The sequence below is a fragment of the Tauraco erythrolophus genome, chromosome 5, assembly GCF_009769465.1.
Source record: "Tauraco erythrolophus isolate bTauEry1 chromosome 5, bTauEry1.pri, whole genome shotgun sequence".
Taxonomy (NCBI): domain Eukaryota; kingdom Metazoa; phylum Chordata; class Aves; order Musophagiformes; family Musophagidae; genus Tauraco; species Tauraco erythrolophus.
The window spans coordinates 28939381-29067279 of record NC_141469.1 but is presented as its reverse complement, the minus strand read 5'-3'; the positions used below and the strand labels follow the sequence as shown (position 1 = coordinate 29067279).

The following is a 127899-nucleotide window of genomic DNA, read 5'->3' as shown; positions in this document are numbered from 1 at the left end:
AAAAAAGATTTCTTTTTTTTTCTTTGCAAAAATGTTCTGGAACAATTGGAAATTAAATACTCTCAAGCAATTGGAGGCCGGTATGGTAAAGCTCAGGCTTTAGATAATGCTTTAAGAAGCAGTAGCCTGAATTTGAAATTTGTAAATATTCGTGAGCCATTTGTTAATACAGTCAAAACAACAACATCTAGGGAAAGTGCTTGATTCTTTTTAATTTGCGGATTTTAAATGTAAAACTGTTGTAAATGATAACACTGTACAGACTTTCTGCTGAAAGCAGTTGATGTTTCTATTGGTTTTGTATGGGATGTTACTGGAAAATAAATGGAATTGCATTTACTTATGACTCTTCAACTTCATTTCCTACTAGTGATGTTTTGCGGATAACAAAATGCAGGAAAATACTGCAAGCCGTGTATGTGATACTATGCTATGATACGTGTGTGTTAGCACCATCCTCTGACTTGGAGGGAGACATTAAAAAACATTAATTTGTGTGCCCACCACTGGAGTGAATGTAAGGCTTGGTTATAATGGGTAAGCCTGTTGGTGCCTTTTGCAGACACCTTAGAAGCAGTTTAGTTTAGTAGATGTCCACTAAGTGGTTACCAGGTTCTGTTCTCTAGAACTACTTCCAGAAGAGCTAGGTGGACGCCTCAATCTTGTTTACTGTATAGAAGATTTTTTTCTAAGTCACCTCACATGTTTTTATATTCAAAATGTAATTTTTTCCAGAGAAGGCAATGAAGTGATAGTTCATCTTGCTTCCTACCTGGAGTAAGACCTCTCTGCCCTCCCCAGATTGTTTTCCTTATAGCACGTTTTCTAGCAGCACTGTCCCTGGTTGTTCTTAAGCGTTTTCGTTGTCGAATACCTAATTGTAGCTTGTGCTGCAGTTTGCTGTGGAACTGTTTTCCTGTATCCCCTTCAACAAAAGTGGTCATAAGGTCAAGCCAAACTCTTCCATGTCTAACTAGAAGCATTTGATGCCTTTACTTAAGGCTTCTACATAATGGCTAAAAGGGGTTTAAACTGGACTTCCAAGGTAGCACAGTAACTGCTCCGAGTGTCTCAGTTTTTAACTTTGACGATAGGCCTGGCAGACAATTGCATGTGAAGCTACTTGGGAACACTATTTCAAGTCATGGCTACTTACTATTAGGTTTTTTAATGGCTAGTGCATCTAATTTGAGTCAGCTACTTAAAGGTTAATGCAGTTCTGTCTCTGTGCTACTTTACTGTTAGCAACTGGTGGTACTGAACTATTTTCAAAAAGAGGTTTTTTGAGAATGTGTGTTACTTCCGAATGTTTTAAAGGTTAATAATGAGTAACATGAAGCCAAGAACAAAACAATTCACGTCTTAAATAAGCTACAAATAGCTTATTTTGTAAATAGCTACTGTCTATTTACAAAATCAGTCTAGAATGAAGTATTGATGTTAAATGATGTGGTGTTTTTACCCAATGTGAAATGAGCAAGGCAAAATTTCTGCAGAAAACTATGTACTGCATGCCTGGAAACTAGTATTTTGTGTCAACTTGATGCTGTCTTCATAACCTTGAAGTGCATGTTAGTAGTTGACACTTAGATGTGTCCCAGTTTGCACATTATCAGGAGACACCAGGTGCTTGTCCTGCTTATACACTTGCTGTAGCTAGTAGTAATAATCAAGCGATCTAGTTTGGTGGTGTTATACTGGGATGGCTACGCAGTGAATTAGGTGACCAGTGAATTAGGTGACCAGTGAATTGGCTTCTATTCATGCTATTCTTAACCTCAGGCTGTATCTAAATTTTGCACAAATAAAGTGGCAGAACTTTTCAAGGGTACACCCAGGCCGTTGAGGATATCTTAAATGAACTTAAGTCTTGAGGTACTAACCGATAAATGTAATCTGCTCTGCTGAGTAACACAAGCCATAAAATACCACTTAAATAATCTTGGAGTGAATCAGGAACTTTAAACCTTTATGTGGAGAACCAGAATGAGGCAGTATTGGAGTCCCTATGCTAGAAGAGAAACAATTAGATGAGATATTTAAGGGGGAGCAGGGGTTGGTGGCATGTTAATCTCTACCTGAGTATCAAAACAGCCAGTAGGATGATTTTTTTTGTAGAAGTTTTTCTACACCACTGTCGCTAGCCAAACTGGTTGGATCAGTGGAATATTCAGAAGATTGTTTAGAGGCTTCCAAAGGGTAAGGTTACTTACACCTGATTTCTTAATAAGAATATTGAACCCCAAAAATATCCACTGAGATAGTTAAAGGAGACACATACATTTCAGAGCTTATTGTACAATAACTTGTTACTCTACTAGTCTGAAAAATGTCCATGCCTCTGAAAATCAATTTTTATTAAGTTTTTTCCATAACTTCACAAAAAATATTAATTCCAGAAAGGATCCCAAAAAAACTCCTGTGATCTTTTTGAGTAATTTCAGTTCCCTGTGACAGTCCTTAAGATTTTGTGACTTGTGTTCTTTGGAATCTGTATCGGAGGAGGAAACGGAATCTTTCTCTGACTACAAGATCCAGGTATGGGGGAATGTGAGGAAAACACTGTGAAGAACTGTAATACCTATGCAGCATAGAAAGGCATTAGGCAAACAACTGAGACTAGTACTTTTCTGTTGTAACGGAACAAACAACAAATACTTGTACTTGGGCAAATGTCTTGAGATGCTTTTAAATTTCTGCAGAGTAACTTCTCAGTGGTTAGTCCATAAACTTCATATAATTTGAGACAAAGCTGACTAACCTGCTACTACTCAGCCAGGATTTTCAGCATAGGCCATGGTGATGGTCGCCTTGCTCTGTGTTGCACGCAGCCTGCCCTCTGAGCATTGCACTTGGACACACAGCTGCCGGCCCCCTTTCACTGTGCTGCACTCGGTCAGTTCCATCCATGTTCCATCTTTTCACCTTCAAAGCTATGCTATGTCATTTCTGTTTCACAGTGTAAGGTCTTATGTTACTCTTCCTTTTTCTATGCTGATTTATCCCTTGTTTTCTTTTCCTCTAACGCGCTTCAGCTAGCTTACAGATAGGTAACTTAATTCTGCCGGCTTCATTAAAAGCAAACTTTAGGTGCTGTTCAGCATGTGTGCTCACCAAGGAACCAGGTACGTGTGGATAAAACATTTCAGCCTAGAAACATAGCTGGTCAATGTTCAGTAGCTGTTTGTGAATCAGGCTCAGATTTTTGAATCTGTCCTGAAACAGCTGGGCATCCATAGTAGCATCTTTAATCCTACAAATCCGTGCTTCAACTAAAATAGAGAACTTAATTTTTATGGATTACATTTAAAGAGAGTGCTTGTGTTGTCTGAGTTTGTTTTTTCTTGTGTTGTTTCTGAGTCTGGATGTTTTTTCATAGGTGCTGAACACTGCATTGGAAAACAACCTTTTTTGCACTAGACTAAAGTCCTCTAGCGGTTAAACGTGGGATAACCTCATCCATTTAGGTTAATGTCTGGTAATAGACTAATCTTACGGAAAAAAAACAACCTATGTTCCGCTGTGCATAGTTGCATACAGTAGAGTTTGTTTCAGAGAGAGAGAATTGGCAAGTGCTGCTGTCAAACTTTAGACTTATTAGGTTAAATTCATTTAAAAATAAAAATGAACAGGTTGTTATGTAGGCAGCAGAACCTGTCAACCCTGCTTTTTATAGATTTGTGCCTTCTGTTTTATGTTTCTTTTACTCCCTTCGCACCAAGTCCTGTCCTCTTTCAGCGTCCTTCATACCATGCCTGGCTAACTGACAGTAGTCTTAGCTATGGCTAATTTAAAGCTCCATCTGTTTTGGCTGGATGGTTGGTATACATGTGCTGATAGGGTGGCAAGCAGAACATTTAAGAGCTAAGCTGTCCCAGCTTTTCCTTCACTTGGGCATTAATTGCATCTTCCTCCATTACTTAGCTGTTGTCACATAAAGTTTAAAGGGACGTATGTACCCGTTTGTTAAATACCTGCAAAGCTAGTTCAAAAATTAGAGGGGGCAGGACAGATGTTTTGAAGAAGATTTGACACTGCAGTGATTAAGCCTCTTTAAGGAAGCCATGCTAAAACCATCTTTGTTCCATGAATCCGTTTTCAAGTCAAAAATAACATTCAAACAACGTTTTGTTCATGCTTGCATTTACTAAAGTTATTTTCAGGATTATCTGCGTCGTCATGTTGCTAATGTGGGTAAGACCCCTGGTATAGAGGCAAGGCACACATAGGGCGACTGTATATGCTGGAGTATGGACCTATGTGGAAGTCTGCTGAGGGATCAGGCATTTCTTTATCAAAACTGGACTGGTAAAAGAGCCTTTTTGAAAGAATTTTGTGAAGGTCTTACTCTTCACTGGATGATCTTCAAGATCTCTTCCAACCCAAACCATTCTATGATTCTGTGCTTTCTTCTATATGTTTTCTCAAAATGTGACAAGATTGGTTAATAATTGGTTAAGAATTCCTTTTTGAGTGTTTCCTGACAAATAGGATAATTTTGGCAAAATATATAAATAGTTGAGAGATTGAAGTTGCTTTGGAAAGTGTCCAAAATCCATTTTATTTTCAAAGAAACCAGTGTAGTTAGGATGTAGTGTGTATGTACTTAAGTTGGTTAGGAGAGAAAGCGGTATTGTTGAGCAGAATTTATTCTATACATCCAGTATTTAATTTTGTGGCATCTGGGTAGTGCCTAAATACAAAACATGCAAGGAATCAAGACCTAGCATCTGTCACTTCTGGCCCTCACTGTATTTTTGGATTTTTAGTGCTATTCATTCTCTGAGCTTGCCACTTACCTCCCTTGGATTGTATTTAAGAAAAAGAACAAACTAATTTATCAAAAAAAATGCTGATTCGTGCACTTGAGGAAAAAACCTGAGTTGGAACTTATTTTGAGTGTTAAACTGGGGTTCAGCTGTCTGGGCTGGGAGCTTTCTATCTATTCAAGCTGCTATTGAGAAAGTTCCCGGGAGGTACTGGAATGGCTCTAATTATGGTTAAAAACAACGTTCCCTTTTGTGTTGCTTTAGAAAAGGGGCTATTCCATTTCTGTTGAAAACTGCTTTGTTTTCGGAAATATGAGTGCAATACAGAGATGAAGATTTGCGCCTGCTCTTTCAATCAGCTTTCATGTGCCAGAATCAGTCACTTTGCAGTACTGCAGAGGGCAGTAAAAGTGCGTGTTTAATTACATGCACACAAAGGAGATCTCAGGGTTGCTTTACATTTGTTGTAAATGCCAGGAATCTAATTATACTTACTGATTCTGACCTTAGGAGCAACCCATAGTTCCAATAAAACCCCTTCAAGTCTGTCATCTTTCACTGTTCTTTCCATTTCCAGTTTCACTTGATCTTAAGCCCATTATTACAGGGAATGGAAGATAATAGTAACTTAACAGCAGCCAGAGAAAAAATGGACTTCAGGGGGAGAAAAAGTCCTCTTGACAGATAGTACTCGCCTGCATTTAAAATCCTTAGTGCTATACAGTGGAAGAATCTGAAAATGCTTATTTAAATTGCTTGAAGACAATACTTTTTTTTTTTTTTCCTTTTGTAAAGAATAAACTATTTTTTTCCTAAGGGTTTGAGATTTCCCAGGGAAAACTACTTTCAGGATTTTATCCACAGTTAATTATTTTCAGAATATTCCTAAACGTTGAATCCATATTCTTTAACATTTGTTAGAATGTGTTTGTCTCTTTCACCTACTAAATCATCAGTGCTCGAAAAGCATCGCTGTGTGAATTAAAATTACATATTGCAGTTGGAGTGTTGGATGTGAAATCAAAGCAGGAAATGAGCAGCAACTGGAAAGAGTATGTTGGTGAGGTATCGTATCCGGTGCACAGAGGAAGGTGCCAGCAAAAGTAATGGAAATGGTCAGTCCGATGTAGAGACTGCCCGTACCCTGAGCAGCTGAGCGCTGTATGCAAGGGCATGGCAAAGCCAGAATTAATAGGTGTCTAAGAAATAAAGTGACATTCCAGTGGTCCCCTGTCCTTGCGCGCTTATCTGGAATGAGAAAGGAAGACATTTTCAGCCAGCTGGGCTTATCTGGAAGCAGACTCAGGCCTCAATATTCTGCTAGAATTTCTGGGACAATGTGCTTCAAAGATAAAACTAGTAAAAAAATATGTAGTACTGACTAACAAAGGATGGTCTGAAGATGCAAAATGCATTCGATACTAAGTCTATCAAACTGGCAATTTACCAAAAGAATCCATTACAAATTTTCTCTGACGTTTGACCATAAAACTCTTTCCCCTCATGTTCATTGGACAAACTTAACTGGCAGGAACAATCTTTGTGCGAGACCAAGTATGGCATGAAGTATAAAGCACAGAGGTGAGGCTTTACCTGACTCTTAATCTGGTTTTAATGGCATTGTGGCTGTTCTTTGGAATACGTATAAAGAAGCACTTAGACTCAGTCAATTTCCCCTTCCAATAACAAATATAGGTGTATTAATTATTAAGATGAAAATATTTTTATATAATATTTAAAAAAATATACTGATCTGTGGCCATAAATGCTTTCAGTATTAGTGGATGCTGTTATTTCTCTGAATAATAATCACGCCGTAGATTAAGCAAGACTTAAGGCATTTTTATTATTGGGAACTAAATAAAGGATGGCTGGATGGAATTACAGGTTTTGCAAATCATAATCTGGGCTGGTTCAAGCAGGAGGCGAGCACTCGGATAGCTCTTCAGAAAGCGTCTAGAACTGGGCAGGTACAGGCTTCTCATGACGGCGAAAATTTCTGTATATCAAACTTTAGTTTTCAATGAAAAAAGCAAAGATGTCACTCTGGGGAACTCGGATTCAAATCCTTGCTCTGCCTGCCATGGAGGTGGCAGTTAAACCAAGGACTCGCATCCCTGCAGGCTCTCAACTGTTCCTCAGTCAGGGACCGGGCAATCCGTGTGATTGGAAAATCCTCCCAAAGAACCTTCCTGTAAAAATCTCAGTGAAGTCTATGTTATTTACATCAGTAAATAAATTAAATTGGGATGATGCTAAGATACTCCCTCCAAAAACTCCCAAACAAATCTAATGTGGATTTTCAAGCTGTAATTCTTAGAGGTGAAGTGAATTTGGGTAGCACGGAGTAAGGTATACTTTTGTCTTCTGGTACCAATCCGGTTTCAGTAGAATCACAAGTACAATTTAGGCCTTTTGCTGAAATTTACCGCAGATTCTTTTTTTAATATACATTAGTGCAGCATTTAAAAAACAAGAAAACTCAGTGTATGTGTCTAAGCACAGAGAGACCTGAAAATGTGACTTCTTTCATTGAAGAACGCAGTTTTTCTTGCTTTCATACCCTCTCTTGGTTTGGTTTTGATGCATTCATAAAGAAAAACAAACTTTGTAAAGATGCATTTTACAAATTAAAAGGAGCATTGATGGTGGAAAAAACACATTCTTGCGAGTCGAATGAGTACGTCCAACTGTCAACAGCAAAGCAGACCCCCTGTGTGAACTTTGTGGAAAATCAACTAATAACATATTAAAGCCGAGAAGGGTGTTTTGCTTTCAGAGTCCTGTTGCTGTGAGTTCTGCTTTCCACAAAGATGCAGATGAAAAAAGGATGATCCCTTTAAGGGCTTGATAGGTTAAGTCAGGAAATTCATATCTCCCACACCAGGCAAAAATATGCCAGCAACTGCTGGGAAAATGACAACTGCGGTGTCTGATCGCTTGTCAAATCAATGAGGCTTTTCTCTCCTTTTGGTGAGAATTTATTTGCAGGGGTTGGTGAGCTGAGAAAATAAGATTCCTGACCTAATGGTCACCCCCATTGGTATCTCATTGTGGAAAACACTCTCTGCTGCAGTCCATTCAAGTGATTGGCAATGACAGCTTGGATGGATATTGTCAGTTGACAGGGCTTTGCGCTCACTCTGTTTTAAAAACGACGCCAAAGATCCCTTCCCCAGCGTGCAGTGCCACAAGTTGAGTTTATGAATGAATGGATGAATGCGTGCTTCTCTCCTGTCATCTGCAACAGCAACAACAAAAAATATCCCGACCCTATCCCTGAAATGATATGCTAAGTAAATTCACACACATGCGTTTACCACTCAAACGGTGCCCGAAGGCAAGCTGAGCCGAGTCCTCCCAAACACTGGGGCTGTAGGTTTTTTGTAGTCACTAGGAATTTCATGGAAAATGTAAAACTGCCCATTTGATATGGAAAATCTCCATGAAAAATGTGAAATTCCAGTGTTTCCAGCGAGGTTTTGCTGACAGCTCATGCATGGAGAATAGCCTGAAAGACATGCATGCAATTAGGGGATCCATATAGCCGAGCCGGAGAGAACAACGCAGGCAGTGGGGGATGTGGCCTTTGCTAGGGCCAGCTGGTGTCTGCTCCTGGACTCTCTGAGGGCACCAGACCATTGAGAGAAGTGGGGTGAAAGGGGAAAAAAGAAAACTCAGAAGCTTCAGAGAAAATGAACCAAGTCTATTGGAGAAAATGCTGAAGCTCCTCGGTAACACTTTCCCTCCCCGCACCTCCTGCTTTCTAGGTGCTGTTGGACGCAGTTTCCAGTGTGACAGAAGTTTCTCGCTTTCGCAGGCCTGATAGGAATGATGCAAACATCAAGTGTGCCGAGGTAGCGGGGGGCTCAGCCAGGGAGCCAGGTGCTAGGCTGTGAGGGTGAGGATGAACGGGTCGGGAGGGAGGGCGTTTAAATTTTACCGGGTAATCGTGTCAGGCATGTCGCACCACTGCTGCGGGCAGGCGCGGAGATACTTTTGCGCTGTCTCGTCGTTTCTTCGCTGTATTTCTGGATGGTTTGGCCTTAGGAGGGAAGGCTCAACTATTGTATTTATTCTAGAAGAGTCACTTCTGCACATCAGCTTGAAAAACCTTCACGTATGTTCCTGAATATAGAGGGTAAAACTGAAAAGAGGACTGCGAAATCTCCCCTGCCGCCTCCTCTCCATGGCAATAAAGCAGTGCGATGCGACGGGTAGCCGATGCCTTCCTTTGCCCGCGGTCACTCGGCTGAGAAGCTGCAGTCCGCTGACACCAGCCGGCTGCTGCAGCGCTTCTGCCTTTGTCACCTCAGCCTCTGACTGAGCCAACGTTAGAAGGGAAGGGCTGAGAAGTGTGCGAGCAGGGCTCGCAGGTTCGGAGAGGTGGGCATCGAAGCCCAGAGAACTGCCTTGCGGTGTGTTTTGTTCTGAAAACATTCCCTGTAAAGTCACCTACTGCCATCATTCCTGTTTGACAGGGCAGGCAGGGAGATGCCTCCTCCGTGCAAAAGCGCGGGGGAGGCACGTTGAAGCCAGCAGTGATCTGGGCTCTTGGACGAGTCGTTCGGCACAGCACCGTGCACAGAATTGCTCGGGTCTGAAGCAGTACGGCTGTATTTTCTGGCTATAGTACCACAATTCCTGGTGCTACTGGATTGCCGTTAGCTGGGGTGTCTCTGCCCTGTGCTCCTTGCACTGTGGAGACCAGGATTGAGTGGTGCACCTGTCAAGCATGATGTAAAGGAGTGTATGGGCACGTAAAGGAATTAGGAATGAACCACGAAGCAGGTTGCCCCATTCCCAGGCATGCAGTTTTCTCACTGAGCAGATAAGGCTCATTCTTTTTGTTCGCACCGGTTAGGAAATACCTCCTGTATGCAATGTTTGGGAGAGAAGGTAGGAAACAGATGGGGTCACAAGAAAGGGGGAAAATGAAGCATCAGTGAGTGTTGTGTCTGAATGTGGAACAGGGGTCTGCTCTGCAGGCAGGAGAGCTGGTTTGAGGAGAGGCTGGCCGTGGAAACACAATTTCTATGCTGCTTCTGAAGCATATTTAATAAAGGACAGTAAAACCATGCGGCCTGCAAAATATCTTAGCAAAATAGTCTCAGATAGTTGCCCTCTCACAGCTGCACCATCAAAGGAATTACATTTAAATGTTTTGTTTGGACTCTTCCCCCTTTCCCCTCCCTTCCCAAATCCCTGAGCGCTCACTCCCACGCGCACGGAATATATAAACCATGCAGCAAGAGTATAAGGGTCCTGTCGCGTGAGCTTTGCAATTGCGAGGAAAGAAGGTAAGAAGCTTTCACTGTATCCGAGTCACTTCCGTTGCAATCTGAACAAAACTGTTTACTCATTGTCTTAACCAACTTTTTCCAGAAAATCTTGGGCATCCTGTGAGGCAGTGGTGCTTTGTCTGCAGAGGTCTGTTTGCTTTACCAGGCTGCCTGCAGCACAGGGAAAATGGAAGCAAAGAGGACCCCTTGTTAGACCCTGTTGGCTAAGACTGCAGTACAGCATATATCCTTGTTTTATTTTTTGCGGAGTCATTTACTTCCAGCTCTTCTGGTTTTTAGCTCCATTGCTGTTCGTGTTCTTTTAAAGAGGGTACCTCGTGCGGCCTGAGAACGGCAGTCAGTGACGTGAGAACGCAGAGTGCAGGAGAGGAGAGAGAGGAGAGCACTTTGCAACATAAGGACAGACATTACAAGACCTACCAGGTATTTCTAGTAAAAGCGAATTAGGCACAATACATGGCAACTATTTAAGGAAAGGTTGCTGGTTGCTGGAGAGGTCCTCGGGGAACAAGGTAAATCCAGACTTACAGCCTCTTCTCCTTTGCACAGCAGTATCTCCATTAATGTGCTTGCCCTGTGTTGCTGCTAGTTTGCAAGTGATGTAATGTGGGATGTCTGCTAGCTTAGTACCTATTTTTGATTGCCATGGGTATGTAGGACTATGGTTAACTATAGAATTGGCTCCAATTGTAGGTATTGTCAAGGATTTGAGTACATTCACATAAAAAACAACTCTTGGAGGAAGGTGGTGGCTTCATAGAATGATTTGGGTGGAAGAGACCTCAAAGATCATCTAGTTCCAACCCCCCTGCCATGGGCAGAGACACCTTCCACTACACCAGGTTGCTCAAAGCCTCATCCAACCTGGCCTTGAACACTTCCAGGGATGAGGCATCTACAACTTCTCTGGGCGACCTGTTCCAGTGCCTCACCACCCTCAGAATAAAGCAGTTCTTCCTTACATCTAATCAAAATCTCCCCTCTTTCAGTTTAAAGCCATTGCCCCATGTCCTGTCACTACACACCCTTGTAAAAAGTCCCTCTCCAGCTTTCTTGTAGGCACCTTTAGGTACTGGAATACTGCTAGAAGGTCTCCCTGGAGCCTTCTCTCCTCCAGGCTGAACAACCCCAACTCTCTCAGCCTGTCTTCATAGCAGAGGTGCTCCAGTCCTTGAATCACCTTTATGGCCCTCCTCTGGACCAGCTCCAACAACCCCATGTCCTTCTTCTGTTTGAGACCCCAGAGCTGAAGGCAGTACTGCAGGTGGAGTCTCACGAGAGCAGAGTAGAGGGGCAGAATCACCTCCCTCGACCTGCTGGCCACGCTTCTTTTGATGCAGCCCAGGATACGATTGGCTTTCTGGGCTGCCAGCGCACATTGCTGGCTCATGTTGAGCTTCTCATCAACTAACACCCCCAATCCTTTTCCTCAGGGCTGCTCTCAATCCATTCTTCACCCAGCCTGTACTTGTGCTGGGGATTGCCCCGACTCACATGCAGGACCTTGCACTTGGCCTTGTTGAACTTCATGAGGTTCTCACCGGCCCCCCTCTCCAGCCTGTCAAGGTCCCTCTGGATGGCATCCCTTCCCTCCAGCGTGTCCACAACACCACACAACTTGGTGTCATCTGCAAACTTGGCTGAGGGTGCACTCGATGCCACTGTCCATGTCGCCGACAAAGATAAGAGTCAGCTGGACCGTTATCAGCTGTGGATTAGCGCATCTCATCAGCTGAATGTTGATAAACAACTCAGACCTATTTTGTATTTTTTCTCATTTTGCTTCCAGAAGACAAACCAGCTTCAAAAGGCAAAATTCATTGTGCTTAGAGAAAACAACAGCTCTGTAGTTCTGTCATATTAATATTGCTTAAATACCTGATTTCTCCTCTTCCACAGGGAAAAGGCAGAATTGTACCAACCAGACGTGCTGCCCCTCGTCATTTACATGTCCATGGCTGGAACAGCTCCACACAAGACTAGTCTGGAGTAAAGGTTCTTTCACTCTGTAGACTAAAATAATTGTTCTCAGAATAAGTCACTTACATTCTGGGACAGAGCCTAGATTTCTTCTATAAAAAAAGGCGTTTTTGCTGTTGCTGCAATAGCAACAGCCACAAATAGATCTATCCAGAACCAGTTGCACCAGCCAAGCCTTCTTCCCTTGATTAGTGGGCAGAATGTGGGTGAAATGATAAGAAGCGCATGGCAAATTGAAAATAAAACCGATGCATTGTTCTGTGATTCAGAAGCTTCACTTTCTGCATATGTGCCCTTCATGCTGTCGTCTTTTCAGGGGAAAAATATTCTCATTCTCTTAAAATGCTGGTGGTCACTGAACCATGGTGAATGTACTTGAATCTCAAGATTTATGATCACAATCCTGTTATCTGCAGTGTCAGGATGATTATCCCAGCAGTCCTACAGGATCAACCTAAAAATTGTTGGAGAAGAAAATTATTTGTCAGGATTTACAGCAAGAAGATGATTTGTTCTGAATTTGAAACAGACATAGTTATTTGCAGCTGCTCTGGCTCTCCCCCCTCATCTTTCCCATGCTGTCCAAACAAGATGAGATTCAGGTTCTTGTTTCTTCTGTCAGCATGTGTAGGCTGACTGGAAGAAACTGTTCATATTCTCACTTACTTTCTTTATTTCACAGCTGTGAGTGTGCCATAACCGCACCACATGTTAAATACAAGAGAAATATATTTTATCTTCTGTGTCCAAGGACACAATCTCTTGTATTGGGGTGGGTATATTTGATGGAGCGGACATAAAATACTGAGAGGTCTCTTGTGTGTAGAAATCTGAAGAGAAGTGTCTCTTCACCATCAAAAGCTTACCACTGCTTACCACTGCCTGAGTTCTAATCTCTTTAACCAAACAAAAGACAAGCCCAGTGACAACTGCGCTCCCTGTTTCAGTGTAATTTCTTAAAGCCCCTGTCAACTTTCTGCAGCACTTTCTGAGCAAAGAGAAACTGGCCTTCAAACCAATGGAGTGTGAAAAATCACGAAGTTTCCCTGGCAATAGGAGGATCACTTTTATATTTTTTAAAATAATTTCATTAAGATTTCTTCTCTAAGTGCTCTCTCCTCTCAACTACGCCTAGACCGCCTACTAGAAAATAACTTCAGCACTTGTACAAATTTCACCAGGTAGCTAGTTCAATAGACTTTGACAACTGAAAGACACTCATATCTAAATGTTTTATAGATAACTTGTCTGATATAAGATCTGCTGCAGTAAATGGAAACCTCCCACTGACTCCAAATGCCTCCCAGATTAGGTGTTTGGGAAGGCCACAAACACCGCCTGTAACAGAGAAGTAATTCAAGTTGTACTATATCAGGTTTTCTGCCTCTGTCCGACTTCTCATTCCAGGTTACAGCAGTGTGTTAAGTTCAGTGGGCTGCTTTTCCCATGGACTTGCTGAATATGGTTTCTGAATGTAGGGCCTTCACCAGGCACTCGGCTGGTCCATCTGGGTGGTCAGATTTGAATTCTTGCATCTACAATTGTAATTTGATTGTCTTTAGCATCTTCCATGAACAGCCCAGGGCAAGATGAGGGTGTCTGCGAGGCATCTCTCAGCAACTATCGAAAGACTTTTGGAAAGCTCTGTAAGATCTCTGGGAACTTGCTCCTCCATCCTTTGCAGTTATGTTGTATTGTCGAAGAAATGCAGCAGAGGAGACTCATCTCCCGTTCACATTGCACAACCACTGAGGACTGTGTTGTGCTGAAGGTCACAGCCGCTTGAAAATTGTTCATGTAAGTCACAATGCAACAGAATTTAGTATCTGTTAGTTGCTCTTGCATTCTTACACTCTTTACTGATCCTTCTGATCTGGCTATAATTTATAACCACATCTGGTTTGTGGGGAGGGTTGGGGTGGAAGAGGCGAGTCAAATTCAATAGCTGGAACAAGGTCTAGGTAATGCCCAACATCATTTAAGACTGGAAGAGACCTCAAGATGATGTCCTTGCCCAAGGAAGTATCAGTTTCGCCCATCACATTGCCAGAGCTCTTCCTAACCCCAGATGTATCAATGAGGTTCTGAAACCTCTCCAGGGAATCATTTCCAGTGCTTCCGTAGCTTTACTATTAAGAAAACTTTTCCTAAAGATGCTCTTCTTTCTTGTGGTACTTTAAACCAATCACTTCTCCTTCAATCCACCGTGGGCATGGAAGACTCGACAACACCATAAGCACCTTATCATGTAGGAGCTGTACCAAGACCATCAACTCATCTAACAGATGCACCAAACGGATGACTTCGCGTGTTAAGTCTGCAACCTATTTATTAACCTACTTCTGCTGCTTTGCCTCTCGGACTCCCTGTGCAGTAAATATTATATGGAAATGTTTTTCTTCTTCTTTTCTTGCCAGAGCCATGGTTTAGGTTTTTTGCAGTGTCACAGTTCAAGAGTATTAAGCTTGGCAACACTGCTATTATTTAATGTCCAACTGTGATGAACCAGCCCCTCCCTGGTGCATCTCATCTCTTTTATGGGACAGCTTCTGTCATCCTGACCAAATGAGAAAGTGTTAAATGGTACTCAAACCAGCCTTGTGCCTGGAGGAGTTACACCCGGCCTCTCTTCTCCAGCTTGTGTGAGAAATTGTCAAGCCTGGAATATCTAATGCAGTTTCGCGTGAAGATTGGTGCTGCTTTGTTAATGGCAAGTGATTTTGGGGCTGTTGTGCTAAGATCCTGGGCCTCGTGAAGGGGAAAATACTCAAAAGACAGATGGAGATGAGGTTATACATGAGCAGTTCAACAATTCACAGCTGCTGTAAGGGAGAACCTTGCTTTGTCCTACTCTTCCCCCTCTCCTTTTATCTCCAGCCAACCACATGGTCCTGCTACTTCTTTTGTACCATCTCTTGAAGTTGTCAGACCCCTTTGTAAGCCAAATAACCGGTGGTAGATCAGCCAGTTGGTTTAGCTCAGTGAAGGTCACAAAAAGAGTCAGAACCACTGCAAAAATGGAGAAGGACCAGGAGGCTGAGAGAACGCACCGGAGATGCACTGAAGATCTTCAGGTCGGGTGGAGCAGTGCCCGAAGGCAGAAGTTCTGATATGGCAAAAGCAAATTTAACAGCTTGTCATGGTGAGGGAAGATCTCGCTCTTCTTCCTTCTGCTTCCAGCTGTGCTTTCCCTTCCTCTCCCTTGGGCCAGCCCTGGCACACCTTGAATCAACTCCTTAAGCAGGCAGAAAACCACATGGGGAATAAAAAAAGAGTTTGCATCTCGAAGGGATCTGAATCAACGCAGCAAAGGGTCAGCGTGAGGGAGAGGTAGGGAGGAAGGGGGAGGTTGTACCCCCAGTCTGTGAGAGTTGAAGGTGCTGCAGTATGGACAAACCGCAAGAGTCTGTCCCTGGAGTGCATGGATGAGGGAAACTGAGAGAGTATCCATCATCGCCTTCCTCTGACCAAAGATGTAAGGAGCTGGTTAAGAACATGAAGAGAGCACGTAGCCAGTATCATGTCTCTGTTGGATGCTGGAAAAGGTGAGGACAGAAGTACATTCTGCGATTCCTCTGGTACTCTCTCCTAGCTCCCAGCTATCTGTGGTTTAAAGGTTTCCTGAGTTAAAGATGGTGCTTTTGTGTTTCATGGCCCTTGGCATGCCTTCCGCCTGCAAATTTACTTAATCGTGTCTTTGAATCCAGGAAAACTTTGGCATGGTAATTTGAGATCCTTGGATGAAAAGAACCATAGTAATATAAAAACAGAGCTAGCAGAAGACACCAGGATTTCTCCAGTATGATGAAAACTTCACATAAACAACAGTTTCAAATGTTTTTCCTGCAATACAGATACATATAAAACCCAAAACAAACTCCAAAATATTCAAATATTGCTAAAATCTATGTACCTTTTGCAAAACCATTCCTCCGTTTTTCTCTTCTTCCCCTTAAATAATGAAAATTTTGTTATATTTACACTGCCCCTACACGGCCTAAGGGTTTTGCCCATATTAACAGTGACTCTGTTCCTCTTCCTGCCTTGAGTACTCGCAATGACGGACATTTAGGACTCGTGGCTGCTCCTAGAGGTCTACGCACCGTGGTGTAGTGCTGCTCAGCGCACGTCTTGCCGATGTAGCTTTGAAGTGCCAGAATCAGCCGGCAGCCTCCTACACCCAGACTCCCAGTGCCTACCAACGCGGAGGAAAGCCAACTGATGTTATCAACATCAGCAAACATTTAGGAACTTCTCTAGCCTAAATGGGGCCCCTGGAGCCAGACATCTCGGTGGGGCTGCTCAGCAAGTAGGTGGCTGCCGAGGAGCTTTCACTGTAGGCTTCTGCATTCCCACTGGCACCTTCCTGATGGAAAAATCTTCTCTGTTACTCTATGGAATTGTTCTGCAGATGGAGGTACCACCATGTCTCTGGCCCTGTGTTTACCCACTCTCATTGTGAAGCATTTTTTCTTAACATCCATTGGAAGTTTATTGATGCAGCTTGGATCTATTGCCTCTCATCCTCTCACTGGGCACCTGAGAAGAGTCTGGCTTCATCTTCTCTATAATTCTCATTAGATACTGACAATGGGTGACTTAGTCTTTTCCAACCACTGAAAAGAGAGCAGAGCTGTAAAGCAGAAATGCTCCAGTCCCACCCCTCCCCTCTTTCCTTTTTGGGATCGTTTTTATTGAATAGTGGCTTTGCTTGGGACTTTGGGGTGGTGGTCCTTGCACTTCTTTGCGTTTTTTTTTTGCCTCCCACTGACATCACAGTTTTTTCTGTGAGCTACAGTCCACCTGACTTCTTACTTAGCCCCCATTACTGTGGTACGGAAACACTGTTATGACTTTATTACCACCTGCAAGGACACTGGCCATGAAGTAAAGACCTGAAACAGAGCCCCTGGCACAGGTAAGAGGTATGAGACCTCCACAATGCACTCCAGTGTAAGAGAGAGGTTTATGACAGCCAGGGGTATGTTGAAGGCTCCTGGGCACTTTTTTGGTGGTTCCAGAGCTCTGCCGAACAGCCGAGCTTGAGGCCAGGATCAACGGCATGGTCAGATCAGCAGTGAACTTTGCTGAGGTGACATGAGAGCTTCTGCTCCCTGCTTGCCTGCTTCCCATTGTGCGGAAAGTCATGGCACATCCCATAACGGTTGTGTGCCGACTTTCCAACCAACCTCCCGCAAAACCCGCTGCCTCAGTTGGAGCTTGTCTGCTGAAGCAGGTTTATCCGAATGCCTCGAAGAATCCTCTCTAAAGCACTAAGACGGAGATCACTTCTCTTCTGCAAGAAGGGAAGGCAAAGTCTTGCACCGGATGCAGCTGGGTTGGGGTGGAAGGCATTCGTTTCAAGTCATGACTTGGTCCCCACAGGTGAAGGAACGAGCAGCAGAGCTCTGCTGAGCAAGAACTCCCTGGTGTGATTTGCATTGCTCTTTTCCATATGCTCAGTAAAACCAGAGCAAACCTGTCCATGGGCACTCCTTCCCTTGGTTTAGTTTCTCACCAGATTAAAGCAAAGCGATAGGAGTCTGGTTTTAATACGGTGCAGGAGCGTCCATCCCTCCGCTTGCTCCGGGGTTTGTATTAGTTTAATGAATTGGTTTAAATTAACATCTAGTTGAATGGGTGCAACTCTTTCATGTAGATGAGGCCTGAGGCTACTAGATAACCAAGACATGAGGTGAGAGGACCTTTACATTCTTCACAGCCCAACTGAAACCTGCATGAATGAATCGGGATCTATTTTTGTCTTTATTCTCCCACCTTTTAAAAGAAACCATAAAATGGCTGGAACAACACTTAGCAGAAAAACAAGGCCAGGGAGTGGGTGGAGAAGAACGCCAGAGGTTACGGGTGCAACTTTTGGAGCTCGTACCTGGGAGTGCCTCATCCCAAAGCCGGGCAGCTGCCAGCAAGGTACACATGTGCAGGAAATACAGGGGAAGGCTGCAGGGCTAAACCCCGATCCCATTTAAAGTTGGTGGCAAAGCTCCACTGACAAAGGTTGGCCCTTGGCCCTGAATTAATTTGTTCCAAGGGTTTGCTTGTGCCATTGTTAATCTGTGCCGATGAGCAGTAATTGATACAGGAAGGGAAAAGCGAAGAGGAGGCAGCGGCGGCAGTGCGAGAGCCATGGAACCTGTCCTGACCCTGCCCGGACTCGGCGTTCCGCTGCACGGTTTCACCCCGTGCGCTGCTGGAGGGGAGCACCCTCCTCGTGCCAATGCAATATCGCAGCGTGGGGTGCAGGGTTTCAGCATCCTGGGGCAGCAGAGGGCAACAGCCCGAGCTGCCTGTGGAATGAGCCGGGAGACGGGACTGCAGCTGGACAAAGGCTCCCGTTCTTTTTGAAGATGTTTGGGAAAACGTAAAAGCTGATCCATCCCACGGGGCAATGCGGGAAGCTCTCACTGTACAGAGGCAGTCATACATGGCTCTTACATAGCGGTGCTTCCCCAGGAAGGCGGTTAACATCAGCCCCCAGTATAGATGGGGAAACCAAAGCGCAGAAGAGAAGACTTGGCTGGTGTCTCACCGGGGGTTAGCGGCACAGCAGGGACCACTTCCCCTGCTGCACTTCTGCCTGGTACTTTATCTATGAGACAGAAGCGACCTTCTGCCTTAGGCAGTAAATATTTAACTAAGACAGATGTTTCTTTTTAATACCACAATATAAGTAAAAAAGAATTTTAACTCGTACCACAGACTAAGGGTTGTTTTTATTTTTTTTTTCTCTGCCAGGTGTAAACAATGTGATTCTGGGGTGGCTGGAGCACTGGTTTTTTTCCCTTGCTGTTCATGTTGCAATGGAGCATTTATAATGACTCTACCTAATACATCTGTTTTCATGAATCCAATCATCTGGGAAGCATTTCAGATAACATTTCATTTAAAGATAGTTGAAGAAACTGAAGATGAAGCATCAGTCATCCATAGCCCTGTTAAATAATACCAGGATGTAAGGGGATTTTTTAGACTGCTCCTGAGCTCTAGCCAGTACTGCAATTGAAACTCTTCTTAAAAACAGGAGATCAAACAAGGCTGGTTATGAACACTCTGGGGAGGTTAATACTGTCTCATTTTGCTGCTCTCAGTGGCTCATATCCTTAATTTAAAGGAGATATATATCTCATGTTTGTAAATGAACAAACATCTCCTGTGGTTGTGTTACACTGATCCTCCTCGGTTTCTCGCCTGTTGTCCTGAAGCATCTAACGCTTACAGCTTTAGGGGACGATCCACGAGACAAATTTGGTACAGCTCTTCAGTCTGCAAGTCAACACCCATGCCAAGGCACGGCGATGTCCACATCAACTGAACTGGCTATCTGGTGGGTCTGCAGACAGGAGAGCCTCTCTCATACACCCACCTTCTCCAGCCTGGTGAGCTGCTCTCCTTTCAGGCAAGCCCTGCACTAATTATTCCTATCAACAAACAATGCATCATTCACTATTAAGACAGGGGTTGAGAGACAGGTGTTTTGCTCTTCAGTGACTATTTCCCCCATTTTATTGGCAAATGTCAGCAATTTTTTTGTCAGCAGAGTCAAAATATTCAAAGCCTCTCGATGTCTCCATTGTTTAACATGAGACTATCCTTCCTTTCCTGTTACGTCTCCCAAGCTCTTAGTCAGTCATCCAAGAAAGTGTTGAATCCGTCAGTCTTCTGGCTGACCTATCCAAATTACAAGCACTTTTTTTTCAGTGTTCCCTCTGTCTTGTGTAACATGAATTATAGCTGAAATAGGATACAACTAAGGCACTTGCAGAAATGATACTGAAGACCAGTGGCTGCAGAAATGCTTCTCTCTCAGTTCAGTTAAGATCCTCATGACTTGACATGAACTGTAAGTTGCCTTTCTGCAGCACCTCCTTCCCTTGGTCCACAATGCCCAGTAAAGGTGTTTATTTTAGACACCAATCTATATTGGTGTCCTCTTCACCAATCATATATGGCCCCTATAGCTGGACAATATGAATCATAGAATAGAATCGTAGAACGATTTGGGTTGGAAGGGACCTTAAAGATCATCTAGTTCCAACCCATATTCTATGGGCAGGGACGCCTGCCACTAGATCAGGTTGCTCAAAGCCTCATCCAATCTGGCCTTGAACACCTCCAGGGATGGGGCATCCACAGCTTCTCTGGGCAACTTGTTCCAGTGTTTCACCACCCTCATTGTAAAAAATCTCTTCCTTAGATCTATTCAAAATCTCCCCTTTTTCAGTTTAAATCCATTGCCTCTTGTCCTGTCACTACACGCCCTTGTAAAAAGGGGCCTGAAGCCTGAATTGACTAAAATTAAGGCACAGACTAGTGACAGTGGTGGCTACCCCTGACAGTAGCTTACCAAGACATGTGCTAAATCCCTTGGAGTCTCCAACTGAAAATAAGACCTCTTTCTCTTGGGCTTCTGTGACAACAGCTACATGAAATTCTGTGTCCTGTGTTATTCAGGAGGTGAAACTCAGTGATTTTGGTAGCCCCAGGTCTCTGAAGTCTTAAAGGCAAGGTCCTCTTTCTCCCATTCCAGCATATCATCCCCACAGGTACAAATCATGCCACTAATTTCCACCCCACATTTATTTTCTTTCCTATAGTAACATTTATATTACATAAATTGCAAGGGAAAATTAGCAGAAGTTTTGCACAAGGACCTCAAAATTTAGTGTTAATGGTTATTTCTTTAATTTGGGGCACTGAATTCAACAGTCCACTATGGAAGCAGTGTAAGTGAGCCTCCAAGGCAGGTAGTCCGGTTTCTTCTACAGAGAGAGAAGCCCTGCTTCTTGGTGCCTGGAGTTCACTTCTTAGCAGGCTTTGGGCATAGCACAGGGGCCCCACCAAGGTCTGATGGGGAGCACAACCCCTCTGGCACTGGTTCTGTGCACTCTCCCCAGTGTAAGTCACAGCGATGCCTCGTCCATCCCTGCGGACTATGTTTTCAAGGTTGTTTCCCCAAGTTTCTACCTACATGACTTGCTGTTTGCCCCAGGTGAAGGACATGGGTGTAATAGGAGCCCAGCTGTCGCTACCACAAGTCAGCTGTAGTCTGGTAGTCAGTGATGTTTCTCCTGGGTGAGATGATGAGATTGTTCTATGCCACCTCTAACTCTACTAGCTAGCTGGGTTTCCCTGTTGAGGATTCTTCTCCATCTCTAGCTGTGATGTGACAGTGGCATAACCTCCATGGCCTGGGAGGTAGCACAGGACAACAGCAGCTGTTTTCCACTTTCAAATCTCTGTCCCATATGTGGAAAAGCTGGCGAGCTCTCATCTTTTACAAATGCCTGAGACTGCATAACTTCTAATCTTGGATATCTGGTGCACTTTCTTCTGCATATCTTCCCTTCCTCCCTCCAGCCAGCCAGACTTAACATCTGGAGTTGGGTTGGGAAGATTACCAAAGAGCAAAGGCTTAAGATTGCTCTAAACTAGGCTTGTAAGCAGGCCGTTCCTTGCTGGTGCTTCTCCTTTTGTCTGAAAAATATCCCATCTAGTGTTTGCTGCAAATAGTAGGTAGTTACTTTTGATGTCTAATGTGATTCTTCATCCAGCCTTTATTTCTCAGCTGGAATGAAAATACCGGCATTGCTTTAATTTGCACCAACAATCTTGGAAAGCAGCAAAAAGACTGGGCAGAACTTCGGCAATTGTTTGCTCAAAGTTTGTTTTCAGACTTGTGGGTCTTCAGAGTAAACGCCCAGAATAAGTTTTTCTCATGGTTTCTTTTTCTCTCATTTCAAGCACTGAAAACATACTTATGTATAACTAATAAAATGAAAAATATAATTGAACACTAACTCCATATTAAAACTACAGCCTTCTGGTTTGCTCAGAAGAGATCTGCCCAGTAAAGCAAATGTACCTACATAGTAAGTATCGCTCAGACTGGCAATTATACACCATGCCAAAGCGTATGTGAGTTTAAAAACATAAGTTTTTAAAATAAGATGAATTACTTAAAATCTTTACAGTCTGTTCTTTCCTTTTCGGAGTCTTGCAAAAAAAAACCCCCAAAAAACCACAGAATAAACATCTGCTAGACCAAGAGATTAAGAGCAACATTGAAAGAGGGTTCAACACCTCACCTGTGAGTCTCTAGGTTAAGTCCAGCCCAGGCGATTGAAGTCTTTAACTGGCACTTTAAAATATCAAATACCCTCATCTCCTATTATTTGCAGCAGGGATCATGGGTCACCTCACAGAGCTGTCACCTGCTTCCAGTAAAGCTGATTTCAGTCTGGTTGGTGAGGAGGCAAAGCACACTGGACAAAAAGCCCAGTGACTTAGCAGCAGCTTGACCCTCTGGGCTGGCTGCCTTGGGAATGGGCACAAGAAGATGGAAACTGAGTTAGATTCCGACTGCCATAACAACATACAACAGCGTGGGATATCTGCTCTACTCCTAGCTCCCATCAACGAGGATGCTGCACTTGGTTTATTTGTTTAATCTGGCAGTATTATTAAGGATTTAGAAGACTGGAGGAAAGATCCATTTATGATATTTCTGGGTAAAACGAAAGGGTAGGGCAGCAGGGATATTTGTGAGGGTGGAAAAATGAGACCGAATGGGCTTCCACCAGCCATGGAGAGTGGGATGAGGAGGAAGGTGACAGCCATTTGGAAAACTGTAAACTGGAGAAACAGCGTGGTGCTGGCTGCAGCTGCTGGGAATCCTTGCACAGGCTGTCAGCCTTTTAAAATTTGGGAAAATGGAAGTGGTTCCCCTTTTACCAAACCTTTCATCTTCTCTGCAGAGAGAATTGTGATTTATCAATATCCAGGAAAAGACCAAGGAGTCCAGCAGAGGACAGCCGTGCCATCACATCTCAGCAGCACACACTGCCTTCCAAATAGCCCTTCCCTCTGTCACTATCAGACCTGCTACAGCAAAACTGCTCAACATCTCACTGCTCCCCTCTCATCCCAGATTCTGCAGGACAGCTTCTGAGGGCAATATCCTTTTTTTTTTTTTCCTGCATGGGTCTAGCAATATTAAGGATGGAGTCAGAGGTGGCTGCAGAGAAATGCTAATCTAATGAATGCTTCCATGCAATAATGAAACGCTCTTTCCTCGTTGCCTGACTGCCTTTCACGCCCACCTCCTCCTGCTTTTGTGCAATAGGAACTGGTTTTCACCGAAGGTACTGACCAAAAATAAGCATTTTTCTTGGATACCTTGTTTTAAATCTTGTTATCCCAACCTGACTTGGGTTCATCTTGCTCTTGGAGTATGTAACATAGTAAGGTTCCACTCAGTTATCGAAGTGTTCATTTTGTTATATACAACAGAACAAACCTGCAGCAATTTCAACAGTTCTGCAGCAATTTCAACAATTCCTAGTTAAAAGCCAAAAAACCCCCAATCCTAGAGCTTGGGCTGAGAAGGTGTGCTCAGCTTCCACTTGTTCTCCAATGTGTTGTTTCCCTCTTTATGTATCTCTTTCAAACCTCAGCTAATCCATCAAAGGATCATCTGCTTCTGTGCAGTCAAGTATTTCAGTGGACAGTGTTGTCTTCAGTCAAACGACAGCTCATTTTCAAGGTCCTGTGCAATAGTCGGAAAATGCAAATCGAAGTGTGAGGACCTATAGCTCCCGTGATACCTTGCTTTGCATTGAAGTTGGAATGTTTTTGCAGCTTCTATTTCTTTTCACACTTTATCTTTCCTTAGTTACAGCCGAGGGGCAAAACCAATGCAATGCTGAACTGCATGCAAAGGAAGCTGGTGTGACTAGAGAGAGACGAAGGTTACGATCCATCTCTAGATGGATGAAGATCCTCCCTCACAGTAAGCATGCGATGCATTTGTATACTAATGGCTCTCTGCTATTTGGTAACACCATTATAAAATAATTTTTCTTCACTTTTCTGTTTGTCTTATACTATTTTTCTGGCATCAGTCTTTCCTCGTTGTCTTCTAACCTCCCTGTTCTCACTGCGTAAATGAACGGAAGAGACCAAGTCTTCCATGGTGTTTTTAAGTGTTTCACAGTCAGGGTTAAACTTGTAACAGAGTTTATACTATAAAGCCTTTGCCACCTGGTAAGTCTTAGGAGGTGGAAATGTTCCTTTCCTTGGTGACATCTATGTTGCTAAATAAAACAGGAGGAGGTGTTGTTTTCTGGCCCAAAGAAAAGTGTCACAGCCTGGCTACATATAGTATGTCTATGGTGCTGTGGTCTTCTCTGGGCCCATGTTGTGACCTTGTGGGCTCAAGACATCATACTCTGAGGTTCAGAGTGTCCAAAGCAATGCAATGGCTGTGCTGTATCCCATCAAGATGGTGTTTCCATAATATGAAATTGAGGGTACCGATGTTTGGTGAGCCCTGGTGTGCAGCATGAGGAAGGGACAGACATCCTTCAGGACACAAAGGCTGTGGAGATGATGCTGGAAGACCATGGAGGGAGCCAGAGCCAGCTCTGGATTGTCCATGCTGCCTTTTAGGAATGCCTGCTATTCCCCAAGCCATGCCAGGCATTCCCTGGGAAGGTACTTATGTGCACAAGCCACAGCTATACACGGAAAGGCATTGCCAGCTCAGCAGGGTGCACAACTACTAGTCCAGAGCTTGAGTTTGATTCAGCCCTGGAATTAAACAGACCTGACATATCTACAGTATATGTATCTTTACATCACTCAGGCAGACTTTGTGTCCCTCCACATGTTCATGTGGGCTGATGCACCAGTTATTTTCTGTGTTGTGGCTTTGGGTTGTTTCCATCACATGTGATGCTTTTGTTAGTGGCACAGAATGATCCAGAGAGTGTAGTGAAGCTGCTCATCTCGGTTATTACGACATTTCTGTGGTCAGCGTGTGTTGAAAGAGAGGTTCAATGGGGGGGGGATTATTTCCAAGGTTGCTAAATATCTTCAGCTGCTCCAAAAATCACTGGAGTTATGGGGAACGGCAGTTCTGAGGATTGGGTCTGAAGAAATTGCTGTTAAGCGTTCTGCTGTGCAAGGGAAGAAAAAGGGAGGGGATGGGAAAAGTGAGATAAGATTTGTCATTTAAACTGAAACACAGAATAGCCTCACCTTCTATCTTTAAATCTGCATCAATTATAATGCCTTGTTCACTTGCAAATTTCACTTTAAGATAAAGAATCATGCCTGGTTTGTTTGCCATTCCTACAGCCAAAGACAAGCTGCACTTAATCCCCTTTTATTTTCAATGACTAAGACTGAAAGAGCTAAATTACATTTCCTCCCCACTATGGAAACCTGATGAACCAGTGTGAACCTGCACCTGAGAACCCCCGGGAAAGCCGAGGATTTGGCCACACAGATCGGACAGTTGGATGCTTAATTGCGTTCTGGGCACAAAGCCTGCTTGCGTGTGCGTCTTTTATTAAGTGCGTGGGAGGCCGGCACAAAAATTAGACCCCATTAAGGTGCCAGAAAGAGGAGAGTGGTGCAAAGGCTCTGCAGTGCCTGTCCCCACTGTGCTGGAGAGCATCAAGCTGCTCATGTCGGAAGCCCTCAGAAAAATGTACCCTGAGCGTCAACCTGGAGCTCAGAAGCCACAAAGATTTGCTGCGGGTGCTGGGAGGGACCTGACTGAATCGTTATTTATGGAGCTGATGAATAAGGTTGGCGCCAGGAGGAAAAGCAGAACCAGAGCTAAAGGAAAGGCAACCTGAGAGGATGTGAGACCAGCAGAGCTTGGGCAGAGCAGCAGGAAGAGCTGAGCTGTGCCGCGAGCATGTATGCCCTGCAAGGGGAGATACTTCACTAAAGGGTTCAGACAGAGATGGGGGTGAAAACAGGATTTCGGTCAAGACAGAGAAGAAGAACAAGGACCCGCTGGTGTAATGGGATGAGTCCGGGAAGTGAGAGTTCCTGTTAGATAAAAGAGTCATCATTTTTCAGTTTGTTAAAAGATTAAATTAGCAGTGTGGTGTTCACTCCAGATCTGTGTTTGAACTTTCCCAGGCTTTGCAAAGTAGGTGATTTGGAGGCTTTTTCTGGATGGGGACCTTCTATGCATCTCTGCATCCACTGCTACGGATGATGAAATCATCCTTGTAGAGTCAGGAATATCTGGGCCTCTCTGGGAAGTAAGGTTGCCACTTAGGTGGTTTTCCCTCCCCGTCACCTTGGTCACTTAGTGCAGATATATTGTAGTGCCGGCACAGAAACGCTTGCAGCTTGCACCAGTCATGAAAAAGCATAGCGCACTATCACAGAATCACAGAATGTTAGGGACTGGAAGGGACCTCCAAGGATCATCTAGTCCAATCCCCCTGCTGGAGCAGGACCACCTAGATTAGATCACACAAGAGCGTGTCCAGGCGGGTTTTGAACATCTCCAGAGAAGGAGACTCCACAACCTCTCTGGGCAGCCTGTTCCAGTGTTCTGTTACCCTTACTGGGAAGAAGTTCTTCCTCATGTTTAAGCGGAACCTCCTATGTTCCAGCTTATATCCATTTCCCCTTGTCCTATCACTGGATGCCACTGAGAAGAGCCTGGCTCCATCCTCATGACAGTCACCCTTTACATATTTATAAACATTAATGAGGTCCTCCCTCAGTCTCCTCCAAGCTAAAGAGACCCAGCTCCCGCAGCCTTTCCTCATAAGGGAGATGCTCCACTCCCTTAATCATCTTTGTGGCCCTGCGCTGGACTCTCTCAGCACATTTTAATATTTTGAGTATCAAGACCTTTTCAATCACCTCATGATTATATTTAGCAGTTGCAACCCGACCGAAGCACAATAAGCCGGTATCGTTAGCGTCCAACACATCTTACGGTGTTCACTCAGGATTTGTAACTCGGGTCTGTCCTTGGACTCTAAATCAGAACATGAGTGAAACGCCTTGAATGATCCCATTAATATAAATAGCACCGAAGTTAAAAGCAGGGCTCCGTGAAAGGCCTTTCGATACACTGGCCACTGCCGCCCTCGAGTCAGCAGGTGGCATTATAGAACAATCAGAAACCACCAAACCTTCGCCGCTTCCCGCCCGCAGCCCCAGACCTGAGCCCGCAGCGGAACGAGCATGAAACCCGCCTGCTCAAAACACACGAAAACGCACAATGAGCTTTTGCCAATTAGGACCGGGGCTATTGTCTGCTAAAGGTCAAGTGTTGGCCTTGCCGAAATCTTTCAGCACCGGCTCCGGCGAGATTGGAATTTAATATATTTTATACGGCTGAAAAGTTGCTTGGCCCTACGCAGGGCAGCGCCAGCCTTTCCTCTCCTCTTCCCCCATATTCCCCAGGCCGGCAATACGTGCTGGGAAACCTTGGGGAGGGAGGAACCTGGCTTTTTAATCTGCTACCACCTCCCTCCCTGAAGGTATTGTGGAAGAATTGAGTTGTTGGCAGGGCGGTAGAAAAGGAGGTGGTTTGGCAACGCGGGCAAGGGGAGGGTGTTCGGGACTGGGTTTGTTTTACCGTCTCCCAAGAGATTTTCTTTGTAACTCTGGTGGTACGTGTTTTTACAGCTTACTACTTTTAGTATCTGTCACTTAAAAAGAATAGATGGTCTAGATACAGGGGAAAAAAAACATGTGCAAGCAGCAACACGTAACCAACAAAAAGAAAACTTTCCCATGAAATATCCTAGTGATACAGATGTTGCAGGGTGCTTAACGAATTGCAGGTTAGGGAAAAACTCAAGACCTTCTGGCTAGCTTCTGGATCCAGAGGCTGCAGATGAGAGCCTTCAAGCTTCCTCGGGTCTGATGCCAGATGATCCATCAGTCCAATGACCATGCCAAGACACTGTGCCTTCCAGCAGCTGCAGCTGGCAAGGATCTCTTCCCAGACTCTGAACCAGAAATTAGAAGTCCATGCTTGTCTATAGCCCCCATGCTGTAATTGCTGCTGCACAGCAGAGTATTGCCCGGTGGGGCTCTCAGTGACACAAGGGTTTTGACTGGCACAAAGGCAGAGGTGAATCCCCTCCCTCAACTCCCAATGTATGATGAGGTACTGATGTTGCTCCTTTTACCCCTTCATTTGGGGCAAGTATTTACTAAATCGGATGGTCGCTTTGCTTCCCAGGTCACAGCGATTAGTGACTGAGGTGTCTCTAAGGGCTCTGGGCTACAGCGTCCCCTTGGAAGCGCAAGTTCAACTTTTAAACCCCTGCACAAGGGCTGACCTTTGTTTGCACCAGTGGCACAATTAGGATGAGCTCAGGGTGGAGCTAGAGAAGATCTCAGCCTCCCTTTAATTGCTGGTGACAGCAGCCACAGGCTGGCGTTGGGCATTGCCCACATACTTGTGTAGTCACCAATGCGCTGTGTAACTTTGTGAGGATGTTTTCCCATGAGCATTGGCATGGAGCCGGGCCGCAGCCCAAGTTACTGGTCAAACCCGCAGTTTTAACGTGCTAAGCTCCGAGTTTGAACTACCTGTACTCTGCGTGTGTGTGTGGTCTTGAAAACTTACCAGTCTACGTGAAAAAAAAAAAAATTATTTGTAATATTTTCCCATTTGTTGCCATGGTGATGAAGGAGTGTGGGACAAAAGAAAGATACTCTGGTTGCCTCGGGCCTGTGAACAAGCAGAATCGGAGACAGTTGGTGATCATGCGCTGTTAACGGTAACCAGAAAAACAGTGGTCAGCCACCATCACTGCAAAGTGTTCTTCAAACCCCCTTTCATGTCCTGCCATGGTGAAATGACATCCTCTAAAAGCTGGGTGACAAGAAGAACACTGACAGCTGGACTGCCATTGTACCAGGCTAGACTTGGCCCATAAAATTGCATCAACAAGGGCATCACCAGCAGAGATAAAGAAGTCATTATCCCACTCTACTCAGCGCTTGTCAGGCCACGCCTGGAATACTGTGTTCAGTTTTGGTCCCCACTCCACAAAAAAGACGTGAACAGGCTGGAAAGGGTCCAGAGAAGGGCCACAAAGATGATCAAAGGGCTGGGAAGCCTGCCATGTGAGGAAAGGCTGAGAGAACTGTATTTGTTCAGCCTTGAGAAAAGAAGGCTTAGAGGAGACCTTATCACCGTGTTCCAATGTTTAAAGGGTGGCTACAAAGAAGGTGGAGACTCTCTTTTTACAAGGAGTCACAAGGAAAAGATGAGGGGTCACAGGTACAAGTCACTCCTGGGGAGATTCCAATTGGACACAAGAGGAAAGTTTTTCACAATGAGAACAATCGGCCGTTGGAATGGGAAGTGGTGGACTCCTCAACATTGGACACTTCTAAGATTCAGCTGGACAGGGTGCTGGGCCATCCTGTCTAGAGCATGCTTTTGACAGGAAAGGTTGGAGCAGACAATCCTTGAGGTCCCTTCCAACCTGTTATTTTATGACTGAAATTAAGCAAACTGAAAATCTAGCCTTGCTCCCTCAAAGTATGCATTTTTCTAACCTGGCATGAGCAGATCTTGAATGAAATGTTATCTCGGCACTGACAGGATTTGCAGGGAAGCTGGAGGGGGAAGGCAGTGCTGCTGACTCCCAGAGATAACAGGTGGGATGCAACAGTCACTGCTTTTGTCTGACGGTAACTTTTAGTTAAAGCTCTCAAATGCTGCCAGACCCTTTGCTGTCCCTACCCGTAGACCTTGATAGATAGAGCATCTCCATTCCATCCTGGACAAATGTGTGCAAAAGAAATTCGAGGCATTTCACAACTTCCAGGTTGTGACAGCATTGAAAAAAAAAATACATAAAACCCCTATGAAAACCCTTCTCCCATGCATTTGTAGTGATAAGGAGGCACATTGCTGCTCGCTGGGTACGGAGTATGGGCTCAGAAATTAATTGTAATTGTTGGTTCTCATTCTGCACATGCACAACATTTGGCATGAAAAGCGTCTGCATCTTCTGTAAATCCCTCTTCAATTATGTGGAAGTGATGGGTTTAATTTAAACCATGGCTGCTCCTAGCCAGCTTAAAAATAAAATAACATAAAAATAGAGCCACCCAAATCAGTCATAGTATCTTGGCCCTGTTTATGTTACATACGCAGTTTTAAACTCGCTGCTATTCAGATGGAAATGTGAAGCCCACTGTCAGAGCCACCTAGTTTGTAAGGTTTCAAGAGGCTGTTGGATCCATGCGTACCTGGCTCTTTTGAAAAAATATTTTCCCTGTCTCGACCTATATCCTTCTATTTGCAAGAACTCAGAACGTGATGCAACCTTCAGATCAAGTCCATAATCACGAAAAAGCTGGTACGCTCAGTTCATGGCCACGAGGATGCCTAAGCACAGCATTTTTTGAGGCAGTACTATGTTGCTCTTGCTAGGTAGAATGGATTTTTCAAGAAGTGAAAGGGCAGTGGGTTAAGAATGTGCTCAAATTAAATGCGGTCTTATTGATGTAGTTTTAAATACAAAGCTGGTCAATGTAAAGATCACAGGATCTGGCTTATAGTCGTCAGAGATGGAAAAATACTTATCAGATAAAGCTCTGCAAGGGCAGAATATAGTCCCTCCTAACAGAGGACTGGCTCTCCTCTTTCATTGTTCTTTCTTCCATTAACTTGATCTTTGATCTCAGTTCCTGTTAGAAATAACTGTAAACAGTGATGATGTTCTAGGCCATTAACCAAATGTACAACATAGCAGGCTCCTTGCCACTAACAAACCATCTGAAAAAAAGACACATGCAAGAGTAATGCTTAAGAACAGTATTTTTCAGGAAAGAAGACCCAGAATTTTCATTTCCTGCAGGATCTGTCTGTCACGTCTGAAGCAAATTAGGCAGCTAGAAATACGGGTTCACAACCATCCTGTCCGAATCATCAGGCCCAAGCATCCACAACCAAGTTAACATTTTAGTTTAACAAACACAGGTGTACAGATCACTTATATCAATAATTCGGAACCCATTTCAAGCTCTTGACAGAAAAGATACCTGAATAACAGGTATTACAGAAACGGACCTCGTAACAGGGTGTATGCATGATTTTACTTCAGCTTCGATCTGTGCAGAGTTTGAATGCTTAAAGCTTCCAGCCCCATGCAGGTGATGTGCTGGGTAGCTCCTGGACCATGGCCAGTGCTGTGGAGAGATTGCATTTGCACATAGAGCTGCCCTGGAAACCCTTCCCAGAAAAGATCAGGCTGAGCCCAGGCTGATGGTGTTCAGATAAAACTGCAAAGTGCATCTTTTAACTCATAAAGTCTTCCGCTGATCTAACTGATGGACAAACCCATATAGCCAGTCTTCTTCACCAAAGAAGCCAACAGTTTCACTTGAGCCTCTTATAGCTTAGTAATTTTGTACAGCATGATAGCCAATATATAAAGGAAAGATGTGTGGAACAATCAGGTTAGAGAATCCAGTCGTATGCATTATGTATCCACTATTCAAAGGCTTTCGCTAAAAAATGATCCTGTTCACAATCCTGAGCATCTAAAAGTTGAATGTACAGCCTGTCACTGGAAAAATGATGCAGAGAAGGAGATCTGTCACTGAAAAAATGATGCAGAGAAGGAGATCTGCTTTAAATATACTCCTAAGTACTGCTAGAGAGCTTTTATGAATAACAGACTCTAGCACTTCCTATTGTGTTATTTTTGTCCTGTTTTAGAGACTTAAGAGTGATGTCATAATAGGGGGAAACTTGTCATGAATACACATTAAAACTTGAACACAAGGAGAAGACCTTTGATAACAGATATCTGGATACATAGATGGGTAATTCAATAAAGGGAGAAAATGCTGAATTAAAGGCATTTTTAGAGTTACATGCATGTCTCAGAAATTCTACCTCTGTTCAGAGAGGCACATGCTGAACTGCAATCAAAGTCCAGCTCTGTAATTTCAATCACTCATCTCGTTTATAGCGGTCTTTTTGTCTTGAATTAGGCAAAATGCGAGCCCAACAGGAAATTAAGCAACCAAGCAAAATCAGGAAATTCACTCAAGTGGCTTAGCCAGAGGAATGCCACTGCTATCTTCAAACTAAAACTCCAAAGAGAAGAGGTTGAACTGCAGTCAGATTTATTTTCAAAGCGGCTAATGTGCTTTTAAGTTGTACAAGGTTGCTAACCAGGAAAAAAAAACAGGCAGAGCCTTACATTGCTGTTGTCAAATTTCCTTTTAATTTTTTTTTTTCACATTAGGCCTTAGCATACAGACATACATATATGTAATGAGTTTAAAAATGCGCCACTTGTAAAAAAATTAGAACAGCTATCTTAACAACAAAGTTCAAGATGCTCGTTATAAATGAAGTACCTGCTGGATTCAGAACATTAAAAAGAACTGAAACATGAAACATACACTCAAAGATTGCACTTCTTCCTCAAAAAGCATATTTGATGATAGCTCTCTAGGGGAGAGGGAAATTCTTTTAGCTGTTTACAGTGGCCTCTCTGCATTTGGGATCTGCAGATCCACATGCGGAATATTTTTACTGATTTTTGGGGGGCAAGGTACAATTTTTGTTTCACAGAAAACACCCCAGCACACCTTCCCCGAATCCTCAAAGTAATTTCCTGCTTGCAGATTACCATTATTATTTATCTACCCAAAGCACCCAGGAACTCCAGTGATGGTCCAGGCCCCCGTTATGCTGGGCAATGCACCAACACAGTATACAGTCCTTGCCTGAAGGACTGCCAAAGTAAGGATGAGGCAAGAGGAGAGGAGCAGGTCTGTGGTGATCAGCCTGGTCAGCAGCATCTTCAGCACACCACTTGCAGGCTTTGACAAGCTTCTGCAGATCTCAGAGCAAAATGAGAGCTTGTGAGGAGATATGAGAGGTGATAACAATATTACCTGGCAGATACCTAGAGGGAGTTTCTCCGAAGCCTGAAGACTGGCACAGTAGACAGCCAAGAGATGTCCATCAGCAGTTTTAATAAGGAGACAGAGGGTCCATGGCTGATGTGTATTATCGATTCTGGTGGCTCTCATTGTGTTAGATACACTGCAATTAGAAATCACATACATTTTTTAAATTGTGGTTGTAAATACACTTTGCTGCTAATTTAGCATTGCACTGTGCTTGCCACTGATTTAAACTAAACCATGAGATGCTTCATTAGCTTCAAGAAGAAACCATGGAACCTTTATGGGAGCTAGGTTTGGGACAGGAGGGTCTCACTGGTTCTTCCTGAACTCAGTACATATATCATAGCCGTCCTGTTCAGTTCTTTCTTTCTGGGAGTAAGGTTTCGTGCACAGCCTTCAAAATACTTGTAACAATCCCAGTTCAGTATTAAAATAACAGCTATAATCAAATCTCCTGTCTTTAGCCAATAGTTTCAGAGATGAGAGAAAAATTATTGCTCCTTCACTTTCCTTTTCTCAACACATAGCCAGCAGTGCGTGTCATCCGTGCTTGTCCATGCATATCTGTATATGCTGTAATACATTTAAACCAGTTGGACAACTTTGACTGAATTTGGTAAAGGTTGCACACCATTTACGGAAGTAGCCAACTGAACAGAAGACACCCTACAAGTGTTTCCACTGAAGGCAAAGCCACTTAATCAGCTCCTGCAGTCTTAGACAACAGAGAACACAGAATAAAACCCAAACTTGTGAGACTTTCACCTACCCCAACTGCAGAAAAAGATTCAGTCAGGACATGCATCTTAGTCAGTCAGCCCTGAAACATGTCCAGAAGATACCAGGTTTCACTGAAACAGATTTTTAAAAAATTATTAGCTTAAATATTATCTCCTCTCTTCTTCAGAGGCATCCTAGATATCTTGTAGCTCAAAAAACAGAACAGTTTATGTGAGTGCTTTGAAGCGATGAGGAAACCTCTCTTTCTTCAGGACTGATGGATGTCTCTTGCTCCCTTGCACAGGGCTGGTTGGGGGTCAGGCAGACACTTCCCTCCCAGTCACAGGAGCAGGGACACGAAGATTCATTTGTCTTTTTTTATCCCCTTCCTCTACAGCCAACAGCCTGGTTGACCTCCTGATTCATTCAGGCCATCGTAAAAGCCTCAGGCAACGGTGATCATAGAATCATAGAGTCGTCTGGTTGGAAGAGACTTTCAAGATCTCCAACCATTCACCCTGAACTGTCAGGGTCCCTAAACCATGTTGCTCAACACCAAATCCACACGGTTTTTAAACACCTCCAGGGATGGGGACCCCACCACCTCCCTGGGCAGCCTGTTCCAATAGTTCACAACCCTCTCTGTAAAGAAATTCTTCCTGATATCTAACCTAAATTTTCCCTGGCGCAACTTGAGGCCATTCCCTCTCGTCCTGTCATTCATAACATGGGAGAAGAGACCAACCCCCATCTCCCTACAACTTCCTTTCAGGTAATTGTAGAGAGTGATAAGGTCCCCCCTGAACCTCCTCCAGACTAAACAGTCCCAGTTCCCTCAGCTGCTCCTCATAGGACAAGTTCTCTAAACCCTTCACTAGTTTCGTTGCTCTTCTCTGAACCCGCTCCAGCACCTCAACGTCCTTCTTGAAGTGAGGGGCCCAAAACTGGACACAGTACTCAAGGTGTGGCCTCACCAGTGCTGAGTATCAGTACTGATCACTCTTGTTTTCTGCTTGTGAAACACAGGTTAGTCTCCTGAGAAATAAAATGCTTTAGTTTAATTCCCTCTACTCAGCTCTCCTGAGACCCCACCTGGAATACTGTGTTCAGCTCTGGAGTCCCCAACTCAAGAAGGACATGGAGCTACTGGAACGAGTCCAGAGGAGGGCCACGAAGATGATCAGAGGGCTGGAGCACCTCTGCTATGAAGACAGGCTGAGAGAGTTGGGGCTGTTCAGCCTGGAGAAGAGGAGGCTCCGGGGTGATCTTATAGCAGCTTTCCAGTACCTAAAGGGAGCCTACAGGAAAGCTGGAGAGGGTGTGTAGTGATAGGACAAGGGGCAACGGATTCTTTACATTGAGGGTGGTGAGGTACTGGAACAGGTTGCCCAGAGAAGTGGTGGATGCCCCATCCCTGGCAGTGTTCAAGGCCAGGTTGGATGAGGCTTTGGGCAACCTGGTGTAGTGGAGGGTTTCCCTGCCCATGGCAGGGGGGTTGGAACTAGATGATCTTTGAGGTCCCTTCCAACCCTAACCATTCTATAATTCTATGATTCTATAATTGAAACCATGGGGTTTAATATACAAGTATCTTTGCTAAATGTAAAGGCCTGAGATGAGTAGAGGTCACCTTAGGTGATCTTATGGTGCAGTTCACAGTGTCTGGGGGGCTCAAGAGGCAGAAGCTGCCTTTGCTTTAGTGAAAGGTAGATGGACGTGGATAGGCTATGAAGGGCTTTGAAAGGAAAGAGAGGGAGAGCGTGTTTGACAGAACTAAAATAAAGCCAGTGGAGAGCTAAAAGGTGACTAGTGCGGCTACAGGACATGGCTAGACAACCATTGCAGTAGCAACCTGAATGGATGTGAATGAGGTAAGATTGTATTAGTCACGGAGAAAAGTGAGAGAAAATTAAAAGTTCTATTTGAGTCACAATGGGCTCAATGTGTCAGTTACGTACCCTGGGACGGGATTTCTGAGAGACAGGCTGCAATTTCAGCTTAAGCAGAGGAGGCAGGTCTGGGAGCATGAGTAGAAACATGGCATTTGAATTGCCTTCTGCAGGAGAAATTATCTAGAAACATAAGATGTAAAAGAAAACCCTTCAATACGTGAATATACCTGATGATTCATATGCACAAATCTACGTGAAGAATTCATGTTTAAAACCTTGGGTATATATCCCTCTGCTCGGCAGAAATTCAAATGAGAATTCATCATTAATTCCTTGTTTTGATTTGATGATTAAAATAGTTCCTTCTTTATCTAACCACAGTCAATTTAGGAATGAGACAAAGTGAAATACAGATGTTACTGGTTCGCAACCACTTTGTTTTCCACTAAAGTTTCGTGTTTGAAAGATCTTTTGTTTCCTGGAAACTGGTAAAGGATATCAAGGCCTGACACAATGCCACCACCTGCTGCACATCTTCCACCACTTCTCAGCAGATTTTAAGGTAGAATAAAAGAAAATAATATCTATGCAGGTATAAACAATCCTTACACTAAGAAAGTACTTAAACAGTGTGCTTCCACAGGAAAATTAGTTTCTTGCTCCCTCAGATTCCTGGATAAATAATAACAGAGAAGTACAGAACAGTGCTAACTACTATCTCCTTAAAACAAAAGACCAAAACAAAATGAAACCAAACCAACCAAAACCAAAACCAAGAAACCACCCCAACTCATAAAAAAAATGAGCAGACGAAATGGCTCATGCTGAAATTCTGTATTAAGGATGGTGAAACATAACAAGTGCGACACGCTGTGCAGTGCATGCTTTAAGTAACAGTGCTTATTAGTCAAATTTATTTGTTAGTGATCGGTCTTCCCTATGCCTTGTATTGGAAATCACTAGAGGAGTTTACAGGAGTTTTGTAAGCCCTGTCCTGGAAAAAAAAAAGGGAACTTGAGAAATCAAGCAGCCCTCCTGGCTGCACCAGGACACAGGTAACTGCTGCACCTTCGCTAGCCCCGGCTTTTTTCAAGGAGAGACAAGCTGGGGAAAAGTCCTGGGCTGAGAAAAGGCTCACTCAGGAGGTGAATAAGCCATTTAGTAAAGCAGGCAAGTGTAGGAAAGGTCTAGGAAGTGCTGTATATTGCAAAAAGAACAAGGCACTTGGAAATGCATGTAGGAAGGACTAGAAACTTGAGTAGGCAGAAGACGCTTTGGCTGAACTCTTAGCGATTTAGAGTTCTCATGAGTGGGACTGTTCCTAGGGGACTGCAGCGCAAAGCAGAACAACGCTGTATTGGCTCAGCACTCGGAGCTTGATTTGCCCTTTTTGAAATTCTGTGGCTAATTCATACCCTGAAAAACAAGGTATATCCTGGCCAGATGGCTCAATTTAAGAAGAAGCAGGCAACTGTGTGGCTGGAATAGCAGGTAATGGAGGTGAAAGGCTGAGTGTAGGAAAAGTCAGCTGTGTACAGGGGGCACGGGATGGAGTCACCCTTCCATGAAATCCAATAAAACCTGATCTGGTCATGATTAACTCAACATTTTCAAAACCCTTTTAAGAGTTCGCAAAGCACATAATGTCTAGCCAGCTTGTAGCGGTATACGAGAGACCCCTGACTCTAATATCCCAGGATGTCAGCCCTCTACTTGTTTCAGGTTTTGATACTGAACACTGCTTTGCTTCTCAACTCCAGCTTATTTATTTAGCATTCCTATTGCTTTATCTCAGTTATAACAAACCCTTGAATGTAAGTAAGGAAAAGCGTATGATACACAAAACTCATTTGTTTGCGCAGTCTGAGCAAGGTTTACATTAAAACCACCGACTGATACACATAATTAGTGACAGAACTTCCTCTTGTGCCCAGAACCTGTATGCGCAGCACCTGTGAAAGTGCTCAACAGAGAGAATGGAGAAACGTGAAAAGCCTCTTTGGTGAGGCTCAGCCATGCTCAAACATCCCTTCAAAACACACAGGATATCACAGGACCCCTCAATACCTACGCAGCATCTCCTGCACCCGCTCTAGATCGGACTCCAAAGTGAGTCCAGTTTCTTTCTTCACCCCTTGCATGGGGGCTCCCTGCGCTGGGAAATGGAATCCACATTGTCCCCTTGCTCTGGAGGGCGACTGCAAAGTGACCCTGAGGGAAACAGGATCAGTGATGGATTTTATTGGATCTGGAATCGTTCTGACAGGCCTGCATAAATTTGTCTTTTAAAACAGAGGCCCCTTTTCCATTATATGTATTTTATGGGGAAACAGATGAATGACCAACAGTGATTGCCACAAGAAATGAAATACCATTATTTGGGGTAAATTTACCTGAGACTTGCTACCCCAACTCCCTGACTTGTCTTGCTTCTATAACTCCTTGTAAGAGGACCACTCTGCGTCGTAAATACACTAACTTTCAGCTTACTAATGCTGTGCTAAAGTAAAAAGTGATCAGTGTACACAGCAAAACACTTTTCGACCAATTTGAAATAGCGTCAGAAATGCTCATCTGAACCTTACGAGCAGCTGTGCATGTTACAGTGTCTTAACTATCTTTGCACTTCGTTTCTTTAACTACATCGAATAACTGCCGGGCTCCTTATCTACAAACAGCATGAAAATACTAACAAAAAAAGAACTGAGTTGCATAGTCTCCTCCGTTTCCCTCCTTGATCTCAGGTGGTAATTTGCCTACACTGGCAACAACTTAGTAGTAACACACACGTAGCACTAAGGTTGTTTTTGTGCGAGAGGCAACGCCAGCGTGTCACTCACGCCTATCTACCATGTTCTGACTAAGGAGGGGAAAACATTCCCTTTCTTGAATAACTGGATCTAGGAGCTAGGTGTTGAGACAGGATGTACGAGGAACTGCTAATCCTTTATGGAAAATAGGTGTCAAGACAGACCAACCTGAACATATCACTCATATATGTAGTGAAGAATTCTATACGCTTAATCCAATCGTTCAGGTGCATAAAACAATCCCCAGAAGGATATCTTAGAGTAATCAGGCCACTCATCAGTTCTGCTAGGTGAAAACTTTCTCCTGAGGTTCATTCTGATCGCACCGATTTCAGCCTGTGCTGTATTGTAAAGCCAGCTTTGTGTCTCTCTTTAGTAGTTTGTTTTTTTTCCTCTTTATTTTTTTAAATTTAGAAACCTATCTACATTCATGTCTCACTGTTTTGTTGGAAACAGATGGCCCTTCCTGGAGACACACAGTTGAGTGAACAGACACCGACCGCTTTAACATGTGGTAGCATGTTTGTAATTAGATATTTAAAGTGCTAGACAATTACTATTGAACCTTGTCATGAGGGAAGTTTAGGTCTGTGTTTACCAAGATCTGAATTATCAACTGGATCCTTGCCAGATCTTTACTCTTGGGTATAAAATAAAAGAAGACTATGGTTGAATACTGAATGGCATTGATTAAAGTTACCACCTGCCCTGTCTCAGATACGATCGCTCACTTCTATCTCCCGCCCCAGTCCCCTAGTTCTTGTTGACCATTGTATGTGACTTGCCCATGTGATAAACTTTGCAATGCAACCAGTTAATCACAGGAGGTACCACCTCTGTAACACCACTAGTTTAGGGCTCAGCTTCCCACCTGGTTTTGGACTACAGACAGTTGAAGGCAGCTCCGCTCCAATAGAAGAGAGGATCAGCCATTGTCACAATGGAAAAAAAAAAGCTAATAAAGTTGGAGAAAAGAACAGAAAGTGATGAAAGAAATCAAGAGAGAAATCACAGGGGAGCTTTACAAAAGAAGAGCAAAAAGATTTAAGAGCTATCTAATCCATAAGATAATTTAATTAGTGGCAAGCTTTTACCGTGCTTGGCAATATCCAGCCTGTGGAAGTTGAGAGCAGAAGCACTGACTGCTGGGGGAGTGCGGCTGTAGCTCCTTTCACATGCCTCCCCCATCGCTGCAGCCATGTCTGGAAGTAAACAGCTGCAATCAAGAGGCAGTTCAGTTTCAGAAACATGAAGTTCCCTCTGTTTTTACCTTATTTGCAGCAGAAACAGCACAGGAGGCTGTGGCTTAACTGAGAGAAACATTAATGTTTCAAAACTACGAAAATGGTTGAACTTGTAGGTGAGGGAAAACCACAGTTTTACATCAAAATCTCACACCTGAGCTGCTAAACTCCATTACAGATATAATGGTTGTGAAAGATAAAATTATATTAGCCCTTCATTTTTTAAAAATCTCTAAATCGTTAAATTCTAAGTTTAGATGAGGATTTAGCAATGAAATGCTTCAGGGATAACTTGTTTTCAGTGGGGAATTCTGTGTACAAAACTGATTACAGGACGGAGCCAAATCCCTGCCAAAGATACGGGCAGGATCATGAAAGCAGATGAACTACAATTTCCCATGCACTAGAATTCACAATAAGGCCAGGAGCAAAATGAGCACAACTAGAAAGTATTTCAAGAGCCAAGACTGAACTATGGGAGAAAGCTGTTTACTTTTCTCTGTGTACTTTTAATCACTTGCAAGATCTTTCTAAAGAGAGGTAGGTGTTGATCTAACAGAGAACTAGTACACTAATTTAAATATTCATTGTATCATTTGGGAAAGTTATCTTGGAAAGCTATTTGAAAATATTTCAGCCTAAGCTTTATCAAAACAAAATAAACATGTAAAATTTTCAAGGAACTGAGTACTGTATAGGGTGTAAATATGAGAGGACAGCGATGAAGAACAAGCAGCAAAACCTGGTAATGCCGTTTGAAGTAAAATTGGTATTAAGTTATTGGTCTCTTAAGGTTAGACTTTGAAAGCCTGGAGAATAAACAAGCTGAAGTAAGGATGTCTCAGGAACACAGTTTTGATTTGGACTCAGCATTGCAGTGTTAACTCAGGTATTGCAGCATTGTCTTGTAATTCAGCAAAATCTTGCAGGAGAATAAGGTAGTCAGTCGAAAAACTTCTGGGTCAAAGGAAAGGTGAGGGAGTGAAATACAACTCCATGTGCAGACACTGAAGAACAGGTTGCAGAAAGTTAAGTAACAGATGCTTGTTAAAAGAGCTTGCTAATAGTCACCATTAATAAAAAATACCTGTGCCTCAGTAATGTTAGGCCTGTAGGCAACAGTAAATCAGGGTTTGGTTTCTCATGATGTTAAGGATTATCCATCTACATAAAGCAGCCTCTGCCCTGACAAGCGTACAATGTAATTGTTGTCCAAACACATCCCACTTCCTCACTATGGTTGACTCATAACTGCTTTTGAAAAACTCCCATAGGAATATTTCTTGCAGAGTAAGAAGCAAGTGGTTTGGTTTGTTAGGTTTTTTTGGTGGTTTTTTTTTTTTTCTGGCCTCCATTTTGAGAGGCAAGAGAAGATGGCACCAGTTCGGGTCCATGCAGGACCCCTTTGGGAAAAGCAGGTTGGTTTGGAAACTGCCAGCGGAGGGAAGCGCGGCGCAGGCAAGCAGAGGGCAGTGTAACCACACCGTCACACGGCACAGAGCAGCCCGTCCGCGGAGAAAACCGGGAATAATCAGCTACGGCGAAGGTAACTGAGGCAGCAGGAGCTGCTTAGGGCAACCCATGGCGATGGCTTGTGGGGGGAAGCCCCAGGTGGCATTCCTGCTGCCTCTGGCGCTGCCACAGGCGCGGGTGTGTGAGCACCTCCACCGCGCTGTGGGAAGGCTCTGCCACTGCTGCCAGGCTGGCTGCAGCCACGGCTGGCTGCAGCCACCTGGGCCGGGCCGGGCCTCGGCAGCGGCCACCACAGACCGACAAGGCCTACACCCAGCGGGGCAGCCTTGACCGGCATACTCGGGCCGCGCTGCGGGCAAGGGGCAACCCCCACGCCGGCCCGGCCCAGCCCCACCACCCGGAGGAGAACAGCCGCCCCCTGTTCCCGCCCGCTCCACGTGCGCATGCGCAGCGCAGCCCCGCGCCCGCACACCGCTGCGCCACACGCGCACCAGCGCCCTCATTGCGGCTCCATCCGGGGACGCGATGACATCATCGCCCCTCCAGGCGAGAGGCACCGCTTTCCCCCCCTCCAGGAGCGCCCCTCCACGCGCTCCGCGGCTAGCCAATGAGAGAAGGGCGCCGCGCCGCCGCAATGCCTCCTGGGAGCTGTAGTCCAGCGCGGCCTCCCCGTCCCATCCGGCGCTACAGCTGTGCGACCCTGCCGGGAACGGGCCCGCCTCCCGCCCCTTGTGGGCGGGCCAGTGCACCCCACGGCCCTATGGCAGAGCGGGTCAAGGTTCGGCGAGCGGGCGGCCCAGCCAATGGGAGCAGGCAGGTGCCCGAGGGGGTGGGGCCGGCTGTGTTTTGTTCAGTTGCCGTTGAGGAGCCCGGTCCATACGCGGAGGGGAGGCGGCCCGGGCGGGCGCAGGTACCGGTGGCCCGCGCTGCGGTGGGGGAGGGTGGGGGAGGCCGCCCCTGCCGGCAGAGAGCGAGCGCAGCCGGCAGGTAGCAGCCGTTGAGGCGGCTGGCGGCTCGGAGGCAGTGCCAGGCGGAGCGGAGGCGGCCAGGCCCGGACCCCTTCACGGAGCACGGGCGGCTGCGGGGACCGGACAGCTCTCGGCGGGCGGGGGAGCGAACGCCGCCCGGGCCGCTGCCCCGTTGGGGGGACCCCGCGGGGTGAGGGTGCCACCCCGAAGCTGCCCTTCCCCGCAGCAGCAGCCTCCCGCTGCCCCAAAGCTGCGGGCTGCTCGTCTCTTTAGTTATACGGACCGAAAGATAAGTAGGTATAGGTGGTGTATTTGTTATTATTGCTGGGGGGGCCGCGCTCCGTCGTCACAGCCGGAGGTAAAGGAGAGCCCCCCTTTGCCCTGCCGTTAGCCGGAGGCTTCGTGTGGAAGCGAAACGGTGGCTGACCGCAGCCCTGGCAGACGATTAAAAAAAACCCAAAAAACAACGAAACAACCCAAACCCCAACTTATTAACGTTAATAACCGCCTCTCGGGATGGGAATTAGGTGGGCTGCGCGGCGGTGCGGTGTCTCCCGGCGCGCAGCGGGGCTCCTCCCGGGGAGGGCTCCGGCCTGCGGCGGCCGTGCGGGGAGAGGAGGGAAGGGGAGGGCAGGGAAGGGGAAGGTCCCCGGCCCCCGCAGGGCTCAGCTGGGCGCGGGCATTCCTTTGTGCCGCTGCCCCGCAGGACACATGTCTGCGGGCCCGTACCCCGGGGTTTTGAGGCCATTCTCCCCCCCCCTTGCTGAAGGATAGAGTTACGTCAGTGTGGGTGCGTGTTTTTCGACAATAGCTGCCTTCCACAATGATTCCTGGGTGAAAACGGCGATTATTTTCTTCCTCCTCCTCCCTCAGCAATAGGAAAGTTGATTTTTATTTTATGGCTCGTAAGTGTAACGAGCAGTTGGGTTAAAAAGTCAGAGATGCACGAGTGAATAGGCTCTTTGTGTTATTCCGGTTTTTCTAAGGGCACTAACGTGGCTTTGTTCTGATTATTTGGGCTTATTAAATGTCCTCTTGCCTGCGCAAAGGCTAAATAGGAATGCGCTGCTGAAATTTTGGGTGCTGTTTGAGGAGGTCGCCTTCGGTCTGGTGGTAAAGAGAGGGCGGCCGTTGCAGAAGATCCTCTGGGTTGGCGTTGCGTCAGTTATCTGAACTCCTCTGGTGGAGATGTGAAAGTTAAGGCGTTTTCTCTTGAGGTAAACGGTACATCCATCGTAACCGCTCAGAAAACAGCTGTTACGGAAGTCGTGCTTGGTTGTGGCGCGGTGGGTGACTTTCGGGTTGGGCCAGATACGACGCTGGCTTTTCATGTGCACGCCGAGTTCCAGGCCTGGGGATGAGCTGAGCCAGCTGGTCAAGTCTATTTTCTAGTTCACTGTGCTTACATTAAAATTAGCTCCCGAGAACGGTTATTACAGCCTTTACTGTTACATTGCCTCCCATTCATACGCCTGACTCCTAGAAAATATTTTGGTCAAAGCCGTTTTTGGCGAGAACCGGTAAGTTTGTGTATCTTGCGGCAAGCCAAAATGTTTCTTGATGTGTTCTAATTGGGAATAGTCTGTTTGCCTCGAGTTGGGCATATGAAATCTGGAGTACAATGTTTGCTGAATAGCAGAAACTTTCCTAATGAAGCATGTGACTTGATCTGGTTTTATTGGAGGTGCAGCGTACATGATCTCGCCCAAAGAGCTTGTGTCTTCACGATTACTGTGCTTCTGAAAACGCCTGGAAGAATTGTACTCAGAGGCAGGAGGTCACTGTGTGTTCTGAATACATATTCCAAGTAGTTCTACATAGGCTGGTGGAACTCCTAACTAGAAAATGGATTTACTGCTAATTTATTTTGAATTTCTGGGAAATACTATTCATGTTAATATATCTGTTATTTTTAATCGTCCCTATTTTTTTGGTCAGTGACAAGATTCTACCCTTCATTACAGGGAAATACATGCTGCCTATTAGACATAAACTTAAAATACTGATCTGCAAGATCATCTCCTTAATGATATCCTTTCAGGATGGTCCATGCTGTGGTAATCTGGCTGTCCTCTAGCGGCCTTTACCTGCCAGTGTGTAATCCAGAGTTATTGTTTCTCTAACTTGAGAATTAAAGTCAATAAAATAATTGTAAAGAGGTATTTTAAATTTGGTGTAGTTAAACTTCCCTCTGTCCTCTTGAAAGACTGTTTTTCTGCGGGGTGCTATGATTCAGAAGAATGAGGAGGCTCAAAGAAGAAATATTGTTTGTGTTCACAACCATTGTGTTAAGCTTTGGAAGTTTAGTATACGGCATAAAACGATATTTATGAAAATGTGACGGACAGATAAACCAAAAGCTCAGTGTTACTGAGACGACTGCAATTTGTTGCATGGATTGCTTTATTCTAAAAAGGCATGAAGGATTTATTCTTTCCTATAGGAATTCCTTGAGAGTCTGGTAGCCATTACTGTAGCTCCCTTTTTTAGTGCCTTCTCTCTTTCCCTTCCCTGTTTTCTCCCCTTTCCTCTGTTGCCTCCCCCAATCTACATTCCTTTGTGTTAGCAGTGATGATGGCAGTTCTAGTCACCTCCTGTGGTTTGATAGATTATCCCCTTTAGAAACATGGTGTACTTAAAACTTTCCAAACATGATTCTTTCCTTGCTCCTATACTTTTTTGGTGCTGGTTTTGAGTTTTGTTCTGAGAATTTGTCCTTTCTGATTATGCCTTGAGTTTTGTTAAATAGTAGTAAGAAGTCTTGCTAAACCTGTAGTGGAAAATACTAGCATTTATGTTGTGATATACTTTTCTTTTTGTATGTTTTGAAGGTTGTAATATAAACAAATCTTGCTTTTTGATGACAGTGACTTTCCCTCTCCCCTACAAGGCTGCAAGTTTTATTCTTTCTTTTTAGAGAAAACTTTGCTTGCTTTAAACTTTCATTTTTATTTTTTATAACACAAACTTGTTGGACTATTTTTAGCTTACTACATTCTTGAGATCTGATATTTGTGTAAGAATGATCTTACAGGTAAATGTTCATAGGACCTTGTTTTTAGTCTTACACAATCTACATATAAACTTAAATTTTGGAATATTAATATTATGGCAGAACATGCAAGAGATGATTCCTGTCCGTTACGGAAGTAGCTGTAACTTTTATTCTAAATACTGTAAGTAGTATAAGCTTACTGAGCAGAGTGAAACTCCACATAGAAACCTGTGAAGAGCTTTATGAGCACTCCTGAAGGAAGAGTTAATGAGCAGAAGGTAGCCCTGTTCATTAATTGTAGGGGAGAAATTCATGGCTAGGCAAACACTACTTGAACTCAGTGTAGCGGCTGATATTTTCTTGCTAGGTAAGTTGTTTTAATCTGTTGACTGTGTATACCTGAGAGGTGGCCATTTATGTTGACAACTTGTTTTTTGGTATGACATGAAGTTTGTGTGGTTAACAAGATATTAGCCGACAGTGAAGTGTTGCAATTCAAGTGATGAAAGAGAGTCTGTATTAAAAAAAAATAAAAATCTATGCTTTGTTGGTTTCTCTTAACTGTAAATACTCTGCTAGGGGAATTGAGACAGTAATATTTTCAGAAAATGGTTTTCTTTAAGAGTTTTCTTTCCCTCTCAAAAGGAAGCCTGTAAAAAAAAAAAAAAGAGAAGCCTATTTTAAGCTGTCTTACGAATTTTATTGTGATGACCCAACTGGATATTGCAGTACTGTTGAGTAGAGAAAAACCTGAAATTGAGGTAACTGTCTACTCTTTAATATTGCCATTTCTACACTTTCTGCTGTTTTGACTTTTCTGTTCAGTCAGTTTGGGAAATAATGTCATCAACAAGCTGCAACAAGCTCCTCTGCAAACTTCCGATGTTTTGTAGTGGGCAGAAATAACTTCTGAAGGCCATGTTTCTGCTAATTTTTAGGTTGAGGGGAGGAAGTAGGCAGAGTTGTTACTAAATACATTATCTGGGTTATGGCTCTCAGTTTACTGACAGCAGTATTTTTTTAAGCAAGCAGTTAAATATCATGCTTTAGAACATATGAAATGTTTTAGTTAGGAAACTTGCTGAGTTATAAAACCAAAACTAATATCATTGACTTTCCAGTGTTTGAACTTGATATATTTTAGTGAAACACAGATCATCACTTACGTTTTGCTTGTTGGGCATTAACAGTAAGATCAGTGGTTCTGGTTACTTAATGTTAGCATTGTTGCTCTGAATTTGGGATGGCAACCTTGGTTGAAGTTCCTGTGGAAAATTAAACTCTAGTAAAGTACAGGGAAGAATACTTTCGATGATACATCAAATTGCAGGCCTAGAGCCTCGGACCTACTCAGTGATGGCAATTGCTCTTCAATGTGTGTAAGTCTGTCTGTACAGATAGAGCTAAGAGTGTGAAATCAAGCAGTATTTTGCCTAGAGCCGTCATTAGAAGTGTCATTTGCAAAACTGACTCTGTACTAAGACCTGCATGTCATTGTGGGAAAGGCATTTGAGATGGAAGAAAGCTGTTTCTGCATTTGTTGAGCTTTAAAATTGGAACCCAGCTGGTACAGGAAATAGTTGAAGAAGTAACTGCAGCACCGCTGTCTATACCTTCATTTTTGTGCTTTAGACTGAGGTCTGTGGTGCTGGAAGACAGGATCTGAATTCCTTTTTTTCTGAAGAATACTTGTTTCTCCTTAACACCCCACTCATCCAGCCAGCCTTGGCAGCTGGCTTGTTGTTTATTTGTTAATGCACTTAAGTCTTCTGGGCTTCTGAAGGATGACATTTATAATTTGGAAATTTCTGCACTGAAGTTAAGATGGGTTAAATTTAAAAGTGAATAAAAATCTTGACTGTTCTAGTAAGACCTTATAGAACAAGGCTGTAGCTTCTCTTCTACTGTCGCCTCCCCTTGAGCCATTAATGAGAATAATAGGAACTTCTGTTGGTGTTATATTAACTTTAGGTCTCTAATTTGCATCTCAAATAACATTGTGAACAGCATTAATGCCTTTGAGGGGTTTGGGAGGTTTTTTAATTTGTAGGGTAAATGTATTTTTTTAACCTAATAGGGCAATTCAAATTATTATTGCAGCATGTTTAATTTTTGCTCTGTGCAGTTCGTGTTGATGACAATGGCACTAAATCATTCCTTCAGTATGGTGCACATGTGTTATGTTTCACCTTCTTAATTGTGGCTTTAGATTCTGTAGTAGTCAAGTATTCCTCCATTTCATATAGTTCTGCTGGATACTCAGTGGTATTTTCATTCTTTATTCTACCCTCCAAAGCTTGCTTATAGGGAAAATTTTTGTTTTAAAGGTACTGCTTCCTTTAACTCCTGCCGTTTTCCCAATGAAAAATGCACTTTTCTGTCTGTCTTCAAGTTTTGTTCATTTGATCTCTTTTTTATATGGATGAAAATGTATATTTAAGGAAGGATGCAAGTGACAAAAACTGTGTATTTGGATTTGAGAAACCCTGTTGCTTTATCACCTTCCACATTCCAAAAGTAGCGTGCAGAATATGAAAAAGGTTGAAGTTAGGAGCCTCAGGTGAGATGTAGATGATGAATCAACACAGAGTTTTGGAAACGTACTTGAGGCTGATGGATCTGGATCTGCTGAGTTCTGTCTCTTGCAGCTCAACATTTCTTAGTCAACACATAGATGGCTGCTGAGGTTGCAGGTGGTTTTTGTGTCATGGTATGAACCAGCTTTGTTTTCATAACACAGGAGATTTCTGCTCTATGGACTGTTTGAGGGTGAGATTTTTAAGTGAGGGTCTCTATTTAGGTACCTAGGATCTACTTCTATTTGTATGGATCTATTCTATTTCTATTTTGACAAACTGACAGAATTACAATCCCAGTTCAAAAAGAACAACCTTTTTGCTCAATTATCCCTGTCTAATAGCAGTGGCAAATAATTATTCATTATGTCCTATTTGGAATGTAGTGATGTGTAAGCATGCCTCAAAACTACTGCTGTGCTCCAGAGTGTAACTTGATGCAACATTTAGTAAGTGAGGAGTAATGAAAACAGCATTCAATAACTTAGTTACATGAATTAGCTAAAATATGGTATATATTTCTTCTATTGGGAAAGGGGAAAGGAGTGGATACCTAGGGCCTCATCTTTTTGTTTTTTTAAGTGATGAAATGGAACGACAAAGTTGAAACTTGAATTTGAGAAGTGTGAGTAACTTGGAGGCTAAACTGAAGTGCTGTTGCCTGCTGTAAGGGGCTACTGAAGGTTAAGATACAATAGCAGAGTTGCTGGTTAGAAGAAAATATTGCTGGCGCTAGAAGGTGTGTGGAGCTTAGCTTGCTTGCTCACTTCCTGGTATGTGGGGTAGTCCACTTGAGCTTGGCTACATGTGGGCTTGCTTACCTCCTCTTCTTCCATTAGCCCTCCCTCCTGACCAGACCTGCCTGGTTCGATAGTTGGGTAAGAAACTGCTGAATTCCTGGAGGGTGAAGATGGACTGTTGCTGCTCTCTTATTTTCGTGTTTCACAAATCAGAAGGATGGCATTTAAACAAAGCAGACAAGGATCTGCTTAAATACTTGTAGCACTGAAGCTATTACAGAGGATGAAAAGGAATAGTACTTAAGTCTCTTAAATGGTATATGCTTCATAGGTGTCCTGTTTGTGCTTGAGCTCTTAGAGTTAATTCTCCTGCAGTTTAGCAACTTTAGTTTTTGCAGTTTAAATGTGAGCATAACTTATCTGAGGCACAGACTTCCTTTGACTGGCTGTAACTAATGCTGGCTCCTTCAACTCCCTATCTGTAAAATACTGGATGTATTAGATTTTATTTTGGGGCATTTGATTTGAGTGCAGCGTTTGCCATCCTCAGGAAGACCTAACCAAGCCTAAGGCTGTAGTTGTAAAAGGTGCCTGCGTATGTTTGTGACACTGCATCGATGAAAGCCATTACATCGCTGTTGTAGGTTGTTAGAAGGCTACACACGTGTGTCCTTGTGAAGTAATTGGCTTCTGATTTGTGTTGATCAGAGGAGAAGGATACAAGGATGCCACAACACTGCTGAAACTTGTGTGCTGCCATGGGAGGTGATTGGAGTTGATTTATTTCTGCGTGAAGAAGGTGAGGCAGGTGTAACTTCTCTTTTGTTGTATAGTAAAATAACTCGAACATGCAAATCCTGAAGTTTTAATTTGAAAAATCAGAAGAGTAACTTCTAACTCGTTCAAACTAAACATACACTGTAGGAGGATAAGGAAAGGTGTATTACAGTGACTTGAGGTAGTCACTTAAAAAAAATTAAAACAAATAGAGCTGAAAAAGGTGTAGACTGATTATGAGCGTCCCCTGCCCCATACCAGTGTGGCACATCTAATGTGATTGATAAAAGAAGCTTGAGCAGCTCTGCTTTTCCTCCTGAGGACTTTACTGTCCTCAGCATTAAAATTTGTTCTGAATAAGGAACTAAATGTCTTCTTTACTGCAGGTCAAGCTTGTTGCTTAATTCCCTGGGCATGAGGGACAGCTGTTCTTTCCCCTGTAGTAATCTTTTTTAAAAACATTTGAACTGTTCTTTGTCATGCTCCTGTTTCCTTGTGTCTTGCCCTCCACCCAGCAGCCTTGTGATATTTTTGGCCTAAATAAAACTAGTGTATTCAGTTCTTCCCAAGAGGTCTTGTTTTTTCGGCTCTAATCTTTCTTGTTCTTCTCTCAAGTTAGTTCACATTGGTCTTCGAGTGTGGTGCTTAAAAGCCCAACTTCGTGCTTCAGCTGAGACTTTCCTGTGCTGAGTGGAGGAAAAAGCCTTTTCCATGTGCCCTGGAGCTGATATTGCTGTTTATGCATCCCCATACATTTGACTTTCTTACAACAGCTTAACGCTTGTTTCAAGGTCAGCTTGTTGATCCCACCTAGCCCACAGCTTTCTTCTGAAGAACTCACCTTCCTGTTTGCGCAGTTAATCCTGCCTGAGCGTACCTTTCAGAACTGAATTGTATCTTATTTCTTGCAGAACAGTTTTCCAATTTGTCAGCATTACGCAGAATTTTAATGCTGTTGTAACAAGCCGCCTCTGCCAGCAGCGGATAGTGAGAAACAAAGAAATCGGTGAACTGAGCCAGGTTCCTCTTCCGTGTGTTCTTCCATGCTCTGCTGGTAACTGCTCTCTGGATATGGTTGTCCACTGAGTATCGCATTCACTACACAGCCTTTGCTTACTTTCCAACAGCAGAAGTCTTTAAACTTAGGTGTATGCTCTCCATAGATTCTCTCCTGTCCCTGAACGCTGTTATTGTGATGTCAGAGTGAACCTGGTGGGTGCTACTCCTCTCCTTGCTGCCTTTTAGTGCTCGCGAAAGGTTCCTCCTCTTCCCTGGGATTCTTTTGGAATGCGGGGAGCTGGAGGGACTTGTCACATGAATTTTGACCTTTTTCTGAAGGCAGGTACAGAATGAAGGCAAGCCTAGCTTCAGAAGCTGATGTCCAAAACTTTTTTTGAAAAAAGCAGCTGGTTCCTGTCTATACTCAAATATATGTCATACCAGCCTAAATGTGGTACCTTGCAAATAATTCCAGGTGTTATAGAGTGACTCTGAAGTCATCTGTAGTTAGGGTTGTTTTAAGCTCTCAAATCTTGAGATGAAACTGCTGCAGCATCACGAGCTACGAATTGAAGAATAAGCCCCACTAGTTGAGGTTAACTTTTCTTTAGGATGCTTTTCTTGGATTTGTGTTGGGAAGTATTTGTCGACACCTCTGTGGGTGCAACTTTCTCTCTTTGAAGTCTTAGTTCTCATGGTATCTCCCCTGCCTAACATGATTCACATAATGAATCTTGTGCTTAGAACCCATAGAAATGGGTTTCTGTGAGCCCAGTTGGGATTGACACAGTTCTGTAAATACTCTTCACTGTTGCTTCTCCAGCATCTCTCCTTGTAAACTTTCAAACTACTTTGCATCTCGACCTTCCAGTAATTTCCTTAGTCTTGCTCTAATCGTTGCTCTGTTTATAGTCCCTGCATGTGACGTGTGGCAGTTTATGCTCATCACTCAGGTATACTTGAGCGTAGTTTAAGTTTTGATGTGGTTGGCTACAAGCTGGTATAATTAATCTTCCAACCATTCTTTCCACTGTGTGCTCTAAGCAGGTGAATATCTATCCTTTGAAATCATGCTAAAGATGTTGAATGTTTCTTCGCCGAGATGACTTCAGTGATCACTTTTAACCCACAATATGTTGCCAGAAAAGTAAGGCAGTGTCTCCTGGTGTTGAGAAGTTAAAGGCAATGTGGGTGTGTACCTTAGGCTGTTAATACTTTTTTGTATGTTGATACAGAGTGAAGTATAGTTGTGTATTTTTAATGTTATGAAAAAGTAAAAGAGCTTTTTAACTTATATTTGTGTAATGCTGCATCTTAAAAAGAAATCACTGCAAACTGTTAAGATATGAGTATCTTCATGCTATTATCCCAAAACTTCCATTTTTGCTGTGGAATAGTAAGACTGAGAAGTATCCCCCATATTATCCTTGAAGAGCTGGTGGCTGGCATGGATCAAGGGAGTGTGAAGTGAGGATTCATGCTGAGCTTGTGTGCAGTGTTTGTGCACTCACTTGTACAGCAAGGTGTATCCCAGTTCCTCAGGTTAGATATTCAGGGCAGGATTTACTTGCTTAGCTTCTAACACCTTCAGCTGAATTAGCTGTTCCAAGCTCCTTAAGAGTCAACAGAAACAGGGATTTTATAGTTAGGATGCTTTTTTTCAGGCTTGTTTAGATAGATGCATCCTGCTGGCAGTGATGCTACTAGGCAAGCTTGGCTGTAACGGAGGGTGGTACAGAGGGAACTGTTCATACGGGCTCTTAGAAGGTGGGATAATACTTGGTTGTGGGAGGTTTTTCTGTATTAAGCGCGATGCGCAAGTTTTAGTAATATAATCAGTTGCAAAATACCATGTATCCTTGAGACCAAATTTTATAGTCCTGTTAAATATACAGTCTTAAACTTTGGAACTGGTTGGTGGGACCTTCCCTTCCCCCTGATCTCAGTTGAGCACGAGATCTGAGAGGATTGAATAAAACCAAACCTGTTTCTAAATTCTCAGTTAGTTATTGAACTAATTGTTAAACTGAGCCAAACTGAAATGAGGTAAATGCTTCTGGCACCTGCAGAAAAGGCTGCAGCTGTCAAAACCTTGTTTATCACTTCAGGACTTCTTGAGTCCAGGTGCTCAGCCAGTGACTTCCCCTAATGCAGCGGTTTGATGTTTCATGTCTTCAACAGAAAAGATGTTATTGCTTTATGCAGACTATCGTATGCGTAACCTTTGCGTGAGTGAAGAAGCCAGAAACCCAGATGTAATTTCAGAGGCTTATTTTAAAGTGTGTTTAGATAAAGCACACTTCTTATCAGTATTGAAAGGTTGTTTGAAAGATTGAGAATGTTCAGGTGAAGAACTGAAAGGCCACACTTGCATCTGTCTTACTGTTGACTTTATCTGATAAATCTTTACTGTTTTGTCCTTCAACTTGGTTACTAGAAGCTGATCTTGTCAGAGTGCAGTCATCTGCAAACGTAATTGCCCAAGTGGGAGGGCACACATTTGCCTTCTAAGTCCTCATGGTCCTGTCCTCTCTTGCCCCGTTGTTGTCTGCAGGTGCGATATGCTTGACTTACTAGTCAAATGACTTACGTGCCACCATTTAGAGCTGCTAAATTTTGGTCCTGATCAGTGAAGATTAAAGCTAAAGGCTCTTCCTCTTCCTCAACTTTCACTTTTTACCTGGTATTTTTGGCTCAAATAAAATTGAATTATTCTGCCTTATACTAACTGAAGTGTGGTCCATAATACTTATGTACTGATGGACACCTCGTGTCTACCTGCTTCCCATACAGGAGCATGGTTTTGCATTAAGGCTTCATAGTCTGTACAGTATGAGTAAACTTCATGATTTGGAGTCCTGGGGACTTCTGTGAATCCACTTTGGCACATGAATCTCTCCACAGAACTTGCTTGTAGAATCAATGACTCATTCCTTAAATATCTGATAGTGTTGAGGTAGTATACCGTGAAAATACTGAACTTTTTCCATCAAGCAGAAGGTTGTCTTTCAGTATTTAAAGAAACGAAAAAAATCTCACTGATGTACTTAAAATAGTTAACTGTTTTGGGTTTTTTTCTGACTTAACATAGTCATTTTCTCTTACATGGTTTAACTTTGTCTCGTGAGCTTTTTTAATTCATGTAATTGTTACAAATGCTTGTTCTATATGCCTTCTACAATCGTGTATCCCTTGGTTTGTGGCTTGGTTCTAGCACAGCGTTTCCTGAATCCAGCTGTTGAGTGTTCTGCTGAAGGCTGAATGCATAGACAAAGAAAGTAGTTATCTTACTTTTGGAATGGTCTGGTGAACTAGGAAGACCTAAGCTACACAGCTCAACTGAACTAATTTTTATTGAAGTTCCTTAGTAAGTCTGGCAAGAGGGATGTCCCTGGTGACACCTGAACTAATATCTGAATCTAACACAAAATATTGACGTATGTCCTGCTTTTGTCTTCATACTTCATTCCATTATTTTAATGGACTTTAATTTGTGGTCTGTTCATACTTGGAGCATTTGTGGACTGTTGTAGTGTAGTAGAGGAGTATATATGTAATGCAGATCTTTTCAGAGAATTCACTGTTCGAAAACTCATGGGATGTGCAAAACAGAAGCTGGAAAGCAACAAATAGTTAAGTTGATGTGAACTGTTTAGTCAAAGTAAGGAGCAAAACCAACAAATTTTTCAAACTAGCATTCAGCTTTAGTGTTTGTAGTGTAATGCCCAAGACCTCTTTATGTTCAAGAAAATTACTTATTACTTGTAAGCTGTGCGATGTTCAGGCTTTTTTGTGAATTTTAATGGATCATATAACTAAATGGATGTTGTAAAGCTTGAGGGCTTTCAGTGTGCTGCCTCTTGAGGTGGTGTCTCCTGCCAGATGAATTTAAGCTTCTTGAGTAACAAATTACAGATGGTCAGCCATGATTGAGAACAAGTTTGGGCCATGAGAGGGAACTTGGTTGTCTGTTACATGTCGTATCTCGTATCTGTTCAATACATTTCCATGCTCTTTCAGGACAGATAATACAGCAGAAAGCTGTAACTACTGTATGTGAGCCCGCATAGAACTTTACTGTTTTGGAGCACTTCCTGTAATTTGCTTTCTTATTTAGACTTTTGGGTTTTATACGAAAATATGTAAACTGTGTGTTTGTCACAAATTGCTAAAATCAGGATCCACACATACATGTGCTCATTCAGTACAGTTACACAATGATCTTCTGGAGAGTTACGATTTTGAGACAAAGAATGAAACTCTTCTTACCCCACTAAATTTGGCATGGTACTTTGTCATGAGAGGAAAATATTACATGTAGTATGAAGAATTAGGACAGTAAGGCTTGGGAAGAAGTGTATTTCACGTTACTGTAAGCATTAAGATGTATGGATATTTATGGAACACTGCTAAGCACTTGAGTTCTAAATTTAGCAGTATCTGCAGTTCACCAGCTGTACTGTTTACTGAAAAATATTTGGACTACCATAGGTTCCTTGTTTTTACTTTCCATAGTTGTACGCAAGCTAATATTAGGGAGACTTCTCTGTGTGCAGATCATGTAGCTCATTAGATCCCTGAAATGCCTGAAGTAGCATCTTAACGCGAGTGGTTTTCACCTGGCCTGAGGCCTCCAGCAGGAATATTTCACACTTGGGATCATAAAAACAAACCTACTAGCTGGGCTTTTTATTTTAAACAAGCCAACCTGATGTCTGAAACTCTTCAGAATGAACCTGAAGGCAAATAGGAGGAGGTTTATTAGCTGTGTGTGTTTTGGGAGCAGGATGTCTGGGAGAGATTTGTATAATCCCTCAGCTCCAGACCCCGTAGGGTTTAGTAATGTAACAGTACTTTAGGCCTGATATTATTTCAGTCTGTCATGGGGGAGCACCGTGTGTGTGTAGCAATCATCATTGTCACTGCCGTACAAGTTAAGGGTCCGTGCTACATGTTTTTACGTGCCTGTTTCACTCGTCTCATTTTTAAGGGCAAACGCTAAGAGAAAGTAGGTGGTACTACTGCTCATCTTTATTTTTTTTCCCTGGCTTTTCTTCTCTGACTGACAGAGTGAAGCAAATATTTCAATAGCAGGGCCAGTTAATCTTCACATGTGTTATTCACAATCCGTGTAGTAAAATAAAATTGTGTGGGTCTTGTATGATCTGGATCATTTGCTTTAGTATGAGTGCGGTAGGCTTAAGTTGGTGGTATGTGTATTTCTTTAAAGACTAAAATTATCTGTATAAATTATTATTTATAATGAATCTGAATTTTGTATCTTGCTGGAGGCTTTATATACTAAATAAGTGCTTCCATTGGTTTTAAATAGTATACTTATAAAAACAGTATTTGGAGGTGGAAATTGTGTAGGACCTGAGCTCCAAGCTTTCAGTAATATCATAGACTGAAAGTTACAGTAATACTCTTTAAGTGGTGATTGCCCACTAGGTTTTGTTCTGAACTACTTAAACAGGCAATAATTCTTAGTTTGGAGCTAGTGTACTCTTGAAATAATGACTGTTAGCACATTTAATTCATAATTACGGCAAAAGCAGAGGGTTTGATGTTCATGTATAAAAAGCTCAGTAGATCAGACTTCCTGTTCCTTGATGCGGTACAGTGTAGTCTTGTGCTTTCTGCAGTCATGTTGAAAAGAGGGAGGAAGAAGAGTCCACGTCACATGTTGTAGGGAGCTGACTAGCCATGGGCCAACGCTGATGGCTAATTCAGGTGGAACTCCAAACAATATCCTTCAGAAAAACTAATGAAATCCTTGCTTCTCGTTTAAATAGTAGTTGATTATTAAGGAAAGAATGTGAGTAACAAAAGCATCTTGGACAAGCATCTCAGTACAGCATCAGATGCAAGGCACAGCTCATCTGTTGTCCTGTCTGACTGTCTGTGATGTGAACTCTAAGACTTTCTAAAGTTGGAAAGATATGTTTAAACCTGGGAAGCTGAAACTTCTTACTGATATGAGCTGGCAATAATAAATGCTTTAACCTCTGGCTGGGTAGAGTTCTTAGCCCTAGTTTTCTGTGGTGCTAGATTCGCTGCTTTAATTAGGTATGACCTGGAACAAGTCTCTTGAGCGTACTCCTCCACTGCTTCTGTTGCTTTGAGAAATATACTTTATAAACTGTGACAAAGGCTTAACATCCCCCATTTCTGCCCTTCCTTTGCCTTTCTGGAAGGAGGCTTTCCTCTTGGTTTGAAAACCAACCCAAACCACCTGATAGTAATTTGAGAAATAAAGGGTAGTATTTATTACAGACAGCAGTTCTGTGTGTAATAAAGTAAAATCTTCCATTTCTGATTCAAAATTTATTAAACAATTTTAGGTCTTTATTTTGTATGTAATTCTCAGCCAAGCTGGATGAATTCTCCATCTGAAGAGTAAGAAATCTATATGCCAAAGTATTACTTTAACCTCTTTCCAACACATCATCTGACTGAATTTTGCAAAGTGGAAACCACTGTCTTGAGCCAGGATATTCTCTTTGGTTTACTTCTGGTGCTTCTGCTTGCAGGTTTCGTCCGTCTCACACGGGAGGCTTTGAACAAGGCCTGTTTTTTCAATCAGAAAACTCAGAGCACTACTTGTTCCTTTTGAGTGCAAGGGATTCGCCAACATGTGTTGCATTCTGTCAAGTAAAACAGAGTCCAAAGGCTGTATATGATGGTTGAGGCTTCGCTTCTTTCTCATAGGTGTTCTCATATCTGAAGTGTGGGAGGTGGAGTAGCAATGACTGTGTAGGATGCAGCCTTATTTTAGTAACAGTTTATACTGTCACAGCTGTCTTAGTGACCAGTTGGTGTTAGAATGGTGATGCTTTAGAGTCAGAATGCTCCATAGTGATTTTCTGCATTTGAAGCAAGTAGACTTAATGTTTATTCTCTTCTGTCTCTGGAGGCAATAACAACCCAAATCCTTGTTTTTCTTTAGAATGGTGGAATATAGTCCTGGCTTGCACATTGAGTGAGGTATGTTCTTCATGCAGGTGGTTTTTTGAGCTGCTGATATTGCTTGTGCTTCCTGAGCCTGTGGAATATCTGAGTAACTTGACTCCAGTGGCCATCAGTTAATATAAAAGATGCCTTCTAGCGTATTTTTCTTGTCCCTTTTAGCAATTTTGTGCTGGAGTTGTGGCAACCTTAATCCGGGCTTGAACACTTCATATTATTGAGGCTTCCTTCTAATAAAAACTGGCTTATGAAAGCACTGCATGGAGAAAATGGAGAGATTCTGTAGCTCAAGAAATACCTGTTTAGTCTTGAAAAAACTCTGAATTGCACGCATTGGAACTAACTTCTTTGGCTTGATTTTTGGATTCTAGCATGTGTAGAGGGTGTTGAGCCCTACCTTGTTTTGTGTCACATGTGAACTCTTCAGGAAGAGGAACTACTATTTAAAAAAGATTTGCTAGATAGTTGTGAAACAGAATACAAAACATACTTATAAACCTTACTCTTTCTTCATCTCCTTTGGTCAGAAATTGTTCTTCCAATACACTATTTTTACGCTTTTTGTGGAGAACCTCAGGAAACCAAGGGGTGATAGTTAATTAGACATTAAGACAGGATCCCAACAGACAGGATCCTGACAGTATAGCATACTGGAAACTGAGATGTCCCCCTCTAGCATCTGTCCCCAAAACATTGATGGATGATTTTTCTAGCTGCAGGAAACTTTCTCATTAAAGCCTTGATATTTATTTTTTTTAGACTTGATGTGGAATTTTGGAACATTGCAGAATAACCACTCTGCAGATTAGTGCTAAAAAGGATAGAGTCCAAATAATTATCTCTAAAAGCCTGTTATCGAGAACCTTTCTGGGCTAAAAGTTATTAATAATAGCCTTATGTTACAAGGAATGCTTAGCCTCCCTGTGAACTTCTTAGCACTGTGGTAAATAATGTGTAGTTTTAGGAGCAGAGTGTTCTTCTTCCATTTGGAAGCTTGAATTTTGCATTGCAAGAAACTAGATGTTATGTAGTTGGTTTTTTTTCAGATGGCATAAAGTATTAGTTTTAACAGTTCTAAAAAGCTGGTCTTCCAACTTAGTCTTGCTTCAAGCATAACTAGGATGGGACAGACAATGCTCTGTTAAAACTTGATCAGTTTTGCATGATGTTTCAATTTTGAAACGCTTCTTGGATGCTGCAGAAATTGCCAGGAGGCAAAAAATCACATCATCTTTTCATCTAGAGTCTGGTAGCAAAATCGTCTAGATCTGGAGTTAGTACTGCTGGGGTGATTAGCTGCTTTGGCTTGCTGAAGCAGAGATAATATTTTAAAGGACCTACTTATCCAAATTGGAATTTTGACTCTAGCTAATCCTTTTCTTCTGCTGGGAGCTGGCTAAGTATGTCTTTATGGGATTGTTGGTAATAAAGGTTCCATGTAGTTCTCTGAGCAAAGAGTAGGAAATAATTTGAAGGAACAACCTTCTGTGTTCTAACTGGGTAATTTTAGTGCCATAGACAGAGAAAATGGAATTGTGATCAAGGAACACCTACATTTCTGTTATGGGGAAATCATCTAAAATCTTGTGATCTTTTCTTCTTTCTCCAAGATGGAACTTCCAGAGACAGAAGAAATTGTTAGAAGTGTTTCAAACAAATGTAAATTTTCCCAGCGAGATGAACTGTTGCTGGAACATTTTGTCCTGCAGGATGCAGAGGAGGAGGAGTGGGTTGGAAATGAGTCTGGCTGCCTTACTCTTCTAGAGCCAAGAAGAGATTTTTTTGAATTGGCTTTATGTTCTTGATCAGGACTCTTCATCACTTTGAAAGTAGGTTGTCAAATTGGATGAGCCTCTGACATCTTTTAATTGACTGAGAGGTTGGGTGATACGTATTTTTAGTAGTCTTCCCAAAAAAGACCCCAGTGATGTCACTGAGAAGATAGAGAATTCATGACACGAGCACTTCTTTCTCTCTCCACTCTTAATTTTGGCAGATATTTTACAAGTCATTACTACTTGTGACTAAACTTTTAAAGAAATAAAAACTCTCTTCTTTAGTAGTACTATACAGATAGAATAATAAATATTTACTTTTCTCAAACTTCAGAATGTGTCGTAGAATAGAACTTTAAATCAGGGATAATCGTGATGCTGATTCCATCATGGCTCGTTCTCCAACTGTGAGGAATGTTAGCTTTGGCTTGCTTTTGGAGTTAGGTTTTTATATTCCATTTATTTTATTCCTTTTCATTAGTCTACCTTTCAGCAATAAAAATAGCTTCTCTTTCTCGCCGCCTCTCACCTCCACCCCACAGCTTAAGGAGATCGGAGTAAGATTGTTTCTTACAGGACCGAGACTGACTAACATCTTTTCTTATGTGTGTTTATCTTGGATGGCTCAGCTTTCTCACTCTTCTACTTAATCAGGCTCCATAGAGGATGGTGTGCTAAGGGAAAGATGGCCATAATCTTGTAGGACTTCATCCAACTTGGAGCTCCAAGGGCTATTACTGTTACCTCAAGGCTTGGAGGATCTTAGTGTTTGAACTTGCGTGCCTGGCTCTGCTGCTACCTGTAGAGGCTTGGTGACAGCAGAGATGTATATCTTTGGAGGACATTTACAGGTTGTGTAGAAAGCAGGGCATGTGCTTACAGTAGGCAGAACTTGATTGTCCTGAGGTCTATGCCGTGAGGCAGCTGAAGAAATGCAAATTCAGCATGATCCACGTTTCCCTACCAAGGATGGTCAAAAGGTTCCTATTACTGAAAATCCAATTAGTTTGAAGTGCCAAGCAGTTTGAGAGGGATTCAGCCTGGTGAGCATAAAGGACGTGATAAGGAGAGATTGAAAAAGAAAGTTAGCTGCTTTCAAACAGCTCTGGAAAGAGAGCATGATGGAAAAAGTACGTAAAACAAACAGCTTACTGTCTCTGTGGGTACATTAAATACGTACCGCAGCAGAGGATCTTGAAACAAATGAACAAACCCCACCCCAAAATGTGAAAATACTATGAGGAGTTGTTTTTGTAATGTAAGGAACTTCCTTCTAGGGGGTATTGAGGCCCAAAAGCTTGTCAGGCTTGAAAGTATATATCGATGAAGTTTTAAAATGGCAACGGCATAGTGAAGCTAGAATGGCTTTTAAGAATCCTCTGCCTCCTCACAGCCAATATTAACTAGCAAAGATGGGGGAAGCAATTCCTGGTGGAGTATAAATAGCTCAACTAGAGTGAACCAGGACTCTGATCACTTTGAGTTGAGGTGCTGGGGCTGCAGGGGTGATGTCAGATCACGTGGAGCTGGTCAGTTTGGACTGGTCAAAGGAGTGTGAATTGGAAAAGGAAAACAGGAGCAAAACATGCTTAAACCTTACTTTGGAAGGGGACATCTAATTCCTAATTACAGGAGAATCTGCGTTGGCTCAGTGTGGGAAACGCTAATGTCAGCTGGCTTTCTTGTGTTGCTTTTTTCTTTTTTTTTGTTTTCTGATGCTGTAGTTGGACAGAGACCTCGGCAAGCAGCATTGGCATCCAGCAGTATGCCTGCATGAGCATTTGTGTCCAATTCATGGCAAACCAGACTGCGGAACTGATCCAGCTGGAAAACAATCTTTACCAGAAACAAAAGGAAGTGTTTTGGTTTTATCCAACTACAAAAATTCCTTGATCTAGTTCTGTGTAGTAGCAAAAATGCTTGTGCTGGCATACTGCCATGGGCAACAAATAGCCAGAGAAGACGACGTGTTGGCAGTGTGATGGCAGCTAAGGTATATCGAACTGCAACCTAGGAAGGCTAGATTGGTAGGAGTGTGATGAGGGTAACATTTTTTCCACCAAAATGTGTTACGTGGTCATTAGCAAGAAGGAGAGCTCAACAGGGACAGATGTGTAGTGTGAAACAGCAGCGATGTCTGCGGCGTATGCCCAGCTTGGTGGCTTGCTTTGGACCAGCGTTAGTCTAGTGCAGTGTGCTGAACAGCTAAGAGGGGCTACAGTTCGCCTTCTGGCTTTGGGTGAGAGTGGATTACTTCTGGGTGAGACTGGTCCCTGGTGTGAGGTGAAAGCACATTAATTCACTTCACAGGGAATTCACTTCCAAAGCATGCTTCTGTTCTGAACTAGAACTCATACTCTTAGAGTTTGTGCTTGGTATTGAGAAATGGAATTTCCTGGTGGAAAAAGAAGCTGGGAGCTGATATATGAAGGCTTGTCTGGCTAACATCACTTTTTCATCCCTATTCCATGTAGCCCTTAACTACCTACTTTAAAAAAAAATCTTTCTCAATAGAGCGTGTCTCATTTAAAAAAAGTATTATTGGTAAGTGTGAGTTGCTAAAATGAGAAACTTTTTTTGAATTTCCATTTTGCTTGTCTCAGAATTGATTGGGTTGCGCACAGTCAGAAAGGGCCTGAATGGTGGCAACTCTTAAGTATTACTTTCAGAATCTGGTAGGATTTAAGAATGTGGATAATTGTGCAATTCAGCTTTATTCTGAAAGTGCCATGCTTCTGTGATTTCATTTGCCTCCCCTTTGTCCTTTCCTGCAATTGAATGTATTGGTTCATTAACTGAAGACTAATGTCCTTCTGTCTGTTCTCTTCCTTATTCTAGCTCATATTATGCTGACTTAAAATTTCAGTGAAACTCTTGAAGATTAGAAGAACTCAGCAAAATATAACTACATTGTAGTTAATTGATTACAGATCAAAACCTTGATTCTCCCCTGTCTTTGGTAGTTTTATTGGATTTGCTTTTTTCCTGAAGGAAAAAACCACACAAATTCTTATATGGCCCTTCCAAACAGAAAAGTAATTGAACACCTGCTGAACTTTTCAGCTGGTTCTTAATAGTAGCCTCTTAGTTGTGGAAATCTTAATCCTTAAAATGAATCTGAAAGTCTTTGTGCTGGTTGCTAAGCTCCTCAGCTTCAGTATATTTTCAGTCTGTATATGGACAGTTTCTGACTCTGTCAGCCTTTCTTTTGACTCCTATTCTGAATTTCTAGATCTGGTTTAAAAGGGACATTACAATGTTTGATCATGCTACTCTAAATACTGCTCTGTTCACGCACTCGCCCTTAAACTTGCATGGCATTTCATGAACTGCACTTTGCTTTGGCAGATGCTTACATTGAAAAGGGTATATGCAACTTTTACCAGTGAGTGAACCGGAGTGGTTTCGATATTGGACTCAGTGCGATTTCAGAACAAGATGTGGTAAATATTTCAAGTTCTTCAGTGCTTTCCTGAAGAAGACAACACATTCAGTAAAAACAGACCAATGGAATCTCCAGATAGTCTGGGTAGCATTATTTATGGTTGAGGAGCACTTTTGTAAGCATTGCACCTTATAACAAATAAAAGTAGATAGGAGAATGGGGTCAAAAGATGGGCAGAAATTAAGATTGTGGGACAGCCCTCAGGCTAAGGGAGGCTGTTATGTAGCAAACTTCTGTGAAGGTGAAATACTATGTGGTTAGCATATGAAAATTATGTTTGAGGATGTTCTCAACAGCAACAGATTTAAAAGATAATCTAACATTACCGTTAATACTATTAATATCTTAGTTTTAAATGGGTTTAACTTGGGTCATGGACTCAAGTGGCTTTTTTCTTTCTACTACTCGTTATTTAAACAGCTTATAAGTAGAAGTGTGGAAAAGAGTGAATGAATGACCAAAAAAAAGTGTTTTGTGGAAAATTAATTTTAAAATTCTATTTTCTGCTGTTCTTTTTTTTTTACTGTAGACTTTAAAACCTTGCAAATGGAAGTACACTTCTGGTCCTAGCAGCATCAGTGTTCCTTCCCCAAGGCTCGTATTGCTTTGTGTAAATTTGGAAATACCTGTGTGTGTATCTTTTCCCCTTTTTTTATTTCATAAGCAGTCACTGAATATGCTTGACCAACTTGCATCATAAGTGAGAGTGATTAATGCAGGTTGCTAGTAGATCATCAGCATGAGTTGAGGAAAGATATTTTTATTAACACAGCAAGGTAAAGTTATGGGAAGAGGTGTGTGTTTGAAGGTAGTGTGAAGAAATTACAATTAATACTAATGTAGGTGTGGTTTTGAAAACTGGGAGTGAGTTTGAGAACTGTGATGAGCCTGAAAGACTTGATGATAGAAGAAGGAAAATGAACAAGCTGAATTCATGTGGATTTGTTATGGTGGTTCTTGAGAACTGGAAGAATGAGCTGGAGTTGAGGAAAGTAGATGTGCATTAGCTGTTGTAAAAATAACCAGATAATAAAGACTTCTGGAAGACAGTGAGGAATGATATTGCGGCAGTTAAGGGTTACTGATGCTGAGGGGAGAGGGTAAGAAATTGAGGAGGATGTTTAGGATAAGAAGGGGCAGCCAGTGAACTTAGTGCTTTTGATTTAGATTACTGCTCACAGAATAAAGATATCTAAGCTTTTGTCAGTGATGGTTTTATGTGTATGGTAATCTGTCCTGCTTACAAGTTTAAGATCGGGTGTTCGCTGACACGTAGCAATTACATAACCTTTGAAAAAGTAAAAGCACAGGGGATATATTAAAAGTAGCTGAGGGTTTGGAAAGTGGATAACAGCATTTGAGCTACTCACTGTTCCACTCTGCTTTTAAGGGTTTAGCAATGAAACAATATGGTAGAATGTCTTAAAATGGCAAATAGTGTTAAATATATGGAATGGTATGGTAGGTATCTGCATGTTTTCATGCTGTTCTAGTAACCTGGTTAAACCTTCAGTAGTGTTGTAAATGAGGGAAAGCTTAAGTCTTTCCTTCTGCCTTGGATAAGAATCCTAGGTAAAATCAGATTAATAGTAGGAAACAGCCAAATAATATCCTGATCTTTACTATGTATGAGTCTCATCTCCCTTCTGAAGTTGTAATCACTGAAATCTCAGTAGGAGTATTCTTTCATGAATAGAGGCATGTAATCTGAGATGCCAGGCAGTAGCATTGGTCAGAGCGATATGCTTGCACAAATGAATGATCCAAATGTGAGTCCTGCTAATACAATGCTAATTATGATGTACACCAGAATTTTTCTGACTTTTTCCTTTTTCTGCCCCGATTTTGCAGAAAATCAGACATGATACACTGACGGCATTTGGAAATAAACTTTGACAATATGATGGAAGCATAAATCTCAAGACTTTAAACCAAATCATGGCTCATGAGTATTGAAACAAGAGACTGAAGAGCCTCCAACACTTCTGTGTGAGCAGTGGAAAAGGAACAACTACCATGGTAACACTAATAACAGAAAAGCTGCAGAACCAGAGCTTGGATGATCTGACATGTAAAACGTACAGTATTAACCTGGTAAGTATCTACAAAATGACATGCAAATGTGAAATGCAAAGTAGATTACAGTAACTCAAAATAACTAATTCAAGAATATAGATCAGCCAGAATTCAGCCATTTTAAGTTAGGACTAGTTTGCAAGGTGGATGAGAGTTGTAAGGGGAAAAAGTGAAACTTCAGTGTATGGTCCTTCTGGAAGTGATGCTTGCTTATTCTCATGTCTTTAACCTTACAGCTTCATTTTAAATAATTAGCAAAAAGCCTGTTCTCGTCACAAAACAAAGTGTTCTAATGACTGAAAAGAGTTATCAAAACTTCTCAGGATTCCTTTTTCCCTAACAAAAATCACAAGTACTGGCATGTGGTGAAGTTTTCTTTGCTTCATATAGCCAAGTGCTTGATACCTGACACAGTAGTTGCTTACAAAATCAGTGACCACCATGTAGGTGACTATCAGCACTGGGCAGAAGGAGGACAGGTTGTCAGGTAAATACAGTTGAACTGAAAGTCAGGTTACTGACTACCAGACTGTTGATGCCAGTAGATCCTTGCTTTATCAGTGTCAGATGCCTGGTGTTCTTAAAAGCGTAGTAGTACTTGCTGGGTTATTTTCTGCTGGTTTGATCTGAGGGTCTGTGGTGTGGTTCAAACATGCTATTCAAACACTAAGGAATCTATTCTCTTCACATCTCACTTGTGAAAATGAGGTGATATCTCTGTTCCAAAGTGAGTAATGCAAGGTAGTCTCCTGTCAATTTTAAGTGCCCACCTGAGAACCCCGAAACCATATTCTTCATGTAATGCAGTAGCCTTGTTTCACTGACACTGATTGCAGTGGCACCCTTCTGTAGATCCAACTTTATGATACCAGTGGGACACAAAAAAATTAATTTGACTACATGTCAAAGTGCTGTTCAACTCCAGTTCTGCTGTTGTTTTAAAATGGTTAAACAATGCAAGCATTGAACCTGAAGCATGTTCAGTTACTTGAACAGTAAGATTCTGCCTCTGTTGTAGCTTGTACTTAAGTAGCTGAACTGCTTCCTTATTTACTCTGTAAGCCCAAAGCAGGTGAAGCATGTGCTGGATGTGATGGACTTTATGGGCAATCAGCTGCAGTTCTCCTGTGTGAAGTGCATGACCCTTTGTCCAATACTTTGTCCAGTAAGGACGTCTAATATAGACATTAATCACAGGCTTTTATTTTTTAAATTCTAGCAGGTCCATTTTAGAGTTCTTCTAATAACTTGGGTTTTACTATCTTCACCTTAAATATGTGCCATTCTTGAAAGGCATATATAAGGTCTCGGAATGGTGTTAACTCTTTTAGAACAGAAGTGCTAACTCAGCTTGCCTTTGTTTCTGCTAGCTTGATGGACCACTTGGTTTAGGCAGTTTGTAAGGGAATCTACTGTATTCTTGAACTGGCGAACTTGTCACTTGCAACTAAACTCTGGGCCCAGAAGTGAGCCAATGATGACGTGTAACCAGCAGCAGTGCTTGCCTCTAAATTTGTAATTTCTAGGTTTTGGGGCACTTAAGTTTGCATAAACTTGGAAACTGAGCTGTCCTTTTACTGATAATGACTGTAAGTTTTGGACTAGAGAGTTGTAGGAGCAGAGAAGGATGTACTACTGCTTTTACACTGTGTGGAGTCTATAAAGGAGTGTGTTGACATGCTGTAATGTGGTGGGGGTTGCTTGTTTTTATCTCTGTCCTTATCTGTACTTCAGAAGAGCAGGAGAAAGAACAAAAGAATGTCAAAAACATACAAAAGAATGAGTAGAATGGAATGCAAAATGGCAAATCGTGTCTCACCAGTGGTTTTATCCACACTCCTCCTCCTGCTCCTCCTCTCCTCTAATTCATAAAGTAATTGGTTTTGTAAATGCCTTAGTCGGTGGACAAAATGAGTTCTGAGGCCAGGGACACGTTCTATCTGTACACAATGGTGGCTTGAGAAAGTGTGGAAATCGTGAAGTGAGGTGTGGAAATTCAGAAGCAAGTGCGAATAAAAGCCAGTGACTAGGTTGCTCCCTACTGAAGAGGATTCATGGGAGCAAACGATGGCTTCTTGACTAAAACATGAACCTTGAGATAACAAAAAGTACACTTTTCCACTAGTAAAGATAAGTGCTAAATTTTAATAAGGGAAAAAGACTGCTAGTGAGAGTCTTGAATCAGCTCTAGCACATACGTGGGTTTTTTTTGGCAAGATGTTCGGGTTAATTGTAGAATTATAGAATGGTTTGTGTTGGAAGGGACCTTTAAAGATTATCTAGTTCCAAGCCCCCTGCCATGGGCAGGGACACCTGCTACTGGATGTAATGCTGTAGTTTCTCCTAATAGCAAAACCAATTTAGAGCAATTCTGAAATGGCCTTGCCTGCACCTTTGGTTACTTTTGCTGGCAGAAATTTCAGTGGGATCATGTGGTGAATCATCTTGTGAGCTGATCGAGGATTAAGGCTAACCTTTTTTTGCCTGTGTCAATGCTAACCCTTACCAGTTTCATGATCCCTTTCACAGTGCATCTGCACAAGTACTTGTCTTGGCACAAGTAGATAAAATAGCTGGGGAGAAGCTGTTCTGTTACACAGCTCATAAATGAGGGTTATAAGAAAGAACAAATAGCACTTTCAAAGCCATTTACCTTCCAGCTAGCCTATCTGGGCATAAGGACATGTATAGGACAGTGTGGCTTTTCATTTGTGACCTATATGATGACCAAGTACCTTTCTTTGCCTGAGTATGTTGTAAAGTACTGGCTGTAGCTTCTCTTACTGCTCTGTTGAATGACATGCTAATTTTCCAAACTAGTGTAATTAATTTTGCCAGTGCATGCTCAGTTATGTTGCACAGTCTTGTGCTGAACCTGCCTTCAGAAAAACAGAAACTGTTCGGTTTCCTGCTATAGAAGCAGAAAGGTTGTCCCAGGCTTTCATCTCAAGTGGACATTGCAGCTCACAAGGTAGAATAGCATCCCCGGTTGGTTGCCTCTACCTCGCAACAGTGGGATGTTCTGTGAGCATATTATGGCTTTCATGAATTGACAGCATCATTAAATCAAATAGTTGATCTCTGTTTCCTTGAACGTAGACCTCTTGAATCTTAAGAGTCTTGAGGGTTTTTCTGTATGTTCTGGCTGAGCTTGTACTTTTTTGTTATTCATGTAGAAGATAGTGGTGGTTTGTGAAGTAAGCATGTGAGATGTGAGACTTCAACATGTAGTATTAAGAAGGAAATGTGAGCATCTCCAGACAAGTGTTTGTGAAAGGAAGAAGCTCTGCTATGAATCTCTTCTGTGCATGTGGGCTTTCATTATTTTTTATTTTTCTTAAGCTGATTTGTGTTGAAAGACTTTGAATTGGGCTGACTTCCTTGGATAGAAAGCCACTAGCTTAAAGACTTGAGGGATGAATCTAAGATGTGACTTGACTTAATCATTTCTTCATGTTCTGAGAAAAGGTCAAATGTTTCTCCTTACTGCTTCCTATCTAGTCGTATTTGGTAGACATGAAGATCCAGTATGACCTATTCAAACATTGAAAGTCACATCTATATGGTGGTGGTTAAATTAGTGCATGAATAATAAATGCTGGCTTTCCTGTGGTTTGGGAAGAATGCAGATAAATTGGAGGAAGTCAAATATGCTTGGGAACTGGAGAAAATGCCTTGAAATTAAAGAAATTAATTTTAAAATTATGAAGATCAAGAACTCCTGAGAATAATGAAGAGGATAGCACAGCCTGTGAAGTTCTTAATATAGTACATTGGAGTGTATGCAGAAGAATAGCCAGAATTATTTTTGTTACAGTTGGGTTTTTGTAGCAAAGAACACTTTTTAAATTAGTGACGTAAATTATAATTCATTGTCATTCTCACTTGTGTGCCTCTTCCATGTACTTGGTTTGAGACTAGGTGACTTGAGTGAATATTTTAACGAAAGAACAGCTGCTAAGACTCAGTAGACCGATTTAAACTTGCAACACTGTCATGAATGTCATACCACATGATTCCTTTCCTTTGGAGCATAGTCTCTCCAAATGCACAGAAGAGGTTCTACTTTTGAACAGGCGTTTCAAAACAGACCCACTGTCTTGCATGAAGCAACCGATTCCAGCCTTAGGTGAAACTTGTTTGTTTTGTGTGTCTCTATCTTAAAATGTGCTTTCTTTCCCTGTCTCACCCAGAAAGTTCTTAAGAGGCATCAGATCTTGGTGGTTTTTTTAACATCTGTTCAGAAAGCAGTAGTCAGAAGATGGACAGGCATGACCTCTTGAGTTTCCTCTTCAGGAAAATGACCTTGTTGAATAATTTGGCCTTATGCTAAGGAATATTTCCTTCACATAGAGGACAGCAGACTTCTCTGTCAAGGTTTTTAGCAATTGCAGTCTCTTTTTGAGTATGCTTGTTAAAAAAAGAGCTCTGCATTCAGGAAGCTTCAGGTAGATCATAGCACAAAGGGAAGGAACGGAGGAGAGTAAAGCGTAGCCAACTCAGGAGAGCTGATAAACTGATTCAGTGCCCTGTTACAGTAATATCTAGTGGGACTTGTGCCGTGTGCTGTATAGATAAAATGATCCTCCTGCCTAGAAACAATTTATGGCATCATTAAAATACACTGCCAGATAGTGTTTCCAAGTATTTTTAACTTCAGTTGTAGAAAGCCAAGTATATATCATAAAGGAGATTCTGTACTTACTCTTGCCTTAGTTATGTTTTGAGTTTCGACTGGAAATGGTGTAGCTCACTGTCCCTTTTCTGCGTATTATGTCATGTGCGACATTATTAGTGAGGGGTTTTGATCTCAATCTCCAAAGAATTAGCACTTTTTTGTAACGTAACAGGATTCATTATGAGCAGTCACTTACGAGCGCTAGTTGCAGTTGTAATATGTCTACTTTGTCATGGAACTGAGCCCTGACTTCCCTAGAAGTTGATCAAAAATAGCAATAAGGACGGGGTTGCTGCCTGCGTTAGAGAACATTGCAGTCATTCTCTGTAGTACAGATAGTCTGTGTGTCTGATCCCACTTTTTCCATGCATCCCTTGGAAAATGTTTTCACTGCTTTGCAGCTGTCAAAGCAGTAGTAGTTTAGTCTCTACCTGATGGACAAGGTGGTGGTTAAAGTGCAGATAATAAAATAACTCAGGTATTTGTGAAGAGGACCTTATTAAAGATGCATTTGAATGAAAACTCTTTGTAGAAACTAAATACCAATCTAGTAATTGCCACAAGGGATTGTACTTGAGTTTCTGTTTGTTCAAGCATCCCAAAATCTTGGCCTGTGTGAATAGTCTGTTAAAACATCCCAAATTATTATACTATGATTAAGTCATTTTTGTTGCCCTTATTCACGTGGTTCAAGATACGTTAGCTTTAAGACTTTTTGACTTGGAATTGTGTTTCAAAAATATATTTTCCTTAGCTATTATGGGGTAGTTGAGTAGATTGGTTTTGTCTTTCATTTGGGGAAATCTGGAGAGGGAGGAATTTGCTGAAAAACCTTATGTTTCAGTCTCTTTAATTTGTTTGTTTCTCCCTCAGGGACAGCTGAAATGTAACTATTATTGTTATCTTAATGTGCTCTTGTGTTCTATATGATACCTTAGTAGCTGTTTAGAGTAAACGATTGATAGTAGTTTTTAAATTATGTATACTATATAATTGACAACTACAGTTATGTGAAACAAACTAGTAAAAGTGCTATTCCTGCTGCCAAGTTGCAGACTTCAGGTGGTTTGAATGGGACTAACTGCAAATCTGATGGAGATTGAAACCTGGAGTTCTGCTGCTTGTTTAAAGCAGCCTTCTTGAAAAGGAAGTTATAAATGCATCTACAGACGCAACTTAAAATCAAATGGCTTGTCTCACATGCAGACACTGATAAAAAATAAGATTAAAAATCTGATTGCTGTCCTGTTCTTTCATCTGTTCCATTATTTCCTACCTATAAACCAGTAACACCAGTGGAATATTACCATAGCTTAGCATTTATATCTTATACATGGGGTTCAAGGATATAAAGTTGTCACTAGCACTCCATGTGTTGCTGTACAGCAAGAAAGAAAAGCTTTGTAGCCCAAGAATGTTTGTTTAAAAATTGACTTTGTATCTGGAAAGGAAGTGTATGTACAATGCTGTCTTCTCTGGCTATACACAAAAAATAATGTTCACATAAAGTGTGTTGCTCTCTTTTTAAAGTAATCTTCCTCTCCGTCCTGAGGTGGTGATGAGGGAATAAATAATGGCCATTGGGCTCTAGTGGAGCCTTAAGCCATTTATTTATAACCCCTCTTTAGAGGGCTGGGTAGCAAGCTCTGTTCTTTGTCTGAAAAATGTAGACCATTTAAGACTGCCTTTGTAGTAATATTTTCTAGGTAAAATTAGTTGAGGAAGTGGAAAATGTTCTTCGTACAAACTTGTCTTACTGTGCAGATGGCCAGTGACAAAGTTTATTTGTAAATTCTGAAGCCCTTTACACATAAACGTTGTTTTAAGTGTGGCTTTTACAATGTTTCTGAGTAGTGACCCATGACCAATAAACTGTGATTTCAAAAGCTGTTAGTCTGCAAAAGATGATTTTTGGATAGGATAGACTTTGTTTTTAGTGGCTTTTGTACTTTAAGAAAAAGAAAACACTTTGCTACACTGATTCTTAAGAAAAATGTAAAATACTAGTGAAGCCTGATGCGGGCAATGTTCATTCTGGGTACCCTTAAGAGTTTGTATATTTAATTTAGATAAAGCTATTCATGTCCCTTAATTTAAGATGAATTGTTTTGCTTTTTACCCTTAAGATTGAAAATGGAAACCCAATTGTCAGACTATAATTTCCTCTCCCCTGGAATGAGAATTGGATCAAAGCTTTTTCATTAAGGGTGAATTATCGCTCTTAATTTTGTAGTTTATTCACATGGGGTCATGTTGCAACTCTTGAAACAGTTTGATAGTTAACAATATATCAGAAAACATTACAAATGGTTAGATGCCAGAGGTTTTGTTTAGAAAGATCAGCTGTTCAGGAATTCCTTCAAGATACTCAGCAAAACTCTCCTTTTAAAGACATTGTTAAATGGACATACAGGGAAGCTGAAAACTGCATGCAGTGTCCTTGGTGTGTATGTTCTTTCACACAGTTACAACTTTTTTTTTTTGTGATTAATTTCAGTACTCATCTGAGAAGCTGAACAAAAGTGGCAGCTTGTTCCCTTTCGAAATTAACGGTAAGTTCTTCAGAAACCTTAGCTGGGTTTTACCGAGGTAATTGGTATAGCAAGCAGCCTTTCTTTTGTAAATAAGGTGAGGGGGATGGAGCAGGCTGTTGTAGAGCCTGCTGGTTTAAGCTGGTCTTTGAACAATACTGGGAATAGCTGGTTGTTAGTTTTGTACTTGTGATCTGCTTTGCATAGTAAAAGCTCTTGTAATACTTTTTGGGGGGTTCAATATCTGCTATGGGTACAGAAGCAGAGCGATGCTTTTTTTCATGGTAAACATCGCTTCAGGTTCCTCTGCTAGCAGAAAACTCTCACATCTTTACACACCTTCTTACATGCTTTGCCACATAAAATATCCAGCTTGATGCAAACCATATGTTGAAGTCCAGTGCCTTCATACAAGTGTTGCTTTTCTTTCCTGCCTTGGCCCTCTTAGGATAAGAGTAAGTTGTATCTAGCAAAAAATGAAAATGCTAGTTATTGATATGTAAACTTTCTACTGCTTTATTAATGGATGGGCTTGAAATTTTGCATGTTCTGTTGTGTTTTTAATTATGGAGGATTTTTATTTGCTCAGTGAGATTCCCTGTAAAATGTGAATCTTGGTTTGTGTGAGGTTTCAAAGGGAAATGGTATTTTCTCTTAAATATTCCGATGTAAACAATTAAAACACATGTGCAACTCCTGACTTTTTTTAAAAGTAAACTTTTTAAACCAACCTCACAGCCTGGGAAAATCTTCCTAAGGATTTTTAAAAATCAGGCCAGTCCAAGCTAGGGAATTGTCCTACAGTAGATGCTAGCAGTTTCAAACATTATCTGGATCTCATTGTGTTGGCTATTTTACTTGCATTGAATTATGGATGGTCCCTGCCTTGAAGAGCTTACATGCTTAAGGCAAAGCACAGTATGTGGTTGTACCCATCTGAAAGAATGGAGGAGGAAGGACAGAGGAATTCTAATAAAACATGTTGTTTGAATAGGCCAGCTGTCTGCACAGTTAAATGATTTTGAGACAATAGGGTGTTCTTTAAATAAGATCCAAACCCAGGATAATCCATGACATACTTTGGGCATGAAGCATGTACAACTATTTGGGTTTGCAACTTTTAAAGCTACTCAGCAAACCTTTTATCTGTTGATTACTCTAAAACTTCGTTTAGATATCCAACTATAAGAATATATAAATATTTCATGTTTAAGCTATATCAAGGTTCTTAAAATAGGCATAGGGGAAAAAGTTGGTATTTTAAATAGTCTTTCTTTAAAGCTGGGATAAGTGAAACTTACTTGGCTAATTGGTTTAAATTAGCAGATTTTCTAACCAAGCATGAAGCACTGTTAACTGGCCAACAGTTTTGCTGCTTTTCAATTTGCAAATCCAAAGTCTGCTGTAGTTCTTACACTTCATTGTATAATGTGGAGGAACAGCTGTAAAATGTGCAGAATGTTCTCAAAGGAAGCTTTACAAAAGAGTGAGAGGCTTCACTGGCAGACTGCTTTTAACCCAGCCTTGCCACTTCAGATGAGAAGTTGTGCTCTATGGGTTATGTCTGTATTCAGAGTAAAACTTGCAGGAGGTTCTTAAGGGATACTTCATTTTATGCATTGAATTAAGTACTTTTTTCCCCTCCTACACTTTGAATATGAGCAAAAAAGGAAACAATCTGCAGTCTGATTTAACTTTAGACAGTTTCTAATTTCAAGTAAGGTTTTTCACTCCTCAGAATGTGAACGCCCATCTCTTTGAAACTTTTCTATAGTAAGGTGTTGTTAATGGAAAAGCGTAACAGCGAAATTAAGGACAGCAGTCTATGAAGAGATGATTGTATTCCTTTATTTAAAAAAAAAAATAAATCAGTATTGCCTCGTGGGTTCTCACCTTACCTGTTGATTCACTTTGATTGTACCTTAGATTGTTCACTGTTACAGGTTTTAGTTGTGGTATATGCTGTACAGTAGGAAGCAGGTAAGGAAGCTGTCCCTGCTCCTCCCTAAGAAACAAAGTGCTGTAATCTTTCAGTATACAGCAAGATGCATTAACAAGGTACACATATACTGGAATGCCTGGATTGTCTCCTGAAATATTTTGGTCTTCATGTTTTTGGAATTTTCTACCCTTTTTAAAAATGAATGTTACATAGTGTGAAATTTTGACTCAGCTGGATATTTGTGGCTCATGCTTCTGAGCTTGAGTTTGATTCATGACTTTACATTAAACTAAGTTTAAAACAAATTTTCTTTTTCCCTTTGCATCTTTCAACTGTGTCTGTCTTTTTCTTTTCAGAAGAGAGTCCTTGGAAAGCTTTAAATGGGGGTTGCCCAATTCAGACTGACACGACGAGGAATTCAGCTTACTCTTTCCCAGTGTGCCCATTTAGCACTGGCACTGCTGGTAATGGGACTCTGCAGTGGCAGCAGGAATCTTCCAGTACGTCTATGGTGTCAGGATGGATAAGTGAATTAAACCTTAACGAAAACTCGGGTCAGCCCTTGGCACCCCCAACGAAACGCCATTGTAGGTCCCTCTCAGAGCCAGATGAGCTGGCTCGCTGTCGGTCACCGTGGAAGCCTGGCAATTCCAAGGTTTGGACTCCTGTGTCAAAGAGACGGTGTAATAGTGGTGGTAGCGCTACCTTGCAACGCTGCAACAGTCATGGAAGCGCTACCTTACAGAGAAGCACAAGTATCAGTCTGCCACAAAACATACTGTCGCTAAATAACGTCTTCACTATCACCAGCTTCAACACATCACCAGTACCCAGACCTTCCTCTGCCAGCAGCGGGTTTGTGGACAGTAGCGAGGGCAGCACAAGCTCAAGTACCCGCTGGAATTCTGGAGGCCCTTGTGACTTTAACCCAAGGCGCCGCCTCTCCCTCTCCCAGGAGCACATCACCGAGACGGGAAATCTCTTGCCTTCAGCCAACAGTACTCCCACCTCCACACCCGAGCTCAGCCGGCGTCAGGGCTTGTTGAGATGCCGCTCTCAGCCTTGCGTTCTGAATGAGAAGAAGAGCCGGCTAAAGCGCAGACGGGAGGAGGATGTACGATGGAACAGACCATCCTTAGACTTTTTTAAAATGACACGGGTGAGATTTTACTTTCCTCAATGTGTGAAGGGAACTAATGCAGAAAGGTCATTTCTAGATAAACTGAACTAATTTGTAGATGTTAGACTTGCTTGCATTCTAACACTGATATGTATTGCCTTTAGCAGTACTGCAGGCTGCTTATACTTGACAGTGCTGTACACTATAGCAACTTATTTACTCTTTGCTCCCAAAGCCCAGTTTTTGAAGTCCGGTTGATGTAGAGTACAAAGAGCTGTGAAAAGATGCTTGAAGCAGAGGCCAAAGAAAAATGGCTTTTTTTTTAAAATGCAAGGAGGTAGGTTTTAAAATGGGGAAGTGTGGTAGATAGGGTAGCAAAAAAGCTATGCCAGTGTCACCTGAGACCAGCATACAATGACTTCTAAGTCATCTTGGTGCAAATCTGATTAAGTGTCCCCTTAGTGTTTCAGTAATTCCATAAAGCTAAATAAGAGCAAGCAAATCCCTGGGTAGATGAATTGACTAAAGAAACTGCTAATAAGCAGTCAGAAATAGTATTCAAATTTGACAACTGCAGATGCTCCAAGTCAATGGCGAGGTGTTTTACTCTAGTTATTCAGAATTCTACTTCCCTCCTCATGTCCTGATACTGATTTAAAAAATACTAAACTCCAGTTTATGCCTGTACTTTGCATGTGATAGAAAGGCATGTACACTGCTCATCTTTCAAAGCTTCTGTGTCCACAGAGGCAACTGCTGCAGTTTAAAACTGAAGGTGCTTATTTAGTTTCAGTAGATGTAAAACTGAGTCTTATGTTATGGTCAGAGGACACTTTATGCTTGTGAGAATATAATGCTACTGCCTTCAGTAGATAGCAGACTCGGCAGGCTTATGTGAGCAGTCCACAAGAGTAGTGGGGAGCAGGCAGTTTGCAGAAATAGTAATAAAAATGTAAGAAAAGCAAAGTTCTGCGCTAGTGTCCCTGCATTTGATACATTGTGCAAAAGAAATGCTGACTAGAATGGAGCTCTGACTAAAGTGTCTAATCTGTGGTACCTTGGTATTAGTAGGCTTTACACAGAAGTGCGTGGGGAAAAATGCTAGTAAGATACTGCAACTGAGCTGTCTGCTGTGGGATATTCTCTGAGTTAGCTAGTTTAGATCCACTTTACTTAGCTAAAAGTCTGTAAGATGGCATCTGTCCTTCTCATATATCTTTTGTAAGACAACTTCCTTATAGTTTAAAGGATTTTCTATAAAAATACAGCTTTTTTTGATGAGCTGTGGGGTGGGTAATTGGGTGGCAAGCCATACTTGCTTATTGACAAGGTTGGTAGCCAGTTCTGCTCTAGATATGACTAGACACTGTTCTGAGTTTTGGTTAAGATGCAAGTTTACTAGTTGGCTAATTAGATTTTACCAGTTTCTCTGTGTTAATCACTGCTGAGATTAGTTTGCTAATCTTCTCCAGAAACATTAGTGCATTTGCCTTTCAACTGCCCGTGTGGTCTAATGCAGGTTTCTTTATTTAAATGGAATGTAAAATTTAAAACCTGCTCTTTTCTTGGCTAGGCTTACTGCTTGAATTCTTCAGGCTCTAGAGGCGAGATGCAATATTTTGAACTGGCAGAATTACTTCGATTGATCAGATGTTAAACCTAAATAATCCATATAATAGTGTGTATGGAGCAGACCTGATACAGCCTATGTCTACAGGTGTTTTAACTATTTAGGTTTGCTGCTGAATTGAAGAGTACTTGAGACTAATACTCAGCCAGTCTTGATCACTCTTTCCTGTAAGACCTATTTTGGAATGATGTTTTCTCAATAAGCTGAGTAGTTTATGCAACAAAGCTCATTCTACAGTGTCAAGGTCTGATGGGTTTTTTCAGCGCTTTCAGTAGAATCTTCCTATAAAGATACTACTGTGTCTTTAATTAAAGACACAAAGCATAGTTCGGAAATACATCAGCTTTCAAAAATGCTAAACTTCAATGAAAACATCTGTTAAAAACTAGGCAAGTACTGAAAACACTTGAAGTAAAAATTGTATTAAGTTTTCAAGAAACGTTGGGGATTTTTAGAATGGTAGCTTGCTTACCTGTTACATTAAGTGTTCAAGGCCAGGTTGGATGAGGCTTTGAGCAACCTGATCTAGTGAAAGGTGTCCCTGTCCATAGGGGAGGGGGTTTGGAACTAGATGATCTTCAAGGTCCCTTCCAACCCAAACCATTCTATGATTCCATAGATTGTTAGGAGTCTTATATTTCTTTATAGCCCACCTTCTCCCCATGCCCCAAATCCTGGCAAATGTGTATGCTTTGAAACTTACATTGTGGTCTTAAACATTTCTCTGTAAGCTTAAATAAAATTACTGCTGTGCACGATGTTATAGGCTAATACTACAGAAGACTTGTTTTGAAGTGTCATGCAAGGAAATGTGGATGTGTCCTGTATCTGCATATAACTCAGTGAAGATCAGGACTACGATAAGGGGAAGTTCAGTAAGACCTCTTTCATGTATTTTGATGGCTCCTTATTTTTTCCAAAAATACTTTTTCTGTGATTTCAAATTCACTTCTAAGTCAGTTTGTGAAAGACCTATGTTGGAAACAAGTGCTTTTAAGGATTTTTGTTCTAAGTTTTATTGCAAATGTTTTGATGTCCTCAAATCTTCCTAAAAAGCTTAACTTTTGAAATAATTATTCAAAACAAGGTCAGTAATTAGATAATTACTATTGCTTGTGGAGAACTTAAGTCATAGTTGACCCATGTTATGATAGATCTGAAGGTGCAGGGAAGGGAGAGTTGCTTTACATTGTGGTGGTATATTGGAGCCACAGCTGCCTGAAGAGGGGTTTTGGGTCTGGAGCCGTTTCTGCTCTGGAGTCCTGAGAGATCAGCACTGAAACATCTGCCAAAATGGCTCAAGATTTTTCAGCTAGGAATCCTCTCGAATCAATATTTATTAGAACTAAATGATTTATGTACTTGAACCTGAAGCAAGTGCTGTTATATGTGAATGAAGTTCTCGAATAGCTGTGTGTTTGGGTGAAGCTTTAGCTTTACTTGGTTGATGCTGCTTCAGTCCCTACTAGTTTGCTAGATACAAGTGCTGGAAAAATCATTGCTTCTTAAGCTTAGAGTTCATCGATGAGTAAATTAAGATCATTAGCCTATCCTCGTAATCTGTCCTTAGTTTCTGTACTTGTTGGTGGCTTACTCCTTCCACTGTTGCCTCTCTAATATTCTAATTTGTACCTTTATTTAAAGGACAGAAATAAGTTGGACAGCTCTTAACACCATAAAGCTGTTTCTTTCTATATACCTTGATTTTTTTTTTCTTCCACATACCTTCATGCTTTACTTCACTGTACTCCCCCTCTGTTTTAGATTTTACGCCCTCTTAGAAAAGAATATGCTGTCTTCAATTTGTGTGGAAAACACTGCATTAGTTATCAGTAAAATGAGTAATTCATCTAAGTGGAAATAGATTGAAATGAGGCAGACTGCTGTACACCACTGTTTAGCTCTCACATAGTGCAAAATTCTGGAGGGATTTTTTTCTGAACTTGAAGCTGAAAATATAAACTTGTGAAACTTCAGACCTTCTAGAACATGAAGACAGCTGTAAAAACAAATGGAAAAGACTGTAGGAAATTATAACAAAATACAATAGCTGTTTTCAGCCCCCAAGGACTCAAAATTACTTTCTCTGTTCAGTTATGTATGCAAGAATAGCTTTATGGATTGTACAGCAGCAGAACACGGTATCTGTGCCTACTTACAATTTGTTCACAGTTGCCCGAGTAAGAAGCTGGTTCAGTGAGGAGCGTCAGTTCTTCACTGCAGCAGGCATCTGATCACCTTGGCATTTTAAGATGATTGTGCATGGCAAGGAGCCTCTTTGGATTTGCGTTCTTCTGCGGCTAATAAGCTCTATCACAGAGGCTGCCGCAGAATAGGTAAAGGTGACATTTAGACTGGTGACTGTAGTAGGAGGATTGAAATATTTCTTTACTGGAAAGAAGAGGAAACTGCTAAGCTCTTTAAAATGTTCTGCTTCATGAATTATGTCAGTCGATCCTGATGTGCGACAAGTAAAGAACAGCCAAGGGGGGGGTTGCACTATGTTTTTTTTATTGCGTAAGCAAGTTTTATTGTGACAGTGAGATTTTATTCTTTTTCAGATCAAACAACACACTGTAGTTTGAAGTCTTTCTGGTGTTTAACATCCTCGTGCTACTCCTCACCAAATGCTGTGGTGTGGAATTGCAAAAAAAAAAAAAAAAAAAAATTGATATTCTGCTTAAAAAACCCTGCAGACTTCTTTAACATGTTCTCCGAAGTGGTCTTTGGTCTGTTTAAATGGTTAATAGAAAATAGCTGCCTTTATCCAAGTAAGGAGCCATTTCAACTACTCAGTGCTATGGCATCTCATGCATTAACATTAGACTAGATAAGACAACACAGTGAAAAGCTCTAAGAGTCTCTATAACAATGAAGGAACTCAGGGCCTGAAGTTGTGATTTCCAGGGTGATTCTGCCGCCTTAGAAATGCTTTAAAGTCTTCTGGATTTGATACTGGTGGATTTTCTTGGTACTGAGAGAGATCCTAAGTGGCATGCCAGGTCAGGACAAACTGTGTGGCCTGGCACCCTGCCTGCCGGAGAGCAGCTGCTTTGAGCCATGCAGGGACAATGAGCATGCAACGTGATGCTTCCTTCAACATGATGTCCTGGCTTGTGCTAGTGTGCATCTTGAGGGGGTTCTAAAGTGTGCATCAGTGGTTCAAACTCCAATAACTAATGGTAGATCTATTTTTCTGTGATAATCTGATTTTTAACCCTTTATCTTGGACCTCCACAATATCCCAGAACAGTTTCATTTTTGTGAACACTGCTTATCATCACCTTCTTCAAACATCTGAATGCTTGATTTATTTTCTTTCATGGAGTTTAAGGTTTTGAATCAGCAAAACACTTGGATAACTTTCATCCTGAACGTAAATTGAGTTTAAATTGTCTCTGCTTTATGATTTTTGGGCTTATGCTTCAGGTCACAGTGATGTAGTGGCTTTGTGGATCTATGTAGCAAGGAGGGCTTCTCACAGAAGACAGAATCTGAGTCAAAGACTTGTCAACTCTGGCCAGAACAGCAAGACTGCTATCACTTTGGTATGAGGATAAGCAGAGGGACTAGTTGATTTCCACAGCAGTTTAAAAATGCGTACAGAGTAGGGATGAACGGTGGAGATGGATATGTTTTCCTAAAGGATGTGATAAGGAGGCAGTATTTAATGAAGGGCAGAACACATCAGGAGTGCTGCGACTGAACTTAGATCAGATGACTGGTCCTTTTCCTGCAGAGACTTTCTTAGTAACTCCTGATCCCTCTTGTGAAATCTCTGCATCCACTTACTTGAATTTTACTTTGTGTGGACCAGTTTGGAGAAGCCAATGTGAAGAGATACAAGGGTGAGATGTGATACTGATTATTTTATTTATCTAACTAAACCAGGGTAACAAACTTGTGGTTGGTGTCTGAGAACTATTAGCATTCATTTTGTTTTGTTGCTCTTTGAGGTCACTGTAGTAGTCAGTGTGCAGACAGGTAAATGAATTGGCCATACTGTGGCCTCACCAAGTTTAAGCAAAACAAACTCTGAAGCATTCTTCTTGATTCTTTGAATTCTTGTTGTCTAGAAGATTTCTAAGCAGGCCCTGTTAGGTGTAGTTACAGTAGATTTGTTCACTTTGATTATGCTACGACAAAGTGGATTGATGTTTCCAAGCTGCACAGGCAGTGTCACTGCTATAAATAGAATCTCTCAAGCATGGACATAGAAAAGACAATATTATACATGAGTAGTGTCATGGAGTAGCGGCTCACTTGCATTAGGTTTTCTCCCAGGTGGCTGTTTTAGCATGTACAGGGTAAAGAGGTGATATCAAGAGTCCCCTAACAATACTAGCAGGGTAACCTGCGAGTCAAGCCTGGGCTGGCTAAAGTAGGTTAAGTACTGGCTCATGAAGTTCATTCAGATTGTGTTCTCTAAATAGTAAGCGTGTTGCTTTAAATAGTTTGAGATGCTTATGTAAAGCTTGTCTCCTATAGCCTCTTGTCAAAATGGGAACAAACAGGTTATTTAGGGTGGGTGTATTTTCTACTTGTGGATAAGATTAAGTCAGCAAAGGCTGTTCTCTGCCTAGCACGCAACACTCGTGTAGTGTGATTTAAGGAAGATATTTAATACAATTGCAAGTCTTAATCACTTGAGCTCTCGCAGTACTCCTGCAAGAAGATGTAGTACAGCATCTCTTGGACAGAATATAGGTCTCTTTTTTTTCTACCAGTAGATGACACTTTGCAATTCAGTGATGCATTGATATGCAGCACTGCTTCTCAAAGAAAATAGATGGTAGATGTCCTTGCACTGTATAGGGGTATCTTCTGCTTCAGGGCACCCTGGATGCCCTTGGCTTTTGAAATATGGTTTGTGGAAAATACAATACAGATGAGCTACATGTGGCAAAGGATTGGACTGGGGTTGATTTGAATCAATAAAATGGTAACAAATGTAAATATGCAACATAGGTAATTTACTAGTAGTTTAGCTTTTTATAACATTAAGAACCAAAAACAACAGCTGTGAATGAAGCATTTAAGCCAGAGGCAGAATTTTGGTTCTTATTTGAAAATTTAATATGTATTCCTAGGGGAGCCTTTAACTTCACATTTGAAAAAACGAAGGTAATCCTGGCCTACCTTTGCTTTGCAAACCAGTTCTGGGGCCTTTTTTTCTTCCCATGCTAGTAATTTCTATAAGTGATCGTAAGCCAAGAAAGCAAAAGATAAGATGATTTATATTTCAAAAGGCCTGAAATAATTTAAGCTCAGTGGTCAGTGGTTGTGTTCAGAGGAAGGGAGCTGGGTATCAAAACTGTCCAGCTAAGTGAATCAGTGGTTTAAATCCACTTTGTGTAATTCTAGGTATAAACTTAATTTATAGCTGGAAAGAAATAGTCAGCAATGGACCTCAAGGAAAACGTTTATACTGTTTGCCTGTACAACGTACCCCTACGTACGAGAGGCCAAAGACTTCGGCATTGCCAAAGCATCAGTGTTTTTTCTTTAAGGGCAGCCTTATGACTTGGAGGACAAATGTCTGAATGGAAACAGATACCATAAGATACTTGTAGGTTTTTCTATGCTTCAGGAGAGTGAAAATAAACTACTGCTATGCCTGCAGGACTTTGCATAATGAAATGCAAGTCAACTTTGATCTGCTAGAGGTTGGGCAAGCTATTATATTTATTCATTGCAAATTAGTTTAGAGGCTAGAGAATTGCTAAGATCAGGAAGAACTCTCTGGAGAGGAACAGGGATGTAGAAGGTTTGAATGGTTTCCTCAGATGCCTCCTCTCCTGTGGTGTTTATGAAAGGGAGAGACTTTTTGAGGAAACTTTGATGGTGGCCAGTGACAGTCCCAGCACCTCTGTCATCAGCGGAAACAGCACAGATACTCAGAAACTCTTTGTACCTGTCTCTGGATAACGGATGTCTGATAAACTTCCAAGTATTTTGACTTGGATTGTGGATTAAATTGACTTCTTCGAAGTCAAGCAATATGCATCTACTATGCAGTGTGATTATGCCTCCCATGTCCTCAAATTAAATGAAAAGTAATGTACAGCAGTTTGAAGTTTGTGTGGATGACCGTTTACATTGGGCTTTACTATCAATCTGTAAAAACCAATTGTGGAACTTACGGGTGAGGAAAGATGCTTTAAATCATCCTGTCTAGTTCTGTTCTCTGTCGATACATGATTACTTGCCACAATATATATATATTTCTAGTACTTGGTCCACAGTAGCCTTTTAAATGCCTCCAGGGATGTAGTTTCCTTAACAGATAAAGAGCCTTTTGTGGGAAGCAAAAGCAGTTTCACTTAAGGTATAAAACTTATTCAGACACTTAAGATCGTGGCATGTATTTTTGGATCGCTTTCCTACTGTCATGATAATATTCTATGGAAATAAAACTTTAAATTAAGCTCCCTGGTCCTCTGGTTAATGAAAATATGAGCTCTCTTAGTCTCTATTTGAAAGCAACCTCTGCAGGAGTGGGAGGAGGGATGGCAGATACCAAATATGGTGTCCAGAGACTAGAAGTCTATCCAGTTCTTCCTTTCTATTTTGTGAAAGTGTTAAGAATGGTTGTGCTTTTTACCTGAAATATTTTTTTTGTGAGAGTTAGAGGAATTACATGAGCAGTAGATATTGCTGTAAGAAGTAAGTCAAGGACTTAAAGCTTCTTGCAGAGCTTTCTGAGGACTTGAGTAGGACCAGCTAAAACATTCAGCTAGATCTTCATTTCAGTCAAACATTTAGATTATTCCTTTCACTAATAGTTATGTCTCTTAATAATTTAAAGCTCTTCAAAGTACTCCAGTAAAATAGGTTAATCAAAATGAGTATCTTTAGAAAGTGATGAACCTTTTCAGTCACTTTGTTTTATTTACTCTTCTTTGTGAAGTGTTACATAGATGCTGCTTCCTACACTGAAGTCCTTATGTTAAAAAAAAAATGACTGCTGTTTCCAAAACTTGAAAAAGGGAGGGGGGGGGGGGGGAAGTATTCCTTAACCTGTATTGCATCAGGAAAAAAAAAACCTGTATTCTTGTAATCTGCAGTGAAGATGCGTAACTAATAAGTGGACTTAAACTCTAAATATATTTAAAAAAAAAAAACCACAACTTTATTGTGTTGTAAGTCAGTAGGGAGGAGCTTATGCAGGGAGATGTTTAGTTGAAATGGTGTTTTCTTTCTCAAACAAGATTCCCCAAGTGAAATGAGCAATGACTTGACACAAATGCCAACGCTGATTTCTGGCTGAAGGAAAGCAAGCCAGCCCCTCTGCGAGCTCCGCACGACTGCTTTGGGTGCGATACGTTGGGTCTGAACTAGGGATTTGTTCCCCCATTTGAATTCGTGTAGCTTAAACATACCTGTTCTTGTTAGCATTCTTAATTGTGTAGCATCTAGTGTTTATCTCTTGCTGTGTCCATTGTTTGAGTAGTAACTTGCTTAAATAGAAATACTATTTTGAGGGAGGTATTAAACTATGTTTATAGAATATGCGTTTGTGGCAGACGTAGTTCGCTGAAGTTTAAAGACTGCTTTTTAATCTTGTTAGAAAGTCTGTATTTTCCACTGGGCTTTATGTTACTATATGACAAGCAGTTATGAGTTTGGATTTTGTCACTTCACGTGCGGCTGTATGGCTCATTCATCCTTCTAAACCTAAATAGATAAACTGCACATCTGTTGTGTGAAAGTAGTGTAGGAAGTCTCAATTTTTCTATTTCAGCAGTGACTTTGTCAACATAAAATCAGTTAAAAGGCTTATTTATAATTACATAGTTCTTATTAACACTGTGGTGTTTGAAAACTGATGTTCGTTTTCTATAAGCAAGGTTACACCCACCCTTTTCCAGATGATTTTTAATATGGAGTGCTTGAAAGTCTTGATGTTTATTTATTTTTAGTCTGGGTATTATGCTTAATAACTAACAAAGCAATCTAACAACACTGAGTTTTAACTTCTTTTAATAATTTTAGACACTGTACCAGGTGAAATCAGAACTACTCTTGTATGAAGAGCTGAATCTTTCACCAAAATGTGTGTAGCAGCATTACCTAAAGATAGCTTTTGTGCCATGACTAGCTAAAGTGGGGCTTGGGGAGCAAATGTTGAGAGCTTTTACTGTTGGTGGGGAGGTGCAGAGGTTTAAGTGTGATTTTTAGTTCTTTAGTGTGCTGTGATGAGTTCTTGTGGGAGTGAGGAAAGAATCTAGGTTCCTGAAATGAAGTAAGGTATTAGATTATACCATTCTTTCAGAGGAGGGTAGACATTGTGTAAACCTTTCCAAAAGTTGGCTATAAGAAAGGCGGCTCAGGTTATAACTTAATTTGTTGATGAGTCTTATAAGGCTTAGGATACCAGATGGTGCTATGGTGTGTAGCCACTGAACTGACTTATCTGTGCTTTTCATGTGAAACTTATGGGCTTTACCCAAGTGCATATGATTAACATGTAATTCAGCTCAAAGTGGGTAAAAAATGCTGGGGATTTGATTGTCAGAGACACTGCCTGGTGGAGTTAACTTTCCTTTTGAATGGTCTGTTTGAACCTTTGTGCTTGCAGTATGTGTAGTTGGTTGTGTAAGCTGTAAGGGTTTCCTGGTAGAACAATACTGATTTAAGAGAGCAGTTGTTACAGAAGCAAGATGTAGGAGGCTGTTTAGCAGCAGACTGGATTGATGAGTTAGGATCCTCTTTGCTTGATGATACATGTCGAGTCCAACAAATTAAACTGGGAAGGATACCTGTTTTTCAAGGTTTTGAGCACTTTTCCTTAAAAAATACAATTTTTCACAAAGTAACACCATCTCTGATAGTAATTAATATTTGTTATATCAATTTCTTGAACTTTACAGTGCAGCTGAAAAAAGTATATGCTTAAATACGAAATGAGATGTTGAAACTGTGCTGCTTGTCAACTTCCTCAAAATTCTCTTTGAATCTGGGGTAGAATTGAGATTGAGACTCCCCCCGCCCAACAAAGTGCAAGGGGAACTTGAATTCCTTTTTTCCAAAAACTTACATTGAGAAAAACTCTTAAACTGTGTTTTTTCCTTGTTCTGAATTACAGATCCTGCTTCATCACTTGCTCTAGTTTTCTGCTTATGTCTCATTATGTAAATTAAGATGTGCTAACTTCATTCTTTTCGCATCCACTCTTGTGTAATTTTAAGTTTGGGTTCTCCAAACAGTTGAATTCTTATTGGTTGGTATTTTAATGATATTCTTAAGCAAATGCCAGTGTGCAAGGCATTGGTGGTATGTTATCTTCTCTAAAGCTGTGCTTTCCTGTGATCATCCTTGTAGCATGTGCAGTCGTTTAGTCTGCTTTGAAATTATGAGTTTTGGTTATAGAAACCACTTAAGTATTTGTTTTTCCCCTTCCTTGCTCCCCTCCCCTTGCCACCTCTGTGGTTTGAGTTTTGTATGAGGAGGACTCAGAGGAAGGGAAGCTGAATTCCTTTTCCTTGTTTTCCTCTTTCAAATACAATGGTGATTACAATGTCTATATGAACCAAGCATTATATTTTGATAATGATGTTTTGTCTCAGAGCAAGTGAGTCATCTTTTGACTGCTAAACTTCAGAGTATGACAGTCCTTAAGAACTTTCCATATGAGGAAGCAATAACAGATTTGTGGGACAGCTAATGAGTATTAGATGATTAGTATTAGATGTCCTGCTCCTGCTAAGCTTTAGTATCTGACAGGTATTTTGGATTTTTGTGGGATGATTTAGAGAAACATTTTCTACCTAATATGTAATTCGTTCTATGGGAAGCCTTAAATGCCAACTCTTTAGATTGTGGTACTAAAACAATGTGAACTGCTCTCAACAGGGTTACCTGTTGGGGCATTTTTGTTCACTTAGGTCTTGTGGGTTTATTCTAGGGCAGCAGAAATTAAAAGTTTAATCTATTAAAAAATAACGATTGTTAAAGTTTGGGAGGCAAGAGATGTTTTGCCTGTATTGGTGAGCATGTAATGCTCGCTTCATATTTGATTTAGACGAGCAGGAGAAGTATTCCTGATATATTAAAGATTATGTTAAACTTGAAGTAGAGTTAGGGTCACCTAATTTTGAAATAGTTAACTTTATGGAGCTTTAGCTTAGTTTAAGTGCTACAAATTACTTTGACAAGCTAGAAAATTCCAGTTGTCGGTATTGGGCTTCCATTGAGTAATCTGGGGTGCTTAATTATCAGAGTTCATACTCTCTGGGAGAGTCTTGCCTGGAGCACTTAATGGCTCTACTGAACATGAGCGGTCTTCTGAATCCATGCGACTTCAGTGTATTTGCTGTTGTTCGTGTATAGCTCTGTGCTTGGTATAAAACTAGTAAAATTCCTGAGTAGTCCTTTGTTACTGATGAAGATGTTTTGACACTAAAGTTGTTAATTTTGGTATCTTTTTCCAAAGAACAGCCATTTTGAGAAGGAAGGCTTTTAAAAATAATGTCTAGGTGTGTTAGAGCAGGAGAACTCATTGAGAGCTCTAGGGCACATCTGAGGCTTGTTGCTTAGTCTCAGACTTACAGGAGCAAGAGTTGATATCAATGACAGATCCTTCAGGCAGGATAAGCAGATGCTGTCCCAATACCTTCAGCCTCTACCAGGCTTGAATTTGAACTTGCTCTTAATTTTTCTAAACCTGTTTTAATAAACAGGCCCGGTTAACTGAAACTTGTTTTACTGTGGTGTCAGGACAAATACCTGAGGATGAATTTGCAGTTTGCCAAGTTGTTTGAGATAACCCAAGTCTTAAATTTGATGCTTTTACCTCTAAATGCCGTGAACAAGATGAATTACCGAGATAGCTTGAAAAAAAGAAAGGGGCAGAGGGGGATTGCTTTCCATCTAGGGGTCCACTTCAAATGCATCCTAGCTTGGATAATGCAGATCTTTTGTAATTCCCTCCTCCATTATGCAAAAAAGCTCCTTTAACTGTAGCTCTAATTGCTACTTAATGAAGTCATTAATTTGTTAGAAATAGCTTTTCAGGTTGAGCAATATTAGAGGAGAACATTTTTTCTAATCTTGTACCTTAAATCTGTTCCTGACAGTAAGATCATTTAAGTTTTCTGTACTGGAACATAACTGATAACTATGTTCCAAACCAGAGTTGTAAAGGTCATAAAGTTTATGCAGAAGTGGCCTTGTGGTGTTTTTTTCTCTAACCACACCAGAGCATTTTCTTGACCTAGTTATTTTTCAAAGATGGATTAGTGTTTTTCTTACCTTCAGCATTGTTGCCTGAAGGAGTTAGTCTGATGGTTTGACAAATGGTTTGGAGAGCCTCTAGTCTTCACCTCTTTTACCATTGAATTTGGATACTATTCTGCCCAGCTGTGTTCTACAAAAAAAAGTAGGTACTTGATCTTGAAAAGCTCCTTCAGAAACAAGGCCTTGAGAAAGCAAACTTTTCTCTAGGCACCTAAGACTCTTTCTTCTAGGATGAACCTTGTATGGGACAAACCTAAAGTATGGAACTGTTCTACTGGGAATCAACGTTTTTGTCAAATAGTAGCTAAGCATCTTTAAAAAATACATGTCTATGTTTATTGGAAATTGACAAGCCAGCATGATGTCTCCTGACTAATTCTGCATGATCTAAAACCTTTTTTCCTCCAAAATGTTGCCAGCTTCTTTCCCTGTTGCTGGATCTGTGTGTGTGCCTGCATGTGCTTATGCTTTATAAGGAAGTTATGGACTATTTGCTGCTGTAAGTTCTCTTTCCTTTGGAAGGAGGACAAGAGAAGTGAATGTTGGAAGCGGTAGTAGTTCTTATATTACTGTGTGAGACCAGGGCATGTACTGAATTAAGTAGTGTACACAGCTTGCCACTCTTCAGGTTCTGCTGTTTGTATATTACTGTTCTGCAAGTGCCTTTTGGCTTTGCTCCGAGTTATGTACATCTTCACTGCTCTCCCTTGCTTTGCTTCTTTCTGTTTAGGGATTTTTCAAGTTCTTTGGTCTGGTGTCAAAATCTTGTTTAGATTCTCTTGAAGAGAGTAATTGTCCAGAAAACCGGCTGTGCCTCCTGGTGTTGAGCATAGCTAAATCCTGCTCCATTTTCATTACAGCAGTAACTAGTGCTCTATACCTTCTACCATGAAGACCTAGTAGAACTGAGTTCTCTTTGATGCTCTTGTGCAGTGACATGACCAACTGATGGTAGTGTCTGCAATTCCTATATAAATACACTGAGCTCATCTTTGGCTGCTGTAGAAGCTGCCTTATGCAAGTTACTGAAATGTTCCCTGATGAGTTAGACTTGGGATCTAGTGACCCTGACATTTGCTGGATGTCTCAGCTGTGGCCATAGCGTGTTTGAGGGCCAGGCCTGAGAGTATCAAGCATCTGTGAAGCCATGTTGAACTCCCTTGACCTCCCCACCCACAATATTTTTTAGTTTAAATTTGGTTTAAATTCCTTCCTCCTGGACATTACTGTTGTAACAAAAGCGTCATCCTTCTGGTATTCAAATTGGCTCAAATGTGATCGTCTTTGTCATTTATTGAGACAGCTCTGGTTATGACTTGGACTTGCATTTTTTTAGTAAACCTTATTTCCACGATGACTGTGATTCTTCATCTTTAACATTACTGCATTAAATTGTAATCCACTTAGCACAGTTCTGGCTTTTTTGGTCTTAGTGCATATTCTAAAAAATATGAAGACCTCTGGGGAGCCATGATACAAGTCTCACAAGTAGGATGTATGGCACAGTCAGCAACCAGATCAGATGATGGTGACAAAAGGGTACAATGACTTCTCAAAGAGTTCCATTCCCAAACAGCATTTGGGGATGTTTGGTTTTTTTTGCTTTGCCACTGTCAGCAGTTTAATGATCTAGAAGTCTGTGCCCTCAAGCTGTGGGTTAAAAAAGCACTTACTTTTGTACTTCAGGAGGAGGTGTTGGCATTTAAAGGGGGAAGGAAGGAATCTGTCCTGTGCAGCCTTTTTAGTTTATGTTCTAGGTCTATGAGTAGCTCTCAATGCCTTTCTCTTCCAATTATTACTTCCCCAAGCAGCACTATTTGTAAAACTGATGTTCTTGAGATGCTCTTTGGTTTCATATGTCTTTTTAAACATAAATAGTATTTCTTCTTTAGGTGCTAGTCTACTGATATGTGCTGGATCTTCTACCTTGGCAGCTTCTCATGCACCTGTGAAACAGCTTCGGTTTAGACTCTTGTTCTCCTGAGTAGTGGTGAAAGCAGTTGCCAATCATACAAAGCAAAAAATCAATGAACTGTCATGTTCACTCCAACTAATAGTGGCAATTTGAGATGTTTCTCTGTCCAGCTGTAACTTGTGGGAACAGCAGGAACTGTGACCTAAATAGGAAAGAGATTCAAACTAGTGCTACAATATATTGTCTGCAGAGCATAACAAGTGACAGGTTTGGGACACTTTGAATTTTTCCTCTGTTAGTTCTTTGTTTTATTTTGTGTTTGGTTTTGTTTGTGTGATTTTTTTTTTTTAAAAACCTTTTTTGCTTTGTTATCTTACAGGAAATATTGCCAACAGTACTGCTTGGCTGCTTTAGCAGCTGTCATTCTCGGTATTACATTTTTTTCACTCTGTTGTGATAAAGTCCTTCCCGTATTACGAAACTGATTCCATATTGTGCCTTCCATGGGGGATCGTTAGATCTATACCCATTCAGAGTGGGGGTCAAGTCCAGTTTTGTGATGATATAGTTTGTAATGCATATTAGTAATCTTACCTTTAAGTTATAGCAGAAATAACTTGGTCCTTGAAGCTCATGATTGGAAACTGTTAAACTGAGGATTTACAGAGAAGGAAATAAAGAGGAATAGCAGGATGTCGAAATGTGTTTTTAGTGAACAGTCGTATTTATAATAAGCTCTAATCTGTAAGATCAAACCTCAATGGAACTGTTAGCAAACTGTGAATGCTGTTGTTAACTCCCTCAATTCCTGATCAATTCCTGATCAGTCATATTGAAATTCTTTGTGACTGATACCTGCTTTGATTTTTTTTCCACACACACTGCCCCCATCTTAAAAGACTTTGTGTACATAGAGTAAGGCATAGGATGATACTCCTTTCCCTAACAAGTAAGGTAAAGGCCTTGAGTATCACTAATTTGTTTAAAAGTGGGTTTTTTTAAAAAAGTAGATTGTAGTGTCTGGGTTTTTTATTTCTCCAATTTAAATTTCGTTAGAAGCCTGAAAAAACAATAAGCAAGATATTCTGGACTGTTTCTCAGAGTTGAGTATACATGAATGAGTATTAGTGATGACTTTTCTCCACTTGTATTTTTTGGTTTTAGTGTATGTTTTGTTTCCTCAGGAAGCTCGTTGATCAACTAAATGGACTAGTGCCTAGTTATTTCATTTAAGTTATTAGTTTTTTTCCCTCTTGCTTGATGTACTCCATACAGTTGAAGAGAACTTGGAACAGATTCCTTTTATATATGTTTCCATTCCTATTTTTTTCTCAAAAGAAATTTGACTAGGAGTACTAGTCTGACACAAAGGCTGTTTAAATGTTGGTTCCTTGTTATTTTACTGCATTTAAGATACAGTGCTCAGAATATTTTGTTGTATTAGGCTGCTTTCACCCTTCACTCACCAACTTGTGCTCAAAATATTTTTTGTGATCTATCTAAATATATTCTGAGATTTATGATAAGCTTGTTCTTGTGTAACACTCCCCACCCCACTAGTTTCTCTTCCGCAACCTTCTTGATTAGACTTAAATACTGTAAAAACATCAAAATCTCCAAAAAGTAATAGCTGTCAGATGTATAGCCAAGCTTAAGTCTGTTGAAAGAGATTACATGGGTTCCTAGGCTTCAAGTTGGTGCAAAAGGCAAGTGAATAAAGCAGAGTTGATGTTTTGTTTTGTTTTTCTTTAAGATTAGCATGTGAGCAGGAGCTAGTGTGATTTTTAACTGAAATTGAATTTTGTTGCTCATTCCCAGCAAGGTTGGCTTGTATTAGAAAACTGCTGCAAAGAATATGGTTGTGAGAGTGATCCCTTAAACTTACTCATGGCCAACTATATTACTTGTCCTTGTGTGAGCATGTTCTCTGGAGCTGGTTCTTTAGCTCTTCCTTTCCAATTGATCCCTCTCTGCACATTTAGAGAACAGTTATTGCTGATTGTCCTTTTCCCCATGCTAAGTAAACTGAGCTCTTCTGAAGTAGCCTTTCTGAGAAACTTTCGTACCTCGGACTCCTTTCTTGAAATGCTACAGTTTTTTTCTGCTTTGGGTCTGCTCTTGCTTTATTCTGTCTCCTTTTACGGCTGTATTGTGTTGGTGACTGTAGTCACTTGTTTCTCTTGTCCTTCTCCCACCCTCCATCATGAATTCCTCATGATGCAGTTTGATAGTGTGACCTTGTCCTTTTCTAGAAATGTACCCGTGATATCATTTCAATCAAGTTCTTGAATATTCCAGCCTTCTTTATGTGGCTGATGCCACTCAACTTGAACTAGTGAAGTGCGTTAGTATAATGAACTCTTCTGGGTGTGTGTTTTGTTTTTCCTTTTAACCAGTCTTCAGATGCATTGTCTGTAGATGGTCACCTCCGTCTTTGTGCTGCTGTTCTGTATGTCAGTGAGGTCTCACTTCCATATGAGGTTCTAGTCTTGCCAGACATACTGCAGCAATATCAAATGTATGAGGTTTTAGCTGGTCATTGAGGTAGGTCGCATAAGAGTTGAGAGCAGGTTTGTGTGTGACACTCGAGGTAAATGTGCCAGTGCTGTTAAGTACCAAAAACTAGAAGAGCTGTAGTTCTTATGGAACTGTCTGATCATGATGACCACAGGATGAATGTTGAGGATAATATTTAAGAATCAATTAATTCTTCTCTGGAGTTGTTTTTCTACATACTTTTGTAGAGTAAGCAATTGAGATTCAGTGCTTAGTTTATTTTTTTGTAGGCAGCTCAAGTTTGTTTCTGTTAGGGTTTTTAATACAGACTATAACTTGACTTTTTATGCCAAGTGCTAAGAATTAACTCTTTTCCTTTTGGGATAAGGTTTTTAAGAACTAACTCTTTTCCTTTTGGGATAAGGTGTAACTTCCAAGACTAGTTGTGTCATGTCGTTATGGGCCTCCTTGGACTGAAGTCTAGTCGTTTAGCTGCATTGCCATTCTTGTTTATGGAAAAGTGTTTTAGTTTGCTTTGATTATGTCAACAAGGGTAAGTAGAATATATTAAAAGTTGCAATTAATTTATCTACTTAGCAGGATGTATGATCTCTTCAGCTTTAAGGGGCTGAAGATGTGCCAGAGCTGAGGTTTTTCTCTGGAACTGTATTCTGGTTTAAGTCCGCTTTGGACAACAGAAATGGGAACGTGCAAGTAAACTGAACTAGTACTAGTAGTGCAGATACAGTTCAGAGGCATTTTAAAACTTTTTCAAGTCTCCACCCAAGAAACTTCCTGTGAGATCAGTACACACAGAGAGAAGATAAGGAGGTCCTAGATTTTAGGTGGATTAGTGCAGAGAACTCATCGTTTGTGGGGTTTTTGATGTTCAGATAGACTCTTTTTAATTCAGTGTGGTATATCAACATATTAGGGAAAATAACTTGCTTCAGTCTTGTGTCTGTAAGACTACTTTAATATAAATGGCTGCTGTGGATTTTTGGTGAAAGAATAAAATGGGCTTATGATAACTGCAGCTGCAGTCCTGGTGGTATGAAATGAGTTTTTGTGGCTAAAATTACAAGGCGAAGGCTTGTGTGTTATGTGTGGAGGGGAATTTCCATTTCAAAATGAGAATTGTTTAAGTTTGCAAAAAGCAAGGGGAATCTTTTCAGTATTTTAAAATAATTATCTGGGAGTAGACAGTATCAAGAAGGCCTCTATACTTCGGGAGCTCTTTTGGTATGGTGGAAGGGAGGGAGTGGCAGGAAGGACACCTGAGGCTGGCGTGCAGCCCGTTGGTGAGGATTTTGGGCATTTACTGGGAAATCCCCACATGGATTCTGGAATCAAGTGCTCAGATGAATGAGGCTTTTACTGTGCATTTTGAAGCAAAGGATTAAATTAATTTTTTTGAATTCAAGTTGTTTACAACAGAAGTCAATATGGTTGTTTCCAGGCAAGTCTATATAAAAGAAAATGAAGAGAAATAAATGAGACTAAAGTTCTTTCAAATCTTGCTAGTTGCTTCCTGTCTAGATGTTGGGAATTGTCCATCTTTCTGTGCAAGTAGAGGCCAAAAAATGAGTCATTTTAACATGCTTTTCTTTAGGTCCTGTAGTCTTTGGTTTTCTTAGTTCTTGAATAATTCTGTAATATGATTCATTTCATGTATGCGTAGCAGAAGGAGCTGGTTTCAAATTTGCTCTGCAGAGATTGAAGGTATCAGTTTGGGGTGAAAAATACTGCTTGTATTTGGGCAACAGGGGATGAAGTTAGGAGTTGTGATGTTTTGGTATCAGAAGGTGTTGCAGCTTTTTTCTAGGTGACTAGCTCTTGTCGTGGTTATAGTTTCTCTGCGTTATTTCCAGTACTGGAGATCACACAATAAATTTTGAGGTTGCTTTGCCACATGAACGCATCTGCTATGTTGCATATCTTGAGTTTCCGGAAAATACTTTGATCAGGCATCACCTGTCTAGTTTAAATATGCAATTAAATAGTTCAAATAAATATTTGCATTAACTAGCAAATAGGATGGTACCTTGGAGGTTAAGTCTGTTGTAATAAGAGTGATGGAGGAAAAAAATGCAGCTCCTGAACAGGAGTTCTTAGCTCTGAAGTGCAGTAGGAGGCAGTCTGAGATGAAATATAAGTTCTAGGTACAAGTCAGATCATCAATGGGGTAAGTAGTAGATCTGCCTGTCTTCGTTAAGCTTAATTTTGCTAGGTCAAAAGGTTTCTTTTGCTGACAGTGTATTGTTGATGACAAATCTGTATTGACTAAACTAGTACTTTGACTTTTAACAGTAAAACTGCAAAAACGTGAAGAGCTTGTGTCTTAGCCCAGGCTTTCTGAAGTCTCAGCTGCAGCACCCTTTATGAAACCTAAGTCTAGGTAGCTTCACATTAGTGTAAGTTGCAATACTGGTATGACACACTTTCATACATCTAATAGTTTTTTTTTAAGAATCTTGCAGTAGTTCTTTTGACTTAACTCATTCAGTGCCCTTTGAAATGACTTTTCCATCAATCTGGATGTTTGCTTAGTAGCACTTCCAATTCTTTAACTACCTTTGCATAGCTTTGAGAAAGCAGCAAAGACATCCTCAGTTCTTAAGATGGAAATGTTTTTGCTTGCTTCAGCTGCATGCTAAGTGACCAACATTGGGGTTCTGTGCTGATAATTTCATTATTAATGTGGCAAATGTCACAAACTTCAACCAAATGTTTGAGTACTGAAGTGCTCAAATTACATACAGCAGCTGATCTAAACTAAAACCTAGTTTCAATGAATACTATTGTTAATATTATTGTTAAATGTAACTAAAACATTTTAGAGCTAATCTTCTTGTGGGTTCATTTAATTTTTTTGATTCAAAAATCCTTTCTTCTGGGCATTATAAAGAAGGATGATGAAGCAGCAAAAGTGCAGAATACTTCAGAAACTGGGGAAGGAGAAAAGTTGAATTTACTTCACTCTTTCCAACTTCTTGAACAAATTTGTTTTCCTCTGACTTAAGACCATTGCTTCCAGCTGCATGAAAGCCAGTGAATTCATCTGAACTGAACTTGTGTTTTAAGCATTGTGCTTAATTAATGGAAGGTGTACAGGACTATGACAAAGGATATCTTTAGACTGTCAAACATCTTTCTCTTGTAGTATGGAAATACGTTCTGGTTTTAATTTGAAAACAGCACTAACATTCATTCACACAAATTATTTTGCAGTATCACTGAAGGAAACTGAGTATTTAAATTTTTTTTCCCTAATCATGCCATGAGTTGGACAACTCATTAGTTAAGTGGACAAGTTGTAGCAAGGCCCCATATATATATATATATATATATATATATATATGAATGAATGAGTTAAGGCTTGCCTATGTAACACAGTTACCAAGTGAGGAAGGATGCAAGTTTTGAAGGACAAATAACTATATTAGAATAGCTGAATGCAGACGCTCTTCTCGTAGTGCCTTTTTCCAGTTCAACTATTTTGATCAATTCTTCCTCTGTAGAGGCAAACCCTTAGTAATGTCCATTTTCCTCTAAAAATAGAAAAGGAGCTTGTCTTAGCATCTCAGGGGGCTTTTAGCTCACATCAGTAGAATGTTTGAAAGTGAAGTATCTGTAGCACAAAGGTGAGTCTGTTTTCATGATGCATGGGGATAAAATGTTGAGTTATGTTTCTGGAGGCCTGCTGAAAATTGTTAACTTCTTTCAGTAATTGCAGTACCTGAGTGCTCCAGGTATCATCACGTAGTTTACCTTGATCAGGAATATCAAAGTATTGAAATCTTACATGCATAGTTCTTCATGTACAACTGCCTTTTTGTGTAACTGCCTGTATCAGTAAAAAGGATTAGCTTTTGTTTTATTTCCACAAGGACATGATGCTTCTGGCACAGGATTCAATGCAGTAGGAAAAGAACATGCCATACATGTCAGTGTAAGGGAAAAGAGGAATGGTAGTTCTTGCACTTCGATAGATGCTCAGGTCTAAATCAGTACTGGGGCCTGACTCTGTGTCCCCTCTTAGGAATGCTCTAGCACTTCACTGAAGTCACTGGTATCTACTGTGGGTCATGAGTGTGAGTCTCTTCTTCCACCTTGTCCTTACCCAGGAAAGATGTATGTAGTAGGAGGCTCCAATACTGTACTTGTTAATATTTGTTTATTAATATTTGCTTCTGCTTCTGACCTGCTAAAGAAACTGCCTTGCCTCAGCCTAGCCTGAATAGTAAAACTAGAAGGCACATAGCCTATGTGGTCCCTTTTCTTGTGCAAGAGGTAGGTTGGTTTGTCACAACTCAAACTCTGTATGTGATTGCTTGGGCCACCGAGTGCACTTACATATTTCATGAACACAGAAGTTAGTAAAGAGCCTTTAAGGGCAGAGGTTGTGCAAGTTAAGCCCTGCAAAGGTAGTACTGAAAGGTACTGCCCTTCTGGGAAATGGTTTTGCAGATTCCAGGTGTTCTTCAGGCTAGGTTGTTGATACTGTATATATAAACTGTTTTTTTTCCTTTGTCTAGTTATATTTTAACTATCTCAGCTTTCAGTTCTAAGTTGATCAGTATGCACTTTGACTGTCTTCTAGACTAATGCACATTAACAGTAAGAAGTAAATCTTTGTAGTATTCGAACAAGAATTCTGTAACATAAATTGTTCAGCAGGAGTAAATTTTTTTCTGAACTTCAGGTAATGCTGGGCAACTTGGCTTCAGCTAGTGTGTTAAAACTTGTCCTTTTAAAAAGATGCACATGATAAGGGTATTTAGGTTGAAATAGTAGGTTAAAAATAATTAAGTGATATGAAGTAGTGTTATGATATACAAGTAGTATGAAAGATCTTATTTAACATCTTATGATGCCTATGACAGGTGCCTTGTGGCTTAACTGTCATGTCCTATTTTGTAAAGTTTCAAGGTTACTTGTAACTGCTGTATTGTGTGCTTAGAGTGGCAGAAATTGGATGCACTTGAAGCATAGTCAACATAGACCCTCACTGGAAGTTCTTCATTAGTGTACAATGATAAAACGGATCCAGAGGCTAAGACTCCTGATGTACGCTAAATCTTTGAAATGTAAACTTAGCATGTGGTGTTTTTTCCCCGTTGCCTCCTTTCAGCTTTTAGAGTTTACTTCAGCATAATAGCTGGCCTAAGCAGGTGGGGTTTTTTTGAGAATGCTCTTCACTATACTCACTTGAATCAAAATATGGACTTCAAGATTTCAGAGTAATTGTGTGCTGCTGTAAGTGCTCAGTGCATAGTGTTTGTTATGTTAAGCATTTAAAAACTTTATTTTGGATAGGGTAGCCCTTGTAACTTCAGCATGTGTTACTAGAAAACCAGAAATCATTTTCAGTTGAATTTCCAAGGCTTGTTAAAATTGCTTGTCCCAGAACAAAAGAAAACCTTGGGTTTTTTTAATCTTGTAAAGTTCATGTAGCTGGCACAGGAGGGTGTGTTTTCAGGGCATGCAAGCGTGCAGTTGGGTTGGTAAATGGCTCTTAAGCTTGTTAAATTTAAGTACTTTGTACTTGTGTTGTGGACTAAGTCAGGTGAGTAGGAATGGATTAGTGGGATTTAACATGGTACAGAAATAGTTAACTTTGCAGTAAAATGAATTAAACTTCTAGACTCACCTCAAATTTGTAACTAAAGAGAATATATACACTCTATGCTGAAAAATACTATCTTCTGCTATTCATATTCTAAAGTAACGGAATTCCTTCTGCTATCCCCTCTCCTAGGGAGAGGACCCACCTCCTGGAGGGTTCCAATAGCCATGCAAAGAAGTAAGAATTTTCTGTCCTCTCCGTTACTGTGCTCAAGCTACTTTAAATGGCAGAAAGCGTAGACCCTAGGTAGCTAAGTAGTGATTAATGATCTTAAGTGGCTTAAGTATACTGGAAAGAACTTAATTCATCCCCATCTTTTGAGGAGCTATTTAATTCTTCATTGAGCTCCAAACTATTTGGTTGCTACCTTATCCCTGGAAAAAAAAGTCCAAATTCAGGTTAGCTTAGCTCTTTCCTGTAGTGTTTGAGCTCTGCAGGACGTGTCTACTTCCTGGAAGAGTGATGGCAGAAAGAATCAAGTTGTTTTAAGATAAATGAACTTCTCAATCCAACAGGGTACCTGGATGTCAAGTGTAATGTTTTTGTTGTGTCTTGCAGTGATGCAGTCTGGTTCACAAACAATTTGGTTGCTTTAGGGTATGTTCAGATCTAGTAAGAATGCCATACTCTTGGCTGTTTAAGGGCTGAGGCAGGAGGAGTCCTCATGTAAATGCATGCTTGCGATGCCTGAAGTATGCATCCACTTCTTAAAAACTGAAGGCTTTGAATCACACCTTTACCTTGAGTGAAGTATAATACGAACTTGTTCACATGACCTCCAAACATTTGTAGTGGACATAAGCCAGCATGTTCTTGTGAAAATACAGCAATTGTAGAAAATGGTGAACTGTTGAAAATAATCAAGGAAGTTTGTGTTCGTGTTCCTAGAAGAAGCGTTTTATCAAGGGTGATGCCACTCCAAATTAGGAGGAGTTAACACTGAGCAAGTTAATGTAAGTGACCTTGTAGGCTAGTGTTGATATGTTTATTCTTACCAGCTTCAGGAGACAGTGATTTGTTTGTGGTTGTTTAAAGAGCATATTATATGTAAATAAACATATACAGATAGATACAAATAAATATAAAAAGGCTTTTCTGTACCTCTTCCCCTGTGCTCTACTTTTGGTGGCTTTGACATGGAAGCATGTTGCTGAATGGTGGTCATCATGAAGACTGAAGTAATATTATTTGAAATGCTAAGTAGCGGTAACAAGCTTATTGAGGTTAAAAACTACTTCTGTCATATGACCCTGTTTGATTTTTTTTTTAAGTAGCATTTGTAGTTAAAACTACCTTGATGCTTTTGAAGCATTATTTTTAAAATCAAGGGTTGAAGAGAAACTCAGACTCCAGTTACAGATTATTAGCTACTTAACAAGGATGAATTGCAAATCTCCTAATAGTTTCTGGGTTTTGCCAAGGTATGATTTGATATAGCTATAACTAGATGTAGATAAATTTAACATAGGCTTATTATGTAAGAATATTGGCTGATAAATGGTTTTAGTGCTGGAATTGTGGATTGCAATTGCTTAGACCCCTTCCAGGCTCTGGGGTGGAGGGGAGAGATCACTGTGTAGATTAGGATATAAATGCAATTTGTACAGACTCTTCTGACTTGCCACAGTTCCCTTCGCTGGCATCCAGCCATCTCTCGAATGGGTATGGACTTGAGAGTTAATTGTCAAGCCCTTTCTTTGTGATCCCTGATTCTTTTTTAAGGACAGATAACTATTGTCTTTCCATTGCTGTCTGGTGTGTAAGCGAAGGGTGGATGGGCAGATCCTGACAAGCCTTATACTGGCTCTTTTTGTTATCATCTTCTCCAGTTGCTTTCTGAGACTTTCGTGTGTCCCTATAGTCTTGTCTTAATGCATAATCATACTAAATAAGCATATGTGCCAACTATTAAGGTGTAACCTTTGTAAAAGGACTAAGGTCAAATCCATGTAAAAGTGCGTGGTTATGTATAAGACTGATACTGAGCACACACAGGTGAGCATCCTTGCCCACATGAAAATTAGATACTTTGGTACAATGCTTGCAACAAGCTGCATTTTGAAGACTTCCAGATCCTCCGATTACATTCCTAGTTAATCACCAGTATTAATTTGTTGTCATGTTGTAATGTATTTGCAGGTTATGCAACAGCCTTAGGGAATTGAACTACAAGTTGCAAGTTTAGTTTTTACTCTTAAACATACTTGGCAATAGCTCTTAAAATTACTGCGACAGTTACTGTATATGTTGGCTTTTGTCCATGTGCTTTATATGGCCGCTGAAAGTACTGCAGGCTTTGATTCTCTCCTTTGAAGGGGTTTTTATTGAACTCCTCTCAGTCGAGGCAGGCTGTCCTTTGAAATGTGTTCTGTCAGAGTAGCCCAGATTTTGGAGCTTTTTCCCCCTTGAGAGGGACAGACCACTCGGCACATCAGTTGAGAGCAGCCGCTGAGTTTTGTCTGGCAGATGGAACACAGCAGTTGCTGCTGGGGCGGATGGAGATGCTTCTAACCAGGACCAGGCTTCAGCATCCTGGCTCTGGTCCTGGGAATGGCCTGACTGTATCACACAGCGAAGTAGTCCTTCCATCTACCTGCCAGTTTGTACTTGCTGGTAGAAGTGCTTTTTCTCCACTGAAAAAGGTGGTAAGAGTGGAAGGAAGCATCCCAAGGGCTGCTAGGTCCTTCACACTCTAAAATTATTCACTTAATGCCAGTGCCAAACAAATGCTGCATTAATCAATAATATCAATTGCTTGAAAGTTTCAAAGTCCTCAGGACTCTTTGTTGGAACCCATTGTAATGACTGTATGCATGTTAGGCGTTTGTAGACTTTAATTTTGATCTACATGCTGGGATTTATTCTTGTTTTTTGCTGCATGTCTTCTACTAGTAAAACAGCTTACAGCCCTTACTGTTGCTGCCCTTTGCGAAGGTTAAAAACTCCATGAGCTCATATTTTAGCTGAGTTTTCTGCCTTACTCTAAAATTTCTTAATGTGACACGATTATTAACAGTAAGTCTTTCAAATATTTGTGCTACTATTTTGGGTAAAAAGGAAACTTTTGTGAGTCAGGAGGTTAGGATGAATATATTGCTGCTATCAAGTGTGTTTCTAAGAACTTAATCAGTATGCAAGTACCCAAAGCCTTGCTTCACTTGGAATTCAAGGAACTGGCAACCCCTTCACTCTGGCCCTCTTGTCGTGCTGCAGAGGCCACCAGTGTCACGTCCTGTGCTAAAAGCAGAATATAAATGTAAGCTTGAAGAGGTAATTTGAGGTTTGGGGGAGCTTTTGACTGGCTGGCAGCTGCAGCTTGAAACACCCCATCTCGCAGAGGCAAGGTGCAGCAGCTGCTTCTCATTCCTGTCTCCTCCTCTTAACAGCAGCCTGGCCTGGCAGAATGTACTTGTGACAAAATATCTGTGAGTTTAATGAGGGTGAAACTCGGCAACTATTGCCCAGAAAAGCACTGCTGGGAGTGTGAACACTTTTCATATGGCTTCATGCAGTTAATGATCAGTTGTTTCTTTCCAGATAGTAACCTTCTTTGTGTGAAATGCATTGTCCCCTGCGTTAAAAAGAAATCTGCCCAGTTTTGTAACTGAAGACAACATATACTATTGCATCAGCCCAAAACTGTCCTTAGTCAGCAATTTTGATTTCCAGAACGTGATTAGGAAGATTGCTGCGCAGTAAATATTCAACGTGATCCTTACTTGTGCTTTGGTTTAGGCTCTGAATTCTTTCAAATACACAAAGAGGAGGGAAATGGGTAAAACTATTCTCTTGCCTAAGCAAGGGAACAAACTAGAAGAACAGATGGTGCTAAAAATAGTTTATTACCAAGGTCTAAATATGGCTCTGATTTTTTTCCCCTTATAAATAATGCAGCTATAAATCCTGCTAGATATCAATAAGCGTTGATTTAACTCCAAACTGCTGAATGTTACAAACCTTTTGGCAGCTTTCCAAGCTTGGTGTTACCTTCCATTCATAGGATCAACATTTAATTCCTTAACGGGGGGGAAACCTGAAGAATTCATTGTCTTTGAATGGAAACATAGATGCAGGGAACTTGAATGAGTAGCTACAGGCTAAGGCATCCCATTGCAATGGAAGGGGAGCCGTGCTTGATGAGTTCCTGCTAGGTCGCAGCCAGGATGAATCTCCTCCTTTCTTTTCCGCAACGCATGAACAATCAAAGGCTCCTTTTTTATCTATTGTTGCCATGGAGGGCATCCATTTAAAGTTCAAATTCCAGCAGGCTTGGGAAGAAGGAAGGGAGATAGGAGTAGGCTGGGCTGGGAGATGATAGGCAAGCATCAAAAGTGAGCTGAAGACAAGCCAGCACTTTGTCCTGTGACCTGTCAAACCAGGCTGGGGGTACTTGGTTTTGAATGAATGCCTGAAAGTTTTTTGGACTAGTGAATGAAATGCTACTGAGGTAGCAGGCGTAGAGAGCATCTGGCGCTTTGCTTTCTTTGCATCGACAGAGCGGGTCGCCATGTGAAATTAGGCTCGAAATGGCATTTAATGAAGTGAGCCCTTGTGCTGGAAGTTCCCTGTGCTCTGGCAGCGAGAGAGTAAAAGCCTTGAGGATAGTGAAGGAAAGGAAATCTCATTAAGGATGGAGGTTTTTCCCTCCTGTTTTGTAAACGCTGTTCTGCAAGGAATGTCTTGCACGTAGCTGGAGCTTCTCAGAGCTGTTCGGCACTGTGTTGCTTTGTCATACCTGAAAGTAGCTTTGTATGTTTATGGTACTTTTCTGTAAGCAACGAGGAGGAGGCAGCTTAGTATCTGCTGGAGATTTGCTTTTCCTATCTGACAAGTTCTTGTGTGTACAAGTAAGTATTTGTTGCTGAAAGAGCTGATGAGTACCAGACCAGCTGCGTTTGACATTATGAGAAAAGGGGCCATCTATTAACTCACAAGCCAGATTTCGGCCAGCTGTGGATATTTTCTTTTTTAATTATTACTTAGCCTGTCATAAATTGGATTATGCTAAAATTATTGGTGATGGTGTTTGAAAATACAATACAATATTGAGTTAAGAGCTATGGTTCAGAGTTACAGACAGGGTACTTATAGTTAGTGTGCCTAAGCTGCACCAGAGGGTTTAAAGAGAGGTGAGAGCATTTTTCTCAGGTTTTACCATCTGGGCTTTGGCAGGTGGCAGGAGATTAAGCTTTTTTACCTTACTCTAAATTACAAGGGATGGTGGCCAGAAGAGTTGAGTAGTGTTTCATCATGAATATGGGAACTTTTTCCAGATCTCTTGCAAAAAATGAAATCCCCATCTAATTTTTTTTGGTATTTGTTAAAAAATTAGTTTTACCCTGAGTTAAACTCAGATATTTTTCTTTCAACTCAGATATTTTTCTTTCAATATGCAGTATTCTTGTAACAACATGTTAATCAAATTAATAGATTAGTCCATTTTTATGGTACAGAATAGAAGGACTCTCTTAATTATGAAACTAGACTTTTGTCTTCCATACTCTGAATATTATCTGTTGTAAAACTTCCCTTACTTTTTGACGATCCCTTTCTGACTTGATGCATCATCTTCTGAAACAGAACTAAAGTAAATTGATTCACCCAAGGTTTTTTCTCTGCAGAGAGTTTTGGTAAAATCACTTTGGAAAGTCTTAAGTTTAACTGTCACTTTCTGTTGTATTGCATAGATCAGTTCCTGCTGCATGTATGTACTGGTACATAAGTGCAATAAAAGCAAAACAGGTGTCTCAACATATGACAAAAAATTCAAATCAGTTCATCTACATCAATTAGTGATGTCAGTTTGTTCTTCCATTGGGATGGGAAATACTGACTTGTTTTCAAGCCTGTACAAAGAGAAGGGAAGTTTGTGGATTTTTTTAAGTTGCTGTTAGATGTGACTTTTAATGGAGTACAGTTATAAGCAGATGTTTTCTGCATAAGTGATCTGGGAAGTGAGGGTTTAGTGTTAAGGTTAGCTGCAGATAATCAAGTAGTTGATCTGTTCACTTACTTGAAAGTACTCAGTTCTTTATATGCTGAGTATGACATGTGCTTCTGCAATAAAACTTAAATATTACCAGAAATTGAATTTTTAAATAAATGAGACTTCTGACTAATTTCCTTGATTTCAGTTTTCTTTACAGGAGTAACCGTGTGACTAAAACTTGAAAGGCTTTTATGGTGTGCTAGGAAGCTTAGAAGTTGTGATAGTATAAACAAATTTGGGTCTTTAAAGCAAAACGTGTGTAATACTTGAATGTATAGCTCTTAGAATGTTACAGCTTTTCTGTGCAAACTCTGATTTTATTACAAAATAGAGGACAGCTGAAGTTGGCCATACAGTGAGAAGTTGAGCTCAGTTTTAGTGTGACCACAATGCTCTAGAATTTTGAATGTTGACTCTTAACAGAAGTTGTGTATACTTTGCTTCCCTTCTGACTGGTATGATGTATTTTAAAACATGTATTGTTTTTCAGTGTAGCTGAAGGATAAAGGACCACATATGTGGTTTCCTGACTTGACTTCTTTTTAAAAAACATATTGAGTGTCAACTGCTGAAGTGTTGTCAGCTTTGGTATTTGAACCAATAAACAAACTTGTTCATATTGTATTTAGCAAACAGAAGTTTTAGCACAAGTCGACTCAGTGTTAAAAATATATAGCAGGCTTGCCACTTGGTGTCAAGAACACTTCCTGAGTCACATAGTTTCGGAAATGTTCAAAATCATCCAAAATCAGATACCAAGCTAGAAAAATGCAGTGTATGCATTGGAGATTGAAGGTGAACAGTGCTAATTCTGTTCTTTCTAAACAAATGTGTTGTGTTCAACTGAACTTGTCTCTGGAAATAATTAGTGGCGAGAGTCCACCTACAGTTTGAATTAATGCTCCTACAAGAATTTATTGTTAAATTGTGGGTTTTTTTGCATTGAGCTGAGCAAAAGATTCATAATGGCACTTGTACTTTGTCCGCATGTGTGTATACCCATGCGTGCTTGTGTAACAAGATCCTAAAGCTTTGTTTTGGACAAGTATTTCTGTAGTGGAAAACTGGTCTGAAGAAGGGGGAACTGTTCCCAAGCTAAGGTGGTGTTTCCCTTTTTCTCCCATCCCCCTTCCCTGGCAGAAGTGAACTTTATGGCCCAATTATAGAATCCCTTAAAATGTTAGTTATGATGGAGTGCCAGCATAACCCAATAATATAGGTGAGGCTGACATCTGTCAGTAACTAATGAGGGTAGCCTTAGAATCACCATTTGGAGTTTACTTCTCTAATTTCTTATAAATTTGACCCATCATATCAACTTAATATTTGACCTGAGGATAAAAAAAAGCTAGAATTTTAAGAGAACTTGGTACATGGGTGTACTCTGCAAAAATCAGTGCATATGTGATTCAGTTGTGAAAGTAATTGTTTGCAGCTCACAGCAAAGGCATGAAGGAATAAGACCTTGGCTAAACTGCTCAGGAATGGAAGTTCTCTATAAAAATAGATGACACATAAATGGCAGGAAATGAAGCCAGTATGGTCATGTTTTGAAGCCACAAGGGTCAAATCCTGTCCTGTGTTACACTGGTGCATAATCAGTCAACTTAAACCCTGTTACTTGAGAACAGTGTGGCGTGGTAAAATGAACTTCAAAATGTGACTGATTATTAGGAGTTTTGTGGAAGTGCAGCTTCAGCTTTTTCTCTTCTTTGAATGCATTTAGTTAGGAATCTAGAAACCTAATAAAAGTCCTGGGTTTGGAGGTAACTCTTTTGTTTATGTTGTTTCAGAGCTGATTGTAGTATGGAAATATGTTAATTCCTCTGTCAGAAGAATAATATATTAGAAGGCTTTGGCTGCCCAGGGTGGTCTCTTTGTTTTTGGATGCTGAATACTGAGAGATGATATTGCAAGCCATCATATTCTTGTTAAAGAGTTTTCTTGCGCTGTTCAGAGATATTAACATTTTGAGCAACTGTAAAGTAATATATGGCTATGTGAGGGGATGTGCATGTAGCTCATGTTAATGAGTGTGCTTCCTGATTTCCCAGTTTGAAATGCAGAAAACTAGATGCATCTTTCTAAAATCTGTATGAATTAAACGTCATTTAAACTAACTCTCTAGAAAATATTCTTTTCGTGTTATTAATGAAGCTGGTAACATGCACTTTAAGTTGTTTCTTGTTTCCGGAGCCTGTGTTTCTTTCTGAAAGGAAAGGTAAATGTTCTTGAATTGGAAAAGATGGAATGACCCTGGCAAAACATGAATATTTTCTGCTGGGAGAGAACACATGCTTACATTGTTTCCCTCTGTGTGCTCCTACTACAAAACCAGATGTGTTCATCATCCCTGTAGCAACACAAATGGTGCAGCTGTTTATTCATCACACCGTTGCTCCTTAATGCAGTTGGCTGATGTGAATTTGCCAGACTGAAGCCTCTTGATCTTGTGCAGCTCAAGTACAGTAGAGGCCCAATTCCACATTGTCCAGCTCTTCAGTTTGTCCGTAAGGTGGATAAATCCGTATTAGAGATGTGCCTAGGGTCAAACAGAGTGGGGAAATAACTAGATGCTGTGCAAAGACAGTTGTTTCCCTTAAGGCAGAGCAATTGCTTTGGTCCTGCAAGAGACCTCTGACTGCAGCTGCTGCCTAAGCAAGAACAGAGCTAGAACCTGGCTTCCCAGCCACTCTTCCTGCCATTTCAATGCCCTTTTGAGTCTCTTCTCTGTGGTGCTTCTTTCCCTTTGAGGAAATCTCTGTTCTAATGCATCAGTGCATTTCAGATGAACGCTGCTGCTGTATCTAGTAGTTGTCTTGTTTGGCCAGGGAGAAAGAAGATTAAGCCAAAGTCTTGTACTGTGTTATTCAGCTGAACAAAGCAAATGTCATTATGTTCCACTGCATTTGACGCTATATCGATGATCAGCCAGTTCAGAACAGTTAAATCTACTGTGTGAGCCTCTTCTGTTTTAGTTAATAGAATAATTCATAGCATCCGTAGCTATTTGCTGGACTGGTACTAAGAATACTTGAAACTTTGTTTTTAACTCAGTTACATGCTGATGAAATAAGTAGGCATGATGTTTGTAGAATGTAGTTCCGCTGTCTCATAGTAAAAGATTGCATGATTTATACTTACTGAAACAGGAAAGGTAAAAGGCTGCAGTTCACAGATCCACTGCACTAGAAGGCCTAAGATGTCAACATCTTATTTAAAATTCCATACTGTAAACTTTTAAAAATGCAGTTCAGTGCTGGCCTGCATTTTATGTAGGGGGAAAACTGCCATATATGTTCACCCTCTTCATGTTAGTATTGGTTGTGAATCATATTTTTGACTGTATTGCATTAAGTACTGCATTACTTAGCTTCCAATTTGTCCTGAAAAACAAACAAAAAAGTTAAGCCCTGTGATGAATAGTTCTGGACTTGTGGAAACTGCTAAACCCCAGCACCTGAGTTTCCTGTAAGTGGATATTAGCTCTATACTAAACTGCCCTTATCTAACCAAAATTTAATTTAGAAAGGAATGAACAAAAATCAGTAGTAGTGTTTTGTCTGCTGAAACTGAGTTTAGAGAAATGCCTTCAGACTGATAAACTCTTCTTTAATCTGCTGAAATTCCTTAGTTTCTTAGTTACTTAGTGTTGGACCTTAATTGAGCACATGTGCACACTAAGCACATGGGGAAGGGTGAGCTGATTGCTCTGAGGGGGCCTGTGGGTTTTCTCAGTTGTTTAGATGATCTTTGCAAACCACTACAAGGAAGAGATGTGGAGAGGATGTTTAGTTTGAATGTGAAACCTGATTTTGTATGTGGAGCGCCTGTCATGAATAATTTTCATGTCTGACTTGGGGCAGGGGGGAAGCAGGTGTTCGGGCTGAACTTAATCCATGGTGGTTGTAATCCCTGCTGTATTTGGGATCTGCTGTGCTTGTGACTTCACATGTGGCTATTTGGAATTTGGTGTGACAGCAGTGATTTTAATTGGGTCTTACAGAGTTTCTTCACTAAATGAGTAGGCTACTGTACTGGTCTGAAGACTGCGGTGCATGGGTCTGTTTCCAAACATCTCCCCACCAGTGCGAGCGAGCAATGTGTGTGGGCTGCAGTGGCACTCAGGTGGAGAACTGCACCCCCAATCCCCCCCAGTCTTTATGCATTTTGTTTTTCTCATTTGTAGACTTTTAACTATTCTAATGGTTTCTGTCAGTTATACCGTGTGATGAACAGCCTTGTGTTCTTGCATATGTGAGTATAATTAGACAAATTCAGCGTTTTGCCTAAATATTTCTATTTCATTAAGCCATGGTATTTTTTTCAACTAATAACACCAAATAACGTCACAATTTCTTACAGCTCATAAACAAAACTTAGAAGGATACTGTGGCACAATTTAGAATATAAGCATAAAAAAAAATCTAGGCCAATAAATAGATCAACTTTTATGGTAGACTACACCAGAAAACTGCATGCTTAAATCTGGAACAGTCTGGCTAGTGGAAGATGAAAGTCTGTTATTTCATGATGCTGTTTAGCATCTGATGTGAAAGGAGTTGATGTCAGTTCACTTCTCTTCCTGGGCACCCACATCTAAAAAATTAAAATAACCTTTGAAGATACAGCGAAGACAAAGTACTGAACAACTTTCATTTCAAGTCATAGCCATATTGCTGCATGTCAGCTCATATTGATTTTTAACTAGGTCTCTGGCTTTTCAAATAGGATTTACTTTATTTGACTACAAGAACTGCAGCAGTGATTTTTTTTATCTCTGATATAAAGAATGGTGGTTATACTAAATGTCTAATTACATGGCAAAATGGTAGAGATTTTTACTTTCTCATTCCTGTCTGGTATTCCATTTGTTTCCTACTTCCTAGTTATAGATTATGAAACAAGCATTGCACTTTTGGATATAGAAATACATGTAAAACTTCTAGGAAAATGAGGGATAAATGCAGAGCTGCAAAAAGTGAATGGCGGCACGTTTGGTTCCCAAAGTGAATTTAATCAGAGATTAGATTTTGCCCGTGAAGGTGTCAGGAATTTTCTAGGAATTTGATTCTGTTTCCACAAAATACATAAATAGAAATGTTGTGGTTAACTGTTTGGTTTGTATCTCAATGCAAAGAAAAAAAAGGCTTACCTTTTGACTTATTTCAAATACATAGTTTAAAAATCTGCAATGGTTTTTGACCTGAAGTAGTCTTTTAGACACCGGAATTTAAAAACTAAATGTATTTCTACACCTTTGACTCTCATTTGAGCAGGGAGACATTCTTTCCCAGCTAACTTTGTTTTTTAACTTTTAGAGTGTATTAGCAAGCCTTAAGCGTGTAACACTATGAAGAATACTACATTGTTTGCCTCCTGTCAGCACTGCTTCACACTGATGAAGCAGTATTTCTTCTCAACTGCAAGCTTCCTAAAGCTAAGGTTATCTGTGAACACTGAAGTGTTCCCAAAATGCTCACTGCTATTCAAGGCAGAAAAATCAGCCAAATGTCAAGAGCTCTACTCCATGGAAAGATTAATAGTTTGTTACATAAACACAGTGTTTTTCTTATGACTTTTCACTTTATGCGTAGTAGAAGATGCAGGGATTAGGACTGTAATGGGATATTTTAAATCTGTACAACTAGTTGAGATTTCTAGTGATTTGCAATAAACACTGTACATGTCTCCAACTTGAATTGTCACAGTTAATGTTATTGATGCAAGTAATTAGACGTGAAAATTCAGTTTACAGGGTGGGACGCTGTTCACATCTGTTTGTGGTAGGATGTGATGTCAGTCAGGTGGTGGCATGTTCAGAAGGCAGTTTTGAACATGATTCAATGAGCTGTGTAGGACCAGTCTTTTGTGACAGCTTGTTCTTATAACTTAAAGTACTTCCTTAAGTGTCCCTCTTAGCTTCGTTTGAAGTCTCTTCAGTGTAATGAGTTTGTACCATGGTTGGGCTTCATTATTGCCGAGACTTAAACTGTAACCTCTTTGGGGATATGCTGTACCTGATGCGTCTGATCTAAAACTTAACTGTGGTATGAGTTACCAACAGTAAAGGCATTTGGTTTTGAGCCATTCTGACTAATCTATAGGAAATATTAAGTCCAGAAAGAGAAATAAGGACCTGTGAAGCCCTCAAAGGGAAGTGCAGCCCATCTAACTTGCTCCGTCCCCATATCCATTGACTGGCTAGGTACAGGGGAGCAACAGAAGGTGTCATGTGTTGCTCCGTGCTCAAGCTGCCTCTTCAGTGTTTTATGCTTGGATTGGTTGCTGAAATTCCAAGATCTCCTCATCATGAGGACCGCTGCATCACCCACATCTTCATATCCCTGGTAGAGACATTAACAGTCAAGAAGCCCTATGTGCTGGTGTCTGTTAAAGCAGTGTATCTTGTGTGTGCAGTCATAGGCAAAAGACTCAGGATGGGACGGAACACAAGCCAGACAACTAGTTTAATTAGTCTGATGAATTCCCGGTCTTCCTAAGCCCATGGCTTCAGGGAGCAGCCCATCCTGTTGGGATGGCTAGTGCTGAGAAGCAGTAGGATGAGCTTAGGGCTTTTTGGTGGTTTCAGGCTTCCTCTGCTCCTTGCTTTGTGCCGGCTGCTGCAGCTGCAGCTCTTCAGAGCAGCTGTATCCTCCAGCCCCAGTCCAAACCGAGGGGGAAAACGGGTGGACTCGGCCTGTGATGGGGGCATGAGGAAGAAGCATGAGAACTGCTGCTCCCATTATACGCTGGGTTTTCATGCACATAAATGGCTTATTTTTCCCTTGACTACTGTAGCAAATGCTCTAGTTTTGTTAGTAAAACAAAAACAACCTTTTTATTGCTTTTTATATTTGGAAAGTGATGTATTATGGGTTTCTGAACTGGAGGTTTAGTAAAGAGTACAGACATTAGCTTCCTTTCAAGCTACTCTGGGCCTTTCTTGTTTGCTTTGTATGGCAAGGGTCTAGAGAGATTTCTTTTATTTCCTTCCCTGCCATTGTTTTCGGTACAAAGTTTTTTTCTTAATATTCAGACATTTTATCGCCTCACTTCTTTTAAAACTCTGAGTTTCTTTTTTTTCTTTTTTCCATCACACAAAGGAATACTTTTAGCTGATTGAGTTCTATCCATTGCCAACTGTGGACTCTTTTTGTCTTGTTAGTCCAGCATCCTTTATAAAATGAGGACCATTGAGCAAGTACTCGCAGGCTCCCCACTGAGCACAATTGTGTTCGGAAGGTGTGGTACTGTACCAGTGTAACATGTAAAGCTGCAGTTCAGAAGGCTTGAATGCATTGCAATTTCTACCTTTTTGCTTTGTGAAAGAAGTGGGATTGTGCTGTGAGATAATAAATCCACCTATTTTTAGTTTGGTGCAGTTGTGACAAGTGGGCGAACAAAGAACCAGTTGAATGCACTTGCTGTTGTGTTGAAACGGGCTAAAAGTTCCCATTCAAGTGGTTTCAGCACAGTACAGCTAACAGGCATTTTTCCATTTATGTACACAAACCTTCTAGAAGGACAGCTGTGTGGTTGGATTAATTTCTAGCAGTAAATCGAATAAAAGATATTTTGAAGGGAGACTCGGGAATTCCTTTCTAAAACATTGAAAGCAGAACTTTCAAAGCTTTTTCCTTTATTTGATCCTGTTCCTTCCCAGTGCCTATGATAAGATTTAAAGAACTGAAAATATTGTCCCCTCTATGGAGATACACAACAGGAAATGTGTTCTTTTTCAAAGCAATGAGATAAAATTAGGATTAAACTATCCCTTAAAACTTTATACTTCAAAAATATACTGTTTTGCTTTTAAGTAAATATGAGAGAAATTCACACCTCTTAGTCATCAGAAGGAGCTCAGATGTTTGTACGTGAATAAGCTGCAAGAGAGCTATATAGAAATGTTTTGAAAACAGGAATGTATTTTATACCAAAACTGTTTTCATAGGGGAATGAAACTTGGAAATAGAAAGCTTTTGATTGTGCAAGGTTATCAGTTCTGTTGATACCAGTCACATGCAGAGTTGGATGTGTGTTTTAACCATGGTTAACAAAGACTGGTGAGTTCATCCTGACAGAACTATGGTCAACAGTCTGTTTTTTTTTTCTGAAAGTTGATCTTTGGATGCAGGTCTTAGAGTTGCAACTTCTAAATGAAGTCTTGTTTGTGTCTGTCCAAGCAAACTAGATAATCCCTTACAGATCCTTTTGGCCTGAAACCTATGGTTTGTTAACTAGTCGTCTAATGTAGACTATAATATATGAAAGTTGTTTGAGCAAGAGCAGAGCTGTATGCAATACAGGCGTAACAAACATCTGATCAGTAGTGAAAAGTGTTGGACTGAAGTGTTTTCATGTGGTGCAGATTTGGGTAATACTGCTGCAGTGTCTTACCTATGGAGAGATAGCAGTGATGGTGAACCACCATCTGATACCAGAACTGCTGGTCACTCCTCAGCTTAGTTGTGCTCTGATTGAACTCCAAAACTCAAGTGTTTACTTTTTTACCTTTACCTGAGCTTTCCCTCAAACTTTCTACGTAGAATTGATATGGGGATGTCCAAGGAACTGCATGAACTTGCAGAGTGGCAGTGGGCTTGTCTGCAAGATGTTCTGTAGGTGTAACATCTACCCTAAGGGGTCAGGCAAATCGCTTTACCTCAGTGAGGTTTCTTCACTCTCCTTCATGCAGTTGCATACAGGCAAAGCTGACTAATTCAGATGTCTTCTGAATTTGTGAAGCTTTGTTTAAAAAACACCCAAAGATGTCAACTGCTTAAATGTGGCTGCTGACGTGCTTTGGTGAAGTAGAAAGATCATCCAGTGCTCTGGAAGAGCATCTGGAATGTAGCATACTGGGAATGTTGCAATGTTCCTATTTCATCTGAATATATCAACAAATATAAAATACTTAGGAAATGACAAATTGGGGGAGGAAGCTGAAAATGGGTGTGAAAGTTGGTCTTGTTCCCTGTGGATCTACTCGTAATAAAACGATTGCTGTGTGTATGAGAGACTGGAGTCATTAACCAGTTGAGATATTGAAAGCTGGCACAACTTTATTCTCCTGGCTCTTACCACCTTTGAGAGGAGCTGTGACTATTTCACCCTTTTCTCCCTGTGTGCTTGTATGAGGCAGAATTTAGAAGTTTCTCGCTTATTTAAAATCTAAGTTCTGATGTCTGTATAGTTCTGTTTTTTTCTTAAATGCTGCTTCTGGATTCTAGTCAAGGATCCCTTACAGTTACATAAGAACCTTAAGCATTTTATTCCTTTATCTGAGGGATAGAGGCAATATATTTACTGAGGTTTTGTTTTCTTTTCCCTTTGTGTAAATAAAGATGAGTGCCCCTCTGTGTTTTAATATACTTTTCATTTAAACAGAATTACTCAAATTCCTGAGCTCTTATTCAAATGGTACCCAAATGTAGGACAAACTAAGCAGAATCTGGAGCAGGACGCTTCCAGCAGAAGCTTGATGTTCTCTTGTTTTGAGGTTACCCAAATGTGCCAGTTGCCTTGCAGACTCTCGCTGGGGTGATGCCTAAGGACTCATTGTCTGCGTGCTTGAGAACTTTGAGAAATTAATTGTTGACTGGGCTGCAGTGCAGCTGTTTGACCTAAATGCTGATGTTACTGAACGCTATAGTTGGGATTTGCCAGAAGGCTAATACATCAAACTGGGTGTCTGTGGTTCCTCATCTATTTGGCTAAAGCTAGGTTTTTGGGATCTTTCTGCATAAAAAAGGGGATTGGTAGTTTTTCCTCATTAATGGGAATCTACGTAGGCAAAACATCTGTGCAAAACCAGATTGCGTAGTAAGTAAATACTGTTTTTCCTCTTTCTTCGTGTGCCTCATTGTTTCCAGGATTACTTTAAACATGTGGCACTCTGATTTTGAGTACATGCTCTCAATCCATTCAAGAATTTAAGGAATTTATTCTGCTCCTCCTGTGCAGTCATGGTTATATATTCATGGTTTTTTTTCAATTTCAGACTTTAAAAAATTCGAAAAGTCTTTGCTCCCTTGACTATGAAGATGATGATGATGACACACAAATGAAGACAATTGTGTCATCCCCATGTGACTCAAATGATCTTATGAACATCATCACCCCTGGTTCCAGTCCGATGAAAGAACAACTGGATGAAGTAAGGCATCACGGATCATGCCAAGGTAGCTTCAAAACAAGGGATTATAAGAAAGCAGCTGCAGTATGTGAAAGCGATGAGGACACAAGTGATTGTGAGAGCACCGAAGAAGGCATCTTTCCTCTAGACTGTGGGGACTTGGACCTAGAGCAGATTGAAAACAACTGAAACTCAACAGTTGTGTGCTAGGATCAGAGTTGTTCTAAATTAAAATGATAGAGGATTACCTTTGCCATGCATAATCCATGTCCCTGAATCTCTGTATTGCCTGTCTTGGGCCTGTGTTAGAAGAAACGTTTCAGGTGGGGGAAAAACGTGAACAATTGTTACCTGTTTAGTCTATTGATCGATATGTGGATGACAACAAAAAAAGTAGGAGGTTAAATGTTATTTTGAACATTAAGGAATAATTTTGATTAAAAATTTCCTAACAGATATTTTGCATTTTTATGGCTTTTACAGTTCTGGAGAAAAAGCATCTCTATTTTGAAATGAATTTTCAGAAGGGCATTCTATAAAACTAAATCTGTCTACAGTGATTCTGGTGCGGGTATATGTTGCTTTTGTTAAAGAGCTTAATGTGAAAAGTGAATTGCATAATGAAATTGGTAATAAACCTTCACATAGAACTCTTAAATATCTGGTTGACAACTGGTCCAAAATACTTAACTGCCATCTTCAACAGTGTCTGTTTTTTAAAAAAAAACCCTCCATAACATGTACAAATGTTCTTTTCATACATTCAGGACTTTTTGATCAAAATATGGTAGTGACCTTAAAGGTTAACATTTTCCATTATTTTACTACTTGAATTGTTTTCTAGCCTCAAGCAATGCTAATTTAGGTGGGATAAAACTGCAAGTAGCTGCCCACCTACTTGGTCATTATGTTTTCTGTGGTTCAAAAGAATGTACAACAAGAGCACTTGAACTTTTAGACAGGGACTTTGTAACGATGAATTCCCCAGGAGGTGATCCCTTCAGCAATACTAGAAGGAAAATAGTCCTTGAATTAAATAAAATGACATTTTGCTTTGCACTTGTGTCTGCTTATGAATTTTACTAGTGGAAAATGTGTGGTCTGTTGTAGATTCTGCAATATAGTACTTGCATGCAGAATTGGGTGGAGGGAGAGGGCAGACTTCTGGTCATCTGAAAAGAAAGTGAAGTCAAGTGTTAGTCTGGGGAGCTGGGGAATAACTCATGCTGGATCCCAAAAGTGTCTCAGTGATTACATATGCTGTAATCATCTCAAATGTAATGCTGTATTCATTGCAGACTATTGCAACACACGCTTATTTTGTTAGTTCAGCTATAATAAGGATTTTCCTGAACAAGGGGGAAATTAATCTCAAAATGCTTTTAAAGTGGGTAGAAATGGGGAAGCTTAGATTATGGCATTTCAGTGTGTCATGTTAGTCTGCTTAAGTGAGCCAACTGCTACTGTAACTTGTGCCATAAGATCAAAATACAGCAGCATATTTTAAGTCAGCTAATGGAATGTGATTTAAAGTAAGAAATTAATATCTTGAGGCATATGACAAAGGCTGTGACAAGGTATTACACAGGCTCCAGCCTTGTGATTAGGGTCAGCCTTTGGTCATAAAGAGAATTGGCCTTTAATTACTGAACCAGCTTATATAACTCAGTATCTATACAAAATTTTAAGTTTGAGTAGCCAGTAAGAAGCTCTAAACACTTCTCATGCTTTTACAACTCCCACTGCATATATACAACTACAAGTAGCAATGATCTGTGATATTGATACTAGTATACGTGTGTAGTAAGGTGCAAGAACACTGAAAAAACTTGTTGAGTTCTTGATATGTCAATACATAGTGTGTGGGAGAAAATGAAGCTGCTCATTCTCCATTTTCTAGATGAGTCAAAGGAGTTGCTGGTGGAGCAAAGACTTTGGTTCCTACAGAAGCTCCTGTTAACTGTGTGTCACCCCTCAGATACTTGCTGTGGTGTAGCACAGGGCATACAGATGGTAGCATACACATTCACGAAGCTATCCAAAATAGTCTTATGCAACTTCCTCAAGAAACATCTGCTTCGAGAAGTAGCAAGTGAAGTACAGCCTCGTGGGTAGCTGGGAAATGTGTTGTAGTGCGGCAGTCAGTCATCGTGCGTTGTGGAACAGCCCAGCTCCCTCCTGGACTGCAATTACTAGTTGCAGAACTACGTTTCTCTCTGTGTTCTTCTTAATTGCTCAACAGAGCTAAGTAAAATTGAATCAGCTTTAACGCAGGATTGTAGCAAAGGCCAATAGTACAACTGGGATAGCTTAAGAGCTAATTTACCTATTTGAAAGCACTCTAGTTAAAAGTGTAATGGCATGGAATGACAAAGCTAATGTGGCAATCCATTTGGCTCTTCCTCCCTCAAGGAAGACAAGCTCCTCAAAGAAGTAAAAGAAGAAAATACCTCAGAGGGTGTGAATAAAAGGAGGTAAGATGTGCTTTGTCAAGGGGAAAAAAAAAAAAGTAACTGAAGCTATTAATAAGACAGTGATAAAGCAAAGGCGAGAGTAGAAGACCAGATTATGTTTATTCTAGCTCTGAAATATGGTCTGGCTGTGATCTCCATACTTGTTTAGCCTCAAAGGCAACGTTGTCCAGTTCCCTTCTGTAGGTGCGCTGTTTTCAGTCAGCACAAAGCCATGTTCCTACCCACGCGCCTGGGGAAGGAAAGGGTTTCCTAAGTGAAGGTACAGGTACATTTGCACAGGACTCAGTCTCCTGGAAAGCCAGCTGTTAAAACTATAAATAGCCCTTTCGTGGAGACAAACAGAAAGGAGTGGTTTTAGATACGAAAGAACAAGTTTCATGAAAGTAGGAAGTAGTAATTATCTGGTTTAGGCTCTTATTAGTGGGTGACGAGAAAATAAGTAGTTGAACAGCTGTGCTGTAACGCTGGCGAATGAAGAAATCTGCTGAAAGGAATCTGTGCACTTTGTCTACACATGCTAATGTAATCCCCCGTGAGAACTAAGGGTGAAAGGAAATATTGGTTAAAACTTATTTTGGATAGGACTTTGGCTTTGCATCATGCACAAGATCCGAAGTCCTACTCCAAAAGAAATTCACAGATGATTGATTTGGTACCTTTATTGCGCTTGGTCATAGGACAAAATCTGTAGTGGCTGTTGGGCAATTACAGAAGGCGGTTCAGAAAAAGGGAAAGCGTGGTTTCAGAGATTGAATTGTCTTTGGTAGTGGGCTAAGCTAGGCTGTAAGCAGCTCTGGTTGGGGAGTGGTTTCCTTCTGTCTTGCACCCGGTGTTGGAACGGAAGACCATACTGCATGGGGTTGTGGGAGTTGCTCTAGCTCACTTATCTTCCATTTTTATTAGCAACCTGGATAACAAAGTATTATGCATGTTGAATTTGCAGTCAACAGGAAGCTGGACAGATGTGAAAGATAAGATAGCATTAGAATTCAAAATAGTCTTGGCAACTTGTAGAAATGGTTTTGACAGAGAGGAGATGGTGGGAAAGGACAAGATCCTTTTCAGCAAGACACTAAATTTAGATGGGGTTAAACAACGGCACAAATTCAGAGTCGAGCTGACTAATTAGCCTTATTTCAGATAAAGGATCTGGCAGTTTGTCTTGCTGGTGGTAGAAAAGCAAGCTTCAGGCTAAGGGTCACAAATGGTGATATATTTGGTGAGACTCAAGATAATGCTGTGCTTCCCAGGAGCACCTGTATGTGTGCACGTTGAGATGCTGTACGTGGGGCTAGAGTGTGCAGTGGAGAGCGGCATGAGCGGTATCTTGAAAGTGTGGGAAAACACACTTGTGAGGATACACTGAAAGAACTGAGCTTGAAATCATATGGTAGACTGGGCTCAAATTGCAACTGGGATGAGCGATAGTTTCTTCTAAGGCCAAATATAAAATAAATGACAGTGACTGACCAGTTGTGTGGGGAGGTGGTAGTAGCTATTCCACAAACCGAGATCTGTTAAGAGTAGGCATCCGTCAGGAGCAATAGGTACGTTTCACCTTGTTTTGGGATAGGTGAGAAGGCTGGATGACCCCCACAGTCCTTTCCTGTCCCGTTTTCCTTTGGATCTGTGCGACTTGCATCTCCAAGCAAGCCTAAAGGTTATAAGGTGGAGTTACAACTGCTGGAGGAAGAGGAGTTGAGAATAACAGCAAGGAGAGCACTCTGGAATGGAGGTAGGAGCTATAAGTGCATGGTTCTACTGTAATCTATAGGTCCTACTCAGAGTTGACATTTGCTAGATTATAAGCTCCTGTGTTGTAAGCTTGGGCTAAATCATCTTTCTTAAAAGTGTAAATACGCGTTTGACTGTTCCCAGGTCTATTCTGGTGGGTGGTGCCTGGTGAATTTACATCTACTCTCAGGTCGCAGGTAAAGATGCTGACTGCCTGCTGGTGTAAAGCTTGCCTGTGCAGAACCTCTGAAAACACATAGGTTTGTTGGAAAGTCCTCGGTGGTGACTGGCAGATGCCAGAGTAATTTTTCTCAGTCTGTTAGCTGTGTTTATTTTGCAAACTATACAGTTTGTTTAATTTAAAAGTAGCAGAGCATAGATCTGTGTGCTTCCACAGTGGGCTTTCACGGCAGGGCTCATCCTCTCGTTAGAAGTCATCCGGTGCTGCTCAGCGGATCACCAGGGATGTTTCCTTCAAGGCCTTGTCCTTAATAGAGGTGAGCTGGCTGGGCTGGTGGCACGTGTTGCATGTGCTCACCCTGCAAAGGACCTGATCCGGAGGCTGGGGGCTGCCACTTCCACCACGTCTGTTCCTCAGCGTTATAGAGAGACCCTCAAATAGTTGGATCTGGGCCTACTGTGGCTGCTTGTCCTTGGACCCCTTTGTGAAGCTTGTTAGTTGCTCCACACACACAAAATGCAGTTGTGGAGGAGCATTGCTGCCGTACGCTTAGCAGCCCGTTCTGGCGTGTTTTCAAAGTGAGTTTTGACATCAGCTGTGTTGGAGTTTGCGTGTAATTAACATTATCCAAGTTACTGCTCCCACCACCATCTGGTCAGCACAACGGTCACTGGGTGCTTTAACTATCTGCAGTTTCTTGGGCCCACCAGGCAATACTGCTGTTGCGACTTTTAGCTATTGCAAAGTGACTTAGAGACCTATGCTGCAAGTTACATGAGCTGGGGAAGTATTGCGTGAACTCCATGGAAACAAGTTTAGAACTTCCTTAAAGCAGCGTTTCACTTAAACTCTTAAAAACCCAAACCAGAAGATTAAATGCTTTATGATGTCTCAGTCCGGACAAAGAGCTGTGATGTCCTGATTCAGGTAAGCTCATCTGATGTGAGTGATGATGTGAATTCAAAGTGAGAGTTATTCTGTTGGGTACTCTAAACTCGTGTCCCACTTTCCAAAACGGACTCGGCTGAACTCCTCCCTGCAGCAGTGCAGAGTGAGAATGTATTCCCAGAGTACTCAGCTATGGACCGGGGTGATGTTCAACTGTCCCAGCTACCATCTCTTTTTTTTCTTTACTCTTCCCTGCTTCATTTTACAGCTACTTTACATCAGGTGGGGGTTTGAGACACACTCTGAATGGGCTTCTGGAAGTGTCGGAGTGGTGGCTCATGGCTAGGTAGCTACAGCGAGGGAAAGGGCAGCGCTGCAGCCTTTTCTTGTGATGTGTGCAGTAGCAATGGGATTGCTCGTCAAAATACAGGGCTGCTCACATCTCAGGGAGGCAGATATTCCTCAAAATCCATTCACATAATTCTCAGGCAGAAGGAGGAAGAGACCTGACTAATCTGGTGGCCTTCTATGATGAGGTTACAGCATTGATGGATAGGGGAAGAGCAACTGACATCGTCTACCTAGACTTATCCAGAGCATTTGATACTGTCCCACATGACATCCTTGTCTCTAAACTGGAAAGACATGGCTTTGATGGATGGACCACTTGGTGAATAAGAAATTGGCTGGATGGTTGCACTCAAAGAGTTGTGGTCAACGGTTCAATGTCCAAGTGGAGGCCTGTGACGAGTGGTGTTCCTCAGGGGTCAGTACTGGGGCCAGTGCTATTTAACATCTTTGTTGGAGACATGGACAGTGGGATCGAGTGCACCCTCAGCAAGTTTGCTGATGACACCAAGTTGTGTGGTGTTGTGGACACGCTGGAGGGAAGTGATGCCATCCAGAGGGACCTTGGCAGGCTGGAGAGGTGAGCCTGTGAGAACCTCATGAAGTTCAACAAGGCCAAGTGCAAGGTCCTGCACGTGGGTCAGGGCAATCCCAAGCACAAGTACAGGCTGGGTGGAGAATGGATTGAGAGCAGCCCTGAGGAAAAGGACTTGGGAGTGCTGGTGGATGAGAAGCTCAACATGAGCCAGCAATGTGCGCTGGCAGCCCAGAAAGCCAACCGTATCCTGGGCTGCATCAAAAGGAGCGTGGCCAGCAGGTTGAGGGAGGTGATTCTGCCCCTCTACTCTGCTCTCATGAGACCCCACCTACAGTACTGCTTTCAGTTCTGGGGTCCCCAACACAAGAAGGACATGGAGCTGTTGGAACGGGTCCAGAGGAGGGTCACGAAGATGATCCGAGGGCTGGAGCACCTCTCCTCTGAAGACAGGCTGAGAGAATTGGGGCTGTTCAGCCCGGAGAAGAGAAGGCTCCAGGGTGATCTTATAGCAGCCTTCCAGTACTTAAAGGGGGCCTACAGGAAAGCTGGAGAGGGACTTTTTACAAGGGCATGTAGTGATAGGACAAGGGGCAATGGATTTAAACTGAAAAAGGGGAGATTTCAATTAGCTATAAGGAAGAAATTTTTCACTCAGAGGGTGCTGAGGCAGTGGAACAGGTTGCCCAGAGAAGTTGTGGATGCCTCATCCCTGGAAGTGTTCAAGGCCAGGTTGGATGAGGCTTTGGGCAACCTGGTGTAGTGGAGGGTTTCCCTGCCCATGGCAGGGGGGTTGGAACTAGATGATCTTTGAGGTCCCTTCCAACCCGAACCATTCTATGATTCTATCTTGGAAAAGAGAGACAGAGGATGGCCCTGTACTGTCTGCAGCTTTTGCTTTTTTGTGGCTAATGAGGCTTCGATCCAGCATATGATGACCTGGTTTTGCTGCGTGACCCTACTTCATCCTCCCAATGGCTCTTGCCGTGTGCTGAATGAGGCATGTTCCTGTGGAGGACAGACCACGTCATGACATGAATGGAGAATCTTGCATAATGCAGAAAGGTGCATAGAGCGAATTACGAGTCTGTAGGCAGCCTTGTGTCTGCTATTTGCTGATTTTGAAGGACTTTGCAATTTTCATTTCCCTTTAACATGCAGTTTTAAAAACATTGTATGATACAACTCCTCCACTGAGAAAAGATAGGAAACTAATTCTCCAGATTTAGTCATCAGCATTGTCATGATCTTAGGACCCACAACAAAGTCATTCACTATGTGAACCAACAGCCTACTATTTTGTTTATTGTCTGATAGCATGAATCCACCAGAGAGGAAATAAGATGCGTGTTTTGCAGATGTCTTCATAGCTTTTTACTTACCAAGAAAGCAATGTCCATGCCTAGGGAGCACGGGTTTTACTCTGGATTTTTTAAGTCTGGCTATTACAAGATGATCTAGTTCTGTTTTTCCCCTCGGGTTCGTTAGCATCCCTAATGCCTCCCCATCTCCATCAAGCCATTCTGTCCCCCATGCTGCTCAGTTACATCCATCGTCCTCTCTCAGTTCGTAAATTCGTGTCCAGAGTTGGTTTGTCGGAAGGGTTTGGGTGGTGCACGGGTTATCCGGGCAGCAGCAGGGAGCTGGGACGGCAGGCGAACACCCAGCGCGTATGAAATATTTGGAGAGTTGAGCTGTTGAAGCCTCAAATCTCAAAGAAGAGTTTACAAACAGGTGTGTTTTCCAGCCCTTAAAGCAAGGTCAGAATTGGTTGACATTTTACAGGGGTCACAAATGCAGATTTGTGACGCTAGCTTTGTGACAATCCCAGGAACTCTGAGAAAATTAAGTCCCTATAGATGCTAAGGAGTCTTTAGCTGGGTGATTAGTAGGTGTTGGGGTTTTTTTAATTGAGCAAAGCATAGTATTTTTTTTTCTTTATTTTTATATAAAGGATGATGAAACAGTCTGACTTTTTTCTTTAAGAAGTGGAAGGAATTAACCGAAAACAAATACCTGACATGTAAGAACTTCCGTCTGAACGCCTTTAAGCCATTGGAAACAAGTCTAAAATCAAGATCTTGCAATGGAAGATGTTGGGTGACCTGCTCTTAGAGCTCTTCTCCATCAACTAGGGCAGAGTGAGAGTTTCTGACTTCTCTGTCTAATGTGAATGTTCTGCTTTCAAACGCCATTTTACTGTAGTCTGTCTAGGACAAATGAGAAAATGGGGACAGAAACGAGGGGAAAACCCACGGAAATCAACAGAAGGAGAGAAATTTCAATAGAAAAAAAATCTGATATAGGAGGTCATTATTTAAAGACATTTCTATCAGTCTACCTTAGGGCTAGTGGGAATGGCTGGGCTGGTCTTTAGGCACCAGCCTCTTTGAGTTCTCGCCAATAAAGGTTTCCTAAAACCATTGCTCTTCAGGACAAGAGTGTGATTTTAGCCCACAAGTAGGAAAGGACTGGGGCTGCGAGTCTTGTTTGTGCATACACAAAAGCTATCTAGACCTTGAACTCCTCAAGACGTGTGTATCTTGCATAGTAAGAGCTGTTCAGAATGGTACCAGTGACCCTGCAGGCTCTCAGACAGGAAAAGACTGACTTACAAATGTATTTTTTCCCCCTAGCTACTTTGTCTAATGCTGTATTTTCACACGCTTTTGTATTCAGCGTTACACCTGTTCCTAAATCCACTTGCAAATTGTAACATCCAACCTCATTTCCACACCTTACTTCAAACTTCCCTCTCGCTAAGAGCTCTGCCCTGAGCGATCTGGTTCCATGTTCTGTTCTCGGGCACTTCTTCACCCGAGCAAACCGAATTGCTGGAAAGGCGCTGGGGCGGGAGCACCTCGAGTACCACCACGGTTCCCCAGCACCAGAGATGCCTGGGTGGCGGGAAAAGCTGGGGTATGCAAGTGGAGGGAGCCAGACTTGGGGACAAAAGGGTGATATAATCCATTTTGTGAATGGCCAGCTGTTCGGCTGCGGGGCTGCCCCTCTCCCCCATGGAGGGGGGGCATGGGAAGGCAGCTGGACCGCCGGCCAAAGGGGTAAGGTGGGCTTTGTAACATGGGCTCGCTTGTTAGCTGGGCTGTTGCACGTACCTGTGATGCCTCGGGATGGGGCTTGCCATTTGCTAGCCAAAACTTTGCCTTCAACCCCACAACGGGTCACGTGCAAAAGTTCCAAGTGTTTTAAGGGAGGGGGGCATGCTGGATCCCCATGCCTAGTGCAAACAGCCGTTGTAAGGGCATCTGGGTGTCTCCTCCTGCCCTCATGTCTTCAGTGCAATGAAGGAAGGTTTCATCTTAAACCAAGTATGGAGGTATAAAAATTCCTGGTGTTTCAACCAGCAGCCAGCCTCCAGCTCAGCAGACTGACTGTACCACGTTGTTGTCCCCCGTTTTAAGCCCCCTGATGATGTGCTGGGGTTCGTAGGACGGCATACCTGCCTGTCCTTATTGCCCAGGTGTCAGATTTGTTCTGCAATGGGGTGGAAAGCTCCAGGTTTGCACCTCGTTTGGGAGAGAACTGGGTGGGTCGCGATGCAACTGATGTCAGCTGGCTTCAGCCCGGCTCCCACGGCGGGTATGGGAGTTTCCAGCACGAGGCAGCTGAGTGGGGTCTCAGTTTTGGAGCTGTGTGTTGGGAAGCAAGGGCTGGGTGTCCCCAGCCAGGGAGAGGGGCATCCCTGGGCATTGGGTACCTTTGTGGGGGTGGGATGGGACATCATCCTGCATGGCTGTTCTGGCTCCACGGTGCCCGTGGTGGGGAGGGCTGTGGCAGAACTGCAGACTGGTGTCCTGCAGCATCACTGAGGCAGGGACCGATGGCCCCAGGCTGGGTTGAACAGGGTCAGGATGCCCCGTAGACCTTTTATGAAGGGCATCTGCCTCTTCCCTTCTCCCTATCTGTTCCCAGAGCTTTCTCAGCCACGCAGGGCTGGTCAATTGGGCAAGTGTGGTGAACGTTAATTCTCCCTTAGTCTTCCCATATTAAATGCTTGAGTATCTTGATGTATCTTTCAGATCCTCTCTATGTCCTGCTGGGGAGCAACCTGATGAGGTGGTGGCAAAGCATGAGGAAAAATCTCGTCATCATCTGCAGAGAGGAGGTGTTTTCCCCAGAATGACCCTTTTTGACTTGTCAGGTGTTTGAAACGTGACACATTCTCCATTTCTCACTCTCTCTTAAGAAAATTGGTGCTTCTATTGCTGTTAATTCTTGCAAATAGCTTTTACTATTTAATTTTAATGCCTTTTGCAAGTAGCCCATCTAAATATTTAGCTGATTCCTATGGAGACAGTCCAGGCTGTTGGGAAAATAATGAGCCTTCCTAGGAGGTCTTTACTGTCTGGTAGAAGTTGTTCAATGTTTTCAGTAAAATGTATTTAGAATCACAATTATTTCACTCTTTTTTTCTCTCCTTTGTCAGTGAAATGGCAAGTCTGATTAGTGGAGAAATACAGCCTTTCCCTAACAAGGTTAAGTGATTAGATAAAGGAAATTCATGACCCTAACATGTCCTGGCCTAGACACTCCATGGAGCGGTCTGCGCTTTCCAGGCTGGGAGCGATTCAGCCTCCTGGCCATCATTTTTTGCAGCAGAGATGGAAATATCCTTGTTTTACCAACAACAGGACTGCCAGGGTGATTCCAGGCTGTGGAAGGCAAGGGAAGGCTTCCTCCAAGAAGCTGTGCTTTCCTGATTACACCTGCTTAGACCCTACGGTACCAATACACACAATTTCCACTACTTTCTTGTCCGCTCTGGGATTTGTGCTCAAGTCCTGTGCTTGATCTAGTCATTGGGGCTATACCTGAAATCTGACAAGGGAATCTGTGGCGGAGCTGGGGGTGGACACAAGGATGCTCCAATCTCCCTCCCGCAGTGCCGGAGAGCTGGTCCTCAGGGCTTTTAACATCAGGCATTTTCTCCTGCCTGGTTTTCCCAGCAGGACCCATACACTGAAGCACCTTTTGTATCTTAATTGCAGCCTCTCTCTCTAACTGTAACACAACCCACCCCAAATGGACTTTCTGCACCGTTTCGTAGCGTGGTTAATTTTTTTCATTTTCCTGCTCCGGCTGGAGGCTGATGAGGTCTGTCTCCTTTATGCCTGCTCAGCCTCAGCCGGGCACGGATTTCGGTTGAAGCGGTTTAACGAACGTCAGCGCTGGCCTCATTGTGCTGCATTGTTTTTGTGGGTGTCTGCACCTTTCAAGAGAGCTCCAATTAGAAGGGGTCGGGGAGGTGGCGGGGGGAGAAGAGAGGGAAAGAAAGGAAGTAAATAGAGGCAAAATGATTCAGCTTTCAGCAAATCTGCAGCCTGTTTATCAGACAGATGGAGGCACGTAGCGGATGGCTTTGCTGCAGCCTGGCCCCCGAGCAGGTGGGTATTTTGGAAGCGATGAGCAGTTTGCCCCCCTAATTCGTGGCCGCGCGGCTCACACCAGACATATGTCGATTACAACTTGACTCGGCTCCTGCTGTTGCAGGAATCGGAACGTGTTCACCCCTCCCCACAGCCAGCTTTAAAAAGAAATTGCTGGAATAAAAACAAAAGAGGAAAAGTCACAGACACTTGTTGCGTCGGAGTGGAAAGGACAAATGAAGGTTCGGAACCACCCGGGCACGATTTCACCTAAGTACTAATTGCTGAGTGCCTTTCATTAAGAGGGCATCATGGTTGTCCCAGCAGCATTTTGAACATATATGCAGATGGGCAGATGGCCCTTTGCCGTAGTACAGGCAGGCGCATCTAGTTACAGATGGATTATTATGTTGATTCATGGCTAGAAGAAAAACTTATCTCACAATAGGGCACTCGTTTGAGCGCAGTTCCTTCTCAAGCTCATGTTTCTCCTCGGTTTTGCCGGCTTTCACTCTGTGAAACAAAGTTTTCAATCAGCAAGGCTAGTGTTTCCCCTTCTGTGCTGCAAAAAGAGAAAGGAAAAAAGAGTAAAATGGTCCTTTGGAGAAACTAGAAGATGCAATATGACTTCAACTGCTGCTGAGCAGGGAGGGCACCTTTAGAAAGTGGTGTTTACTCTTCACCTTTCTACATCTTCATCACCCATGCCAAACTGTGATTGTTCCTAGGTTAAATCTGCCAACATCACTGGGTTAGGGGGAAGATCTGGGACAGACACATCATGTTGTCCTCATGGAAAAGGAATCAGTCTGAAGCTCAAGGTAACTTGCCCAGAAGAGGATTTTTGTGCCTTAAGCACTGGCATAGCTATTGGATTGGTAGGTGTGGGTCAAAATGCATGTTCCACCACTATGGTGGGACGAGCATGGTACTTCCACAATGAATACTGAGATGTGTTTGTAAAGACTGTGGTATCTTGTCTAGTTATTTAAAAGGAGACCTTGTGCAATGTGAAGGCAGAGGCAAAGTGAGGCCTGCCCTGTCCTGGGTCCAAGAGGAAAAAGACAAGGAAACAGATGGGTGGTTGGACTTTGGCAGATCATGGCTCTCCTTGGGCTGGTGCCAAAACTGGCTTCTGGCTACTTGCATGGTGATCTTCCTGGGCTGCACATTTTGTCAGTCTTGTCAAAGGTAGTTCTTTTCCCTGGGACACTCTCCGTGAGACACTGGAGCAGTGGAGGAAGAAGAGTCAAGTAACAGCCTTTAGCATCACTTGTCACCAGTTACACTGCTGTTGTGACAAGAATAGCACTCTTGTTTCAACTTGTTTCCAAAAACACCACAACAAACCAGGAAGGAAAAGAAATCTTATTTTCTGCTTGATCCTGATATCTTGATGCTGAATTTGTATCCATTAGTGAAACTCATCTCCTGCTCCTTATCTACCCAGCCTTTGTAACTTGGTGTTCCTGCTCCTTATCTACCCAGCCTTTTTAACTTGGTGTTATCACCCCTAGCAGAGCTCTACCAGAGGTTTGGCCAACAAGAGAAGAGTAAACAGAAGATGAACTTGGAGATATGAAGTCTGGAGCTACGTCTCCTGCAAACAAGGTTATTCTCAAGCTGGCTGGCGTTGCATGCTTTAATAACGAAGCAGCAGCAGAAGATCCCAACAATAAGAGCAGAAATTGCCCCACAGCTGAGATATGCACCACTGCGGTTGTGTCACTCCAGTAACAGTCTGTCCTATGAGCACACCTTTTCTCTCTCTCTTTATGATGTGTGATTTAACATACCCACTGCCCCAGTGAGGTCTAGGGAGTTAAACATCCTCTGATCGATGGCATTTCTCCAGATATCCCTGTTCCTTGCAGGGGGGTTGGACTAGATGACCTTTGAAGGTCCCTTCCAGCCCTAACGATTCTATGATTCTATGATTCTATGAAATAAAGGGGGTAGTTGTGTGCCAAACACTGAAAATGAACCTCAAGTGATGGCTTAGGTTTGCCAGCTGTTACCTGGGCAGAAGTGCCTTCCACCCAGGCTCTATGCAGGATCTCTGGGTTTCAGATGTGTCTGGATAGTCATTAAACATCCATGTGTCTGGTTCACAGATTGTCCCAGTGGTATCTGCTGGAGGTTTGAGTCCAAACAGTCCCCTCCAATAGCTGTGCATGGAGCTTGGCAGTGCTCTGTAGGGATGGGAACTGTTGGGGACTCCAACATGTGATGAAAGCCTGCAGATAAGGGAGATTTCTGATAAATAAGCAGAACATTTATCTGTGGTTGCAGAACAGACAGCCATGGAAGCCAGTAGAATTTAGGATAGACTCACGTACGAAATACTGTGAAAAAAGAGTTACGTAACATGATGTAATGTTACACAATGCAGGGGATGGGATACAGTGCTTAAAACAGAAGTCAACCTTTTAGTTTTACTTTCTGAATGAGATCGACTGGCATTATGCAACAGTTGACCTGCCTGTAAAACAGGGGAGTCGATATTTACCTACGTCCCCAGGACGCGAGTCATCGATTAATCTTTGCAAGGCAGCTGGAGGACTTCGGATGAGCGGCTTTGCAGGTACAAAGATGCTCATTAGCGTCTCCTCGCCATCACGCAGCGCAGCAGCGAGTGCCTCCGCGTGTCTATGCGCAACCACGCGCGCCCACAAACAGCTCTCCTAAAAGAACGGTGTGGCTTCAAATGAGCAAGAAACACAATTTGTCGTTAATTTGATAACCTTACCCTAAAACGCCTTGCCTCTAAGAGACTTTGTGGTCACGCTA

At 41.6% G+C, this 127899-nt stretch overlaps 1 protein-coding gene across 3 annotated transcripts; it reads left to right on the top strand.

Moving 5' to 3' along the window:
- Window positions 1-41801: 41801 nt before the first annotated feature.
- Window positions 41802-114599, top strand: FAM53A (family with sequence similarity 53 member A). 3 transcript variants are annotated; one of them, XM_086611796.1, is made up of 5 exons: window positions 41802-41846; window positions 64032-64274; window positions 71432-71486; window positions 73764-74566; window positions 113428-114599. In XM_086611796.1, exons 2-5 carry the CDS (start codon window positions 64197-64199, stop codon window positions 113749-113751), a joined length of 1260 nt encoding a protein of 419 aa, XP_086467922.1. In that variant the 5' UTR covers window positions 41802-41846; window positions 64032-64196; the 3' UTR covers window positions 113752-114599. The 3 variants fall into 3 exon arrangements, with proteins under 3 accessions (XP_086467922.1, XP_086467923.1, XP_086467924.1); XM_086611797.1 differs by lacking the exon at window positions 41802-41846 and adding an exon at window positions 42174-42197; XM_086611798.1 differs by lacking the exon at window positions 41802-41846 and adding an exon at window positions 43100-43121.
- The last annotated feature ends 13300 nt before the right edge of the window (window positions 114600-127899 follow it).

What these genes read in the sequence shown, in the direction of transcription:
- FAM53A (XM_086611796.1), top strand. Translation starts at nt 64,197, where the DNA reads ATGGTAACACTAATAACAGAAAAGCTGCAGAACCAGAGCTTGGATGAT. An exon ending in GTTCCCTTTCGAAATTAACG is followed by an intron (nt 71,487 to 73,763) that starts GTAAGTTCTTCA and finishes TTTTCTTTTCAG; the next exon opens with AAGAGAGTCCTTGGAAAGCT. An exon ending in ACTTTTTTAAAATGACACGG is followed by an intron (nt 74,567 to 113,427) that starts GTGAGATTTTAC and finishes TTTCAATTTCAG; the next exon opens with ACTTTAAAAAATTCGAAAAG.